Here is a 144,179-nt window from a genome sequence, read left to right as displayed (position 1 = left end):
AGTTTAATAGCTCTATTTTTATAATTATTGATTGAAAATTACTCTCTCTGAGGGCTGCTGAAATACATTTTCATGATAGGTTTTGCACCAAAAATGCCAATACTTACTGCTCAATAATCCTGCCTTCAGTTTGCCTAGTTCTTCCTCTGCTGAAAAGAGGCTCCTTTGTGTAACGCTCCTTTGTGCAGCACACAAATACACCTTGGTGTAGCAATCATTTGTTGCAGGGCTGTCTCACAGTGTCACTGAGATGAGGCAGATTAGAGGAGACGCTAACTTCTAGTGAACGACAAATGATCCAAGGAGATGCACGATTACCAACCACTTGATATTCGCCACATGATAAGATCATTGTGGCTTGACTGCATGTCAAGGCTGTATGATGCTGCTTGTGCCCTGGCGCATCCTGAAAGGCATCAAGGATGATAGGGAGATCTGTGAGAAAAACATTTGTTGAATTGGTGAATAGTTTCTATCTCTTGGATTATCCGAGCTGTAGTGTTGTGTATAAAATGCTACGGGATTCCTTTGCTTAAGCCTGGTGAGCTGGGGATTGCCATCTCCTCACCATATGGTGTTTCTTGGAAGCCAGGTTCTGCCTAGCTTTGGTGCAGGAAGGGACACCTAAGGGTCCCTTTGCCACCCAAGGCCATGAGCTGCTCACCATTGCCTCCCTCTGTATCAGCAGCCTCCAGGCTGGGGAAAGTAACTATGAAGACTCCAGCTGAAATATTAAGCAGGACTACAGATCTGACAGACAGAGGGACTGTCATGCAGATGCAGGTGCTGGTGTGACAGCAGGAGAGCAAACAGCAAGGAACCGTGAGGAAGCGCCAGTCACAGGGTCAGGCTGCAGCCCTGGCTCAGGCTGGTAAAGCAGCAGCAGCAGCTCCTGGCAGGGATGGGGATTTGCACTGTCTCCCAGGTAGGGAGCAGAGGAAACACTGCCATCCAACTGCTAGTGCGCTAAAATTCCTCCATCGAGATGTTGTTTCCTGGGATTACTCTTTCTTCCTTTGTGCTCCATAGAATATTTGTAGGTACCTTTCCCGTTACTATTATGTGCATCAGGTACTATTGAAGCCTGTCATGTTTTCAGAGCTGAATCCTACAGAGCCACAAAACTGGTGAGCCCCAAAAGGCATGCTGCTCTTTAAGATGGTCAGGCATTTTTAAATTGTGCAGTCAACAGAAGTTTTAGCACATATCTGTTATATTTTTTTTGTATGTGCCCTGAAAAGTTTTGCTCCCAGAGGATATTGATTAAAAATTTTCATAAGGGTTTTAATAGCCAAGCAACATGAAAATGCTCAGCCTTTAAGTACTGTCCCCAGCATTAATAAAATTAGTGGGAATACACTCTGCATTTGCCTAAGAATTATCCCCCAGTTTCTATTTTGTTCCTCTAGATCATCTTGGTTGCTTCAAGTATCCTGTCTCCATGATTTATTGCTAGATCTGCTTTGTCACCATCTGCTCTGCTGTTGCTCAAGAAAGAACAAATCCCCAGAAAACATTACTGTCCAGACTAAGCACCATATAAGCATCCTTTGCACATTCAGCCAAACATTGACTAATGGTGAGCGAAGCCATAATCACAAATTCCCTTCTTTCCTGTTCACTACAGTTCAAATTCATATAAAAAACTTGGTGGAATCCAGCTACCCTCCTTGGGGATATAGGTTACCATCTGTCTGGTTTCCAGTGGTACATTTAAAAAACATTTGTCCCATTTTCATAGAACATTCTGCTGCACAGCAACCACTTTAATATCTAATTACACAGCATTATGTATCACATATGTCACACCCAGAATAATTTGACCTATGTTTCTCTTATCTAGTCTAGTCTGTTTTGCTATTTTAAATTAAGTTATCCAAACATCTACAAATCCAAAAGTATGCCTCTAGCTAATGTAATTAAAAAAAAATAAAATAAGTAAATACTGAATTGCCTGAGGAATATTTTGGATTTAATTTGGTAATTTATATAAGATTTTCATTTCAAAAGCAAGCTAGATTTTAAACTAAAGGTTAATGTACTTACCATAGCATAAAAAAAAAAGAATCCAAGTTAGTAAAAGCAGGCAAGAGAATAGCAAAAGATATAGGTTGTTACGCTGCCCAGATAAACACAGACAAATACCAAAAATATAACAAAATAAATCAAATCTTCCCAGCTGTCCCCAGAGGCCTGTGCAGAGGACAGGCACTCATTCTGTGGTCAGTCAGGGGAGAGCACCTCCCCAGGGCACATCTACTCAGGATGCTTGATGTGAAGCCTGCTCAGGTCTGTGGGAAGCTTCCCGTTGACTCCACCAAGCTGTGGTGCTGTGGGGGACCCCTGGAGAGGGGCTGGGGAGAGGCAGCCAGACTGCACCACAGCCATGTCCCTGGCCAATGCACGGGCCACCATTAACCGCTCCTCTACAATGCCATTAATGATGATCAGGGCACAGGTGCTCTGGGAACGCTGCGATTTCAAGTGCGTGTGAAAGCACCTGAATACCAGAATCCCACAGGGCAGTGGCATTCACTATACTAGACCAGAAGCTTTCCTTGCACCACTTTGGCCAGCTGTGTTGCATTTCTGCCCTGCTCATGCAGGGATGAAGCTCCAGCAGCGGAGGGATAATGTCCAGAGCACCCTGCTGCCCCTTCCCCTGGGCAGGATCTTTCTTCTTCCCCCCAGCAAAGTGCTGAGGCAGAGCAGAGCTGCCGTGAACACAGGCTTAGGGGGGTAATGTTCTGTAGGTCCTCAGGGGCTTGTTGAGGGTGGAGCATAGGAAAAGTTCACTCAGTTCCTCTGGAAAAGCTCCCAGCTGAAGAGTGGGATCAGAGTGTCTCAGGAGCTGGGGCTCAACAAGAGGAGAGAGATGGGGCTTGGGGGAGGGGGCATCCTTCCTTCTTCTCCCCAGAAACACAGATAGATCCCTTGGCCCAAAGTGTTGATATCCAGCACTAAGTTGTTTCATGATGCTTTTTTCTGCTATCAGATCCTGGAAGATTCAAATAGTATTTCCCATAGCTATCCCAAGGAGAACAGTTGCAGCAGACCATTCTTGAGTTGACAAACAGATGATGGATAGTAGCAATTTTTTTTTGTTGAGCACAAATTTTTTTCCATCTCTATCTAGCCAAAGAGCAGCTATCTCATTCACAGCTATTTGTCTAAGAGAAGCTATAAATTTAACTAAAGTTCATGGGGAACATATGCTCTTGAGGGTGGTAGGATACTGCCCTGTAATCACATTGGTTCTGTCTGCACTGAATCTGAGCCAAATTACTCAGAAGTCTCCTTCAGTTTCTATAAGTCTTCCAGATAGATATGACATAGTCCAAAGAACAATGTTAATGATGGAGTCTGTAGTGTAGGATTCTTCCCCAAAACTCAGAATCACCTTAGAAGAACACGCACTGTCAAGAAGCTTGTCCTGAAAGCAGCCAAGCGTGATCAACCAGCCTGTCTCCACTGGACTGTCTGTGTGCTTCCACGTGAGGAAGACTCTGGCTGCTTTACAAAGAAAAGGTCCATTCTGAGGAAGTTGTATTGTTGGAGTGAGGGAGACAAGGGGTGGCTGAATATACAGAGGTACCTTGAGACTGTCATTCCTAGAGCACAAATGACCTTTACATAAGGTGTATGAGTGGGTAAGGGAGGCTTGCTTTCCCTGGGATGGGTCACGGTTTGGTTGCATATTAGCAAGTGTCAGTTGTTTGGCAGCAATGTCCTGAATGCACTGGGGACACTTGGCCAGGCTCCCCAGCTCTGAGGCAGAGGCAGGAGCATCAGCAGCGCAGGGCAGGAAGCGCACATGTGGTTGTAGCTGCCCACCTTTTGTAAATGATGATTACTTTCATTATGTTATTGGTGTTAAACTGAACTCACAGTAGTAAATGCCAGATTTTATCAGACAGAGAATGATGTCATTAAAGAAATGGACATTGAATTCTCAGGAAGAATTGCAGAAAAAAAAGGGAAAGTTAGTAAATCACTCTAGATTTTAGAGAACTTGTTCTATTCTACAGACATCCCAGTAGGACAGAAAAAGCTCTTTGAAGGAAAAGCTGCACAGGCATCATATAACAATTCATTATACTGCTGAGCTAGTCAATGAGGTTTTAGAAAATATTCAGACATCAATACCAAAGCCTATTTGCTAACTACCCCCAGTAGTAATATTATAGTATCGGGTGCAGCTAGCTGGGAGAAAAATAATTTTATACCCATTAAAATTTATCTGCTGTTTCAGGACAGATTATCTGACCAAGATCAGTATGACTCTGAAGTTATCTCAAAGGAGACCTCCTGAGCTCTATGATATTCAAACCAACATCTGAATGAGTGAAAAAGAATGAAGGTAAGTATCATAATTTATGAGATATTTCATTAGAAGTCTGTCAGTGGACATCTTACCTCTTCACCTAACCAATAAACAAATAAATAAATACAGAAGGAAAGCGATCTCTACATTTACCTTGGTTGAACTTTGCACTTTTTACTGTCTGACAGAATTTATAACTTTAGGCCCAGAACTTCATTTACGCATCTGCTTTTAAGCACATTCACTCGCACAACAACTGTGATTGCCAGAGCGGTCATGCTTGCAAGCCTAGGTGCAAAATAATCCTCCATTTATGACTTGCCTATGCACAGAGGTCTAAGCACTCCAATAAAAGCAGGATTTAACAGTTCATCCCACTTCTCATCATGGAATTAATGAGGACAACTGATGGTAAGGCAGGCTTCCCATTTAATAAGCAGATAATAGTAATGAGTTTTGCACACATAAAGAGACAGTATCTGATGTCCCTGACCTGTGCAGCTAGGCAGAAGTCAAAGGTTTATATAAACTTATTAGAGATGAGAGTGGAACAAAACAAATAAATTTCCTGTACGATTGTCTTGTGAATGAGAGTGGTCAGAAGAGGCCATCAGAATAAAGAAGTCTTGGCTCTAGCACAATAAGGAAGCCACTACTCTGGGCACCTACACATTTTCTATAGATCCCTGTGTCACTAGTTCCCTTCTGCTCATGTGCCATTAATTCACCAGTGGGATGTACAAGTTCAATCACATGGATGCTGCTATTTTATTTAACTGAATTAGGGTACAAGTAAGTCTTAGGATGTCTACAGACTCTTTTTGTGTCTGTGCTGGGTCTTCACTTGGCTGCTTAAGGAGCAGAGCAGACGTGTTCACTCCTTGCACTTATAATGGTTTTAAATGCAGTGCTTTTTTTGGGCCAGCTAATAACTAGATTAACTGTTATGCTATTTCTTTTGAGAGCTATATGAAGAAAACTTCACAAAACCCCTGAACATTTCTAATTTGTCATCCCAAAGAGATGGCGATACTCTGCAGGATTTTTTGCATAAACCTGAAGTATGCACTAAAGACAGGATGTTAATTTCATTTTATGACTGCTGGTAAATGCAAGACAAAGAATACACATATATCCATCCCAGAACATACTTTAATAAATTTCACGAGTGTTTTGAGGATGTCATATGACTGAAATAAAAAAATATGAACTGTTTTTTTATTATTTGCAAGACTGGTCAATGTTTTAGTGTCTCAGCCTCAGTGCAATTTCTCCAGCTAAATAAAAAGCCCTGGCTGGTACAATGAACTTGAGAATATAAAAAATGTCTTCAATTTCAAACAAGGATTCCTTTAACCAGAAGTTACCCTAGTTCTGTTTTAGGAAGCAATTGATAAAATCTGCTTGGTTAGTTAGTAAGAGGGTATTAGTCTGCAGAACACGGATGTGTCTTTGATTACAAGCCAACATGACAAAATGAGCTGTATTAGTAAAAACGAACCTGAGCATTTCTGTTTTTAGTGTGCTAAAGACTGATTTCTCAAAGCACATTTTTAATGCTCAAGGGATATTTGATGGAGGTGTGGGAACAAGCCATTATGAAATCTGTGAATGGTCTAAGCATCTGCAGCTGAGAACGCCTGACAACTGGGTAATACTGGGAGAAATACCAGTGTTTCACATAAAGATGTGAGCTTATATCTGAACTCTTAGGGGTAAAGACCTTGTGATTTGCTAGCAGAGAGTTTTGCAGAAGACTTTCTTGATACTTAAATTGAACTCTTAAGTGCTTGTGTAATAGAGTAATAATGATTAATTATAGAGCATGTGAGCTGCAGAACAAAAGTTCAGGCTAAGAAAAAGACAAATAGGTGACTGTAGAGAAGTATAATAATTCATAATTTGAAAATTGTACTAAAGAGTGAAGCAGCTTCTGAGCAAACAAAAAATCACAGAAATGTAAGATTAACTCTTAACTAGGCTAATCTACATGGTGTTTAGCTGTTTCACTCCTTGGTACTCCAAAGCGTAGTATTTGTTATAGGTCTATTAATCAAAGTGATGGAACAATAAAATCTTCATGCTCAGCCAGGAAGGCATCCAGTCAATATCAAAATCATAACATTTTAAGTTAAAGCCATCTATATGGACTTTGGAAATGTTTAGACTACACAACCAAAAGTTAGAAACCAAACATTTGAACTAAGCTGATAACAAGTAATCATTAATTAAGGCTGAAGTCAACAATCTGGCACTGAAGACATTTCCAGGATCCTGAGCCAAAAGTCTAAAGTAAGATGTCCAAAGTAAGTTCATAATAATTCATCATCAATTTGAGATGAGATAAGCTCATTGGAAGAAGCCAAATGTGGGTAATACAGGGGGCTACAGGCAGTCACTACGATAAATATTAACTTCTTTTCAGAGAGGGAGGCTAATGGGGACTCATGATTCAGCTAATTTAGGACTGGTTTTTATAACTGGATAAACAGCAATTTAGAACTGAAGCTATAATCTGTTATTGATGCTGTCAAAGATTTATGTTGAGATGCCAGCAAACTGCCAAACCCAGGAACGCAGTTGTGCTAGGCAGTGTCCCAGCACAGGTTAGTGCCAGCCCTTGCTTCACCTATCTTTTAGTCTAAAACCTAGCAGTTTGTTACTACAGTAGATGTACAAACAGCCTGAGTAAGAAAGTAATAAACACAAGTGGGATGCACTCATTTCACAGCCATCCAGCAGCAAAGATCTCAGCAGCAGGGTTACGAGCAGCGTATGCTCTGCTGAGCACTGGGGATTTTCAAGGGACAGCCCATGGGCTGCTGGTGGTCTCCAAGGCACACAGAAGTAAGTGGTAAAAGCAGAAACTACACATATCACTGGTTCTTCCTCTGTGTCTACTTTTGCCACATGCAACTGTTTCCAGTTTCTTTTCAACATCTAGCATCCTTCACAAGCTTCTTTAAGAGGGTGGCTGTGCATAGGCTAGAAGACATAGGTGGGGAGCTGAAGGAGGACTGCAGTGATGTATTTTCTCTGTTGGTTTTTTTGCTTGCAAGCAGTAGCCCTAGAGAGAGAGTAAAAAGTTGCCCATATGCTATTTATATAAGCTATGTGTGTGGTGTGCCAGGCACCTGTAGAGGAATGAAGGCAGTGGGTTGGTTAGCACTGATAACATGCAGCTGTGGCCTTGCCTCAGAGGCAGTGGGTTGATTGACATGGGTGATGTGCAGGTGTAGCTCGTTCCTGCTAAGGAGTTAAATAGCCCTGAGGATGGGGGGGGGGGGGAAGTTGTGGTTGGGTAAGGGGAAGGTAGTGTGGTTTGGCCTCTGGAGGAAGGTGAAATGGCATGGACAGTAGAATCTGACTGAAGGTAAAAAAAGACTTCTTGTAGCCTACTAGTTTGTACTGCAACCCTCAGTGCCCTGTGTGAGGCTAATGAAGTTGGATTCTGACTACAACAGGCACCCTCCCTCCTGCTTCTCTTTTGCAGGAGTGTCTGATGCACACCTATAGAGCTGCTGGCTGTGCCTGAGCTGATGCTTGCAGCCTTGTTTTATGGACAATTTGGGCTTGGGGGTGGCCCAAGACTGCCCTCCTGCAATCAGTGTAGATTGTCCCAACTCAGCTCTTGAAAAATGCGTGTGGTAGGGGGTAGCAGCTGCTGGCAGGGATGTGAGGGGCAGCTGGAGAGAGCCAGAGACAGGGCAGGAGCAGGGAGGGAGAGGCTGCTGGTGTAGGAAATATCCACTTCCAGTAGCAGCTGGGACCTGGTATGGTGCTCTTGTAACCCACTATGTAAACTGGGCTGCTGTGATGCCTGCAGCTTGGTGTCCCTGTGGAAGCTCCCTACCAGCAGTGGGATGTGCACTCCTCTGGCCCTCCTGCATGGTTTCACCTGGCCGTTCTGAATATGTCCTTGATGCTGCAAACAACATCATTCAGAGAATTATCCTCCAAACTCTGTGTGAATTCTCACTCCTCACACAAGTCATGCACATCTTGTATTATAAGGTCCTTCTGCAATACATGCTCTGCACTGACAGAAACTGTGTCCAGAAGAGGAGAATCCATGATGGTTTTTGGTTACGAGTATCCCCTCATGTCCTCAGCCATGACCAGCTCCTGCAGTACCCCCGACCGGTGCCGTAGATGGCACTGTGCAGTTACTTTCCTTGGCATGTTTACCTATTAGCTGGTTCCTTGACATTTGCTGGAAAACTACTTCACTTGGTAAACAGCAAAAATGATAACATCTGAGACTATATTTAAACACTATTAATTTCATATCTGAAATAGGAGTATTTGTTAAGTGTTTGCTGTAAACTTCAGCATATCATAAATCCAGTTGCTTTTATAGGTCAGATCCCAGAAGAAATCTAACTAAAGAGACTGAAATGGAGATAAGCAAAAGAAAATTTCCTCAGGCTGTTGTATATAAGAATAATAAGTAATACTTAGAGGTAAAGTTATTAATTCCCCAAGCACATGGCTACATTCAATCTATGCAAATAATTCAAGTCATATTCAAAAGCTAAATATTTTAAGTCGACATTACTGCTCTCTGAAATAACTAATGTGTTCACCAAAATATTTATGGATCTACTCATAGTTGTTTAAAGATTTAGTCCCTTTTAGGTTTCCTAAATGGCAGAGCATAGCCTGTACTGGTTCTGCATTCAGAGATGTCTTCCTACTCGGTTTTTCCCTTGAGTAACAATCAGAGTTCGCAGCTGCGTTGTACCTACCCAGCAGTAACGCGCTCAGCTGCGAAAGGTGAAACAGGCTTGTGCTGACCCTGACGTTTGTGCCACCCCACGTACAGCTGATGCCAGCCAGGAGGCTTTGAGCTGTCTTTTGTTCCTTAAAGCTGGGCTGCAGGACAGTCACCTGCTAAGGCTGTAGGAAGAGCTAAAGCTTTTGTTCCTTCTCCCACAGGTTTTCTCTCCCGAGCAGGAAAATTGGTGTGGAGACCAAGATGGAGAAGGACAGGGTGTGCATGGAGCTGTCTGGCTTGTGCAGAAGTCACTCCCAGGCTGACTCCGGAGCCCCTAACAAGCCCCTAGGTCTGACGCAAATGCAGTGCAAGGCTTTTGCTCTCCACTCCAGCAGATCCACAAGCCAAGGGGATATTAGGCGAGATGGCTATAAAGCACGCTAATGGCTGCCTGCTGAAAGTTCTCCAGTGACAATCTTTCCTGGGTGATTAACCATGGCAAACTAACGCAGTCCCCATCAGGGTGAGGCCTGAGCAGCAGCAGCAGGCTTGTTTTAGCAACACTGCATTACCACTGACTGCACAGTTATTGCACTTGCACACAAAGATGGAGGTGCAAGAGGTCCAGGCCCCTCAAGGAGGAGATAAAAGGTTTGGAAGTCACCACTTGCTAAACAACAGTGACAGAAGACTTCTCACAGATGTTGTGCCAGGGGACACTGCAAGGCAACCCACCTCACAGGCACTCCCCAGCTGGGGAAAGGCTCATGCCTGGAAGCTGTTTGCGTGAAGGAAGGTGCCATGGGGAGCAAACACAGGAGCATGTCATGTCATCGCTTCAAGGCAAGGGAGATATGCCAACTAACAGAAGAGGTTGCTCCAGGGAGAACTGTGGTGCGACACCAATGCAGACTGTGCCTGGCACTACTGAATTGGGTCTGTGGTGATGGCAAGAGCCAGTTTATGACTTACCAACTTGTTTGAGGATGACAGATCTCATGAGAGAGCCGAACAGAGCAGTCAGGGTTGGAGGAACTGTGTTGAGACCTGAGTGAATCAGATGAGTGGGCATCATGTAGGCAAATGAAATGCAGCACCTGCAAATACAGAGTAATACTATATGGAAAGGCACATTGAGACTTCAATTTAGACACTTTACAGGACTTTCAGTCACTGTATTATTTCAGGAAAAAAGGACAGCTCAGTGAAGGGCATCTGCTCAATGTTCAGCTGCCATCAAAAAGTTGCCAGCAAAATATTTTGAAGAGAGTATTAGTGTGCCTGCTCTAGGACTGGAGTTAAAGCCAGTCCCCAGTTATTAGTGAACCAAAGTTTGTTATATATTGGGCTCAATATATAAAACCTCTTCCCTGCACACAAATCTTGTTTGGGGAAATTTCAGGATGGTGCACTTCAGACCAGAATCCCCAAGTATCTCCTCTGCATGCACCCTGATCAGGCATACAGCACGTGCCTAACAGCTCATTGCACAAGGGAGGTGAACGTGGTGTTGCTGTGAGGCTTTTTACCTCCCCTGAAGCAGTTACTGATGGCCAGAGAGATGTGTTTGGATGAGGTGAATGGCAGGACCCATCCTGTTTGCGATCTGGAAAGGCAGCATACCAGGAGCAACCAGCAGCTGAGCACAACTTGCAGCAGCTCTGCAGCTGCACAAACCAGTGCCAGGTTGACCCGGTCTCTGACTTGCCTTAGGCTGTGGGGAGCTGAGGTTAAGCTTTTCCTTAAATCCTACCCACCTGCAGCCAAAAGGAAGAATACGGGTCTCAGTGTTTAAGCTCTCTTAATATTTTGTTCACTGATTGTACTATCATAAATGTAGATCTAACTTATGTCATCAAATGCTAATTTCTTCAGACCTGCAAGGTCTTACGTACTTTGGGAAATCTGCTGCACATAGGAAGTGTTAAAGTGGCTGTTCCAAAGACAGGACAAATACAATGAATGAATAAAATGTAACTATTTTTAATGAAGGTGCAAGGATATAAATGCAAACATGAATGGGTGGTCCTTGTGGGTGAAATGTAGCCTGGGGAAGCGGGTGTGGAGGACTTGAGCCACAGGAGCTGAGGGAATGCTCCCGTGTTTGATCATGCAGAATTTGGCCCTGTTTTTCAGCATTGAATAGCTGCTATTTAACGCTCAGAATAAACTGCTAACAGCAATAATATAAGCATTTTTAAAATTCCTGTTTGTACTATTAAAATATTTAATAAAATTATCTAATTGGTTGCTGACTAAAGTGTCAGAGAACAGTTTAGTTTACCAGATTCAGTGTTACAAAGGAATTGTTCTTTTAGATTCAGACGATCCATTGCTGATGAGTTATTTGTGTAGAACTCTGATGCATTATAAACAATCTATATATACTAGGTACTAATATATCTTATAGAACTAGTTCTCCCATAATTCTGTAAAGGATGCATCTTAGGGCACTTTATAACTAGTCCATCCAGAGATTTCTTTACACGTGAATTGTTATTATTGTGCTTTAATTGCGTAATAATAGAAAAAGAAACTGCATAGTTTTAAACTTAGGCACATGTTTATTAGACATCGTGTTAATTAAAGATTGAAAGTGTTCTCATATTCAGCAATAATTATTTTGAAAAAAAAATTCCATTGGTATGTATTCAGTTTTTCTTTTTGAATGTTGAAATATTCTTTTTCTTAGTGCAAGTGAAAAAACCCACAGTTGCCTTCGTTCCCTGGTAAGCACATTTTCTTTCTACGCTCAAATGTCATGTTCCCTCACATCCTTTCACTTTTTTTTTGGTCATTAATTCTGTTGCAAGGAAAAAGATGTGCACACTCCGCTGCAGAGCAAAGCAGGTCTGACTGATGCTATCTCTCTCCTCTGACCTTTCTGTAGCATTATTCATTAATATGACTATACCACTAGGTCTTCTGTTCAGGGGATTAGGGAATTGCATGGCAATAGCATACTGAGCTTTCTACCTCTAACTGGTTGGCTTGGTAGTGTTCTAAAATGGTTACAGTTATGAAGATTGCTAGAAAATGTAGTTATTTACTAGCAATAACTTGTTCTTTCTTTGCAAGTTACAAAGAAGAAGTTATGCGCTGAATTACAACTCATTAACACTTTCCAGGTGAAGCAGTGGTCAAAATGTGGTAATTTTCCAATCTTTTTTTGGTTGTCAAAACATTTCCCCATGCTCAGTGCTTTGAAGATAGATGTTAGAAATACAAGACAGCCATTTTTGTACTTAATTTTTTACTTTTTCTTTAGGGTTTTTTATTGGCTTTTGCTGTACTAGTGGTTGGTGTAATTACGTACTGGGTTTTTCTTTCAGAATTGAGAATTCTTGCTTGGACAATTTGTTTCTGAGTTCAATATCACAGGAATTTCTGGTTTAAAAGCAAATCAAACACCTTTTCGGAAAACTTTTCTTGGTAACCGTAAGACAGGTTATTTTTAACCACAACTAGAATGAAGGAAGGGAAAATGCACATCCCATAAGATCACCAGTTCCTATATTTCCTAGACATCTGTCCTTACTCTCCTAGTCCTAGCAGCACTATGTGCACCTGGATGCTGAGACAGAGAGCAGAAAGCACTGCTGTGGTTGTATAGAAGAGATATGTTCAGTGTACGTAAGTTACTGTATGTAAGCAAATCTCTTCATCTTTCATGACATGGTCTCTGTAGAGCTCAAGCATAAGACAACAGCAATCTCCTAAAGGATAGGTGGGGGGTGGCTGGGGTAATACGTTCATTGAAGAGGGATGGTGGCTGCATTGCTGGCTTAAGAATGTCTTCTGCTCTTGAAGCCTTAGAAGAATGACTTCTTAAGTCTGAACCTAACTCCTCCACCCAGCAGTGCTACAGATTTCAGATAAGGGAATGTTACTGTGCTGTGCATATATATGTATCAAGATACCAGTAACCCAACCATCCTACTTCTTGAGTAAGCCCTGAGGCACTTACAGAGTGACTAATCTCACTTTGACAGTATTAGGCTGAGACAGCCTGGCTTGTACATTTTACTCCGAAAGCTGTCACCGGCTTTCTCAGTGGGTTCACTAGGGGCAAGCATAAGTGGTGCTGCTTTTAACAGCTGGCCCGTGCAACCTTACCCCTCAAGTATTCCTGAGAGACTTCAAAAAACATGGTGATATTCCTGACCAGGGTGAAAAACAATGCAGTGCTGGGTCAAATACCAGAAATATTTATTTAGAAATAAATCATAACAAATTGATTGTCAGAGCTGCCACTCTCAACCCAAACCAGACCAGAATGATCCCTCCCTCCCAGATATGAAAGGATGTAGAGAAAGAGGCAAGGCAAAAGAAAGAAGCAAAGTACCCCGTTTCCCCTTGATTCAGTCAACCAGAACATATTTTGTGTGTTTCACAGGTCTGTCTTAATTTGCTGATGTAGGTGATGGGACAAGGCTCTGCAGCCAGAGGAGCTGTGGCAGGAACCTCCTCGGGATGTGGGGCTGCGGCTGAGGCACTTCCAAGCACTTCTCCCAGCCGGCCATCCTTGGCTGGGACATGTCTGTGGCCTGGCAGGTGTCTCTCCCAGCAAGGCCGTTGCAGGAGGGGCTTTTTCTACAACCAGCCAAGAATAAGGATACAGGTTTAGAAAGCAGTATACAGGGTTTTATTCAACACAGTCCTTACGTGCTTAATGAAGCACCTCACTTAGCTAATGAGTTTGCAATTTAGCTGGTAATTTTTTTTAATTTTTATTTTTAAAGGGGAATCTGCTTGCACCAGGCTGTTTTTAGAAACCAGTAGCTGAATTTAGCCTCTTTGTTCTTTGAAATTCAAGACAGCATCTAATGAAGAGCCAGGGTGAAATGACTAATCCTGATGATTACATAAAGCAAGACATGAGCTGAGCCTATCCCTCATGACCCTAGCTAAGATAGAAGTGTGACATTATTTAGGAGCGTTTGGAAGATCCAGTCTCTGCTCAGACTCTAGTAGCCAAGCCAGTGTCCCAGGGCTTTGCCAACATCGATAGTGCCTGCTTGAGATGGTGATATGATCAGCTCTCATACTAGAGCTTCATGGGTCACTGACTTGTTTTACACTGTAAAGGAACCCCAAAAGTATCACAGTAAAAACAGAAAAGGAAAAAGAAAAGCACAAACCCAAAAAATAGTGTCACAAAATTATTAGTAGAAACTATGAATCTGTTTAAGGTTTGATTTTAATATTTCCTTTTACAATCTATCCATTTGGCAGAAGTGAGGTAATTACTGAGTGCCTGGATGCAATGATTTCAGAAGTAATTTAAGAAAAACTGTTTGATCTTGCACTGAAGCAGATGAGGAGTACTGTAATGTGCTCTCCCCATAGATTTGCTGTGGGGAGAGTGAGAAAAGCCTGGTGAATAATAACAACTTAAACCACAATGAAATTATCTTTTCTGCCTGTTATATGACTAATGTCACCTTCATTAGTTTTAATACTAAGCTTTATAAACAACAACAATCAGAGCAATAGCTATATGAGCTATTAAACCCAGTGTTTTTCATTCAAAATTAATGATGACACATCACCTGGAAGCTGGAAGGCTTCAGCTAAGAAAAAATAGTAAGCAAAGTCAGCATGGGTACTTTGCAGGAACATTACCCACAAAAAACCCACTCTAAAAGGAGCCACCTGATGTCCTCAAACTGCAAGTGAAGGATGCTCACCAACAGTTTGCATGATATTTTTTCCTGTATTCTTAATTATTTGTGAGTTTATTTTAAAGTAAATGACATAAATAGATGCAAATGAATCTGCTAGCACGTAAAATTCTGTAAGGATGTGGTTGCACAGAAGCAATCTTTACAAAAGGGGAGCAGAGCAAAGGTTTTTGTCTCTCTGGGTCAGAATAACCCAGTTCATCTCCACTAGAGTCACATCACATTCTTTACACTGCATCAGTATTTCAGAGAAAGCAAAAAAATAAGCCCAAAGAAGTCAGTTGAGATCTCGGCAGCTCAGAGGAAAACTGCTCATGTACCTTCAAACTTTCAAGGTTGGCTGTGTTTGCAAGAGCAGTACCGAAATCTGCCTCTGATTTTTATTTGGCACAAATGAGATAAATCCACTCGAGTGGTTGAAATGCCATTTATCCACACAAAAATAAACCAACCCCACATGCACTTTCAAGCAAATACTTAAGCCCTTACAGGTCTTTTCATGCAGGATCGGGCAATCTGGGATTCAAATAAAGGGAAGGGCAGCTGTGCACATTTAATGGAAACCCTGTACAACTGCCATCCGCTTACACAAGAGGGGAGCAGAGAGTAGCCTCTGCGTAAAGAGGCACACAAAGACAAACTGTCAATGAACCAAGCACTAGAGATGTAACACAGGAGAAATAACCCCAGGTCAAAATCTTGCTGATGCCTGTGAATTGGGAGCCCCCCCCTTCCCGTTGTCGTCGTCCCCCAGAAAAATATCTGCAGTTCTTGCAGCAGCTTAATATCTAAAATATACGTATCAGAAGGATTTTTTTCAGACCTCTTGTTTTTGGGAGCTGGTGAATTAATCAGCAATATCAGTGTATGAGTTGTGACATGTTTACTCAGCAATTCCTGCAAATCTGACGGGATGGATCTGTTGTCTCTCTGCCCTCTGCACCTGAGGGCAGCTGAACATACCATGGAGACCTCACTGAGCTCCTGCTCCAAGCCTCATCCTGGTCAACAAAGAGATTCCTTTTGACCTTCCTGGAAGCTGGATTATGCCTTTAAAAGGCATACATTTTAAAACATTCCATGAAGGCTGTGTTTGCTCTAAAACCACAGTGAGGCAAATGCAAAACTATATTAATATTTAACGTTGGCCTATAAAAACTAGGAACTCAGAGTCAGGACAGCTGGTACAAGTTTAATTCACATCATCACTTCAAAAGGAAAATACAGAAGAGGACAGAATATCACATCTTCACGTTCAAAATGTATGTGTTTTCCTTTAGTATCCAATTTTGTTATTTTTGTACCTACACCTGTTAAATAGTCATGAGAAATATTGTGCATTTATGCAATTTTTTTGTTTGATTTTCCTACCTGGTAGTACTGGTTATACTTAAAGAAATCAAAACAGGGGGAAAAGAGGGTCGGAGGGAAATAAAAAAAAAAGAATAGATTAGTTAAAAGAAAAACTAACACAAATACTGTGCTTGTGGACTGTATTTAGGGGTTGGCCAGAAGTCTAAGGTCTTGATCGATGGTTCTCGGCACACAGTTTTATTGCTGGTACACAGCACGCTTTGTTCCTTTTGTTTCACTGAACCTGCCAACTTTGGAAATTAGTGACACAGGCATTCAAAACGTTTGACAAGTGGTCAGGCTCCGATATACATATTCATACCCCAGCAGTAAATGATGGCAGGAAGTTTCGGATGCAGTAAAAATGAATCCTTTCGTTCAGCCCAACTTTAATGTAACGCTCATTCCCTAAGCACTTTCGCTGCTAGAGCAGGAATGCCTCTTCGATAGCACACAGGGGAGACATCATTTAAAGAAATGTTTCTTTGCTTGAACCACAAGTCCAAATCTGCTCAGTTCATTTAAAATATTTTCTTTCCCCCCCCTCTAGATAAATGAATAAGCAGTTCCTTCTGTGGTTTTCCTGATGCTTGGTGACTTGCCATTATTCTTCCAGGAGAAAAAAGATCAGAGGCTCATAGGAACAGATGTGTCCCTCCTCCTCAGACCCACACTCGCCCTCTCCCTTTGGAAAACGAAGGTGACGGGCCCGGTGTTTGGCTGAAAGAGGCTATAAATCTTCTGGGCATATGCTGCCGTGTCTTCGCACAGAAAAAGCACAGAGGAAAGGAAACAGGTTAAAAAGCAGAGTCCTTGCTGTAAATCACGCTGTGCTGGCTTTTCTGACTCGGGGAGGTGCCGGGCGGCTTTAACCAGCCGCCAGCGCAGGTACCCGCTGCCGGGGCCCGGCCGGCGGGAGGGCCGGGGTCCCCTCGGTGCGCCGCCCGCGTTTCAGCGCTGCCCTCCCCGCACGGCGCCCGAGGGGCAGCAGCCCCGCCAGGCAAGCGCGGACCTGGCCGCAGCCCCCGCTCCGTCCGGGCTCCGGTACCGGCCGGCAGGTACGGGGCGGGGGCGGGGCCGGGGCGATGCCCGGCAGGGGCCGGGGCGGCAGGTGAGCGCGGGCGCGGCGGGGGCGGCCCCGCGTGGGCCGGGGGGAGCTGCCCCCCACCCCCGGCCGTGGCGCAGGAGGCCCCGCACGGCGCCCGGGGCCGCCCCCTGCCTGCCCCGGCGGGGCGGGCGGCGGCGGCGGCGGCGGCGGCGGCGGCGGGGAGATGGCGGGGCGGCGGCGGGCGCTGCTGCTGCTGCTGCTGCGCTGCCTCCTGCTGGGGCTGCTGGGCGGCGGCGGCGGGGGCCAGCCCGGCGGCGGCGAGTACTGCCACGGCTGGGTGGACGGGCAGGGCGGCTACCACGAGGGCTTCCAGTGCCCCGAGGGCTTCGACACGGCGGCCGCCACCATCTGCTGCGGCTCCTGCGCGCTGCGCTACTGCTGCGCCGCCGCCGAGGCTCGCCTGGAGCAGGGCGGCTGCACCAACGACCGGGAGCCCCCGGACCCGGGAGTCACCGCCCGTGAGTGCCCGGCCCGCGGGCCCCGGGGCGGCCGGGAAGCGGCCCCCGCGGAGCATCGCCCGGGCGGAGCGCGGCTGCGGGGCTCCCCGGCCCGGCGCGTGCGGGGGGCAGAGCGGGCGCCCGGGGCTGCGCCCGGGGCAGCGGCAGCTGGGTCCATCCCAACGGGAAGGCGCAGCTGGCTTTGAGGTTTGCGCCGGCGAACTTGTCGGTGCTTAACTCCGTGGTGGGACGGGGCCCCGGTGCGCTGCAGCACCACCCCGCCGCGCCGGGGCCGGCGGCTGTCCGGGGAAGAGGAGCGCGACCGCGCCGACGGGGACGGGTTGTCCCGGGTCACGGGTTGTCCCGGGTCACGCGTTCTGCGCCGCTTTCCCACCTCGGGAGCGGGAGGGACCCGGCGGCGCCTGCAACGTTCGCGCCTCGCCGGCAGGTTCGAGCTGTGGCACGGGCGCGCGCTGGCGGTGCCGCGGCTGGGGGAGGGGCAGCGGGGCGTTGGGGGAGCCCCAACGGGAGCCAGCGAACGGGTCGCGGCGCCGGCAGCGTTTACCGCTGGTGGCTATTACAGCTGTCAACAGAAGGAAGATTCGACTGGTAGAGGAAAGGTTTAGACTTCAGGTTTGTGCTGGTGATAATGGTTGAAGGCTCTGCCTGCCGAGCAGCTGGCTGTGCTGGTGGGACTGAAACCGTGTGGGGCTTCAGAGACCCGCTGTGGGGTTTGTTTCTGCGCGGCAGACCTGTTGCTTTCGGTAGGCTAACGTGTGTGGCTTTTCTTATTCTTTCTTCTCCCAGAACCGATCTACGTGCCGTTCCTCATTGTTGGATCGATATTTATTGCCTTCATCATCGTGGGCTCGCTGGTAGCAGTTTATTGTTGCACGTGCCTAAGACCTAAACAACCATCGCAGCCGATAAGATTTTCTCTGCGGAGCTACCAGACCGAGACTCTTCCCATGATCCTGGCCTCCACAAGCTTCAGGACGCCGTCCCGGCAGTCCAGTACTGCGACAAGCTCCAGTTCGACCGGTGGCTCGGTTCGCAGGTTCTCCTTCCCCCGGGCAGAGCCGGGGTGCCTCGTGGCATCGCCACCCCCACCATACACATCTGGCTGTTTCCAGACAGCCCATGCAGTCCATCTCACTCAGCCGTCGGGATTTCTGGTGTCACCACCGTACTTTGGGTATCCTCTCCAGCCAGAGCCTGCCCTGGCTGGGAAGAGCTGCTCCGATTTCAGTCAGAGCTGAAAGGAGTTGTGGAGAAATCAGGGAGCCTTCAGAAGTGCAGGGACTGCTGCGGTGGGTGTCACACTGACAGGCTCTGTGGCTGCGGCAGGCAGAACCGTTCCCGTGGGTGAGTTGCCCTTGAAAAGTGCAAGGTCTCATTTGGGTTCTCATTTCCCAAACTTGGATCACACTAACAAATGAATTGTAAAATACTCCAAACAGTTGCTCTAAAACATGACTGCTCTGATTGTTTGGTCTGATTTGTGCAGGAAGTGTTCAGAGACAAGTAGAAAAACGATTTTGGGATAAAGGTACTTCCTTCCCGGTGTTACAAATGACATTTTAACCCTAAATGCTATTAACTTAGTTAACAAACGGTGGCTGCGTTCCACTGATAATAATCAAACTAGTTCTATAAATCAGCAGTAAGCCTGAGAAGTAAGAGAGGAGTAATATTTACTAGAGGATCCTGAAAACAGCCGACTGCTTCCCACTTCCATAAGCAGTGAGAATAAGAGGAAGAGTTTTACTACAGATACCAAAATGCATAGGTTTTTAAAAATACACATAATATACCTGAACTTACACTGCCTATTTGCGTTTGTAAACTTTAACTATGCTAGCTAAAACTAGTACTGATTAGGCTAGCTGAAAATGAGCCAGTCCCAAGCAGCTGAATTATCTATGAGAAAAGCAGAACGTATTCAGCAATATCACTAGTAACTTCTCCGCATAAAATTCTCAAAATGGCGTTGCATTAAAGCATTTTCCAGAAGGAAGTGTTGTTGGCTTTTTGCTCAGCAACATGTGTAAGTTGGACAAATGGATCATAAAGTTCTATTTGTAAAATTAGCCATGTATAAAATGTAAAGACAAGCTTGTAATTTAAAATGCATTTACAGCATTGACAACACTAATTATTTAGTAGTCACACCAAAAAAAAATTTATCAATAAACTGTGTGGTTTAAATGTTGTGTCATCTGGATGTCTCTGTACAGATAGTGTTTGATGAGCAAGTTTTTTCATTTTGATGGTGTACCTATACTGTGTTTTTTCCTGTTAAAAATAGTTGATTTTTCTTTTGTAAATGATTTACATCTTTAACTGCACCTGTTGTGCAGATTTAATACAATACAAAATTCTGACTGTGTAGCAAATGAATAGATTAATTAATGTCTTTTATATGTAACTGTGGTAAAAATGTGGTTAAAAATACACTGATTAGTTGGGTATTTTAATTTAAAACATCCTGCCCTAGGAATAAATTTTGTTTGCCCATCGACATTCCTTCACCCGAGTAAACCAACAGACCAAATGGAAGAAGAAAAAAAATGCATCTAAACCAAACACATGCAGAAAGCAAATGGAAAATACACAGGAAAAAATGCAGTTGTTAAAGGGCTTCTCTGTATACTTATTTTTGTGAACAAATGAAGACATTCAGAGGCTGAACCTTCCTGTTCTGTGAGCCCCAAACTCCCTGTGTGTAGGTTCTGTTGAAGAACATTCTAGCTGACCTATTTCACAAGTACTAGCGTATCACTGCATATTAAAATTACAGCATGTCTATTCTGAATTACAGTATACTTCTCTGTATTTTAGAAAAGCTTTATGGGTTCTTCCTTGACAGTTGAGTAATTCTCTTTCTTAGCAAATATCTAGCAATCAGTATCTTAGCATTTATGAAAAAAATATTTTGAAACAACCCTTTTAATATGTTCTTTATTGCATAATGAACATTACACTCCAACAGATACTACTGGTGGAAATGCATTTTCTAAGAAAGAAACTTAAATTGTATACAATGATGTTTTAAGTAATAGATTTTAGCTTGAATGCTGTAGTTCTTAATTACAAACTGAAATTATGATGCACTGCATACATTTTATAAAAATCTAAAAACTTTTAATACTTGGGAAATTTATTGGAAAGTAAGTGTTTTGGCTTGCTTTTTTTTTTTTTAGAAACAATCTTCAAGTAAGGAGGTGGGTAAATTTTTGCCTGCTTTTGGTGATGTTTCATTGGACTCTTTTCACTGTGTATTTTGAATGGATAAGAAATATGGAACTTTCCATCAAGTAACTTTCGTGAAAAATTGTTTAATATTGCAACAGATACCAGCTCTGTTCTTTGGCAGCATCCTGCGAGATTTGCCGATCGTTCCTGTATACAGCAGAAACTGGTAGTAAAACAAGCTGTATTTTTTACTTTTACTATAATGACTCTTCAATTAGTAGAAATCTTTCTTTACCTAGCAAACCGGGGCAGCACAGATCCTTCTGGAAGCAGAAACTTCATTGATTTTAGTTAAGAAGGTGCAGTTTTGTGTATCTTGAAAGAGCGATTAGTCATCAGAGCCCAACACAGATGATGGGTAGCTGGAATTCAGTGTTTTCCTCAAAGATGGGCTGTACACAGCCAAGTCCAGGGCTGGACTGGGTTACTGCCTATTACCATTTGGAGGTGTAGGCTGAACAGGCCAGGCTGCTTCACTGTTAACGCTCTCAGCGGGCTCAGCGGTCAGATTTGTTAATGTTTTAACATCGGGGCAGATTTTCACGACGCTTCCGTACAGTCTTAAGGATTTTAACAATTGGCGTAGGCAGAGGCTGCGCAGTTTGCCATGTCGTGTGAAACAGCCCCGCAGGGAAGACCCCTGTGAGCTCCTTCTTTTCCTCCGGGTGCCGCACGAGGTTTGACCTCTAAAGGGCTTGAAGAGCCTGACACACAGGAGTAACGTCACCGACTCAGACATACCTAAGTTCGCAGAGCGCTAGCCAGGCACTTCATGGACTGGTAGCCAGAGCACAACAAATCTTGCAGATGGGGGTCTAAGGCTGGGAAAGATCAGGTGAGGTTAAAACAGCTGTACTGGGTTACTTGTAAAACAGGTGAGGTGGGGATAATGCACCATCTGCAAATAGATGAGAATCTATAAGTTACGAGGAAGCTATAAAATTATTGTTCATGTAGCTACAGTGGCAGTGACCTATATAGCTGAGGGGAGAGGAAAGGACGTGGGCAGAACACAAGCCCGTGGACTGAAGTGCTTGTTGCCTGTGCCAGGATTTTCCAACTCGGATGGATTCAGGGTGCAGACAAGAATGCTGAATTTCCTTCCCAATGTAAAGGACCTACTGGCATTAGATGCTCCTATGATTTACAGGAAAGTTTTCCTACACTTTGCAGACAGAACAAAAATTACATTCTGATACTGTTTTAATGACTAGTGAAACAGTTTCAAGGGCTACATATATGCTTGAAGTAAAAGCAGTTGCTTGCTATCAGAAGAAACATTTACACAGCTCATACTTGACTTACTGCCATGCTTATTTTTTAACAAAGTAAATTCAACTATTTTTTTTTTGTAATAGTGGAGTTAGTTCATACTCATTACTAGTGACACGAATCTAAAATAAATCAAAATGAAAAAAAGAATCACACTCATTAAATTGATTATTGTCATTCACACACGATGCACACAATTCTTTGATTGCCATTAATGGGTGATGGCACGTATGAAACCCAAGCCTTCTGTGGGCAAAGAGTAATAGTGACATGACTTAGATCAGCCATTTGGTTTGTGTTTCTGCATGTTGGGTTTCTTAAGTGTGTATCTCCAAAATGCATCAAAACTCTTCAGTGCTAGGAAAAACATTACAGGTACTTGCAAGAATGTCTGAAGGATTTTATTTTAAACTAGGTAAGCAGTACAGGATATGGCTATGGAAACTCTTGGATTGTTTCTAATACTAATCCCACTGGAATTAAAAAAATAGCGGCAATTTTAACATTATTTTGTCACCACTGTTCAGTTGCAGCTTAACAGTAACATTAAGGAGATGGAGTCAGTTTTCAGGGCTGTTTTTCTGCGTATTGTGATGCGCTGTGTGGACCTGAACTACTCTGAACATAGCTTCTGCTTTTGAGGGTCTACTGCTCCACAGGTAAAGTTTTTGATTTGCAGTATGTTGAGGTTGTAATTCCATGCTATGCTGCCTTCATTAACAAAGGCAGAAGAAGAAATGCCTTTCTGTTCCTTTTCATTCTCTCCATCTATGACTCCAGCAAATTCAGGGGGCTGTGGTGTAAATCTGGTTAGTGAAATGATTTAGCTTAAAAATAATGTTTGCCATAAGAAAGGAGGGAAAGGATTTGAAAGGAGGCCTGGATTATTATAAACTGGATTATAACCTGAATAATTTCAAGGGTCTCGTGACTGCCAGCAAATAGAGAGTGACACACCATGAGGTGGAATCTCCTTCAACCAGCTCTACTGTTAGAGACCGGGTATCATGAAAGTAACAGCACGACAGATGCATCTATTATGGAACCTGCCTTTGACAGAATACAACATCTACAAAATAATGTCTAGTGTGTATATGAAGAATTAGTCATCTATCTACAACCACAACACAGTTTAGGTTTGGATATAGGTTTTAATTCAGTGAGCAGGCACTGTTAGGGTTAAGAAATACCCGCTACTATCATAGCCAAAGGATACAGTATTTATCACTGTCCTCTGAAAAAGGAGATTACATTTCCTTATTCCCACTCTATCACTCTGGAACTGCATACTTCTCTTTCAAAATATGGTATACCCACCAGAGTATGTCAGGGCTTGGCTGCAAGGCACTAAACTGCAGACTCTCGTGCTCCCTTTTTTTTTATTTTTTTTAAACTTTTTCTGGACTTCACATGAGAACTGAAAAAGACATCTCCAAGTAGGTGTTTTAAAAAAACCCACCACCCTTAAAACTGTTTTCTACTTTTTCAGTTTACCTTAATAATGTAAGAATTCTTTGGTATTTGTGAAATGGGATTTTCTCGTATGTTCCATTTTAAAGGACTCAAAACCAAGAGTGATGTGATATATGCCTGCCTTTGAAAGTAATCCCTAGCATTTGCAACCAATCAATTCAACAAAGCTTCTTCATTTAATGGCAAAGTTTATTCATTTTTTAACAATTAAAAGACAAAACATTTAAAATTTGCAGTTCAAAACATGCACATTCACCAAATGCCAAATGACATGTAACACTGCATAGAATTGAATGGGTTACTAAAAGAGAACTACTTATAAAACACAGTGCATTTCACATCCAGTTAAAACTAAACCTGAGAAACTACCATAAACACTGAGTCAAAAAGTCTTCATTCATGCAGCTTCATAATTTCCACAACAGTTTCAGCAGTAACGGCTTAGTGGAGCTGTAAAACCTCACTTCACCTTGAATGCAAATTTTGCTATTACAGACTGACCGCTTTCTGCAGCAGTTCATACATACCAAACACTGAAATTCTTAATGAAAAATTATGCTGAAGTAGAAAAACAATATTAATGCATTTATGGCTTCTATTCTACGATGAATTAACACCATAAAATATGATTTAAAAAAAAAAAATTGTTCCAGTCACAGCTTCGCGTTTACAAATCACTCTCTATACATAAATGTGTTCATTTCAGTTAAAAGTATTGACCCTCCAAAGTGCCCAACTTTGCACATCATTGCTCAGATGAGTCCTTATACTCACAAACAGTCCAGTTGAAGCCTATGTGAGTAACGGTTTGCGTAAGCAGGAATCAGGTTTGGAATGCGAAAATATTCCTTTGTTTAATAAAGATGTATTGGTTAACCACGAGGAAACTGGAGGAGTGAGGGCAGAGGGAGGAAAGGAGAAACTAATTTATTGAGTTTTGTTACCGTTGAAAACATCCAGTACCAAGAAAGTTGAACTGACAGACTCATTTGCTTACATAGTGCTTAGCTTCTCGATATATTATGAGCAGACTTTTAACGAAGGCATTAAAAAACAGGGAACAGCAACCACCATGCATTGCCTCAGAACACTTAAGAAATATTGCCTCATGCAGACAGAATGATAAATTCATCAGAATTACAAGTGCTTTTATACAATACAGAAGAAAAAAAGGGAAAAACTTCTCTCCTTAAATTTAACACGTACTCCAAATTACTCATCATTCAAGATAGGTTTAAATGTAATGAAAGAAGTCTTAAGACAATGCACATCTTTCTAACACAGTGAATTTTATGGATGCATGTGGACATACAGGAATCTTCAGCTATCTCTTAGTGTTTCAAAATATTTTATATATAATTTCATACAAATAGAATGATGACTAAGTATAAATCTGTTGAAACTGCTTTGCAAAAATAAGTGCAAAATTAGGAAATGGCATGAAAAAATTCCAAATACAAATTATCAATAGGTTTGTTAAAATTTGCTTCCTGTTACTCTTTTGAATCATTTATTTATATATATATATATGTGTGTGTGTGTGTATATTTAAAAATAATAAAGCAACAGTATTTATGTAAGATACTCGGTTTCTGAGTGGCACTGGTTCAACTTTTTGATGGAAATTTTTAATACTAACTTGTAATTGTTATGCAGTGCACATGAAACAGGTGGAAAAGTCCATGTGAATTCTGTATTTAATACACATTTGATTTTTCAAACAGTAAGAACAGAGGCATTGTTACGAGCATTTTTGCCTAGTTTTTTCTTTAAATTAACATCTGCACAAGCCCCTTATTTTAACAAAGATATGATGTACTAACAGGATAGTAATAGATTATTTATGTGTACTCAACATGAAAATAAAGTGCATATTGTATACTTGACCCGATTTAAAAATGGGCATACATAGCTAAGATGATCTTGTATTTTAAAATGGAATTGTATGAGCAATCAGAAAACACAGTTAAAAATGCCATGTTATCTTTTTTTTACCATTTCCAAGAAGTGATATCTTTCAGCCACTAATTACCAGAAAAAGTAGACAGAGGAAAAACCCATCAGAAGGAATAAAAATGAAAAATGGACTTCATGAAATACTACTTCAAATTCAGTAAAGATGTAAGGATGAAATTCTGTGATAAGACTTAAAAACCTTAAATATAACAGTCTAAATTTAGGATCTCAGAGCTGTTTCCATTGCTTTCTTCCTTTTTATGACAGTTAAACTGGGGGCATATTGTGTATTATTTTCCACAAAGTGTATTACAATGGTGAGACAGAATTTTATTTCATAGGAAGAATAAGAGATCATGTAACTTTCTCATTGTCAATATTTTACAAGGTATTCTAGTCCTCATCCTTTTCTGCAAAATCAGCAATTAAACAATTTAGAACAGAAAAAACCCAGTAATAATAAAAAAATTCCCCATAAAAAGAATATGTATGGATTGAGTCATTTTATATGAGTTAAGTACACCAAAAGATTATAAAGGAGCAACAGTGTCATGGTTCATTTCAGAAATGTTTTGAAGTTGGTCATTGTCCCTTGGATGACAGAAAATAGGGATTCCCATTTTAGGAAGGGGGCATGCCCCCAAATTTTTTCTTGCCGTAGGTCAAGTGATTTGGCCCTCCCATATTGATCCATCTATTTATCTATGCCTGAAATGGCTTTTCTGAAGGCAGTTCTTGTCTGCATGACTGACTGGCAGTACTGTTTCCAGTGGGATACGTTCCCTTTGTCCCTGTGTCTTCTGTTTTCTGTTTAAAGATCACTCCGGGAAAGTGAGAGGAAGACATCGCATAACATGCATATGAAATGCAGACTGCCTTCCCATTGATACGCCTTCCTAAATATGTACGTTCATATACTGCCTTTTGTTGGGTTTTCCATGTGTGTTTGTAAGTTTCTTGTGGAATGGAGCACAAGAAACCTGGATAGTGCAATAAAGTTGTATATTAAGTGTTTAGTTAGATGGCAGACAAGGAGGTAAAGTCACCTTTAGTAAGTATACGACTGGTGAAGGAGGGCAGAGAAAGATGGGACTGGATGACTTCTTACTTTTAACTTAAAGTGGGTGATATGGAGAGCAAAGAGGAAATTCTTAATATAACAGATCATTAGGGATGTCATTGTTCTGCTTTTCCATCTAGCTGATCTCCATTTAGAGGGAAAAAAAGGTGATTTCTATGTAATGCACAGAAATTGAATTAAAAATGAAACCAACTGCTACTGTAGAAAAATGTATTTTAAATGTAATTATGACGGCTTTTAAACTCCAAATTAAACATGGACTAAAAAGCTACAAGATTTAACTAAATTCTGAAGTTAAAGTAGCTTTTCTTAGTTTGACACCTGATGATTGTTGGGTGATAAGCTGAGAAATACCAAGCATAACTACTTAAAAAAGGTATCACAATGTTCTCATTTAACACCCCCCCTTTTTTTTCTTTCCTTAAACCAGGTGTGTATCTTTTTCTGCAGTAACTTCCTTTCCGTTTTTAAAGGTGAGAATATATAGGTATTCTGTTTGACCAGTAAGTCGTAAAGAGGACGCTGCAAAGTATTTCACTTTTATAGGAAATTACTTTAGTGCAAATAAAACAGTACATACCACAGACTAGCGAAGGGCATGCTTTGCTCTCTGTTTCAATGTATGCATTTCAAATAATTTTAGTATAAAAATGTTGAAAAATTAATTAATTTTTAAAAATAAATTAAACTTTTTTTTGAGCCTACAGTATAAGCAGATACAACTAAGCATTGCAAAAATAAAGTTTGCTAAAGGGAAGTAAGGCAGAGAAATTCTTAAAAATTGAACAAAATAGTATGTGTACTCAGTTTTACAATGCGGCAGCCATTTTCAACATATGCAATACTAAATGAAAATAAGGGAAAAGCTTGTATAAGGCCAAAGGTGCAAAGACTTGCAGTTTTGAAAGCAAATGCCGTAAAGGCCACTCAAATTAGACTCACTGTACTGTAAATCTTTCTCCTCAAGTGCAGAGAGTCAAGCATGCAGTTCTGAGATCAGGACTGGAGTTAATTTCCTTTCGAATTACTTCTAACAACAGAAAATGTTTATGGAACTTCTTTGGCAAACGTTTTTAGGTTAGTTTGACACAAACATCTATAAACATCTCGACTCATAATCTTTCTCAGAGAAGGTGAATTAACACCATTAAGATACTATTATTTTCAGCACTTGTTGAAATCAAAGGCTTGTTATCAACTGTATTTAAATATACTAACACTTAAAAACCTTCACAGATGCTAATGGTCTGTCAATGTAAATTATGTTTAGTGATCTGACCATTGCCTTCTGAGTGCAGACCAGTATCAATTCAACTTCATTGTAAAATAAGCGAGCTGGCAAGATAGAACGTAAATTCCAATCTGTTTACAAAGGCTAAGCAAACACTCGTTAAAAATTTAGAGATGGTGTGTTACAGTATAGTTGCACAGTGCTTATGTCTACTGAATACACAAATCCAAACTTTATGGAACAAGACCACCACAGATCTTTAAATCTCTGATAACTGGGCCATGGTGACAGCTCCCAGCAAAGATCTAGTAGTCTGTCTCACAAAAGTAACTACTAAGGCCTAAATCTCGAGCTATGTTCCTTCACCATTCCTCAGGCCTTTGTTTTGTGGTATCGTAAGCTCTTATTACTTCAGACTGGGAAACTATTCCATTTTCATCTTGAGAGAAGGCATAGCCATCTGCAGATACAAAACAAAATAGAATCTGATTAAGCTTTGATCCAATTTTTTGGTTAAAGCTTTAGTAAGAACAACAAAGGTCAACAGAATGGAATAAACCTCTTTTCAGCAATTAGTAGGTAGAAAACCCATGCTATTTCTTACATAATTTTGCACCTGATCTAGCTGAATATGTCCCTGCTCATTGCAGGGGGGTTGGACTAGATGACCTTTAAATGTCCCTTCTTACCCAAACTATTCTATGAATTATAAAATAGCAGAAAGAACCTTGTGCAGTATCTTAGGAATGAAGAGAAACCTACCAACAGGCAAAGAACATGGTCTGCTTGGTTTAGGATACTGCATCTTTACTATAAACAAATACAGTGGAAGGTAGAATTTTACTTCTATACTATGAATGGATATTAACTTTTTTTTGTCAGTGAACACTTACGAAGTAAGTTTTGCTGCAGAGAGTCAGAGCGATACAAGTTCACGTGGTTCTTCTTAAAAACGTTCTTCAGTAGTTGGGCTCTTTCAGTTAAGCTAGAAAGAAAGAGTGAAAGATATTTACTTACTAATTACGGTATCCCTTTATCTCTGAGTCTGTTAAATGAGAATTATTAAATGAAGTGTCCTTTTTTTCCCCTTTTTTAATTGTGCCTAAACTAATTATTATTAAGATGATGATTAGAAGTGTGTGCGAGGGCAGATTTAAGTCCAGAACCCTGGCAATGTTTTCACTCGTCGCAGTACAGGCAAAATACCTGTTTGAAGCACTGCTGTGTGCTGACAGTACAATTAAATGAATAATATTGTAAAGATTTGAGCATCCTTTAGAAACATGCTGTGTAAAGGGAAGGCACTCGCTTCCTTGATGTAGCGTGGCCTGATTAGTGCCAGACTGAGTAACATCTGTCTTCTCCTCACAGAAGAAAATGCTCTAAGCCTCTACTGACACGGTACCCCAAAGGGATGGGAAAAGAAGATGAGGGAAAGTCAGATCCATGGCCATCAGCAGTGTGTACAGAAACGTGTGACTTCCATGAAAAGTGTTCTAGCAAGGTGTATTCACCACGACACTCCAGGTGTTCTTCTGGAGATCATACCCAAATAACAGACTACCATTAGTACTAGAGGTTGGTCACTTCAGCTCAGCTCCTCCCTTCTCAGCAGTACCGAGTCTGTTTTGTTATGTATTTATTGTGCTTTAATGTAATCCAAGTGACTCTCCATTTCAACCCAACTAGAAAAAAACAGAAGTATTAAATAGTTTTTAAGCTGAGACTCAAGCAGCGGCTGAATGCTGCAAACTGTAGTGAATGGAGCAGGGAAAGTGTCCAGTTTCCTTACCATCCCATCTTCCTTACATTTAAAGTTCTCTCAAATAGGATCCTACATTACTAAATAAATAACAGACGGATGAGCCATAGCTCAAGAAAGCTTTCAAAATCTGACAATTTTGGTAACATAAAGATGTGCAAGGGACTATTAAAAACACTCACACAAAACCTTCAATTTCTTTCTCTATATTTGACATTCACTGAATTAGAGCTTGTGTTTCAGAGAAATACCAACCTATCATTTAAACATTTCCAATGCGGAAAAATCCAGCCCCTCCCCACATGAACTGGCCTAAAAATTAGTTCACTGAAAAAAACTCCGAAGAAGTATCTTAAATTTATTCTGAGCATATAGTGATTTATTTTGTTGTAGTTCTGCTAGATTACCAAAGCTGACTCTTATGTAAGGACATAGTAAGTAAAGCAGACTTCACATACTTACATTACTGAGTTTTGATCAATCAAATTACTTTTAAATATTATTGTCAATTAGCTCAACAGCCTTACCTTCCCAGGCTGCAAGACCAGACTTAAGTGGTGCAAGGATTGGAACTAGACTGCTTCCCTTACTAGATTAGCATTCAAACTAATAAATTAGAAATGCTCATTCTTTCTTCAGTGAGTGCACACACTTCTTACACATGACGTTGAACCACTGGATTAAACTGGGGGACTAATGGTCCACCTCTCCTTTCTGTTCCCCTCCAGTCCGGTGGTTAAAGCACACACCATGAAGTGAAAACTTAGGTCTTAGAAACTAACTGCAAAATCTACAGGGTAAGGGGACAGGCAGGGGAAACTGCTTCTGTGGCCATGTTTTGAAGGAAAAGATGGAATGAGACAGTCTTGTAAAAAAGAAGTTAGGTACCAGTTCCTGGAAAACAGTCAGCACCTGCTGACTAAACCAAGAACAGAGAGGTTGGAGTACTGAAACATATCTTACTCTCAGTGTTTTCATAAGCTAGCTTTTGGAGGATTTTTTTTGTTTCCCATCCCAATTGCTCCTATAGGCTGTGTAGGAACCTTATTTTTTAGTTCAGAACTAGAAACTGTCAAAGTGACAAGATTAATAAAAAATTAGGGACTTAAGATTTAAACGACAAGCATATAGAGAATGAAGAAATAAATGTCTTCATGTAAGGTGGGAGGTCAGAGGTGGAAGACCATGTGAATACTTAGATGCAGTTATCAACTGTATCTCCTTTGCAGTATGTCTGAGAAGCCCTTCTTAATGTGAGTTGAAATCAGCAAATTTCTATGAGGTTTTTGACAGGTGTTATTTTCTAATAAAAAAATCCTTCGTTAAAAACATAGCGGGCCTATTCTAGCATTTTTGGTACCATCATTATTCCTTGCTTGTGTTCCAGAATGGAATGTTCAGATTGCTTAAATGCCAAGCACTGAAAATACTGCCTTAAGTTTTACAAAAACATGAAATATGCACATTTCTTAGTTTATGTATAATGAAGTTTCCACTGCACAGATCTGATTGCTGGTACAGAAAATACAAATTAAGTAGGAAATACATTTGGGGAAAAAAAAAAAAAAGTGCTTCCAGCTATTCAGGTATTAAATTCTGATCCATTTCTGTACTTGAAATACTGTAGGCTCTTTATTATGAATCACCCAGTTGCCATTCAAAAGCATATTTAAAAATGTACATGTGAAGCCAAGAAAACAGTTTCGTAATTAACTAATGCTAAATCATAGTAACTAAATGCCTACACTCATTATATGTACCTATAGAGACAAGCAGAATATTAACTGGTTTTGAATATGAAACACAAACATTTACAGGCAATTAACCTCATTTATGGAAAAAAAAATTTGCTATATATATTCCTGACCAACCACTTAGCTGGTATAAAAATAATTTCCAAGTGGACTGAATGAAAAACAATGATTATATGAAGCAGTATTTGCAGTAGTTATCTCTGAAGATGTTTCCATAAGCTTAGGCTGTTATACATGTTATTGTTAGTCTATGTAGTATCCAACCCAGTAAAAATATTTTTATAGTAAGCATTAATACTGCTGTTCCTGCTTAAGCATTATATACAAGGTATCAGAAAAACTGTTGTTGCACAATGGTTTATATAAAAAAAGTATCCTTTTACCTTAGTAATTTCAATGTTAAGTAGAAATGGCTTTGTGGCATTTCAATTACAATGGCTTTAGTGATAGAAATCATACTTTTTGTGGCACAAATGTGTTAATCCATTGAAGTGGCTCTATTATTTATGCTGTTAAGGCACCCCCAAGTCAGTAGTACTCCAACATGGAAGCTTACTTTCTGTTGGAAAAGTGACTATGCAAAACTCACATTCTTGCTCAAGATATATTCTTACTTAACTGACAAATGTATATGATAAAAACAATTTCAATATGTTGCCTACAGAAGAACAGAATTAAAGCGTTCTGGGACAGTTCTGGGGAAAAACCTGATTACACATCCTTACACGCACACTGACACAGCAATATACGACTGAAATGCTTTTCCTGAGCTTTCAATAACAGTTTAAAACCTTTTCAAATCAGCGCTGTAAAAATACAAGGGATGACAGATTTTAAGACTGTATTCGCATGTTCTAATTTTAAAGCATGTGCTAGAATACAATAAAGATCTTTGAAAAGCAGTATTTTAAATTATTTCAATGTAAATGTCAATCTGTAATCCTAATTTTAAGAAAACAGCTAAAAGCGCATATTTAGAATTTAAATAGAAAAATCCCATCCTAAGATTGTTTGATAGGAAAACATCAAAAGGTCAAGCCTTACAATCTTAGCTGTGTTTAAATGCATGAAATATCAGGTCAACAGAGTTCTAAAAATTTGCTACAAATATATTCTAGCTGAAAAACAGCAACAAAAAATAACACTAATATGGTTCTAAGCAAACATTTAGATACTGTCCGGTTACAGCATCTAGCCAAGAGTAGAATCTTGACCTGTTATCTGTGGAAGCTGAGCCTCTGATTTTGTGTTGTAGTATTTTTAAGATGGGAATGGACACAGTGGAAAAGCTCCCAAGCTACCTTTCTCACTATTTCCCAGTTACTTCTTTACCGGTGGTTTATATCTTCTTAGGTTATTTTTGCATTTCATGAGAACAAATCCCTTCTTCTGCTACAATATAAAAAGGTACTTCCAGAGGTTTGCACACTAGACAATTATTACTTGGTCCTGAAGAATACATGGTAAGTTTTTCAAACTATTGGTTCTTGCATGAAAAGCACTAGAATTCAAGAATAAAAATGTCTCATGTACGTATTGGAACAGACGTAGAGGACATTCCTTAACAATTTTAATTACTTTGCACTGGTAACTAGTTAATCCAGACCACTTCTTTAACAAAGAATACTTTCTACATAAAGGGTAAAGTTTTGGCTCTATTACCTGAATTAACATACAATTATTTTTTTTTTTAAATGGAGGGAATAAACCCTTAAGAGATACTAAGATGCCTAACATCCACTGAGTTGCATGTAAAGTGGAAGCTTTTATACTTCAAAGGATATGGGTCTAAAAACAACTTTGTGGAGAAGGAATGGATCTAAGAAAGACATTCTGGCAGGTAACTAAACGACCTTCATGAAGCCCTCCTAACTACTTGTGGGATAAAAAGATGATTATAAAACTAGTGGTGAAAACACCAAGTTCTCTTACCTACAGGAGGAGGAATTTGGAAGACATTCTGTAGGATGATGGAAAAGCACACTGCCTAGACAACTGAAGTAAAAGCTGCTGAATTTGGGAATACAAGAGAAGTTTTGGGAATGCAAGTACGGAATACTGAAAAGGTACATTACCTTACTTTCCTATACACCCACAAGATATACCCACCCCTTTCAGCACTGCCTAGGACTAATGTCTGCTTTCTTTTCTGCAATTAGTTCTTTTACCACTTTCATTCTTTGCAAAAGAGCACACAACATGCATTGCTTCTGGCTTAAAGCTCAACACATTGATATACAAGCTGGATAATTTGGAAGAAGAGTTTTGCCCTGAAGCTGCCTGAATGGGCATTGCCATTTTAGATCACCTTTGAAAGTAAGAGAACTTACTTTTGCAAGCAGTAACTGGGTCTTGCAGTAATGAAAAGTATGCTTGATGAAGGAATTGTCATCAACTAGGGGACTCTGCAGTACTTCCCGTCTGAAGCTGCTGTTACAAAGACAGCATGTAGAGCCTGACGGGAGACACTGTGCAGGTATGTGCTCCTACGTAGCCCACCACACTGGACTAGGTGTTCCACAGGTGGTGGGATGAGCCTCCAGGCCTCATGATACTTCCCTGGTACTTGTCTATGGTACCAGGGAAGATGAACTCCACTAGAGGCAAAACATTCTTGTGAGAATAATTTCTAGGAAAAGAAAGGAAAATTAGGAGCAAACACTCACACAAACTGGATGTTCCACCCATTAGGTGGTCATCACCTTGGAATCCGATGTAATTTGGCCTCAACGTGGTAAATTCTAGTAAGCCAATTCCCACTGAACTAGAGAAGGGATACAGTAAGACTGAAGGAGAAAGGGAACTTAAGTATCCTTACAAACAAAAGGTACTTCCTGAAAACTGAAGCTAAAATAAAAGAAGTGGCTGTGGTTTTTCTGGTCTCTTTCTGTGCATAGCTTGGTAAGAAAAAAGCCTTCTTGGCTAAGCCCTTTGCCATGAAGATACTAAATAACCAGCAGTCCAAAGGGAAGAAAGAACAGGAAAATCAAGTATCAACAGTTTTGGCTTTTTTTAGACTTCACAAAACTCATGAAAATGAAGACAAGGAAAAAAGCTCTGACCCAGCCAAATGGCACTAATGAACTGGAAGGGGTGGGGGGACGGGGTCCTTGTCATCTCATACTCCCGTTCAGCAAGTGCTTGCTATGAGCTCAGCTAGCGTTAAAAATCTGAAGTTTTTTAGCAAGTGCACACCTTAATGCTGAATATACACATAGAAATTGTACAATTATTCAGTTTTACCTTCTCCTCTTTTCAAATTACCTGCCTGATCCACGAAGGAGGACGTAACAAGGGAATTCTTGTGGAGTCTTAAGTTAAAATTATTTCTTACCTTATATTGATTAGTCAAATTTGTTTGCTCTGGACCGGCATTAGATATAAAGACAGCTTGTTCTATTCAATTTCAGCAAATACTACACAGATTTTGCTGTTTGCTCTTATGCTACCAAGCAGGTTTAAAAATTCTTAAAATATTTCTATTATGTTCAGGGCCAATTTATAACTACACTACTGAATGACACAGGTTTAAACTCACTTTGTGTTCATTGTTAACACAATGACAGAATTAAAAGCGTACCTCAAGTTTCTTCTATACATAAAAATAGAAACGTAACAGTTGGCTACAAAGACAGACATCAGTTAAAGCCTTTGGTAAAAACCTCTATCTAAGCATATGATAAAACATACAGGCTCAGCAGACCTGAAACCTCTTTACAGACGCCTTCTGTTTTGTTTGGATTTTGAAAAATAACCTTTTGTCTTTGATACATGTATAAGGCTGAAAATATTTACTTTTTTTTTTTTTTTTTAAAAAAGACAATGATATACACATTTTTACAGTACCTCTTGCCATGCACAACTGCCCCAGGATCCTCAGACTTTGCTTCCAACTCCTGAACTTCATCTACCAGTGTCTTAAAAGTAGCTCTCTTTACTCTGTAAGCAATATAAAATACTGCCAGATTAACTCTTCTTGAAGGTAAAAGAAGAGACTGTTTTGACACACATAAATATCAATTTACAAATCCATTCTCCCAGATAAATTAAAATTAAGCTTTACAAGAAGAAACATTACAAAGCAAGTCTAAATAATACATTTTATAAGCCATTCTTGCAAATTAGAAACAACAAATATTTATTAAAAAGACATCACAACTATTGAAACATTTAAAATACTAGTAACACTTGTAATAAAGTTTGTCAAAACCAAACAAGGTGAAAAACAGTTTTATATAACCACCAGAGCTGATGTTCATTTGCTTTTCTTATATTAATAATTTGAACACACACTCAAAACCGTCCCGTAAACCTTGGCATTTCTGTACTCACACTTTATATACTACATCAAGAAGTAAAGCTGCCATAGGAATACATAGGAGTCCCATCCAAAACACTCCAGAGCTGAACATCATAGCTGCCTAGAGGAGAAAAAAGCACAAAATATGATGATGCCATGACAAGAGCTAGAAAAAAACCTTAGAAATATCAAATTCTTGGTTGAGGGTATCAAAAGCAAATTTAAATTAAACATTCTAGACTCTCTAATGCAAAATAAAACCTTCTAACTCCTTTCTAAAATTCCCTGAGTTGCTGTAGAAATTCAGTAGGTAGTAAGCACTAATTCATGTTAAGAAGCTGGCAGAAAGATCACACTGCTTAGCTTTTTGAGGGAGGGGGAACGTACCCCTCCACAACCCTGCTCTACACCACTGTGCTGATTATAGACATTTCCATTAAAAGCAGATTTATTGGAAATCCATACCCTGCCACTTGCACAATCTTTGTCAATACATTATGAGCACAATTTCTTTGCAATCAACCCTAACAGGATATAATGGCTCCTGATCCTTGATATGGATATCGGACACTGTTACAATCAATTTGCAATATAATTCAGATCAAAGTGATCTCCATCAGAACTCACTGTACCACAGTTCCCACACCACAGACTCCTGTTCAACAAACTGCTTAAAAATGAGAACTAAGAAAACAACTAATTAACAATATGTTGCATACTTTCATAATTACGTAAATGAAGATCCAATACATTAACATATGGTGAAATATTTGCAAACCAGATCATTGCTTTGAGCTGTGTCTTTACTTTTTTATACGCTGCTTTACACATACATAGGAATTTCTTCTGTTCATAACTTGGTCTGTAAACAGACTAAAAACTAAAACACAGTAAAAAAAGCTAAACCAAACATCATAATGTATGGATATTAAAGGAAAAAAAACCCATTTAACCTACCCTTGTAATTCGTGACGGAGTGTCTATATTAAGAGTATCATGGATGTAAAGAGTATGATACTTAATGAAGTGTATTACTGAAAGATTGTTTTGCAGTCAGTAATAAAAATACTTTTATAATGTGATTAGATTGTACAGAGTTTGAAAGTACCATTGCTACAAACCAATACCCTTTTCACATCCTTTGCTTCATTACTTGGAGACTTAATTCCTTTCAAAGGTTAAACCTCAGTATGTAACTAAAACAAACAAGCTGAAATGTTACTAATATTAATTGGCAGACAAATGCAGGTAGCTTGCAGTAGCTGAAGTCTAATTTCTGAATGTGCATACATGAACATTTTAGAATTATACTTAGTATTTTCATGTATAAAACCAAAAGTGAATCATTTTCAGAAAAAACCTCTCACTGATATAAGTAAAAAGTTCAATTTACCTTGTTTTCATATCCAAATTCCCACTGACACTGATTCTTTAGAAAGCATGAAAATATATTTGAATGAAAAATTTGGTAAATTTTCCACAGGTATGTTATAAGGCCATAGATACCGTCCTGAGAGTCTATTAATTATTTTTGCCAACAGCTGTCAGAAAAGGTGTAAGCACTGAGCAGTGCCAGGTTCAAAATTAAACAATTCACATTTTCAATGGAAAAAAAAAAAATTTGTATCAGGAAGTAAAGAAAATGCATTAGCACAATTACTTTATAAGCAAAGCATGCCTTTTGACATACTCGATGAAATACTCATTTCCTACAACAGCAACTAATAGGAAATGTCTATCACAACTACATTTTGCAAGACATTTTATAATTAAGTAGCAATTAGAGAGACAAAGTTTCCTAAAAAATAAGTGCAAAAATACAACTTGAAGTAATCACAACTCTTACTTCCTATTAGGACCAACATTTTTTGATTTATAAGAACGCAGCAAAGAGCTGTCCTTGCGTAAGCCACCCTGTATTAAATGTTTGCTGGTGAAACAGCAAAAGTGATAATGTAGGTCTTAGGATGTTAATTCTGACCATTGTAATGCAAACTATGAATGAAGGAACAACTGGCGCCTACTATTCAGTCCATCCAGCCTTTGGCTTTACAAATGAACAACATGAATTGAGGAAAAAAAAAGAAGTTTTTCTGCGTCATATTTGAAAGCCTGTCAGATTTTTTTTTCTTTTACAGAGTTAATCCAAACCTAAAAGATTTAAAGCCGACATTCGCATTAAAGACAGAGGGCCTCTTTGTATTTTTTGGACGAAGAGGGGAAAAAATAAAATCCCACAGAGGTATTTCCTTCCTTTCTGTACAAAAAACTCCCCCCTCACTCTGTAGAAAACATTTTTGTCTCTAACTTTTCACATCTCTCTACACATAGGCAGGTCATCTGGGAAATGGCAAACCAATCCTTTTCAGACAATGGCACTAACAGGAGCAGCCTGTTCTGGGGACGGACTCTGGCTGCCTCTGTTTGTGGTTTACAAATTGTTCCTAATGTGAGAGATTTGTGGTCTATGCCAAGCTTTCCCCCTTCAGGCCTTGTGAAACCAAATGGAATCTGCCACAAAAGTGGGTCCCAGGGGAATTCAGAAGTAATCCAAAATGAGAGCTGGGAAGCCTGGTTTATTGTAGGACTTTCAACTACTGCAGGGAAGATAAATAATTTGTTGTATGTGTAGCTCATGCTCGATATCAGGACATTCTAAAATGAATTGTTTATCAAGTGCAATGTACAGTTTTTATACGAGTTCTTATTTCCTAAAAAAGCAAAAAAAAAAAAAATGCTGAGAAATATTCCCTTTCACGGCTTAGTGGTAGATTAGAAATCCTGGCTGCAAAAGATTTTTAATGCACTGATGAAGACGTACTGTTAGGAAATTACATGCCAAAATGAACAGAGAATATTCCCTTTTTCTTCACTGTGAAATGACCTGCCAGAATAGCTACGTCAGATTTTAGAAAGCCTTCTAAAACTAAAGAAAGAAAGATGCAAAGAACGGTAAAATTCTTGCTGCAGAAAAGCTTCTGAAAACCCTTTTCAGCTTATCTATTTCAGGTGTCATCTAGGTACATATCCTCTCCCTATGAACTACAGAAGTATTAAAATAACTTCTCAAACCAGCAAGTTTCTCTTCTCAACCACCTACAAAGACAATTAGTTTTAGTCATCTGCATGTTTGCATCCATACATGTCCAAGTACTTTCAGCTGTAATATTAAAACAGATCTGCACTAACCCCTAGCAGAGCAAAGATCCTACAGGTGAGTTCTTGCAATGCCTCTAGTCTTTCTTTGCTGTTTAGAGTTCAAAAACCTTCTCACAGTTCCTATCAAGAATTTAGCAGGAGCTCTGCTTATTAGTATACCAAAAAGGGCATCCCTCCCTTTTCTGCACATACAAACCAAAGCTTTACTGCTATACAACAAACACTAAGGGGTACTGAAACGGAGGCAGTGCCAGGCAGTAGGTTAATGGTCGGTATCTGCAGGCAGAATCTACAAATTCTTACTTGAATAAATCTCCTAGGAGACAAGAAAAATCAGTAAGGATAGACTAAGGAACATGCCTTTACTTTTTCCCTAGCTGCTCTCATTTTCTTCTGCCAAGGACACAAATAGTCCATTGCAAGGTCACCAAATTCCTCACTGCAGGCAGGGATGAAGGGTGGACTGTATCCTACAGAAGGGTGATTAAGATCATGGTCTTAATTATATAAACACAAATAATAATATAATAAATACATATATACAAAAGCCCACTAACACAAATGTGTACTATAAATCCTAAAGCTTTGAAAAGTACCTCTGTGGTGACAGAGCAATACAGAAGATTAACAGAGACTTTAGGTCTCTCTTCTACCGATGTGTCTTTAGTTCAGTCCCTTGTTTCAGTTAATATTTTAATACTCTAAGCATCCATTGGAACACACATCTTGCGTTCCTTACGAGAACTACGAGAGATAGTACCTTAATGACACAGGCTGAGCAAAAGCCAGCACTGCCTCTTCTGACCCAGCAAATATTCGATTATTCCATATGAAGCAGAACAGCAGAGGGGACAGTTCCCTGTTCAGTCACCCTTTCAGCAGGAAGCATTACCCCGAAAGCTGCAAAGTAAAGAGAAACTTAAACCTGGCTTCTGTGTGACATTGATTTGGCGTCAATGTTCTAGAATTTAACTGTTGGATAAATGGGTATTTTAAAAAACATAGGAGTCTAACTGTGGAAGGTAGTTTAGGTCTGTGAATCATCAGATTAGCACTTATCTCTAACCACAGTAAGGCATTTGAGCCCAGAAAGCGATGAAATGCAAGACTGCACCTTATTACATGTTCCTGTGACTAGTTTAGAGTGGCTGCTCATTTCCACTTTGTGAATTAAGTTCATAGGCATTTAATTCTTCCCTTGCATTTTATGAAAACCTAGGTTACCTCAACAGATATTTCACGTTTGCAAAAATCACACAGAAAAACCACCATAAATCATGGTGCCAGGAATAGCTCTTATGAAGAGAAATTATCAGCTGCTATCTCTGTTGACTTTAGACAGAAGCAGCAATGCAAGTGCTTTCAAAGACAAAGAGCAAGAAAAGAGTAAAGCAAAAAGGCTTCACGATAAATACTAATACCTGGACATTTCCTCAAAAAGCTGGAGAGGAGAACGAAACACAAACAAAAAAAGCTCCCCCAAGAATTAGGAAGAGAAGAAGGTTCTGTTAGCAAAGGTTTGGCTAACAAGGTTGCACTGCAGCTTGAACTAACAGAGCTGAAAAATAACCTTTAGACAAATTCAAGAGAATGAGCCTCCTGTATGTGACGTTAGACAAGCTAGAAAATGTCAGCAAGGTGAGATTTATCAGACTACCTTTAGTCATGCTTGTAATCAAAGAACATCAGTTGTTCTGCAAGGGAAGGCTAGACTGTCCTCCTCTGCCTCGGAGTAAAGGACTCACAGGGAAACCTGGCTGAGTCGATTCAAAGACGATGTAAGAAATGGGGCAAAGGAGATGGAAAGCCATGATGAGCAGATGAGTTGTGGTGGTTCAGCAGAGTTTGTTACCCGGACAGGGGCTATCTGCGCTGTCACAGGAAGGAGTACAGGAAACATCTGAGTTTCACTGACATCCCTGAAGAACCGAAGTCATCCATACCACGCATCAGAAGAGCAAGCTGCTATGGAGAAGGATGGCAGCTGAATATCATTAATCTCTTAAGTGTTGTATGCATAGCTACAACAGGAATGTGTACTGAATTTCATTCTTAACATTTTAAACAGAAAAAAACCTTAACTTTTGTTTATAAAGGAGATTGGCAGAATTCAGTTAAATGCTGATAATGAGAAAACACTCAGAAGAAGAATATCAGAATGGTAATACTACCAAAACAGAGCATCATAAGCAGAAAAGATAAATTTGGCAGTTCAAAGATCAGCTCTGCTGTTTCTGTTTGTACCTGTGCAGTCAAAGAACCAGAATGAGAATGTAACTATTGAATATGGAAAAGGATCTTTGAAGTGTATCTGGCAATAGCAGGCTGTGGCTAATAATTGCCTAGTACTACACTAAGTACAATTAAACCGTGAAGGTCTGAGGGCTCAAAATGAAAACTACCTAATGGGAATTAAATGGCAAAAAAAAAATCCCTTATGAAAATATTTCAGATTCTTGAAGTGAAAGGCTAAAATCAAACTTTATATTTAAAGCATTAAATAAGCTAAAATATGTTAGTGCCAGAATGGTAACATAATTTTAGGCTCTCAGGTGAGGATACATGACGAAAACAGATATACGGGATGAATTCTGATTAACTTTTAAAAATATTCAATACATCACAGAGTTATATTATGAATAATATTCACAAAGATTCTGCAAACCTCAATCAAATTATCTAAAATTCTGTAAAATACACACTTGTTTGTTAACTTCAATTTCCACCAGTAGTTTTACAGATCCCCTGGGTCAGACAGAGCAGAAATAGATGGTGCTCTGGAGAACTTTACAGTGCATTATGTACACTACCACAATAAATTAGAAAGTTCTGCAGATACTGAACTTTGGATTTTAATCCCAATGTCATACTTCTTATTCCAGAAAGTATTACAATTTTAAGCTAATTTATTAATCATATAGGTGTATAAAAAGAGGCCTATCCTGGAGCACTTAACAGTAACAAACCCCAAACAGTCAGGAGTTGTACTAGTATGAAATATACAACAGGTCAGTTTATTCCTCTCTTCTCCCGAATTACAGGTTTTCAAGTTAAAGCACAACCATAGTTGTTCAAGAAAATGATAACCACACCAGCTCAGCAATATATCTATTTTATAATTTTAAAAGTAAATCTGTTTTTTTAAGTGGCATTAGAAAGAAAACTAGCCTTTTGAGTTGCAAGGATGGAAGCATTAATGGAAGTTTCTAGGAACTTTATAGTCTACAACACTTGAATGGTAGCTACGCTTAGGTGCTATAAATTACAGAAATTTCATTAATTAATGCAATTATTGCAAAAGGACTACATAGATATAAAAAATTAACAATTTATACACAGCATCATTTATTTCTTTCAAGTGGGTATAATGCACAATATGACAGAACATGGACAACAGGAACTTCTGCAAATTCACGGGATCACAGATACGAAATGCATTTTTTTCCAGCATCACAGAACAGTTTTCTGTGTATTGGAGAGTCTCAAAGAAAAAAGTTACATCTACAAAGTAAATACATCATCAAATATGAAGAGACTTGGCATTTACTTTTAGATATTTATGCAAACTACATGTGGTTCAAACTGAGAAAATACTGTAATTTTTTTAAAAATACTGGAAGTATACTTCACTTACTCGCTTTGTTAATGTTATACATAGAAGAAAAGTATCAACTTCAGTTATATTAATGCAGCTGAGAGAGTCCTGTACAGCTGATTTACTTAAATCTGCAATGAAAATGTTCTTCTAGTCGTAGCAGCACCTTTTTTGAAATTAAATGGAGCTTGTTTCATGTAATGAGTCAAAGAAGATGTCCTGTGCTATGACCTGGTTCTCCGTAACAGTGTTAAATCTAACCACAAAATGCACACAAGTAAGGTTTTGTTTTTCTTCTTTCTTTCTTTCTCATGCATCAACACTTAAACTCACAATCTTTAGTGGTAAAATATCAGGAAAATAACCTGTAAAGCTGGTTGTTCAGATGCCTCCACACTAGACAGTACTGACAGACAACAAATGCAGGAATAAACATTACTGCAGATGAACTGTACTGTAATAAAGACTGTTACTTGGACTGCAAAGTTGTTGCAAAGATCCCTGAAATCTTTTGAAATATTTTCCATATTTCTCTCTCATACACTGTGCATCAAATTCCCTCCAACAGAAACAATGTTTTGCTACTACTACCAAAATCCTCCTGGTAGAAAAGGTATTTTAACACTTTGCTATAAGTAGATAAAACTTGAATTCCTAGTATTTTAGGATCTGTGTCTAAGACTAGAAGATTACAGTCCCTAATTCTTAGAATAAACTCAAGAAGAAGTATTTTAAATGAATGAGTCTGAAGTACAAACAAAAATAAAATGAAGGTGAATAATAATAACTTCAGCTTAATTAATGATGAAACACTAGTTTCAGACTACTAGAAGACTCATAAAAGTTGATCTGCTACAGTACCTGATCTAGCCATAGATACTATGTAATTAATTACCTAAGTTATCACCCTTTTTTTAATCACATGTCTTTCTTCAATTTTACAGACTATTTGTCTATTTTCTTCTGCTTCATAAATCCCACTGTTTCTCTCACACTTCTTGTCCATTTCTCCTTCCGGGCTCTGTCTGAAGAATGACAATGGTGAACTGACAGTTTTCATTTGAACATCATCAGTCAGGGAAAATAAATGGAAGCTTTCTTCACCAGGGATTTATTTTTTTTAAAAACTGGAATAGCAGCTGTTTCAAGGTTGACAAAATGTAACCGGTTTCTTGTTTGAATGTCGATTCTAAGGTTTTGTCAGAATTTTACTAAGGAAACAGTTTCAGGTACTATAACGCAGATGCCTGTTAACTGATCACTAACAGGTATCAGCTGTATTCCTATTATATATTCCAGTTATTCCTATCAGGAGAACACTTGTGCCAGGATACCTCTGCTTATGTGAGCCAGAAGCCATCTTTCAGCTCTTCTGGTGCACTACCTACCTGGCAACCTAGTTACCACTGTTTGTAAACCTCAGGAGTACTGTAACATGGGGAGACGTCTAGTTCCCACACTGTGAGGAACTGTACAGCTGGGATAAGCTGGTCCAGCGTGGGAGTAGCAATCTTGAATGACCAGAAAACAAAGGTCTTCGTGCCAGAACTGCCTCAGCATTCTGGATCAACAGGGCATTTTGGATCAAAGGGGTCCTTGTTTGGCTATTTTGGGAAAACTCAGAGCAAAAGAGAGAGGAGGAAATATACACTCGGTTATGGTATTAAGAACTGTCAAAGAAGGGTGGTAGTGGCCTAGACAACAAACAAAACTGCTGGCACTCCGTCAGAAAGTCATCATTTTTCATTTCAGTAAGTTTTCTTTCAGAGCACAGCGTTCTATAATCTTTCCTTCTGTATTATTAACATACAGCAACATATGTAAAAGCCAACTTTAATTATCTTCTCTACAACTGGAATGATAAACATAATGATGGAAACAAAATTAGTGTAAAAAGTAGGGAAAAGTTGCAAAAATGTGGCATACTTGTTTCTTCATTCAGTAATGTGTTGAGTGATGCTTTGCTACTAAAAGATGAACACAAACCAACAATTATTATGATTTAATTTTGTCCCGCTAGCTTCAGTGCTCCAACATAAGTGTTTTCACAACATTAACAGACTAACAGACTCTTTTCTTCTATTACAACTCTTTTTTCTTGAGGCATTATGTGGTAGTGTTCTCTGTTTAAACACATTTATCAGAGTTGTATAGGTATTTTATAGGAACAGATGAAAAATCCAAGTTTCAAGCTATTTAGATGAAACCTTTCCTCTGCACCCTATGAATGCATTTTTCCATCATCTCCATGTGTTTTTTCTCTCCCCTTCCACAGCATTAGTCTCTTATTTTCTTAGAATAGAACCAGCAATAATCAGCAAGAATCTTATTATTTTCATGACATCAATACGAAGAAGTTATACTGAATCCTTTTATTAGAGTGTTTCAGTAGGTTCTTTTCTGTCTATAAGAAGCCATGAAAAAGGTGTTTGTAGAAGACAAGTATCACCGTCTAGTTGGGACTGATCGGTTTGTTGAACACTGTACAAGAATATGGAGTGGTAAGGCTATAAACCTGCTAAGGTAGAACTCTTGTTACCACCTCTAAGGAGCAGAGAGTGAATACATGTAAACTTTATAAGGATGACAGCTGGTAAAATATTCTTACAGTTTTTTAATTTATGTTTTATTTCTTTGTTAAAAAAGGGGTATTTTTAATGAACATATTTGGCCCCCCCCCCCCCCCCCCCCCCGGCAAATCCCCTTTAATTTATCAGATCAAGCCAGGGCAAAACAGACAAAAAGCTGCAGAAACAGAGGTCAGCTTTTGACTTGTTCATTAAATATCTGCCAAACGTACTTGGATGAAGTCTTCAAGTCTGACTCGTGCATTGAAAGAAATTAGACAAGCAGTATTTGCATAGGCAAGCAGAGATGCCTGTATGGATTTGTTTCTATCACACCACAATCTTTTCCACAGTTATATCTGTGAATCTTTTAGTTCCAACACTTATGGAAGGTCTGGACTTGCTTCAGAGAAACCCAATGAGTTCTGCCCTGCCAGAGACCACCCAGTCAGTGAGGGGTCTTCCAGGAGAGCATACAAAAATCCTGCTTCCAATCTGAGCCGCAGTATTCATTGACAAGACTTTTAGCCACACAGAGAACAGCTCAAAAAGCTAGACCAGAGCTTTCAAAGTAAGCTCTTACAGTCTATGATATGGTTAGGAGACTTTATTCTGATGTTACAGACTTCTAGCCATATTCTTACAAAGAAACCAAAATCAAACCCAACCTCACCCAACACCACCCTCCTCTGACAACTGCGTGCATGTACACGCGTTGAAAGCTACTATATACATGCACATGCATAAACAAACACACCAACAAAATAAGGCTGTCCATATCAAGTACAGACAGAGGTTTATCACAACAAATAAACGAATATGGGGTCGTAAGTCAGACTACCTTGGCGACATGTTGAATTCAAACCCCAGGAGTATTAATTTCTGTTGACAGCTATGTCTCTTTATGAAGAACTGTTTTTCCAAGTTCATAGGAATTACATTCCCTTCAAAACCATTTTTCTCACAATAACTTCAGAGACTGAACATGTACTAAGTAAAATATTCAATTATTTAAACAACGAAGCACTCACCTTTCTGTCATACCAAGTATAATACACCTTGCTGTTCCCACTGTGACTATCACTATAAAAGTTCTGTCTTAAAGAACGATGTATAAACTTTTTACAAAATCTCTAAACCCAACAAATTTCAAACCCACTCTATTTCCTCTATAAAATACAGTGTATATGAAGAAAACTGCTGAAGTATGATAGCTCCAATTACTTTAATTTAGAATAATGTACACAATTAATTTTGAGTAGTGGAGGCAACATGGTAATGTACAAATTTTACATATATATATGGGTAACAGGTTATAACAGATGGGGAAACCAGCAAAAAATTCTGTAATTTCAAATTCATTTTTCATCAGGTGCCCAAGTACTTCAGTTAATACCTTGTGCTCTCCATTAAAATGCAGTAGTTATATAAATGCCTATATACTATTTTTCCCGTAACTGTTTATGTAGAAGGTGGAATTTGTGGGTCTGAATTACCTCCAAGTGAGGAACAGACATGCACCTAAATTTCCCACATCCTGCATGAATTTTTAAATTGCTGAATTATATCACAGTGCTGGAGGTAAAGGCACTCTTTTACTGGTGTAAGGCTTGATTTAGTTGACATGCTTTGAGAACCATTAGAAGAATATCTGAAAGAAGCTGGTATTCTCCATTTCTGATTCTCACTGAGAATGCACATCAAATTTCTCAGCTCAGGAGGTACTGGCTGTGCCCAGAAGCAGACATGAGCTTCTGGGAAATTAATACTAAATTTCAGATGTTTCTGGATGGGAATGGTTTTGAGAATTTGGGACTGAAGTCCCGATTAGATCAGCAAGTAAGCATCTTCAATAGATTCAGCCCTATCTGCAATATTCAGAGCAGGTTTACACACACAGGATAATAAAAGGAGAGAGAAACCAGGAACTAAGTCAAAATGTTAAAGACACACTACAATAATGCATTCCAAGTAGCACATTAATAGAAAAGGAACTGTGTGCATGACATGCAACTGCTCACGCAATGTTATGGCACCTCAAATTTTCTGAGGCATACTAGAGTTTCAAATACTTAGCAAATTTGTAAAACTGAAGTTGAAAAAACAGCCTTAACCAATGCACTACTTGTGCTACCTCATTATAAAAAAACCTTCTAGCCAAATAAGCATCGTAATTCCAAGTTCTGAATTCAGTAAGACTTCTCTTTAGAAAATAAAAACTTACTAAAGAAACACAAAGCAGTTTACCTGTCTGTTCTTCCTCAGTATACCATATAACCACAGCCTGTTCACTGAGCTCCATTTTCATGGAAGTAAAAATCCATTTTATTTCAAACATGGCTATCACACTAAAGGTATGAAAGAAGCAACCCTCTTCTGCACCTCCAGTTAGCAAAAGGATCAAATAAAGATTAGGCTTGTACTAAAGAATGAAACAGTATTTTTTGCACACATTCGGATGTTAGTTAAAATCCACTTTTACCTCTCCTGACATATCAGGTGCCATAGGAATGACTGGCCACAAAGAAGAGTAGAGTCCAAAAAACACTACCCAAAGCGCAATGCTGCCCCAGATAGCTATATGGCTGAACTGTTAAACAAAAAAAAAGAAAACAGAACAATCATCACAGATGCATTATGACACACAAAAAAAGGATCTTTGCTACTTAGTTTTTACAATGTGAATCTCATACACTGGGATGAAATTTCCACACCTTGTATTAATTTAACTGCTACTCCAGTTAGCTATTTCTTAAAAGCAAATGATACTTTCAGCAGCACTACTACTGCATTTTAAGCCAATTTAAGTTCAGTTACAATCAGGTCAGAGTAATTTCATTTTTCTAGTTTAAGGACTACTTTAAGCCTTATCCCAATGTCCTCCTTTTCAATATTAAGCATTATTTTTTATATCTGGATATTCTGTCTTTCCACGCAGTAACCATAGTTTAATTTGATACTGTGGGAAGGGCTGACAAACTGGATAATATATATAATTAATAAATATATTGTGTATATATATACACACAATGAAAATACAGTAAACAAGAAGAAAAGAATACAATTATTCATCCATCATATTTTACAGAACATTTGAGAATATGGTAAAGGTATTTGCTTACCAAAGTCCAATATGAAGTCTCTAATCCAGCCTTCAAACACACAGTTAGAACCACAAACTTGAGAGAGAGAGAGAGAGAGAGAGAGAATATTCTTATTTAATATGGGAATCTTACTTAACACAGAATTCATTAGTTTGGCTAAACTTTCAGAACAGAAGAAAAAGTTTAATGATTTTCATACTTCATGTTTACTTGCACAAATGAAATAAGGGAAAGGATAATCAATCTCTTAAATTTCAATGTGATTTCCTTAATGATACTGAATAAAGTAATGTGTGTGTTAACGCACCTAGCTCTGTAATAAGATCCAAACCAAAGTTTGTAATGTAAGAGGCAATCATTTCTGTGGATCTGCAGAAGCAGTGGAACAGCTCTTCCACTTTAACAGAATCTGCTTCCAAAAAACCATGCAGGACTCTCAGCAGCCCCAGTGAAATTCTTTTAGACCACAGCTAGCTGTGGTTTTCCTCTTTTTCATAACTGTGTGTGCTTAAATCTGAAGCTCAAGTGCCTATTTGAAATGACCACAGTAAAATCGTCCTAGAAGATTTAAAGACCAGTAACAGAATACTAAGAATTATTAGCTTCCATTAATGACTGCTACTCATTTGATTTGGAAAACTCATCTTTTGTGTTAGAAATCTTATTTCCCTTGCCTCCTAGAGCTCTGTAAGCCTATCTCTTACTGAGTCATTAGCTTCTTTATCAATGGTATTTTGGTTACACAGAAAGGTTTGCGAAAAGTGTTGTCCACTTCATAGAGATGGTAGACCCCTAGTTATGGAGCAGATGACTACTGCTTTCTACACAGAGACAGACTGAGAAGGCTGGGCTGGAAACTTGCAATTGTTCAAGCTCACACTGGTCTAAATTAAAAAACAAAAGTTTTTTCACTTCATTAGTACTTTGTTAGTAAATAAGTCACCTTTGCCACACCCTGAAAAGCCAGTTAAATGTTGGCAGCCTAAGACCTATGTTTGTTGTAAACATAACATATTGAAGAAGTCTGTTAACATCATTTTCATTCTTCCCTCTCATCTTTACTCTTTTCTTATCTTTACCCTTTTTATGGAGCAGTCTCTGAAAACATCATGTTATTGTCCTGTATGACATGCTCTATTTTAGGTTACAGATGAGCAGTAGTAGAAAGTTTACAACCCCACAGCAAGGGCCAGTCGATGCAGGAAAATTGTTTATCTCCTTCCTTTGAAATTCACACAAACAAGTTTTCTGTTTAGCAAAGGAATAATTATTACATTTTGTAACTCACGTGTGAACATGTAATCACAAGTCTTGCTTTGTGTGCAATCTGAAGAACACGAGGCTGAAAAACTGATTCACAAAGACCAAGCTCCAACTGTAAGAGCAATAGTTTGAACTCTAGCTTGTTGGCCAGGTTGGCAGAAATGAAGTGAGTTTGTCAGTGCTTGAACTTCAAGAAGCCTCAGAAATTCAGAAGAAATTTACTTCAATCAGAAGCTGAAAATAACTGGTTAAATATGACAAGTCTTTCACTATGTCTGGTGCACAGAAGGATACGAACCCTGCCAGAAATCTTTCACCCTAGCTATAAAGTTTATGCTTTTATTCCGGAATCTCCTACTTCAACTATCACTACATTATTAAGGTGAAAAAAATCACAACACCACAACTCCTTTATCTAAAATGTGTGAAATCTAATTAGGAGAAAATTATAACACTCGTCATGGTCCTTAATTTGTAGTCTATCCAGTTCTGGTGCTATATCTGGATGAGTGAAAAAAATTAATTATGGCAAAAAAAAATACTCATCTGGTACACCTGCTTGCTACTTTTGAGTCAGTCTTAAGAAAAGAAAACATCCTTCTTTAGGTTCAGATCAAGAATTCTCACTGCATAGACAAACCAAGCACTGCAGGTCTCTACAGAAGGATAGACACTGTGTGTGTGTGTGTATATATATATATATATACCCTCCTTGCATCTTAACTGACACCCCAACAAATTTACAAACTATGTACAGCAGCTTCCTCAAGAATGCAGGTTTCATTGCTCCCTCCCCACCTTGATCCAAACTAAGAATAGCTTACTGAATCCTACCCAGGAAACAATAAATCAAACTGGTACTCTGTATAAAGCACCGCGCTTTTAAAAAAAGACCTCTCAAGAATGTTTGTACAAATATTTTCATGGCAGTCTACTCCTATTTGAAATTTATGTTTGAAGAAATAATTCCAGGACATGATATGAGTCAGTGCACATTCCTGACTTCCTTTGTGGATCCAAAGAAACAGTATTAATGTCTGAATCTTTTGCTACTTATTTTTTGCACAAGTGAATGTAGACTTCCTAAAAACAGATTAAAAGCAGTGAAAAGAATGAGAAGTACCAAAGACTTATGATTTTGATATTTCAAGACAATGACTGACAACTGTCAGTGCACATACACTTCACATGCAAAGATTTTTTTTTAAATCTTAAACTCCCCATCCCCAATGTTGAAAGTCTCTCAAATCTTCCTGTGTGCTCCAGACCTCCCTGGATTCCTGTGCAAGAGCAGGAATATATCAACTGCAACCCCCACCTCTCCCCAGATATTCAATCTGAAGTGAAGGAAAGTGAAAAATCTGTAAAACAAATGATAAAGCACATTGTCTGGACTTATAATGGTGAAATGTCTTCTTGGGAAATTCTTGGCCATTCTGCAGGTTAGTAGCAAGCAATTAGTCTCCCAAGATGGTGAAGTTTCAGTTCTCCTAGTTGAAAACAAGTTGCAGAAGGTGACAGAACAATTGCACTGTGACCTCTGTTCTAGTGTTTATGGATACAGCTTGACAAACAGTAATGAGTAGCTCCAGGTTACTACATTGAAAGTATCAGAAATTAACCAATTTCTGAAGATGGTAGAAAATGTTCCTACAAATCCAAAATTCAGGCTTTGATATTTGTGAGTCAGCCGATACTCAGATGTTCTGCAGTACTATAAGATTTCAAGACTTACTCATCAGCTGGTGGGTAACAATCTAAACAACAGCACTTATCAAACACTCGGTTCCACAGGACCTAGTGAAATCCAGTTAACTCTTAGTACAGCATACGTAACTTGTTTTTTCCTAGTGCCAAGCTTGGCTTTTGGAAAGGAGCGCAGAGCAGAGTGACTGGGCAGGATGAAGTTCTGAGATCGCTTCAGGAAAGAACTTCAGCTGTGATTACAGCAGTTGAAAAACCGGGTTTAACAAGTGTACAGTGCTAACTCGCTCTACAAAATTATGGCCAATACAAAGCGTACTTTTAGAGCAATCAAGGAAAAGAGATGCTATCGGAAAACTTGGCTTAGGTGCTAGGATAGGTGAAGTTATGTAACTTACATATACATACATACAATTCATAAAATAAACTTCTGCTGAACTGAGCAAGGTTGCAACTTTTAAGTACAACAAACCATGAAACATTTGTAGACAGGGAGAAAACCTGGTGCAGAGCACTTCTCCTCAAGAACCGGTTTCACTCAGAACAACAGGTGGTTCTGGTAGATACTTTCATGAAGTATTTATCAATACTGGTGAAAGCGCTGATATTCAGATACATCACTGACTTCTAAATACTGCTTGTTGTTATGAGATCATAATACAAGTAGGCCTGTGTCAGTTGAACTACTTCTGTCAGAATTGAGCTATGACAATGACTGTGACCTTACATCTTAATTTTATTAAGACTAGCACAGAGAACACTTACCCAGGATATTCCATCCATCCCTAATGGAGCTCAGTTCATCATATGATAGACTGCATGATCATATGCAACTACTGCTGACTTCCCTTTTGGAACAGGGAAAGGGAAGTGTAGAGCAAATGAACTTTTAAGAAAATGTGTGAACAAACAAAATTTTTCAATGCATCCGAAAGAACCACTTTAAAGGCCATGTACTGACTGGCAGAGGAAACATTTTATTTGACCTGCTACAGCAGCAGGGAATACATGAGTGGGCTGTGGTTACTTGGCCCTTCATGCTCTTCAACCTTTCTGGTTAGCTGACCAGCAAACACTGTTCAAAATTTTCTCTCATACACAGGAGGTGTCAACAGTAGCTACATTCTCAAAGGACTACAGTGTATTCTACATTACTTTTATTTCAGTTTTGATGTTTCCCTATTCCATAAGGAAATTATTTTGATGTGAATTTGTATTCGGATTACAGCCCCCTTATTCAGATGGAAAGATTAATTTCTTTTTTGTATTGGCCAACAACAGGACGTTGAAAAATTAAACTCTTAATGTTGAAGAACAGACAGTAAGCAAAAGTCTAATTTTGTTTCTAAGAGAGATCTTGGAAAACCCTCATCTACTGGGAAACATTGATACCTAGCAAGTGAAGAACAGATATTCAGCTTCATTAATTTATTTTAGGAGATAAAAGATTCAAAGAAAAAAATCCAAACCAGTAATGACTAATATCTATGAGAGTTACAGAAGTTACTGTTAGGCATGTTAGGCATGTAGGTGTAATTCTGGCAGTTTGGTTGTCTCTGAAGAGGCATCTTATAAACCTTGGTTCCATGTGGCTCTATCCCTTTTTTCAAGGCCCCCACTAAGGGAGAACAGAAATTTATCTTCACAAGCCCACAAACCAGGCCCATATCCAATAATATGGTATTTCTCCAATGCAGAAACTTACCTTAAATTAATGAGCAAGCTAATAAGGGAATTACAATTCTCATTATTTAAAAAAAGACAATTTCCAGTAAACGACAGATATATTTTCTGCATCTTTAATAAATTGCTTTGTTTTAAAACCTGGAATTAGAATGCAAAATGTACTTCAAAGCTTCTCAAAGACTCATTCAAGAGCCATATCTTATACCTAACACACTACAATGAAGTTTTCTATGTAGAGAATTATAAATAATAACAAACCCACATCTCAAAGAGTTAAAAAGAGAGCGAATAATAGATAAGTCAGCTGATAGAGGACCAGATAGCTATAGGAAGGCTTACAGTGTATACAGTGTTCCCCAGGAGCAGGTAATCTGAAGTTTTACCATTGCCGAACACGGTACCTGGGGAAGGAAATATGGATAAAAACATTTAAACATCCACAATAGCAATATATATTTATAAAATCTTATTTAGGTACAAAAGAGATGGTAGCATTTCCTACAGGGAAATACAGCAGATTTCACCTTATTGAACAGTAGAGATCGATGACTTTTATAATTTTGAGTCCTTTAACACTTTTAGTGACTTCAGGCATTATGCTAGAAGCAGGAGCTTTTTGTAACATCATATACCAATATGAATAATATTGTATTCAGTAATAATTAGAGTGACTTTAAGAGCAGAGATACAGTATCTTACCTTCAGAAAAATATGGAATAGAATAGTTATAGTGTACATTGATTGTAACATGTAAACAAACAGAAACCTTAAGAAAGTCAGATTTTCACTGATTCTGGGTATTTTTGGTATAGAAACTTATCTTTGCTTTCATCCCTATTTCTGAGATTCAGTAAAAATACAAAATATACTCTATTTTACTTCTTGAGATGCTTGTTATTCATAACGTTCAAAATTTACCCAGCTCAGATATATAGAATCATAAAAATACATATCCACTTTGCAAGTATGGATATACACAGAGGATTTATGCAGTCAGTACCCTAAAGAGATGTGTTTGCATACAAATTATGTGTACTGTGGTTCTTAAGTTCAAAATTCTGAAGCAGTGCATTTATGTTTATTTAACAGAACTTACAACTATTGTTAAAGCACAGGCTTCTCTGAACCCAGTTCTGCAAAAGTACTTGGCAGACATGGGACAACACACAACTGACCTATCCAGAGAGAATTTCTCATTGTCAATTAGAAGTTCTAAACTTGCTATATTTTTATGTGTTCCGTTTAGAAATGCTTTTAGCACTCAAGATTGTTCATGTACTCCAACTAAACCAGAACACTTACTCTTCTGTAGAGGTTCTAATCACTGGAAAATTGCTTTTTACTGCCATCACATACAGAGATATCACAATGCTGTGCATGTAGTAAGCAAGGATAAAAGTACAAGACAAAAAAAAAAAAGAAAAAAGAAAACACACTAATGCTGAGGAGCATAAGGAAGGATGCTTTTAAAAAGCTATGTTAGGGAAAGAGAAGAATAAAGGTGTTTGGTGTGGTTTTTTTTGCGGGGATGGGGATGGGTTTGAAACTCCTCATATTGGGCTGGCCAGAGGAAGGTGCAAGCTGATAAAAATGGTTTGTAGTTGAAAACACTTATTTTTCCACTATCCTTAGCTAGCATATGGTATATTAAATGCTGCTAATTAAGTATGTTTTCATATTTGTGTAGTGTTTTTTTCCAGCTTTCATATCACCTTCATACATGCTTGAAATTAAATTCATTTTAGTCACGGATGAAGAGCGCTCCTTTCTAAAAGCTTTTCAGCACCTGTGAGGCCATTTTATCTGGGAAAGAAAAAAGATCTATTTCATGATATTCTGAAGGAGACAGCAGGTGAAAGTTCACACAGAAAATCAGAATAAAAATGCTTGCGAACAGCCCTCCTTAACTTAGCCCAGCTCACAACAGCTGCCTCCTTAGCTCTAGTGATACTGGTTTGCATTCCTGATACTTCCCAGATTTAACTTTCTCCTTGGACAGACTAGCATACCACAAAGGACTACAAGAGCACTGGAAGCCTGAAAACAAAGCTGAGACCATGGCTTATTTTAAAGGCTTTATAAAAGAGGGAGCAGTTGGTGGATTTACTTGTAGATGTAAGTTTGGCTTCTGCCATTTACTGTTACGTTGACAAAGTTGCATCAGAAGAAGCTTCAGTGAAGATTTATGTCCTTTTCATATCCACATGATGGTACATGGAGTGCAAAGACTCTAGTTTTGTGTACTGTACAACGGTTGGGTCTCATAGAGCAAATTCTGACAATTCTTACAAATCCATACCTATTCTCTGATCACATATTTCTTGGTGGACTCTACTACAATGCATGCAGTTTGAAATTTTCCACTTACAGATAGGAAAGAGGTGGACAAGTGAGACTGAAGAGTAAACAGGAGAAAATGCTCAAAGAGATGGACAGACTGTGAGCTCTGCGAGATTTTCATGATCTTCAAGATTTGATTTTCAACTTTCTAATAAATACCTGCCCAAACATGCACTCTCCTGCTTTGTACATACACCTAGCAGGAATAGGCAGGCAGTTAAGTCTGTTCCCATCATTCAGAGTGCTGGGACTCAGCACTCATGCACTTGTTACACACAAAGCTGAGCTATACCCCATTCTTCCCATTCCTTTTTTCATGTCTCAGGGTCCTCCTGTGCCTCTTCTTTGCTAAGAGAAGGTGGAGGCTGAGATCCTTTCTCAGAAGTTACCCTTTCTGGTGGATATCTCTGGCACTCATCAGCTCCTCCCTAGGAAACTAACAGCATTATTTACCTTTCCTCTTTGCACACACAGACATCAGAGACCTAATTAACAGCAGCTCCCATTCTGTGCTCATTTCCCCTTCACACAGCAGTTGGGCTCATGGCAGGTACTGGACCGGTTATACCGCCTACCATGTACACCATCCCCAGGTCCTAATTCTGCTCCCCTTACTCACCCGGCCTTTCTCTAGGAATGAAAGAGGGAGACAGAACGCACTTTGTTCTGACGTGTAGAGGCCATTTGGCAGCAGGTCAGTTCTAGCCCAGGGGCTGTGAGCCCAAGAGGACTGAGCCCAAGCGGACTGCGCTACAGCGCTCTCACAAGCGCTCATGTAAGTATCTCTGCTTTGCCGTTCACACACGAACTCCATTCTGCATCACCACGTCACGAACTCCATTCTGCATCACCACGTATCATCACGGATCGGCTACAGCTTTGAACAGGGATTTTGGCTTGGATTTGAGATTATGGTTTTACAATATGCATTAACATTTTCGGACGTCTTTTTCCCTGGGCTGTTTAAACCTCTCCCCAGCAAACCGCTGCCACTGAACTCACATCCAGTATGACATGAGTGGCCTTTCAGAGAAAACAGGCTGACCTTTACTTCCCTTTACCCATCAGAAGACACTCATCTGTAGTCAGTGAGTACAAAATACTCTGCAAGAGGTTTTCCCCTTACCCTTTTTGGGCACAAGCAGCTGTGACCACCTTGCTATCCAGACCCAACAGTTCCAAAATGTCCATGAGAATACTTCTGTCCCCTACGTGAGGGCAGACTGCCTGGCTGCACCAGGGAAACCAAGCAAACTACTGATTTTACAGAAAAGCTCCAAAAGTGGAAGCAAAACAAACCCCCCTACGACAGCCCCCCCAACCATTCCCATAAACTGGAAGCAGTACTTTCAAGTTTCCTTTAATTAATACAGCTTTCCTCCCAACCACCCCATTTCCTTCTGCAGCTCAGGTGCATACACAACAGTTGAACTAGAACAGTGACATGACTAAGCTGTCCCAAGATGTCCCAGTTCCCTCTGTCACAAGTCCTCATACAGGATGTAAGCTAACGGGTTTGTATGCCCTTGAAGTAACAGGAGAGAAGGTACACATATCAGCAATAAAAGTTTACAAAACATAAGAGACAACGCAAGGGACAGTAGTGATTTAGGATCTTGTAGGTATTTACCATAGTAGCGTATTATAAAAAAATAGCATAATTAAATAGCAATGTATTTCTCTCTACCTTGTTTCAGTTTACTTAAAACCTATTTATAAAGTTTAATGTATATGTACATAACATTATTCCTACTTTTAAACAATTTTAAATAAAACATTTTAAATATACTGTATCTGCTCTACTTCTAGAAATGGTATCTTGAAATTCAGTTACACCAAACTGTTAGTATTTATAAAGCTTTCCTAAGAAAAAAGAAGGTATTTAGACATTTTGTGCCTTTCAATATTTTTATTTTTCATAATACTTACCATGCTGGAGGGCTTTTAGTGGAAACCAAAACAGAATGAATGAGTGGAAGAGGCCATTTAAACAATGAACCCAGAAAACCTAAGGGAAAACAGAAAATCCATGAGAACCATTTGCAATAAACTAGCTCTGTGAACCCTGACCTTTCTTTTTATCTGTGTGTTAGATTCACAAAACATGTTTTTGTTAGGCCACCACTGTGAAGTAATATAACTGACAGACACTTTCTGCCTCTTAGCTCTTCATGGGTCATTTGTTTATTTTTATACTTTGAAAAAAACTGTGTATTATCCCCTCCTTTTAATTTCAAATCAGAAGGGAAATTAAAATGTATACATATGGGAATATCATCAGAAAAATTAAACTAAACCAGACAACTGGAACAATTGCTACATTCTAAGTAGGGAATTACAAAGGACTCTAGCTTTTACAATTTATATTTTGCGTAATAAGAAATTTGGATGGTAGAACAATCAAAACCTGAGTTTTATATATACCTACCTACACATTCCCACATGCAAAGGAACTAAAAAAGGACAAATACAAGTATCTTGCTCAGATTTCTTCTTACCCGCTCCATTCTTGAAGTGCATAGCTTCACCATATTAAACTTCCTTCAATATATTTGCTAAATAATTCAAATTTTAGTTTCAAACCTATTTTCATTTGTAAAACATGCCTTCTGCAAAGAACTGTATTAAGTTTAAGGATAAACAACGTATTGATACTCTCCATAATATAACGTATAAAGACATAAAAAGACTTGATAAAAAATATGTGACCCATTTCCTTGAGTATAGCAGTCGTGTTTTTCATTTAACAATGCTTTTGACTATCATAGCCTTTATTGTGTATTATGAGTGTTAAGGTGTTCAAACAATTGAAATTAAGTTGCCTGCCTCACATTTTCCACAACGTCTCAAAGTCTTTTGTTAGATTATACAACTACACTAGGTTGTATAATCTAATTTACACTCCAATACTTTGCACATTTGAACTTGTGCTACTCATTAACCTTTGTCTCTCCTTCTTGCTATGTCATTACCAGAAGTTTTTATTTGACAGAAAGCACAGGTGGGTGCAAGAAAAATTAGTTCTACTTTTCCATTTTTCTGACCAATTCTTATTGTCACATGCTAATCCTTTAACCTCTGTCATGACCTCATAACCTTTGATCCCTTTTACCATAACAAACATCTGCATCAACATTCAAGGCAGTAATGTTTCCAAATCTTTACACCAACTATTCAACTTATATAGGTGGGAATTTTGTAGCTGGGAAGTTTGTAGATGTTTACTCATAGCAAGTGTTCTGTGGGTATAGCCACAGAATGTCCAATGAAGTCAACAATACAACTGTGCAATAATAAAAATATTATAGGCATATTTAAAAACAGAAAAATCCAACAACTGTCACTCATTACTTACATTATTTATTAGAACTATCACAACACAAAAGTGTCTGTATTAATGGACCATGAAAGCCTGATATTAGTAAAGCATTCGCAATAAAACATTTTCCCTCATTTCCTTGCAACTTTCACATTTTTGGAGGTGAAGGGATGAAGTGAGGAAGGAGAAAATTCTCATATGCTTCAGTGAACAAAGATAGTTTAGACAAATAATTCTATACAGATAGGGGTACTCCAGTTTTACAGCACAAGTGGCACAGTTACAAGAGCTGAGCATGCTGTATTAGCTCTGCACGTCTACTACAGATCATCACGCATTGGATTATTAGGTATTGTTAATTCAGTGACAGATGGAAAATGTCCCCAAATTCAACATACAACGACATTACTTGATATGTCCCAATTATATTTAGAAAAATAAAATAAAATCGGAAGGAACTCTTACAAATATCACAGTATTAAAGAAATTGCAGATTCAGGCACAAGTTTAATTTCATTTTTTGGAGACATTATTTATGGACAAAACTACAGAAATTGTGTATGCTTTACATACTTTAGAGTCCTACATTCTTTTACTACTTCTGGTGCTAGTCTCTCCAAGATGAATGTTGTCCATTTCCCACCAAAAAGTTGCCTCAGGTTCCTTTTGATCCACCCTGACGCATTCTTAACTGACTCCAAGTATTTTTTCCCAAAACTCAAAATTAAACCATTAAAATCACAACTCCAAATTGACAAAGAATCGTACTAGGTCCCTCCCTCTACAAATCTAACAACAGTTCTTATTGTCCTCTGCAACACTTCTCCCCAGGCTTCAGTAATCCATTTCCATATAACAGTACAAATACATACAGCCCAGCAACAAGAGAGGTCTAATCACTTCTGCCTATGGAAGACAGCTTTATTACCAGCAGTGAAAAAAATAGGGGCTGAAAAAAATAACATGCTTGCTGTCCATTTCCGTACTTGCTAAAAACAAGTGGACAATTGGAAAGAGTAGTAATAAAAATCCCCTCAATTTTTAATTAGAAACAGCATAGAACAGAAAGGATAACTATACTGAATTCATATTAATCTCTGCTTTAACTATATTTGATTTTTTAAAATCTACCTTAGTATTAAAGTCCAGTGCATTTTGGGAAGTCTTGTATAACTCAGGATATTTCAGCATGTTCTCTTTTCGGCAGGATCTCTCAAATATTCCAAGAGTTAGCGGAGGCATTGCTGTAAACATCTAGTAGATGGATTAAAAAAAACCAAAACATATTGCAAAACTTTAAGAGGCAAGGACTTGCTTAAGGATTGCTTACTCAAGAAACTTTCATGATTATGGTTGAAAAAAAATGAAAACACACACATCATCTTACCACATTGTAAAGACCTATACACCATCTTTCAAAAAGAATTTGTCCAGAAAAGCCATTGACAAATGCAAACCAGATCTGAAAGAGAGGAGAACTGTCTATTACTTAAATGTCTTGCAAGGTATGATCAATAGATTTTTTCTTCACCTTCACAAAAAGGCGTATCCCTAGAACATGTTAACAACACATTTGAAAATATTATGGTTTAAACCCATATATAAAAAAAAACCTCCAAACAAAAAACCCCAGCTTGCGTTCAAGAAGAGGTAATGGGCAATCTAGTCAAATATGTGAGCTACACCACCTAAAAATGAAAACACTTAAAGGAGGTAGCTATTTTCAGAAGAAACACCATGTTCTTTAAGCATTTATGAGTGATTTAAGTTCACTGCATTTATACTGTATTTAATTCTTAAAAAAAAGAAAATTTCTGAGAAATTTGGGGGAGGGGGGGAGGGATGACACAACCTACAGATCAGCAGCAGTCCTCCTAACTGAATTCACAGACTAAGGTGCAATTTGATACTGAAAACTGTACCAATATTCCTTACTCATACACAAAGCTCATGGGAGGATGAGGCTTTACCAGAGCACTAAATCAACTACAGCTACTTAACGAGCACTAACTCAACTTCAGAGTACTTTAGAGACAATCAGACGTCTCTTCCATAGTGGTATAAAAGTTTTACCACTTTTTGCTAAAAGGTTAAAAAAATTAGCAAATTTAATTTGAAAGGCACATTAACGCATTTTCTTATGTTTTTAGAATAGCATGCAGTATGAGTGCTTTATTTCTTCATGCTTACGTTAGTTCAATGACAAAGTGGAGAAGCAGCATGTCTGATGAATCTTTATTAACAAGTTACACTGAAACTATATTGCCCATTACAAACATAAGCTGTACAGAGACAGAAATTAAGGTCATCCAAACAACATTCTACTCAGTTTAAGATTCATGCTTTTCAAGTGAATTTTTAGATGCTGCATTACAGAGTTTCCTACAATTCACATTTCATCTGACTTTTAAGATGAACAGATACAATCAATATGTATGTTTATCAGTATGTTCCTGGGCTGGCCTCCAGGTGACCAGATTCTATGACCAAGCTCAGATTTTTTTATCCTGTGGCGGAGCATCCGAACAAGTTTGTGACTATTTTGAGATGGACACCCCCCTCACCCCCCCAAAATTAGCAACTATTAACACTAAAAATGAGAGGTAAAATCCAGCCAAAATTGCTTTTTGTTCAACCAGTAAATGAAAAGCAAATAGGTTTTTTTTGGTGGCTGATTATTGGAACAAGATTGCATACTTGTCATGAATTCTAGAGGCTGCAATACAAAGATAGAGAATACACTGAATTTTCTGAAGTCTTATAATGGTAAATTTCTTTTCTTTGGTTGATTTAACAGTAACAAGCACTATTTTCTAACCTTTCAGTCTACTCACTGAAAAGACAATGGAATTACTTTATGCCAGCTGAATCAGATTTTTATAAGCTCTTGTGCATTTTTTTACTTTAGAAATAGGAGTTACTATCTGACTGTGATGAATTTAACAGACATTTTTTAGCAGCAGTTTCTCAGTAGTTGAGTGTGAGGGAGAGAGGTGAGTGAATGAGTTGTTCATTACTGAACAATTAATTAGACACTCAACATCAACACAGTTTTTTGGATACTTTACAACTAAGCTAAACATGTGAACCTAATCCCGAACCCCATCACCACTGCTGGATACAAGCTGCGCTCCTCAACTGCCCTGTCTCTTTTCAACCTACTCATTACACACAGTTCCTGCACCATTTCACTCCCAACCTAGGAAGGTGGCTAGGCAGACACCTCTTGAGAGAGAAGTGAAGCACAGATATTATGATATGATTTACTCCTCAATTTTTTTTCTTGTTTGTATCAAATACTGGAGCAAATTTTAGAATTCTTAATTTGAAAGAGTTAGTGTGGTGGAAAATACCAGCTTTAATAGAGAATATGTGACTCAATAGCTGGGCATAAATATGTGTACATCTCATTGCTAGTAACTTCAGACTGAGTTTAACAAAAGTACTACAACTCTAGCAAGAAAACAAAACAGACAGCAAGTAGACATATATTTGACCCTCATAACCAAGGAGTATATGGAAAGAATATTAACTTTCTGTTCTGATTGAATTAGCAGTCAAAATGTTATAAAATGTTTAAAAAGAAAGGCCTAAATACATGTACTGAATCTCTTCCACATATTCACTATTCTTAAAAGGTAACTGATGTCAAGCAACACTTGTAAATGTTTTGGAGTAGATATTTTAAAGAAATGCAAGTATTTAAGTTAAAATTTTAATGTGCAATGGAATGGCATACATGAAGTTGCTACCAAGCCTCAGAAATGCTACACATCATTTTATTCCTTAAAACCCCTGTTGACTGCAGTTTTATTTTGTACAGAACTTAAGTTAAAATTTTCAAGCTATTTAAAATGAGAACAGTTTTACTGTAGAATTGTGAAGAGGCATAATATTAAATGTCCTGAAATCTTAGCATTTACGTTCTTCCAAAGAAAGCATGCAAGTTATAGGTTATTTTAATTCAGTTTAGTGTAATAAGGAACTGGAACATATCTGGGTCAGAGCTCTAGAAGCAAGCCAAGAAGGAATGAAATTTGGTAGCACCCCAGGTTCTAAAGTTCTTGCTGAATCTATATAAAAATAAAATAAATGGTTGGGAAGAGAAACCTTTCAACGGGGTAAAAACAATGCCCTCTGTAGCTGAAACACTACTATTTAGGGGAATACCAGATACACTACTTTAAGAGACAGAGCATCTTTAATGTCTAAGCAGAAACACGGGTTTTCTATTGTTTGCAAGATAGTATTTGAATGTTCACATTAAGAACACCTTGGTTCAAAAAGGAAATTTCTAGAGGGGAAAAAAAACAAAGGCAGGAGGGATAAATACAGCTCTCATCTCAAACTAAGAGCAAGGAAAAAAAAATAAGCCACCTACTTACCCTAACTTCTGAACCTTGGACCCCAGAAAATTACTCTTAACCATGCAGGAAAAAAACTACTATAGAGCTTACTACATTACTAATAGTGACAATGACAAGAAACACTTGCTTCACAGTGGGAAATTTATTCATGCAGAAGTGTATTTCAACCTAATTACAATGGACACTAAGGCAGCTGTACCTGCAAAATAGGTTTTCAGGACATGTATGTGACACTAATTTAGGAGCAGACTCAGCCACTTCTTTTTTAGGGGGTAGGTCCTACTCTAACAGCTGAAATCACTAATCCAGCACCACTATACAGGACAGGTGATAGGTGTCCTTCAGAAGTAATTTAGTCCACATACATGAGGGGAAGTGAAAATTCAGACTATTTTATAGTTCAACAGCTACATAATTTCCATTGAAAATGAAAGATTTAGGTTCACAGCCCATTTAAATGAGATGGGCCTCTATGCAGATCCTTGTATTTCTAAGTTTTCAAACCATATAATGCAAAATTGGGCATGAGCACAATCACCTTCTGCTGTCTGGGTTTTAAACTGAACTCAGTGCAGTTTGCATACATTAAGTAAGCCCTGGCATACTGAACAACAGCACCTAAACTCTACAGCTCAGAAGCAGTGTGAGCATACACAGAAAGCCTACTCATTCTTGGGGTTATGCATGATATGGGTCTCGATATGACCACAGGCATTCGTCTGATGTGTCAGGCAAAGGAAATGGGAATAAAATGATAAACTTCAGTTACGGACATGAGCAGCAAAAAGTGTGTAACTCAGCAGTGGGATGAAAAGGGCTTGAAGGAAAAAAAAAATTAGAAGAAAAAGATTAGAAAAAAAAAAAAATCATCATCCAAAGTTTACAGAACAAAACAAAAAAAAAAGGTCATTACAGCTCTAATTACTTAGTATAATTGAGTTGTTCACGTAGCATCACTTAATTGTTACAGACGGCCATGTTTAAAGACCTGTGACTGAACTTTAAAAGTGAACTCCATGCATCTGTTTCTTCTGTTTGTATCCTGGTCTTTTATCCTTTTATTTGAATTTTCCCCTACATAAAATATGAGCGAGCTATATAGATCTTAAAAACCTATTATTTTTTAAATTGTAAACCTTTTTTATTTAACATAAAATAGTTATTTTGTGTTATTACTAGCTAGCAGAACAAACAGTAATAATAGGAAAATTTTGTCCCTCTGATGTTGAAGGGAGATTTGCATAATGTTACAAAATGAGTAGTTTAACATAAGAGTATATGCAGTAATGGTAATTATAAAACCAACACCAATCCACAAAGGAGTTCTTAATCACTAGATCAATCTGAATCCCAGCCATCATTATAAGGTAATGACAGCCCCTGCAAAATAAGTGTGAGACTCTGCATAGGCTTATCCTATGTGAATGTGGCTTAATACAGGCTTAATAATCCACATTAGCAGTCTGTTAGAAATTCAAAGTTTTCATTTGCAACTTAGAATGATACTTCAGATTACAACCCCTAAAATTACTGGGACTAGTCTCATGCAGAAGATGAGGCCCATGTTTAAACACCTATTGCGTCAAGACACAGTAGAAAGTTATTACAGACTACTTCTAGTTTCATATGAATAGGAGTTTAAATGTTGATAAACACTAATCACTTTGCAGGACTATTACTATAGACCTTGACCATTTTCTGAACCAAGAAACCAATGGCAGTTATTTTGTGTTACCCCATGAATGCCTAGGAAAAAGGCTGTATTTTACATTAAATGGAATTTGTTACATTACTTGTTTCATTAGTACCGAGCAGACATTTAAAAATATAATATGCATCTATTAAGGAAAGGTAGGTATTTTTAGTTATTGTCAGATAATAAAAGGAAACTTGTTTAAAGCAACTTCCAGACATGCCTTTCATAGTATTATTTTCTAAACTCCAAGACAGAGGAGGCGTGGCTACAAAAGCTTCACAGACGTTTTTCTGATGTAGCATTTCTGCATATTAAGCAGCAGCTTACAAATACTCATTGAGCTCTCTGCTCCCACGCCTGATCTGTACAAAAAACTGAAAAGAGAGATTCAAGACTGGCAGTTGTCCTTTCTAGAGACATTCAATGATGAATTTCTGCCCATTCACTCACAGTATTGACATGAGCTATTAACATCTGTGAAAGTTTTCTGAGCTGACAAACGTTGGGTATACAGGAATTCAAGTAGAAGTCATCTTGTCTTCCAGAGAAGGTGTTATGTGGCAAAATGCTTATATGCATTATACATCAGGGGTCATAACCCATATAAAAATGATCTCTTTGCCCTTCTATCCACTCAGGAGGTAAAGACTCTTCTAGTCTTTTGTATTTTTAGACTATGATCTCTGTACCTTGCGTTTAACTTCCTTTCACAAAGAATACAGTGGGATATTTATGTCTGATTTAAGTCATAAACTTGCAATGTGTTTGCAGGTGACAATGATAGAAAATTAAGAAAAATAAGGCAGTATGTTCTAAAGCCCAACTTTGTATGTTTTCTATGAACACAAAGTATACATTAATACTACTTTTTCAAATACTTCAAGAGCTACTGCTAATCAGTACTTCTGGAAGTCTGATCATTTAAGTAGATATTCAGCTTTTGAAATGCAGGATCTAAAGTCTGCCATCACTTCTAAAGCAAAAAAGGATCTTTAATGGATTCAGTTTTTCTATAGCTTCCTACTTCATGTTTATCTAAACAGGCTACAAACTTGCTGCTACTTAGATTGAAGTCTGTTTAAAGAGGAAAAAAGTTAAATTTAGAAAATGTAAAAAATATCCTAAGAAAAACGCACACTTTTTGGCTACAACACTTGTACATAAAAATATGTTTATAAAGTATTTTCAAATATTTCAACGGCGTAAAATCACACACAAATATCAAAATCGGAAATAGTAACCTAATGTTTATATCAGGTCTAACAGAAAGAAGGCATTTTATTTCAGTAGAAAATGGATACATAACTGAGGAAGTTTCAGACATTAATTTGAAAATATATTTAAAAAGTTAAAAGTCTTAAGAATAACTATTAATCACATTAATTAAAAATACAGAACCGACTTACAGAAGTTATTCTATGATCAAGCTTTGCAACAAATTGTATTTTTTTGCCCACATGTTTAACCCAAAGTATCATTGTGACTATAAAGTCTGAATCAATTATAAACATAATTACTATATAAATATTTGGTTATAAAAAAGCAAGCAGCTGTTATAGGAAAAAGAGGAACAGTAAATGAGGGAGGATTTTAAAATCCATTTAAAATTACACTCAAAATTTTGAGGAGGTCATATGATCATGAAGTCATGAAAACCACAGCTATACATGCTGTCCTAACCAATAAACACATACTTATTACAACACAGTCCTCTCACACTACTATATTTTTCAAATTATTCCAGCCTCCTTAAAATCCCAGGTGAGAAAACTAGGTCAGCTACTTCCAGGAAACTATCCCTGCTCGTGAACTAGAGCCTAAGGAGGCATGGTTACCACATCAACGAGTGAAAGGTATGCACTAGTGCAACTAAACTTATGTGTAGAAACCCTATACACTGCTCTAAACAGCAACAGCCCTGCAGTTCAACAGTGACCTGAAAAAGAGCTTCAGATTGCGAACTGGACAGCTGCGGACACCAACAGAAAAAGCTTAATCACACACATCTCTTAATACATTTAAGGCTCCTTGTAACTGTATTCCTCAAATACTGTAATGATGTTATAGATACAGAATTTTAATAAGCTACCAGTATTATGCAACACAAACATTCAGTACTGATTAGTATGTATTTTAAGACAATTGGGTCTTTTAAAGTAACAAAAAAAAGTAATCACTCCAGTATTAATCAGTTCACTAAAAAGCAAGATTTCGGTACTAGTTAAGTGCTTACTGAGAGTTTAATTGCTTCTTTAAAATCATATATAATAATCAGAAGTGCAAAATAATAAAGTTTTTTCTTTCAAGAAATAACATTTACTGTACTCTAAAATTACCTCGATAATATAAAGGACTATATTCTTGTAGAAACAATACAAGATGCATTTAGCTACTCTGTTATAATTCCAGGCTCCATGAACCAGCAACAAGTTCTTCAAATACTTGAACTGCAAAAAACGAAAAATGAACAAACATACAATCAGAACACGCATACACAAATATTAATCTGACGTTAAAATACTTTATTGCAGTATTTACAGTGTAATGACTTACCTGAGCAATCGAGTAGTCTGAAGAATTAGCAGCCTGTAGACCTTCGTTCCCACTAATACCAACACCGACGTGTGCTGTTTGTATCATACTAACATCATTTGCTCCATCACCAATTGCTAGAGTTACTACCTTAACTTGTTTTTTAACCATTTCTACAACTTCAGATTTTTGGAGTGGCGATACCCTAAGAGATTACAGAAAGAAAAAGGTTTAATACAGGGCTTTGAAATGAATGTACTTTTAAAATGTACTTTGTATTCTGTGAAAAGGTAGTAAAACCAGGCCAACTAACATCCTGGCCGGCGACATGGTCTCGTTATTGCCCTTTAGGCTATACGTTGAAAGCACATGCCCAGTAAAGTTCATAGAAACCTTGGATTTGTTGAGGCAAGACATTAATAGGACTGGAGAGACATAGGTCAAACAGGAATGGGCCCCTAAAACAGCGTAATGAAGAAACTCCAAACCCTGCCACTACTGGTGCTAGCTTACAACAATTGCAGATTTTGGGGTATTTTGTTGTAACGCTTTTTACTTTCCTCCCTGTTTAAATACATTTTACAACCAACCAACAAGATATTTAAGACACAGGTGTCAAAGCAAACAGGAGCAAACAAAAAGGGTGGACTGCCACTATGTTAACATAGCCTACAATGCTAAGTAGCGGAAGCAATTTTGAACACTGACTCTTGATCCTCCACTTGAACTGCTGATAACTTCTCCCTTGTTCTTTTCATGACTGTTCCAATTATCTGCCATTAAGAAAATGTCTGTCCACAGTTGAGGGGACAAATTCTTCCAGAAATGACTCTCAAAAGCTCTATTGATGAAATAGACCAGTTTTGGCTCCATCTACCATTGTGAGTGTCAGACGTGTACCTTTAAATTCATGTTGTAAAAGTCCTACTCTGTATGCTGAAGTTCAGTCCTTGTAGTATTTGAGACATCATAACTGAAAGTAACATAGAGACATTACTTGCTAGGACTGGTCTGTTTCACAGGGTGTAGAAAGGAAGGAGCAAACCCTAACCAGTGTGACAATTCACTGTTGAGCTTCCTGGCACTGGAGTCAAGGATCAAACCCTCCCTCTCCTGTTTCAAGGTACAGAAACAAGAAGAAATATTAAAAGCTCTGTGAGTCTGTCTTCCCCTCCCAAACTGTTCACTGCCTCCTACAAAGAAAGCAAATCTGGTATCAAAGCATAACTCCTGCTGTGGAGCTGGGGATGTGGAGCTGAAGAACCATCCTTTACCCATCTATCTTTCCAGACAAATTTATTCTAGATGCCTCCATGCAAAAACTAGATACGGATAAGAAGCAGAACTTGCCACTGAATATATACTGACACCAAAAACTGGAGGAAAACGTGTATTTAAAACTCATCTCTTACAAGTCTTCTATATGCGCACCCATGGTTAATAACCCCTCTGGTACTGTAAGCTTCTGTAACTTCACAATTTGGGATGTGAAAGACTCCCCCTGCAGTGACAAAATTTCAGGGTTAAGGCTTATATAGGGATGTTCGTAACCTAAAGTAACTCCTCCAGGCCAAAACCCAAAATCAATCCACAGAAATATACAAGAAATAAAGAATGCAAATTTGTTCGCCAAAAATTGTAAAGGAAAAGCACAAGAGAGCAATTACTTCCAAATAATGTTCCTTCCTGAACATGCTCTGTATATTGCTGCACACTGGGACACTGCCAAGTAACAGGGCCTATGGAGTTCATGAGTGTAGTTCTCGCCTGAACCCAGACTGATGCATGGCCTTCACAAGCTCAGTAACAAAAAGAAATGTTACCACCAGACACCAAAGATTCAGCTGAATTACGGCATATGTGCAGTCCTAAAGTTCCTCACAAAAGATCCTGCAGGTTGAAGGTCCCAAAGGCACCATTCTCATAAGTACATGAATACTGGAAGGCCTCGTGATACTTGAGAAAATTATACAGTTATATTATTAATGAGATTCCTGATGGGCAAGTCCTTTCTAGTTTGAAGAATTATAGCTCAAAGAATTCTATCAAATACGGTAAGTGGACACGGCAAAAAAATACTATCCTGTTTGTATTGATTGATTTTTACAGTCACAAAAACAGTGCTAATGAGGAAATTAATAAAACCAAGCCACCTACAAAAGGAGCAAAAAATCTTTTCAACTGTATACATTAGTCAATTTATTTCTCAGTACACGGCATAATAAAATGTTCTTGTCTGCCCACTGATCTCTGGCATTACAGCCAAGGCTGATTTTTTTGCCTGTCTTGACACTGGACAGACTGACATTACAGGTTAAAATGCATTGCTCTCTATTTGGACCAAACCTTTGATCTATAATTTAATTTTAGAGGAAGTTTTCTTTTCCAACTAGTTGCATAAACTTCCTCATCACACTTCTTCCTGTCCCCCCTTCAAAAATCACCTAACAGAACATAATCCCCATCTCTTTTCAAATAAAGAAGAGAGGTTAAATCCCCCAGAGTCAACACCAAATTTTTACAGTTAAAGAACAGTGAAACACCAATTATATTCTTTCCATTAAGCACATGGGTACTAACAGCACTGCTTGGTCATCACTTTTTCTAGCTATCTGTAAACTTTACCATAGCTACCAAAACCACAACCAATAAGCAACTGCATAATTACTGAAGATACTGGCCGTGCCAGCTACCTTCCATTCTGCCTGAATAAGAATGCTATTAGAAAACAGTTTTGTTTTTTTTTAACAGAGAGAGCACATAACATAATCTAATGTTCACATCACAGACAACCTATAAACTGAAAAAAAGGAAACCGAAGTTTTTCTTGGAATTGACAGCTGAAGCTGCTGACTGATTTGTGTTCATAGAAAAAATAAATGCAGCAGTGGTGAAAAGGTTCAGAAAAAACCCAGATTTCTGACATCACACTGCTGACATTATAATTTCCTTCATTAACAAATCCAAATTTGAGAAACCTAACTAATAAGGGCAAAAGTAGAAAGTCTCCTGAGAAATATTGATGAATACATCCTTTAGAAATGCAAATTTCACCAAACCAACATTAATTTCCTATGAAAGGAAAGCCTTTGCTCACTAAAATAAAAGCTATTGAAGTTGTTTCCCACTAAAATACAAGCCATTTAAGGCTGATCATGATTATTATGAAACATAAAATGAAACTTAAAGAAGCAAGCTTTTCTAGACAGCTTTTTATGTCCCAAACCACACATTTACTCATATAACACCCTGAAGAATTAAGTGTTGTTTAAACCAGTAAATTACAGTAACAATCACAATTCTTACTAGTTAATACTTACACAACATTTCTGAAACTCAGACTACTTAAAAGCTGAGAGAAGTTCCTGAACTATTCTGGTGGAGGAAGTCAACTTACCAAGCACATTAGAGTGAACTGGTTTAAAATATCAATTTTCAAAAAGAAATTATTAAAAAAACAAATAAATTAAGAGATCATGATTTGTCTTCTGACAATAAAAAAAAAATATGTATTTTTATATAAAGATAGGGAACTTCTGAAATTAAAGCACACTGTCTTCTGAAATTAATATTAAATTGAAGCATTTTTTTTGTATTATTAAATACAATCCCCCTTGTCTTTTGTAGAATGAGATCTTATGTACGCATCATAATCACACAACTTCACTATACACCATACTTTCAAAGGTATCAGTTTATGACTTCAGTCCACATCACCAAGGTACTCTCTTTACTATGGAACAGACTGATACTTGATTCAATTTCACTGTCATAGAAGAAATATGAAGGAACAGTGTAAGTTCCATAGCTCATTTGGAAAAGAAAAAAATTTCCATATTTCTCTAGTGAATGTCAGTATTTTTCATTTTACCTACCCTATAAAGTTACAGGAAGAAAAAACTCCGTATGTTTCAACAACCAGATTAAACCTCAAAATTAAGACACATGACTGAGTTCCCAGCACAGGGGTACAATAGCAGTGGTTGCCTCTCTTTCCTAGACCACTGTGCTAAATGCTGAGACAGTGTTGCGAAGGGAAACTGGGTACATGCTATTTATGCTTGTCTTTGCTCATGTACAATACTCTTAACTACCACTGGGTTCCAGTAACATCTTTGTAGCTCTTCTGGTTCTCCTCTCCGTTTGCCAGAGGACACTTTCTTGGTTCACGTTTGGTTGACGTTCCATCAGCTGAAAGAAACCCCTCAATCCTACTCTGTGCCAATTAAATAAAATTGCTTAAGCTTTAAGTGCTTAAAAATCACAGAAAAAAGTTGCATAAAATTTGCGTGATTTTTCAAGTGCAAAAAATAAAGGCATGGAGAATAATACAGCCTTCAGACTGAAGGTAGCTATCTAATTACTTTATTCAACAGCCTGCACAACACATGCTATCAGACTTTTGAAAAAGGTACTTGGGATGAATACACCCTTGTGGTGAACTTGGGATGAAAGCTTCTGAGCAACAGCTCTTCAGGAAAATTCTGTGGTTCAAGTGTATCAGAAAGCATTTCTATGATACTTTGTTACTTTTTATTTGTATTGTATCAACACTCGCTACAGCCAGCTTCTATATAAGATTCCTGACCCGAGAACTTCTTTTTCATCTCTTTAACCTTCCAGGAGCAAGTGGCTTGTTTCCCTTTCAGACAATGTTACTGGGCCAGCTGGAAGATGGCAGGCACTCTCACTGCCTGGTGCATCAAGTTCATGGTGAAACCAATAAAAAAAAATATCTGTTGTTCATTCTGTTCACTCTTAGCTGTACATTTTTACTACAGAATAATCCATTTAACATTCTTCTTGCACACATTACTCCGAAGCCAATACAGACTTGGAATTCAGTTTGTCAAAGTCTTTAAGCCAAACATCTGCTTGGGATTAATAACATATACAGATTTTTTTTGAAGTTAAATATCTGCTGAATTTCTCAGTTTCATCTGTGTTATGGCTAGTCTTAGGAAGAATCCATTGGTAATAAATGCTTCTGAACAAGTGAATACAGCTGAAAACTTCAAAAGAAAGTGATGTAATTTGTACTTTCAAAACCAAGGAGTGCTTAAAACGTTTACTGCCTTTATATGGATGGAGAAAAGGCTTACATTTTCATTTAGTCGGGACAATAAGTATTTACATGATTTACCTTAATCAAAAATTAGTATTTTTAAACTTTTTAATTTCAAGTTCACAAACAAGGTAATGAAATTTTTGTTAGTAAAGATGAAGCATTACAACAAATACTTTGACAGAATTTTGACTTTTGAGAAGCATGTGATATTAAGAAAAAGGACATACTAAACCAGTGAGTGTTACAAGCAAATACTTCAGTTTTAAACCTGCAGCCAATTTTTAAACAGCTACAAAATATGTCAGAGCATATACCTAGACATGTATTGAAACCAGCTGACTTAAGTATATTACGGAAATGTAGACATGGCAGAGAATGCTACCAGAACAGAAACTTTCATTTTGCACTTTCTGGTGTTTCATCACAAAAATGTTACCACTGAAAGACAGCTAAACGTGCAGACTATCCTTTGGTGGTTCTACAGTTCAACAAGAACAGCAATATTGTCTCTTCAAATGATATAAAGTATATTTTCAAATCAAGGAAAGAGAAAAAGAAAGTTTTTTTTTTTTAAGAGCATTTCTACATGCATCTCCTGGTTGATTTTTACTATCCTGAGTAAAACTGGAAAGAGTACAACAAGGACAAAGCTCCAATCTGCCTGCCAGAAAGACTACTACTGTTAGAAAGATGCTTGTACACAGTATAGACTGTGTATCAGTGTAAGATCTCAGCTTAGAAGACAGTAAGACCTTACTCTGAAATTCAGTTTCATGCTGGAGCATGGCTACAAAGCTAAACGATTAAAAAAAAACAGTATTAGTACTGAAACCCCCCAAAAACTCACTTGGTAGCATAACATATCACTTGACAGAAATGATGGAAAGACTACAAACCAGGTGTTTATTTGGACACTATAACCTCATTTGCTTTTCCCTGTCCTCTTGCACGGCAGAAAAATAGGTCCATTTTGAACGCTGATTTTCAGATGAGTCTGCTTTATCTTAATGGAACATTATTAAACTCTCTAACTGAACCCAAGAACCCTCAATCAAAAGCAGACAATCTATTAAGGTGCACTTACAACAGCTTTCACATTTGTACAGACCATGTCTCTACCTTCAGGTAGATAACAGGATAGGCAATAACGAGGTAGTTGGTAGCAAGCTTATATAATTTATTGAAGGATGATTTGAACTTGGTAAGAAGTGATGCTGAATTTGAAGAATTACTTTGTTCCTGAACAAAATCCAGGCTGGACTTCCTTTTTCACAGATTCTTTTTCCAAGGCAATTATCATCAGGCATAGAATCCTATTTAAATACGGAATTAGGTGTAACTTGAATATGCAGATAATCGTGAACATTTCAGTACTACATTAATTGTGAGAATTTGAATCTGTGACACTGGTGTATATTGAGAAACAGCAAGCTATAGGGACTCCTGGAGAGCTTGTATACCTTGTTTCTGAGTTAATTTTTCCTGTTTTAATATAGGAAACAGCTTTTTACACGCTACTACAAAGGTCAAAATAGTGAAAAAAACTCTGAGAACACTAACTGGCTATCCTTGTAATAGTTACTTCAGACACTGATGAAAATAACAGTGATTTCAACAATTATGGAATGTTTGATTGCAATTCTAATACAGATATCCCACCTGCATTGCCCATGTTCTTCTAAAGAAAAGTCCTTGCTTCTGCTTTTTGACAGATTAATAACTTGGCCTAACCCAAGTTCTTTAAACATTGGTAGAAGCAGTTCTTGTTCATCTAGCTACCAAGCACCCAACTTCTTTTTTCATTCAATCATCCAAATGTAGAAAAGGTGATGTACTGCTTAGGATATGTTTGCAGGCTTTGTGTTTAATGCCATAAAAATGAAAGACGGCCCCAAAACACATAAGCTATCACTTATACAGTCCTATGTATTCCTTTCTTAATATAAATCTGAAAATATTAAAAGGCAAGCCAAACCTGTTTCATATTGTGTATATTTAAAGAAAGCAGATACTTAACTTTCTTTGATCTGGAAGAAGTTCCCTTGTTATGGTAAGCTTACAGCTCTAGTAACTGATGTTTACAGGAAAGGATGAAAGGTCTGATTGCATAACCCCCCCCCCCCAATCAATCAGGAATAATAATAGTAATAAAAAACCAAGTGTCTCCATCAGCTTCAGGAAATAAAAATCACCCAGACCAGTACTTTTAACATTACTGTGCACTTCTTATGCAGTGTAATGAACAGGTTACAGAGAAGTAGAGATATAAAATCTTGCCTGTGGAGGAAGATCTGCAAAAGAATCCAGACGTACTAAAACCTGCAGTTAACTGTAGTATCAATTTAAGTTTAAGATCAGTGTCTCAAGGTTGCTGAGATGAACCTTGGATAACAAATTATTTTTCTGGGTATATGCAATCTGAATGACTTTGTTTGACAGGTACACTCTGCTGCAGACTGCTCTACAGAGATATTTTGCTTGAAAGCTTGTATTAATAACTTCAGCAACTGCGTTTTGATTTTTTGTTTGTTTGTTTTTAATATATTTCATGGTTGGACCATATGGATATGTGTATTTTCTCTGAAATAAAAATACTGTAGAGAAAGAATAATGTAAACCTTACCTGCAACAGATAACAGCTTTACATGACAAAGCCAAATCCAGGAAATACTGTCTCACTCCAAATGTCAAAGCATACTTCAGAGATTTACCATCAATGATGAGAGCAAAGTCATTTTCCTTCCTTAAAGCATCACCAAGAGTACTGCAATGATGGCTAAGTGTCTCTCTCGTTCCCTGTTGCACAAAAAATTGTGACCATTATTTTTAATTCTTACTGGTTTTGAGTACAATTTTTTTTCCCAGTGTGATCAGGAAGACTGGCATTTTGTTTTTTGAGGAAATCACCTTCTGATTATGCTAGCAAACAGAAAGCATTAAATGGTAAAAGTATTTGCAACAGCTGTACTATTAGAAATCACAGTAGAAATGGTGTGTAGGATTGTTCTCACACTGTGCCAAATAAAATATGCATGTAAGTTATGGTGGAACTTTTAATGCTCTTTGAATGGCACCAATAGTTGATTTAATGTTTGTTAGAAGATATTATTTAATAATTTTTCTATACATCTATGCAAAAGAAGATTCACACGTTTATATAAATACCGGAAGAAAGAATTCCTGTTCACTGTTATATAAAATGGTCCTAAATATTTAGAAAAAAAAAACCACCAGAGATAATTCGTAATACAAGTACACGCATTATAACTGATAATTATATCATATTACATTTATAAATATAAATATAAAAATATATGTAAGATATGACCACATTAACCACCAACATGTTACATAAGAAATCATATTTTGTATTTTTCAGTTGCTAAGGACAGCTTGAATCACATCCACAAAAGTCACTAGTCTGTGATCCAGTACTGAGAACTTGGGATTATATTCAGTAGGCAATACATTCACCTGTATTCATGCAGCAGGACTTCATAGCCTGTTTTGTGGACGTCACTAATATCTAGTTAGTTACAGTACAGTTCTACTGTAGAGTCTCATGAAGAAGAAAAAAACCTGCTTGTTGCATTTCTTTTTGAATGGCCTTCACAGAGCTACAACATACTCTGCTTCTATTGTTTCCTGTTTCACAGCCCAGAAGTAAGAAGTGTTTTAGAGGAGAAAGGAAAATAAACCACCCCCACTTCTGCTTATAAAATACTGAATTTGGAAACCAGTACCATCATATGACAACAAGGTTCTTGTATCTTTCTATAAGTTTAACAATTAAATAATTGTGCTAATTCTGTGATATCAGGCATATGTAAATAAAGTTTGGTGTGATCACCTAAAGATAAACCACTGAAAAGTAACTACAACTCTCAAAACCCTCTGAAATTAAAGGTATGGCTTTGCTTTTCCCACCCAACTTACTCCTCCCAGTTTCACACACTGCTGACCATGTTTTTTGCCTACTTTGCTTCCAGTGGCCTTCTAAAGATTCACTTTTATCTAAAAGCAGATTAGGCTGTTGGGGAATTCTGCACTTCAGGTGTCCTGTCTCTCCCCTCATTGAAACTGCAAAGGAAATGAGGTGCCACTGTTTAAAATTACATGTTAGAAAGTCTTTAAAATGACAATAACTTCTGTAACTATTTTCCATAGCATCTTCTTCATCAAGAAATATCAAGGAAAGCATCAGTTTTTCTCATCTCCATGGACTATTTAGCTTCTGACTAAATTTAAGCAATACAAGAGCCTGAAAATTCATATTCCTCTCAACTATTGTTTCTCCTCATACATGCAGTATAAACTCTTCTGTTTAAATAGACTTTAATTTTTTATCATAAAGAGACATGCCATCAGGTAGCTCCAGGCATGCTACATAAATCAAACAACCCCCCCTCAAGACAAAACAAAATACCCAACTGTAAAACTGTCGTATTTAAAATTCCATTGTGGGCTTACATGTAGCTCTACGCTGAAATCCAGTGCCTTAAACTAAAAGCAGTATCAAAACACCCCTTATTCACTGCTGCACTACTTTCATCAAATATTTCTCAGTGAAACTGAAGGATAATCAAACTATTCCCCAGTTTAAGTATTAAGTTCATAATTAAAAGAATCAGGCTATGTTACTATTTCTGTCTATGATTAACAGTACTATACTGAAATTTAGCAATCCACTAGGTTAATATGAAGGCAATATAAAATCCAGTGTTCTTTTACACAACTGTAAGAACTTACTAACAAAACCACATTTTGTTTGTTATTGAATCCTTGTTGAAGCTAAGCAGATATTCATAGGAGTGGAGCCTCAAAACAAAGAATGTTGCAAAAAACAGAGATATCTAAATGCTTCCTGGAAGTCTTTTGAGTTCTATACCAGCCAATGCTAACTGGGGAGTGGGGTCTGAGTGGGTTTGGGGTGTTTTTCTTTCAATTCCATAAATAAAGATATTGGTTCATACAAAAGAGGATCTCTTATTTCAGCATATTCTTTGTAAACTCAGTTCACAGAGCTGGGATACATTCTAAACAAGTAGAATTTTTTACTCTAACTTCCTCTGTCTTGCATGCTAAGGTCATAATAATGATGAAATAGAGGAGGTATTTTTATTAAATCTGTCTTACATGTCTTGGGGACAGGGTACTCTGCCTGTCTCTAAAAGGATCGGTTGAACTAGGCTTTTTAGAATCTGCCACTGGTATGCAACAGATACTGTACTATAACTTTAACAACAAAGGCAGGAAGCACCCACTTACCACCACCCTTTTTTCAGTACCACGACAAGTATGCAGACCAAGAGAAGTCAACTTTCCTAGCTCCTATGAATGGATCAACATCTTTTTAGAGCCAACAGGCTATACTCATACCTTGCAGAGCCAAGGAGGGAGGGGACTGCCACAGAGCAACTCTTCTCCAAGATGTTAAATACACAGGTCCTACCTACACTGGGATTTTTTTCTTCCAGGTTTCAAGGTTACATGGACAGAGTCCCAGTACGAGAGATGGACCTATGCTGTTCAAACACCAAAGTTGCTGCCAAATTCCTTAACAGACAATATTCCAACTAAGTATTATGGCCTCTTGCCAGCCGTTGTTGGTATGCAGAAAGGAGAGAGGAATTGCATCCACCCTTGCAGCTGCACTAACTCAACATTCCGCAATCACAACAGTCCATCCTTCTCTCCGTTTCCTGAGACCCATTCCACTTCTCCATGAGAATTTTCAAGGCCATTTTTTACTCAGTTGCACTATAAACTGAAACTGACATCTGATTGCAACCACACCAGCAAGAAAAAGGTAGGACATAAAGGTATACATTAATCAAAGAGTGAAATGTGCACCATCACATGAGGCAGAAAACTTTTAATGGAGTCTCCTGTTAAAAAATACAGGCATAGAGCAAGTTTATTTTGTGAACTGCCTCTTGCCCTCAAACTACTTGATTACTATATTTACCTGCTCCTGAAAAAACTCGATTGTATTATCACCGCATGCAAGCAGTTTTGCATACGCAGTTTCAGCTGCCACATTATTGGCATCTCTATGTACTCTGAATGTACTTTGTGCATGTACAGAAATGATTCTCAATCTCTACACAATATAGACACTTCAGTTTGAAATAGGGAGCACAGTGTAGTTATATCAGATACCAGCTTTTATTCTTAATCTACATTTATATAAATTTATTTTAAAAATGTATAGCTTAATACCTATTCAATCAATTTTTTAATCCTCACACTAGAACTGGTTGATGTACAACGCTTGTTTAATGGGTTTTTACTGGACTCCTTTTAGTAGTTAAATAAAAATACTTCACTTCATTACATATGAAGAAGCATAGAAAGTAATTTATCTTTTGTACTTCAAATTATTAAGTATTGCATTCTGAATCAGTTCTGAAATCCAGTAGCCTGTGTAAATAACCTAAATACAGGACAGATGTTCTCATGTGCATTGCTTAATTTTTACTCAGAGATTGGTTGAAGAGTGAAAAACTCAAAAGCAAAATTAAGGGCTTGAAACAAAAACCTCTTTCTTCCCCCCCCCCGCAACAAACAGCAATCACAATCTTTCTAAACTAAGAAAAGAAAATTGCCTCTCTTCATTAATATCACAGGTCACTTGTGTCAAAAGTTGCTTACTGTATCAATAGACTCTGGTTCCAGACATTAATCAACAGTTTCTACCTGCCCTGTGTTTGGGATTTTATTTTAAATTTGATCAGCAAAACCACATTGCTTAAAACAAATTATATTTCAAATATAGTCATCATGATTAAATTCATACTACTGTTGAAAATGTGTTAGTCTAAATGGGTCAAAAATTTAAGAAAAAAAGTAAGAAATATTTTAATTCATGTTGTAGCCTACCCTTACATGCTACCATGGAATCCTTCAGTTAAGGCACTCTTGCCGATTCTTGTGTTTTCTTTTCGCTTTCTCTCCTTAAGTCTTATCTTGAGCAACCTGAGCACAATATAGAGCAAGGTAAACATTTCAGGGTTTACCTCCTGAAGCTTTCTGGACAGCAAGTTTTCCCACTGGGGAAATTCTTCCACTTCTGAGTTCATTTAAGGCTCCCTTAGAGGGTGGTAAAATGATTTAAGTTCTTTCCCCTCTTGGGATTTTTCACTTAATACTGCATCCCTACCTTATCTAAAGAATCTCTTGCCTATAAAGCACGGTATTCTTGCAAGTTGGTAGTTTTAACCCTTACTTACACTTCAACATCAGATTACAATTTCAGCTGTTTAACTACACAATGACAATTCATTTTTGGCAGATACGAAGTATCCTGTAAGAAACAGCATGAGGAAGGAACTTGGGATTAGTTTGTTTGGGCACTACTAGAAGAATGTCAAGCTCCTAGCTTTGTGCCTGCATTGATGGAGTCATTTCACTACATAGAATTTGTCTGCTCATCATTCTGAAGTTCATTTGTGTAGTAGCTACACCGTGGTTTTGGAAGGTGTAGACTAAGTTTCTAATTACTTAAGAACATTTTATCATAAAGACCATTAGGTCTTCCAAGTGTTCAATCCTAAAATTAACTGAAAGGATTATAAAAACAAACAAAAAAGCAATCCTTCAAAGCAAACAACCAGAAACAACCCTCCCCTCCCCAAACCATGGTTTTGGCAGAATTTTTGGTGTTTGTCCAGATAAACAAATGCTCCAAGTTATTTTTCAGGCTACCTTCACCATGACATCTTGATATTCAGAACAGTAAAATAACATTTCATTAACTGAAAACTTTGCAGATCTTACTTACATCAAGAGAACCTTCATTTATAACAATTAGTCCCATGTTCTTTCTCAAAAGTTTACAGGAGTGACCTGTTAAAAACATATGTTTTCAAAAATTTGCAAGAGAACTACAGACAGAATTAAAAATAAGATTTCCCCAGCCGAAATCAATGGTAAAAACAATTATACTGCATTCTATAAAAATTAGATATACAGGTACAAAGTCAGAACAGTCAGAATTTTTCTTGCTGTAGCTTGCAACTGTTGTGTCTTATTCAGAGGTGCTCAGAAGGAAAAGAAAGATCTTTACAGGGAGTTATAGAAAACAGCATCTCCCTTAGCCTTGCAAATATTTGGAATTCAACTCGCATTTTATACAAAATTTGCATATATACATGTTCCTATTCTTTTCTTTTATTCTTTGATGCTTTAAACAGAACGTATGCTGTGTGCTAATGATGCAGGCTGCCTAGACAAATATATATCACCATTCTTACTAAAGTGAAAATACTGATATTATGTGTATTACCTCAAACCTGAAGGTACTAATGAAAATAACCTTAGACCAACTGTATCACATGCATACAAAAAAGCTCTTTAATAGTAAAAATAATAATAAGAAGGATATGACCAAAATAATGCTTTATTTTGGGCACATAGCTAGGCTATGGCAGAAGTGCTGATAAGATTTAATATTCTTTACATGTGAGCTTAAATGCAGCTTTCATGTATTACTATTTAAAAATACAGATCTGTCGCTGTTCAGATTACTTAATTCATTATTCTTTTCTTCCCTCCTTTATAATAAAAGGAAATAATAAAAGGAAACCTCTGATTGATGGTAAAGTTTATAGTACTTTAATACATAATCTATATTGTTTTGCTTTACTTGAGATTATGGTCCCTAATAGCTTTCTTGAAAAGAGGAAATATATAGAAAGGAAACTAAGAACACTTGTATTTTCCTAATATTATTCCCTCTGACTGTAAAACCCAAACAATGTATTCTTTTTAATTCATTTTAGATGCTACAAAGGAGTACAAATGCCTGGTTTTTCTTCCTCTTTATGATAATATGAATTTTTCTTGCTGTTACTGTTTTGACAAGGAAGAATCCACCATTCCCCACTCTCCCCCTACCACCGAGTGAAAAGTAAGTTAACATTTAAATTCTGGAATTACATATAGTATTATTTTTTACAAGATATCTTTCTGTTCTGAAAGCAATTTTACTTCAGCAACTTCTGTAATTTCTAGATCTGTAACAAAGCCATCAAATAAATGTGAATATAATACCGATGTTAATGGCAGTCTCTTGTTTGTCCCCAGTAAGTATCCAAATTTTTATGTCTGCTTTCATGAGCGTCTCTATGGTTTCAGGCACTTTGTCTTGTAATTTATCTTCGATTGCTGTTGCTCCAAGCAGCTGAAGATTCTATGAACATAAAATATTCAGTACATGCAGTTTTTTCAGTTTAAATTCAGCTTTAATCTCTACATTTCTTTTGTTTAACTTTCCGTATTTACAAGATTAATGCTCTCTAAATTCATTACCCAGATTTGGTATCAATTAATAAAGATCTTTCAGTTTATACCTATGAGCTTTAAGATAAATATCTATGTGTCTTGGCAAATTGCACAATGTGACCCCTCAAACTTTACCCAATTATTCACAAGCTCAGTAGGTTGTTCAGCAACAGCTATCTTTTCCTGAGGGGCGCCTCTCTGATTTGAAGACTTATGGAGTACTAATACCATGTCTTCTCTCACTTGGCATGATTTCTCTTCCCCTTGTAAAAAACCCACAACCTGTCAATTCATCTTAATCTGAAACTATAATCTTGATTATGTTTGGTTTTAACTTCCCATGCAGCACATCTATATGCTTTTTGTGAATACAGCCATTTTTACACTTCACATTTCTGTACCTTTAAAACTAGCTAAAACCCCGTTAATGACACCATGATAAATCTAATTTTGTGCAATCCTGGTTGCAGCATGGCCTGCATACTGAGAAATTACTGGTGCAGCTAATACAAAAATTTGTAAGGGCAGCAGGGCTGCCTAGGCGTTAGCAAAGTTACATAGTTTTAAGACTGTCTTGTGCATGTCTGGATAAAGTGTGCATCTCATGAAGTCCCCAAAGTGACAGAAACTACATACCCTCACTCTTCTTTTTCATGAATTAAACACCAGGTTTTTGAGGGTCTGAATTTTAAGCAGTTTCATCAATGTAATCTCTCTTATCCTTTCCAAGGAAAACCCCCAAAACTGATCTCCCCAAAAATGTGAAGTATTAAAACTTCACGCAATATTGGTTTCACGAGCTCCCTTTGCTTATACATTTAAAAGCCATGGGAGCCTTTTTGGTGGAGACAGTGAAGTCTTACCACATGGTCAGTTACTCCAGCAGCAGTGTTGCCAGAAACTCAAGGGAAAGTGATTACAGCTCCGCTCTTGTGAGGCTGCCCCTGGGTTTTACCTGTCTTTCTGGGCTTTCAGTACAAGAGGGGTTGACAAAGTAGAGCAAGTCCAGTGAAGGGACACAAAAATAGCTTGGGGCCTGGAGCACACTATGTTAAGAGTGCCTGAAGAAGCAGGACGAGTTTAACATGGGGAAAAAAAGGATAAGGGAGGGATTTCACAGCCACCTTCTGCTAACTGAAGAGGACTTGCAGAGAAGCCATCTTCCTCTAAGAAGTGCATGGTGAAAGGGGAAGAGGCAACAGTCACATTCTGCAGCAACAGAAATTTTAATTCAGAAAAAGGGGAAAAAGAATAGTTCAGCACTAAAAAAACCCCACAAACCAACTGCCTACTGCAGCTGGGAAAATTGCCTTCTTGCAGATACTCAAAACTTCATCGAAGTACTGGGCAAGCAAAATTAGCCCTGCTTTGAGCAGGGATTTGTGTCCTACATGACGTCCAGAAGTCCCTTCCAGCCTCAACTACTCTGGTTCTACAAGCATTATAGAATAAAGCAGATGTTTGCCTGTTATTACACCTTTTTATGCAATACAGCAACTCTGAAAAAAAGCTTTCCAGTAGTTCAACTGAAAATGAACACTTTCTGGCAAGGTAGCTACTTGCTCCAAAAACTTTTGTCAAAATAATCTTTCCTTCATTTTGACCATCTGAACTGCAAGGACTACGTGACACAGCTATCAGTATACTGCTACATTTTCTTCCATCTAAGCATTATTCCTCAATAATGATTAAGATTTCATGGTATGGAAAACAAGGACCTGAATTAAAAACCCCATGCTCCTTGCCCACCTGCCAGCCGCTCCACCCCCACCCCCTCCCCCTCCCCTCCAACCCCAGCCCCCCCAAACCCTCAACCCCAAAATAACCCGAAAAGCTACACATACTTTTTCAATAAGTTCATAGCTCTCTTCAAGTTTGAGTGCTCTGTTTTGTATAGCTGTAGAAGCACGGTGATAGACACCTAACCACTCTTGATAATCACTTTCTGAAATCTCAGCCACAGCAAAACACAGAGTTCTTAAGCCTAAAGAGAAAGTAGAAAGTAAGTATGATTCTGTATTCATTAGTCCCTTCCTTGATATGCCTGCAAGGAAAACTGCTAAAAGCTGTATTTATTCCATATTTTATGTATGCTTATGCCTGATTTTCAACTTACTGCTGCGTGTCTTGAAGAACATTTTTTAATATATATAAAGTAAAAACCATGATATAAATAGAAATTTATTCAACAGAGTAACTGTTTCAAGGTAGGTGAATGTAATACAGGTGATGTACTTCAGGGGAAAAAAGGAACAAGTAGTTTTACACATGATCTGACTTATCTTTGGCTGTAAACAAGACATGAAACAATCCCAAATTACAACTGCTAATCAGGTATATAGATTAGATTTTTAGGAACATTATAATATTGAAATATATTTCTGAACAAAGATTTTATTAACTTAAATTTTGCTATGCTGGAAAGCAAGAAATTTTAAATATATAAGCATAATTTCACAACTACCCTCCTCCTCACCCCTCCACGAATCCTTCAGAAATTCTCAGTTGAAGTTAAAAATCTAGCTTCTAGAAGCAGACTTTGAATCCACTCATATTTTATTTCCCCATCTCAGAGGTTCTTCCAGCTTTCCAAGTTCTTAAAATAACATCTTTGTCTACAGGCAACATTTGGAGATTTTACTTAACAGTCTTTGAGCTGGTTATACTTAACAGCTTTTTTCCTTCAGCAGAAATCTGAATTAAGCACTACAGTGAGAATTTGAGACTGTTAAGATTACAAGAAACATCTATTTTTTGACAACACACATTTACATTCAATTTAAGTAGCTAGGTGTGAATGTTGTAACAGTTAATTTTCACACATTATCAGATTCTTAAGATTTCTAGAGCATGAAACTGGCATAACTCCTTATATACTGAGAAAAGCCTTACTCTAGTCATATGATGTTTTATGAAGCCATAATTTGCAGACAGGTAGATTTAGGAAGGGGGATAGACAGGACTAATGTAGTTAGTGCCTTTGGTCGTTTGGCCACTCTGCTCTAGGAGACAAACACCACCATAACCAGTGATGGGTAAACACAATCATTTTTTTTTCACAGGTTTCTATGGTGTACAGCTCAGCACCAGCAGAAATTTTGTAATGTTCAAGAGGCTTGGCGTGAAATAATACAAACATGTCTTAGATTATGACAGTAATTTAGTATCTTCAGGATGAAAATCATGTGTAATCCTAATATCTTAACAACTAAATAGCATCAGGAATGCAGTGTCTCACCATCTAGACCTAGAGAATAAACTTAAGGCTGACAAATCAACTTTTTTTTTCCTCTGCGTAGTAAGGATATGCTGGCAAGGTCCAAAAATGAGTATGAGGTGAAGGAGAGGAAAGGATTTTATGACTTGACTTAACAGTGATACTGTTTCCACAATTCCTTCAACATATTTTATGCAGATGACAAAACGAAGAAAAGAAATCTGTGTGTACAGGATATCAGCAAACAGGTTTTCCAAGGCATTTGTTTTTAATTTTTAAAACAGAAACTAATTATTTTTTCTACTTTTAATTTAAAAAAATATTCTTTTCATTGTGATTTAAAAGAACCTTCCAAATGAAAAGTGGAAAACAAAGTATCATTAAGTCTGGTTCTTAACAGACTGGAACAACACCACAGGAAAATTACACACTTTTTCTATTTATCCAAGCAGGCATTAACACTCAAGCTTAATAAATGCTTAAATATAAATACCAGCCATGCTAACCACTTCATTTTTGAACAACACACCAAGAGCATGCAGCAAATGCCAAGGACATACTGTACTGCCACATGAAAGGATACTCATGAGAAACTTTGCAACATCATTGGCTGCAAAAATAAATACCTATTTCTTTAATCGATTCCAGAGAGAGAGACGCACTTACTTATTTTTTTTTAATGATTGAATGTTATGCTTTTGAAAGGTTAGCAATTCATTCTTCTGAACACTAAAGCTTTTCATCTGTTGAGAAGAAGGGTACAAGAAGTACTTGAACACCTTCTTAACACTAATACCTATGTACAGTGGTTTTAAAGATGGGTGGAATTTTTCACTTTTTACATTGATTCATTTGGTCCAACCTGACTGCTAAGGAAAAAATGTTGCCAGTTATTCCACTGATTTAACAAGAACAGTAATCAAGAACTGGACTGAAATTTTCATATTGCTTCACACAGGGTAGCAGATACTGATCTATTTTTACCCTTTCTGTAACCAATTATATAGCCTTATGATCCAACTAACTTCACATCTAAGTAACTTTTCCTCGGCTGATCCTTGTTAGGCTTTATATAACCCCCAACTGGCCCAACAGCTCATACAACCAGATTCACGAGCTCAGAGGGTGTATCTCAGGCTTCAGGTTGTACCATCAGTCAAATTTGTTTGGTTTTAGTTCTGCTTTCAACTTTATTGTATCGTTTATTATAACTTTGATACTCTCTTTAAGCCTAACCAAATCTTCCTGAAGAGATCCTGATATGGAAATCTAACACAAGAAACAGTTCTGTAGCTTGCTTCTGCTGTCACTGACAGAATCAACAGACTGAAGGTGCCAACTATGACACTAATCAAAATGCTAAATTCAATTATAAACCAAAAGAGAAAAATTAGAGAAGTCGTAAGTATTAACAGACAGAAAAAGGACCTTTCCTTATACAAGATGATTTGGCCAGACATCAGTTACCAAAAGGTAAGGATTGTATTTTAGAAGGAAAATATTTTAATAAAGTTTGCTTTCCAGTGTAAGCTTATTTCTTAAGACACATTAAAAAATAATTTTAATGTTCTAGTAACAGTGTATTAAAAAAACCTGCATTTCAGTTTCCCACACTACTATAATTCTCCTTCCAACTACTCTCTCCCAACTCATCGATAAATTAAACCACTGTGATACTTCACAGTACAATTCTATAATCTTTTACTAAGATACCAGAAAGAGGGCAAGGCATGGAAGATCTAGGAACTGTCTAGAAGAACATACATGAAAGCAGATGCCTCCTGCTCACACTTGTACTGTGGAATCCACTATTACTAATAGCTAACTGGCTGTTTGTATCAATCATCTTAATTTCAGAGTCTTTCAAATTTTACTTGCTGTTCTTAATTCATGAACCCTCATGGAGGGGTTCCCCATCATTAGCAACTGCTTTGTAGAAGTGATAAAACAACAGAGATGCCAAAACAACATCATATGAAAAGCTAGTGCTGGCAGTTCCCCTTATTGTGACTGGTGACAGAAATAATATAGCATAAAGCTACCTTAAAAGTACCACACTAATAATTTCCAAGCTTCTTCACTACGGCTACTTCTTCCTGTGTGCCATCCCTACAGCATTCATTGTGCGTAGACATAAAAGTGACCATGAGAAATGAAATCTTCACAGAAACAAACAATGTGCAATGTGTTTGCTCTCTGGAAAAATTCATTTTGTTTAAAAGACTCCATTGTGTAGATGGTCTTTTTTAGGAGGAATTGCTAAAATGTAATTCTCAGATTTAACGTGAATAAAACATTACAGCAACATAAAACTGCAAAGCTGAAAAGTGGAGCAGTAATTGATTTTTGTATTTAGTTTTATATTGAATATCATCACCCACCTTCTGTAGCAAACTGCTCTAGATGTTTTAAGGTGATTTCTTTATATTTTGAACTTTCAGCAAGACGGTCATAAATTACAGTATCCTACAAAACAAATAAAAAGAACTCAGAGCAGTTTAATAGAAAAATGAGTTTTTCAGTGTAGACAACACAAATCATGTAGGAAGACTGAAGAAAAGTATGTAGCACATTAGTTAATTTCAGCATAAAAAAGGTGACTAGAAGTGATTTTACTTCAGAGAAAGGAAAAAAGGACATTCCAAATCCTCAGATTCTCTAAATTTACAAATTCTGCTACAATGCAGTTTTTCTCTTCTACATGTTTTGCTGTTATCTCCCTTCATTTTGAAAAGCACTGCATCCCCCTTTGGCTTGCAACATGATTTTTTTTTATCTCCTAAAATGCCGGTTTTCTCTTTAATACTGAGCCCACAAGGTAAAATTAGTGTTGCAAAACTGCCATTCTCAGCTTTTTGTAGGCAGCTTGATAAACAGAATATTAACAACAGCTTCTTCTCTCCACTAGAAAAGATATAGAATTGACATTTATATTCCATCAACTTCATTATTTTTTGGGTTTTTTTTAAACCATTCGGGAAAGGGATTTGCATCTCCCTCCCCCTCAAACTTGACTTAACATACAGAACAAAAACTAATGAGCAACTCTGCCACTCCAGGTACATTATGATTAAGATACCTTCCCATAGATCCTGTGTTCAGGAAAATTTACTTCTGGCATAATGTCAATGGTAGGTCAAAATTTCCATCTAGTCACTTATGACAGATTACTATTTCTACCACGTGATTCATACTTAGCTACTCCAGCAAGTAACTAATAGATTAAGCCATACATTCAACCATTTTCTTGGAGTACAGAAGAAAGCAATGAATAAGAAGCATAAAGGTATTAGTCCAGTACAAAGAACAGGATGAACAGATCTGTTATACCCCCATGGACAGTTAGTAAAAAAAGACATTAACTAGTGCATCACATCAAACAGCTTACACAGTAAAATGATGTACACTGAAAAAGTCATCAGCATTCCTTCTCTCACATTTTTAACGTTTTGACTGCAGTTATAAGCCACCTTTTACTTTTGTATTTGTGTTGGTAGCACATGTTCTTTGATACAGTGAAAACAGAATAACACTCACAGCTCCTTTGCAGTAGAGTCTTAACTTTCCCGATGGTGTGCGAACTATCACTGACATTCTCTTCCTAGTGCTGAAAAAAAAATAAATACCCTATTAAGGTGGTTTGTAAGTATAAATATTTACCAGCATTTTACCTAAGAATATCAATATACATCTTTATATAAGACAAAGGAAAAGAAGTTAGGACTATCTATTCTGAATTATGTTCTCAGCTGACTGGGATGGAAAAACAGTTTTACTGTCTAATTATTAGAGTGAGTGCTGTTTTTCTGTGCATACTTCTGTAGGCCTTCTTCCTGTAAAAATGAATTTGAGAATCTTTACCTTCCTCTGAATACTGTTTACTCATCACAAAAAAGCATCTTAAAGCACAAAGCACTTGTGACCAATATCATAAAGAGGCAGTGCATCACGGACCGTTTCAGCTTTTTCCTCCTTCCCAGCTAGTCTCTCTCATACGCTGTACTATGCTGCAGTCCTATTGCTGTCATCCCAGAGGTGCATTCACCACCCGAAGTTTGACGTACGCTAAGAATTGGAAAGGGGCTCGTCTCATTTTAACTACTCTCTGGTTCTCAGTTATTGATGCAATACAGTATTTTTTCCTTTTTGTCCTCATGACCGAGGTAGGAATTGGAGGAAATCATGGAGAAGACTGTCACTCTCTGCTTTCTGTCTTGCCTTTGAGGTCCTCCAACAAGCATGCTTTAAATTCTACATCACACCCAGTCAAAACATGTATACATACCATAATTCTTTAAAACTTCAACTTTTTAAATAAATCTGCAGAAACTATTCAGGGAACAAAACACGTTTCTCATGCAACAGTTCACAGTAAAATACACAGAAGAGAAGGGAGTGAACAAAACTTTCACAGTTTTGTTTCCTGTTGGAACTGGATCCCATCAAATAGCATTATTGTACAAATATTGTACAAAAAAAGTCTAGAAAACAGAGAAAACAACCTGACAAAGTAGGAATTGGCAACTGCTATTGGCTGTTCTAGCTAAGGAACAGGAAAACAGTCTGGAAAAATCAAAACTGGTCTGACAGAAAAGAAAACACCATCATCTACTGGCTGTCCCAGATGAAACCTGGAAATCAGCAGCATCTATTGACTGCTCCAGGTGGTGGTGTCTCTGCCATATGAAAATCGCTTGCTTTTACCCTAAATGGAGCTTCTCTCTGAGAGCCACCCCTGCATGAATTTTTCTCTGAGACCTAGACAAGTTATTTGACCATCACCGAGAACTCTTGGCTGACTACTGACTCTCACTCTTCAAAATCAGACTTTGTCTATCATTGACTTTGAGGCCCCACTCCTGGGAGCAGTTTGGTGAACACCGTACCAATACTATTTTGAGTAACACAAAAATATATATGTATGTGTATGTGTGTGTATTTCTGTGTGCATGCACACGTAGTTAACATTGTAAGTGTATTTCTTCACTAGTAGTATTTTAGTAGCAACTTGTAATATATGGAAATACATAGTTGCTGCTACTATTAAAACATAAATGTACTTACCTTATTCACGAGAATACTTGCTTTATTAATAGTAATTTGTACTAATCTCTAATAATTTAGAAAATAAAGCCTCCATCTCCTTGTGTGCTATGGAATCCTGCAAACCCACCGTTGTGATCTACTATACACCTGTGGGCCAGGAAACCCTTCGGGCAGTGACAAGGAGGCAGAATAGCTCGTAATTCCCATGGGGTTGCCATGGCGTTACAGATGGACAGAAGCATCTTAGGAGGACAGAAAGAATTCCACCAGTCACAAGATTTGCTGCTTCCAGAAATAGTTCTTGATGGGCTCTCTGTTACTTTAAAATCTGTCTCAGGTTTAAGACAAAAATTTCTTCCAAGTGTAAGCACACAACCACAGAAAACAAACACTACTACAGAGGTTTTGGTACCTCCTCTGTCAGCTACTCATGGTTCTACATTTAGAAGTATCAGTTTTCAGTCACAAAACAGGATCAGTATATTCTGGACCTCTTTGAATAATAGAGATAAGGTCTCAAATGCTGTAGAAGGGGGACTTATGTCTGCCCAATACAACAGCCAACACAATGTGGATTATTCATAAAACTCATCAGACAGCGGACTAGTCAAGATACTGCTGTATTTCAGGTAAATACACTGGCATTCTATATCAAAAATATTTAGGTTTTAGACAAGAAACTTTACTCTGTAACTATCACAGAGGCAGAATCTGCTAGAATGTGGAAGTATGCCCCAGGGATACGGATGAAAACTGGTCACTAAATCAATAGATGGTACATACTCCAGATACTCACCTATTATTACTACATCTATACTCAACACTTGCCAGTGAAATTAATTCTGGTGCTAATATTCAATTCATTCCTCTAAGAAGTAAGCAGATACAAGTCAAAACCTCATTCAGTAGCACTGCTAGAAACGACACGTTGATGCAAAGACTGAGGTGCACTGATTTGTGCACTGAGAGTGGATATCACTTATGCTTACTGAAACAAGGAATCACACGCCCAAAATCATGCTCATCTAAGCAAGTGGCCCAGATGAAAAGACAGTGCAGGTAGTCAGCACAGGGATGACAGTAAGCATAAGACACTTTGCATCTGGATTCTTAACTGACATAGTGCCTTACTTTCCTTGTGCTGCAGAGATACCCTAGGAGCTGGTTTTGGCTCCCAAGAGACAGCTGCAGTTTTTCTATTTGTTACACTTTCAGGTGAGTGAACACAAGAACAGGAACACCACCACCTAATTCTTTCCCTGACAGTATGGGGAGCCCTGAACAGCAGAGGGTCTGAACTTCCTTGAGCTTAAGGATACCACAGCAGTCGTGGCATCTGAGCTGAGTATCTACTGGAGGCAACCTAAACTCAGCACAAGTTATTAAGACACTATTTGCTCCACAGAGAATAACACTACCTTTTAGGAGTAACTATCAGCTGGCTAAGGATTATCAGTTGCTTTCAGTATGCTCACCTGCCAGTTAAGACTGAGAGCTACTTCCTTGCTATGAACAAAGTATAATTAGCATATTGTGTAAGTGTGCTACTTCTCTTCTCACAGCCACAGCTATAATAACTGTAAGAAGAGAATACCATAAAAGACAACTCTACCAAGCATCCTTACAACTTTCACTTCTGTAACATACTTCTCCGAAAGACTACCCTTTCAAATTTTGACACTGTTGCACTCTACTTGTAGAGAGTCTTTTTTGGCTTGTACTGGATGCGTGGCAAGGAATTAGTTTGTATTTTTTCTGAGAAAAAATTGGAACACCTGGAAATAGTTTAATCACCACATATTACTGCCCTGAAGGTACATGCTCCTACGCCTACCTATGGTGTTATGTTTTGGAGCCAAAATTTCTCTTGCTGTGGAACAAGGGTGACCTCTAGTGCTTCCAACAAATCAGTTCCAAGCAAAGCTGAATATTACAGAGTAAGAACAAATTCAGCTATAAAACTGGAACTTAATAACGTTGTTAGGCAAACTGGTATCCACCAAAAACCTTAATCCTCCAAAGGATAAGATTTAAAAACAAGTCTCCTTACTCCATAAAGTATCACTGTTTAAAGTACAATTTTAGACTGTCAGAAGTTTAAAAAGATCTATGAAATCAAGACAAAGATCAAAACCAGAAACAAAGAAGGAATGCTTCACTGCTACTCTAGGAATGCAGTATAAACTTTCACAGATGTCAAACTAAACCCAATGCGCTTTGTGCTGCATACTTGCTAACTTTTCAGAACAGAAAGTGAAAGTGGTGCCTACAGAAAAATGAAACCATGGCATAAATCTGAAAAATTTCAGGTATGTCCTCTAAAATATATAAAAACATTAATTGCAAGCAGTCATTAAAAGACATTAAAAGCTACACCTATTCCTTTCTGCTCCATTTGGTTTTTTTTAGTGTGATGATCTTACTTTATGTTTCATAGTATTAACGCTATTCTTATAACTATAGGCAACTACTTTCATCATTTCACCCAGCCTATACATTTTCAGCCCATCTCTCCAGTACTGTCTTGGATTTTTATTTTTTTTGATCTTTTTGCTTCTTTACCTAAGTTAAAGGGAAACATAATAGGACAGGAAGAAAAACAATGATAAATTTCTGCAGGTCTAATTACAAGTAATCATTCTAAAAGGGAAAGAAAGGAAGAGGGGAAGAAAGAAAAAAGCTTCCCCTACATACAAATCCCTTCCCCATTTTGTGCTAAAGCAAGCATCGGGCCTACATGAACACTTAGAACACAGACAGCATACATGGATACAATTTAAGCAGATACACATAACAAGTGAAACTGCATCCAGATTTCTTATGGGAACCTTTGCAACTTCAATAGCTTTGACAGAAAATCTTTACTGAAAGCTAAGCATGTTATAAACTCAGTTTCCAAGAAATCTAACTGGCCAGCACTCTAGTGATGCTACTCAGAAGAGAATGGGCTTCAGTCTAGTGTATTTAAACAAGTCATAATTCTGCAAGTGTATTTAAGGTCAAATGCAAAATTTCATTCTATCAGTCAAGGCAAACACAAGTTATGTATAACACTTATTTGAATCTCTCCCCCTGCACCCAAAGAATGAAGTTTTTATAGTAAAATCACATGGTGCCAGGGCTTTCAGAAATACATTTCAAAGTTCAAGTACATTCCCATACTGTCTTTTCACATTATTTTTTTAAGTTTTGAGATCAAGGTTTTTTTTCTATCTTTGTGCAAAAGCAAAAGTGAAAAATGTTAGCCAAGAAGGAGACAACAGGAAAAAACACATGCCTCAACGTGTTTTCCAATAAAACCAGAAGTGTGATCTTAATCATGTACATTGCTTTCCCTCTAGTACGATCACGTATCACAGAGATAAAAGCTACACAACCTGCATATTTTGCCTGTATAAATATAAAAAACGCAAACATTTTTATCCGCAAGAAAAATTAACAAAGTATTTTCACAAAAAGACATTAAGTGAACAACATGCTGTTTACCTTGTAAATTCCAGGACATTTAGGAGTTCATATCTTTCTTCCTGTCCCAACTGAACAATTGAAAAAAAAAAAAAAAAAAAAAAAAAAAGAAGTGGGAATTAATGCAAAAAAAAACTCAAAAGGCCCAAACCCAACCGAACATCTCCATAGATATGTACCATGATGCAGTTATTCAGAAATAATCGAATACAGCAGGAGTAAATACAGCAAATTATAATGTTACTCCAATGTACTTACAGACTCTATGATTACTGAGTCAGGTGTCCTTCCAGTGAACACAAAACGAAGATGCCTGGCTGCTCTGACCAATGCTCCTTCATCTGCAGCAAGTCAAGTATTTATTTTACAGACATACCAGAAAACTGTTAGTTTACCCCAACTTAATGGACATAGTCCAAGCTTTTCTACTTCTGACTTCCTTCTTCCTTTATAGACTTTAAGATTAGATGTGGTGCTGGAAAGAACTGTTTCTCCTGTTAAAACTGATGAAATTAGTTTACAGTTCAGAGAAAGTCCTCAAAAGGAACATGTCTCAGCTCAGTAACAAGAACATCTCTTCAAAGCACCTAGGCAAGCACCTTCCTCAGTGAGGTGCTAGACAAGGTACATTTCTTTTTGTCTAAGTTCTGTTTTAGAAGAGAAGAATGGTTAAGTCATTCCTGTAAATAATAGATGACTTCAATGCCTACATTCAGGAAACATTTCAAGCAGCAACCCAGTCTCCCACAGCCATCAGTTCTCTCCAAATGAAATGGCTCAGGATGTCAGAACAGAATTTGTTTGCAATGCCCAATAAAACATTGTCACGGCCTGGCTAGCTTTAATTATTATCCTACCTCTGCCCTTGTCTTCTAGTTCTTGAAGGACAGAATTCAGAGAGAGACACCTAGGAGCTGGGGCAGACAGGGAAGACAAAGGCTGGAGACTCTGCACTTTGTGTCATTCTCCCATCCTAACCTGTTATAATACATTAGCTCAGCAGAGCTAAGCAAATTGTAATCATTTTGCCTTGCTTCATAATTTCCTGAATTTAAAAATTGTCTATGAACCACAGTAGGCTTGAACCAGACCTTCCGCACTATAATCTTTGCTCACTCTCTAGTACAGTTTATCAGAACTTTTATCCTATTAAAAGCATTTCTTTTTCATTTTTGATTACAAACACAGTTTCTGTTCTAAAGCAATACCATGGTTACCAAGTACAGAATAGGTTCACAAACAAGGACATCAGTTTGACTCTTGGTTTGATTTCTATTTGCATTTGAACAGTTCCTTCAGACTTCCACAGCAATGTAACTAACACCTTAGGAGTGTTGTATGGTTAATCACTCCTTTGCCCTTACATAATCCACAGGACATTCATATGTATTTTCTAAAGCAAATTAGAGAAGTCTAAATCCTTTTTTTGACAAAACTGATTTTAGCTGACACCAATTCTTTTTTTGAGTGATATGTTTTCTTGTTTAATTTTGAAAGATACTTCAAAAAACAATAAACTTTGAATAAAGTTTGTTTGTTGTATGTTCATGCAGTTACTCGAGTCTCACCTGGAGATGCTGCTTGATATATAATTTTATCACCTTCTCTTTCTGGAACTGCTGTATGACACACTGCCATCATTGTCAAGAACTCACATATTATAGGTGCAGTTGGCTAAAAAAAAATACGTCAGAGTGTGATTAATCCTTTAAGCAACAGCTAACTGAAATGTAATAATAGATACAGACAAAGAACAGTCAAGAAGCATTTAATGAAACATTTTTCTTCTGTTCTTTAAAAACTATCACAACTGAACAAAACAGATATTATCTGTACACTAATTTCAGATGCAGAATAACTTTTAGCTGCTATACTTCGGTACCAGCTATATAGATAGAATTTAGTGGCATTTGCTATCATAACAATTCACAGGCAGGTAATCAGAAACACAGAATAATTCAAATAAGCATTTTATAGAGAAGGTAAGTCTGAATGCTGTAAGGTAAGACTCCATTGAAGTCTCTATGTTGAAGTCTCATTGTTGTCATTTTTACTAAAAATACTCCCTTTTACATTACTTTTGTTTAATACTGTATTTGACAACACTGAAGAACCTTTAGAAGTATGAACTCGATCTTAAAAATCTTTTCCAACCTAAACGATTCTATGATTCTATGATGTAGCAACTGAACCCAAAAATCACATGGAAAATGATGCAAAGTCAGGCAGACAGCTTTTAAAGGGACGACATTTACATGAATGTCTCAGGCAACCCTGTTGACAAAGCTGAAACAATTTTAGATGATTTAACCAAAACAGAGGAAGAGTGTATATAAGCAAAATAGTTGACTGTTTTTGACAAATACAGCTAAAAGCCTTATTCGTACAGCTGAAAATGAACTGACTCATGAATGGTTGCTCAAAAGAAACCCCAGCATGCCCCCTAAATAAGCTCAAAGCAGCTGCTACTTCAGCTGAGTTTTTTTTTTTTTTTACAATTACTCTACAAAATACAACAGTCTTTGAAAATTTTAACTCCACAGTGCAGAAACACTAATGGGAGCAGGTACCTGTCCTCTTCCACTGAGGGACAGCAGATCCTCTTAGTCGTATTCAGAAGGTTGAACTACAGATTCTTTTCCAAAGTATTTCTGAATTCACTTAACATACAGTGGTGAAACCTCTCTTTGAATACGTGCCTGAATTTTTAACTTGAAGATGTATGCAAATGCACTTTTGTATCTTGTATGCTCATATTATATATACTTAATACTACGTATCTACCAGAAAATTTTCAAGATTCAATGATTTGCACGCCAAGGATTCTCTAGAGAACAGCAGTAACAGGATGATGCCTCTTCCAAGCAGTATATGTTACTGAAAATAAAAATGGCCTGTGCAGGTAAGTTTAAGAGCCCCCTCTGCTTTAGATATGCTTGAGAGTTGCACTTGTGTGCCTAGCATTTAAGCTTGCCCCATCTGTAGGAACAAAATGCTTCACTGTCTGCCAGTTACCCTGAAATTATTCTCCCAGGGAGACAACATTTAAGGAAAGAACAAACAGTTACACTATTTAAGACAGGTATTCTTGGTTGTGACTAGGCAAAAACATCTCTTGTACAAATGACAAACAAAAAGTGGTAATGATGGTATTGTTTCTTAGTCAAATCAGAAACTAAGCCATTAACTGTCTGTGGTATTGTCTTTCTGGGGCAAATACCAGCCTCTAGAATGCCTGTTTCATTTCATCATCTGAGCTGATGATCTAACCTCATAGAAGTATGTACACAAAAACAATGTATATGGTTAACTCCTGACTCCTGTCGAAGCCTAGGCACAGAAATACCAAGTTATGTCAGGATAGTAAGTTAACTGTACTGATCCCGAAAGCTTTGATGAATGTCATGACATCATATGAACAGCAGGACTAATGTTAAATCACCCACAGAATGAAGAACGCATTTTATACTCATAACATCTGAATCATCCCATCAAAAAAAAAAAAAAAAAAAAGTGGGGGGAGGCTGGATCCAATTAACATGTATCAGCAACAAACAATTATAATTCAGAAGGGCATGCTGATTTTGTGTAAATATGTAATTCATTTTCCTTCAGAGGACATCATCTTTTGGCTTACTGAAATCAATGGTTTGATTTCACAAACAATGGTAATTGTTTCTATGTAACTTACATGATTGCTTTGAAGATTCTCCAGTAATGATGAGTCACTAAATGTTTTATCTTCTCCATTTTGTAAGCCCTGCCTAGAAATAATTAAGTAGGAAAAGAGATCACCATTAGCATATTCTTAACAATTCATATACAAATCATCCACACTACTGTGCTAAGGTGAAACACAAATTTTGGTTTGTAGCTGTTACAATAAAGGCTGCAATCATACTGTGAGAAAAGTAGTGAAAAGGTACTTGTTTCATATGTCCAAATTTTATCTTATTTTAAGAAATCTTGATTTATGTAAATACACTTAAAACCAGGGAAGTTTTTCTGCTGACTTCAGATAATGCAGGATGAAGTAAAAATAAATCTACAATGTAAGACTGGCTTCTTGTCTTCTGATCTCTATCTAGAATGAGATTATACAAGGGATCAGAAAAAGATATGACTGAAGAGATCGTATTTCATTGACAAATCCGCAGTTTTGGAATAGGTATGCAAATGCTTGCAGAAAAGGAAGTCTGGTATCTAAAAGAGGTAAGCAAACTGTGTTCAGACATCAGTGAAGTCTGCACGAGAGCGTTTGTTTTCTATTATGATGAAAAAGGAACCTAGATAAAGAAGACACAGCAACACTGGTGAAGTAGTGACTGCAGACATGCAAGGTGGAGATGGTTCTGGAGAAATAGTCATACACTAAGATCTCTCAAATTGCACAAATCTTCTGGCTGAAGCTGAGAGCTCAAAAATATAGATACTTCTAGGAAGACTTGTTACTGCAGCTGACTGTTGAGTACTAAGACAATCTTAGCTTTTGAGTTGAGTACTAAGACAACACTGAGTTTTAATCTCAGTGAAACAAAACACTGCTGAAAAGTGAACCCAGTTGGAGGAAAGTATTTTTTCATTTACTTTGGATCTTGCTTTGAATGACATCATCTTACAAGAGAGTGAACACATTTGGAGATTTAAGTTAGAGCTATATACACGCAGTCTAAAGATTCTCTATGAAAGCCAAGTGACCTGTTTTAGACCTGCACTACCATGGGGGAATATAAAATGGCAGTACCTCCTCTATACAGCCACTCAAGGACTAGTTTTTCTAAAAACTTATTATTAAAGTAAGAAATTAAAAGCATCCTCATTCACCAAGACTTTTTTTTTTAAATGGAAAGCACAGAGATCATGAAGCATCAAATGTTCATAACTTCAGATACATTAAACTTGTTGAGAGTTTAAGGTTTACGTTTTGTTTGCTTAAAGCTTTCTGACAAAGACTTCAAGATATTTTCCAGATTCTCGGTGCTAGAAAAAGGAAAAATATTTGCAGGTGTATGTTGTCAAACTGGAAGGCAATTCTTTCCAATGCAAAAAAAGAAGAAGAAGAAAAAAAGATTTAACAGATTTAGAATTCAGTCATTTTAGGACAAGAAATGTTACTGTCATAAACAGATTCTATTAATGACAGCAGATTTACACACAAAAAAATTTCTTAAGTATCTTATTTCATAAGTATTTACAAGATGTTCATCACTTATAAAAGGGAAGTACAGTTTGGGGTTTTTTTTAAACTACTATTCAGGCATCAGTTTATCCATTTCAGACGTGCTTATAAAGATTTTGATGTGTATTAGTCAAAACCAGTCTTATTTCATAAATGTCTTATAAGCATGGTTAATTTCATGTTAAGCATTGCATTATTTTAATAAAACCACTCACACAGTTAAGCACACTTGTATGTCTCTGTAAGAAGCACCTTGCTGCTACATCATATTCATGCCAGGTAAGATTTTGGGGTGTGCATGTGTGCCACTTTTTGTGTGTATGTGGGTAGGATTTGTCAGGTTTTTTTTTTTAATCTAAAGAATTGTTGATTCTTTTTAGCAAAGCAAGCTTTTTCCTTCAAACTTTTAAAACATAAGATGACAACATATTGCAGTTGTGTGACATATCTTGCCGTGACTTTCAACAAATATGATAGTAATAATTCAAAGACTGTAAATGACATCTTTTCCCTGATCTATCTGAGCTTACTTTGAATGGTATTGCAACTATTTAGTTTAAAAAGTATGATGATGAAGGCATCATGAAGACAGCAGCAGAAAGGAAGCCAGGATTTAAGTCTCCTGAGGTCCCTGTTAAGAGATTAATAGTGACCCCAAGTGCATTTGGGTGCTTTAATCTCATTTTCAGTTAAGAACTAGGTAGTGCTAATATTCTAAAACTATCTGTAGGAAGTAAAATATTTACAATAACTTATTACATATTTTTCAGTCTCGTATATGGACGTTTTTCAAACATGTTAGAGGTTATTACTAACCTAAGTATCAGTAGAAACATGTCATCAAAGTTACTGTAATACCAACTACCTTAGTAAATGACAAAACTTTCTCTCCAATAAGCAGTTCCGAATTGTACCGGATAGTCAGCAGAACAACATTACTACACCTCAGTGATCCTCTTAGCTATTCCATTCCAGAGTATACAACCTATTGCCATTGAATTCTGATGACATAAATTTGCATAAGACTGTCAGCCTGCAGCAATTTGAAGCAAAAATAACTTTTGAGTATAACATCTCACACATAGCTCTGTTTCTAAAGATCTTGCTCACTGGTTTTAAGCTTGGATCTTCAACAAAACACCACATACTAAATGATTTTTAGGGCTTACCAATCATCTGAAGGAACACTATAATCCTCAGGCTCAGGGCAATGGCTGCACAAGAAGTAAGGGAAGAACAGAAACAGGGAGAGGAAAAAAGAATCACAAAGGCTAAAAAATCTGATCATGTATAAAAAAAGAAGTTAGATAATGAAACTAAATTATTAAAAAAAGTTTTAAAGTTATTTCAACAGAGTATTTTGCTAGTGCTAGATAACAAGAAAAATACTGTAATGTTTATCTTGAAGCTTCATAAACTAGAAATGCTTTTTTTTTTTTCAATTGAAAGCCTGTCTATTTACTAACTTATACCAGCAGACATAAAGGCATTTGCCCTCTTCACAAATCTTACTTTATATTTCAGTATATATACATTGTTGGTTTCTCATTAAACAAAATTTGGTTTTTAAATTATCTGAAGCCATACTAATGCAGCTTGTCTGGCTGAGTTCACGAAATGCTGATGAACAAAGCTAGCCGTAGCACATGAAGGACTCTGCCCTATGATGACAGATGTTTAAATATACCACAATTTATAACACTTAGAAAGAAGAGGCATGGGAGAGATGGAACAGTCAGTTTTACTGTTTTCTTTGTTCCCAACTTCTTATTTGCACCAATACAGAAAGACAGAGTGACTCTGCTGTCTGAGTAGCTATGACAGATGCTGTAATGGCTGTTCGCTGTTAAAAAGGAGCTCTGCTTTCTAAACCGTGATGCTAATCAGAAAACAGGCCTATGTCTTTTCAAAATGGGTGGATGGGAGCTGGAAAGTATAACATGAAAAACCTGGTCATTTCTAAAAAATACATTCACACCAAGGTTTCATACAGGAGAAATTTTAGAATTTGTCCTATACCAACTTCAGATGAAGATACATAATAAATCTAGTATCAAATACTGCTTTTAAGTGCCATTAGCATTGATGTAATTTTTTGTCTTAAAAAACTGCTATACAAAGATCCTTAAGTCACAAAATTAGCTGATGTGGTTGAAATTGAGCCCAATATAGATATACACACACACACGTATATACATATCCGAAATACCCAGGTTAGAACTGTAATTTATTACACATATTAATTAAAAAAAAATCAGGATGGTTAATGCATTAAGGATTGTAGTTTTTTCAAAACAGAAAGCCCAGATTAGACTCCTGAAAATTAGGGTTTTCAAAGGGATCCAAATGATAAAGCCACAAAAGCCAAATCATCACCGTTAGCACAAGCCCAACACTTAAATTTCACGACGCCTGCCTGCTCTCTATGCAGTTCTAGAGGTGTCTAATTATCTGCTACTGAATGCTCCGAGATCAGCCCAGGCCCAGCATCTAACATACCGGTACACCACACACAATTACAATGTAGGTGCTTCTGCTCTATTTATTGCTCTAATGATTTTATTTTTTTTTCTTAAGTAAACCATCTTGGAAGTTTGAGGCTTTTATGAGCTGTGCTGAAGGAGCTGGCTGCAACCGCTGACAAAGAAATAGTAAAATGCTTTGTTTGCATTTATTTGGAGAGAGTTCTTAATATAAATTGGTATTTGGAGTTATACCACTAACTATTCATAAAAGGCACTTGTATGGTGGCTACAGTATTGTAGTTCATGCTACAGCACTGTAATTCAAATTTTTGTTCATCCTGCATATTGTTTAGTTGAAGATCATGTACCTACACAAAATATGGAGCATGGACAACAGCACGAGTTTTTGCAAGTATGAAGGAAGACTTCTTTTCCAATAACAACATTAAACAGACTGAACAATAGCAAAACCATGTGCACTGAAGTTGTGTTACAGCAGTAAGCCTTTGGTATCTAAACGTTATTTTTATTCCTCTTTGCAAATAAGGGATGTCATGACTGAAGTGATGATACCTTTTGTAAGTAACATTTTATAGTCACAAAGATACTGACTCCTAGTTGTAGATATTGCCAGGTCTAAGTTTATTTTAACTGTAGTATTAATGCATGGGTACATATGGAGAGGCAGAGGAAAAGAAAGGCACACAGATAAATACCTACCCATAAGCAACTCCTGCTACAGTACACTTCTTAAATTGCATGACGTTGCATGTCAGGGTACCCGTTTTGTCAGAAAATATGTATTTGACCTAAATGAATGATAAAATTAATTAATTATATGTTAACGTTCAGCAGTTATTTACATATCTAGCATAATTCACTACTATCAACCCACCAAGTATTTTCACCAGTTCTGCAAATGTCATAGTTTATAGAAAAAAAACCCAAATCTGTACATAAAACATGGCAGATGCACAGTACTCATTTCCAAATGCATCCATCAACTCCGATGTCAGGAAGCTTAAGCCTGCTTCAGCACATGGTGATATACTTAACTTTCCCTCGCTCTACGTATTGCTGAAATGCAAGAAAATAGCGAACACCAATGGCCTTCCTAGTAAAATACTCAATTTTTGACAGAAAGCAAAATGGTAAAAGAAATATATGCATTTCTAAACGTATCTTTTTGACACAGAAATATCTTCTTAAAGCCAAAACAGTAGTAAGAACCCAACAGTTCAGGAATGCCAAGTTGCAGGAATAGAAGAAATATATTCCTGAAGATGCCCACTACCACAGTGTATAAACAGAGACTAAATTTTTGTACTACAGACAGCCTTAATGCTCAGAATTCCTCTGATTTTGTAACTTTAATGATACACTTCAAACTTCTGTGTTTACCACACACACGTTGATACATAAAGTAGTGTTTGTTCACTTAATACTGGTTTCAAAAATTTAACTCCCATACATTGCAAAGTGTTTTTACAAATATCCAGCAAGATGAATAGAAATATGCAAAGACTAAGGCAAGAATATAAGTTATTTGAAATAAATCCTCACATTATTTTAATAATTTAATTGGAAAACCACATGAAGCTAGAACCAGTAATTTTTTTTCTACCTGCCCAAGTTCTTCATTGAGATTGGAAGTACGAGCCATCGCAGCAGTGTCCGTAGGTTCATAGTGCATGTCTATGTCCTACACATAAAGAAAAATTATATATTTTCAAATTGGTCTTTCATAACTTACTAAAAAAAAAATTCTAGTACATAAATACAAAAGGTAAGTGTAGAAGAGAAGACCAAACATGAATACACACTATTTACTTATGATTATTTCAACATGGGAAGTCAGACACTGTCAGATCACTTTCAAGAGTCCCCAGAAGAAACTAGACAGACTCTTCAAAACAAAAAATCTATATGATACTCTGAGATGTTACTCTGATTATTTCCAGTGATCTGTATTATTGAAAAACTGTTGTACCCATGCATCTAAAATAGATTTAGGAACAAGCAGAAATACTACATTGTTACACTTAAGAGAGAAGTCAGTCTTATCTGTTTATATCGTATGCCCAAACAGTCATTTCTAAATATTAAGATAAAGATACCTTGAGATAAAAACATGAAGATAAATTTAAAAGTACACAAATGTAGGGTCCATTATAAGTGTTAGGGTTATTTCATGGTTTGGTGGTTGTTTTTTTCTTTACTTGTTAAAAAGATTAAAATCAGAGTTTACTTTTAAATACAGTAAAAGTTTACAACATTGTGAAGCGTGGCAATGTAGTGCTACAGATTACAGATGACCAATTTCTCTATACCAATGACATGCACATAGAGAGATAATGTTGAAGATAAATGTCCAGAGTCCCAGATTAAGATAAATTAAAGACAACTAATCCCTCATGACATGAAATGGAGCATGAGATAGGACAGAAGTTAAAAACGTCTTTTGGATTTGTTGTATAAATAATTGCCAATATACGTATTCAAAATGGGCAAGCTTTTGTTGAGTATTTATTTTACAATATAGAACATAAAGGAAGGATTTCATCACATTCTCTTATTTGTCAACAATTTGTTCTATAGCACAAAAGAAATGAAGACATCAAAACCAGCTGACTGCTCACAAAAAGATTTAACTTTTAAGATAAATGCATACATTTACTTTACCTGCTACTCCACATACACTTTTATCTCTATCTGCATGACATCATTATTTCACACACACACACAAACTTATTTCACACATTTGATCAAGGAATCAGATTAAAGAGTTCAGAATGCTATGAATAACTTGCATTTGGAAAAATTGAAGGCATGCTATTAAAAGCACTTACATGGCTTTAAGGAAATACCTCCCTGCCCACCCCCCCTACCTCACCCCCCAAAGACAGTAAACCCTTCTTTTCCCCCATTAGTTCATTAAGAAAAAAACCTGAAAGGGTGCCAAAATGATCTTTATATGTTCTGTAAGAGATAACTGACATTAGGTTTATACAAAAAAAAATAATCATTAAGCTATGATGGTGGCAAAAATCAGCAAAATACCAAAAAACCCCAAACACGAGCTATGCTTAGAAAAAAGAAATGAAACTGGAAAAAAACTCCACTGGACTGCAAAACAATTTCTTCTGATTATTCTGGATGAAGCCGATACCTGGGTACCAACAATAAGAAAGTACAAAACACATAAAAACGTATTGCAAAAGCATTTGGTGCATGTATAAAAGCACTACTTAAAACAATTTATTACTACCGTCTCAGATTCCAGTAACAATAAATAAAAAGCATACTTAAGAATTTATATTAAGAAAAAGCCTGAAGAAATTGTACACATAGACAAGCAATCAAACACTTCACTTGTAAAACACTTGATTTTAGAAGTCATCACATATTGTAAGAAAAATATTTACCCAATTTATGAAATATGCTTGGATAAATTTAACGACTTCAAGTGTAACCAACAAACTGATTGGAATAAGGTTATTGAATAGGATGATAAAAGTCAAGAAATTCAATCCAAAGTTGCTTGCTCCACCATCTGCCAAAAAAAAAAAAAAAAAGTCAAAAAAGATTTAAGACCATAATTAAAAGAATGTATATAGTGTATTCAGAGTATTGCATTAACTGCTGATTTTTAAAATGTTCTGTGTCTAAGAAGAAATTTGAGAATTAATTATGGTATCACTTGCCTACAAATATGACCTTCATAAGAGTTAGGGATCTCTGTTATAAAGTGGAGCTCAAAATTCAGAATTCTTTGCCATCTTCTCCAATTTCTGAAAAGCAAACTTAACCAGCCATTCCTTCTTTTGCCACATTTTAAGATCATAATCTGGGAATATCTATATATAGCAATCAGATTCTAAACTTCATATTTTAGAGTTTTACATTTTTAAAGGGGAAAATTTATAGCAGAATGCATTTTTTCTCCATCCACCCTCATACCTTCCGATTCCCTACCTCAAGCCAGCAAAATACTAAAAAAAAGGTAAATTCATACCATATGAGGAGAGAAAATTAGAGAGTTTCATGAAAGTTTTAAAAGAATTGGAAATGCGAATATTAACAAATGTAACAAGTAGTTCTATGCTACTTTTCCCTTTTAAAGTTTTAGATAACTCTAGTAGTAGCACCTCAGAGAGGATGCAAATGGGACATCGCAACCTGCTCTTCAGTATGGCAAAAGGGTAAAAGACGTAGCCTGTCTCTCTGTATTCAAAGATCTCTCCAAGAACAACAGCCTCAGGCAGGTTTCCACTGCCTATGAAATGTGGATCTGGTGGTTACTCCAAGAACCAAGAAAGCAGGTTTTTGATTCATTAATACCAATCTCAGCATCAAATGAAGTACAAGTCTAAAAGACCAGAGAGCTAACATTCACCATGACATTGTTATTCTCAATAATGACTACCAAGATTAAATTAAGCTTGATACCTATTGCTACCTGTAAATAAAATAATACTCAAGATATTTATTATTAACATTACTACTTTTTTTGTCACCCACAGGCAACAGACTGTTCTAACTAAATACTGACAGCATTCAGAAAGATGGGACACTGCTGGAAACCTGTTTCACCACCACATAAAAATTAAATAACTAAAAGGAAAGTGGAATAAATTGCTTCTTACATATTAAAAGTACCTGGTACAAGAACAGCTATGAGCTGAATGCAGCCTTAAAGAGCATACCATGCAAAACCTAACACAGTTTTATTTAGTCATGGGGCATGTATCAGAAAATGAACTGACAAGGATAATCACTTGAGGAACACATAAAATATCAATGACCGCTATTTTATGTTTCTTTTTTTTTCCAGGAATAAAACCAAAAGCACCTGTCCTGGTTTCAACTGGGATAGAATTAGTTTTTTTCTCAGTAGCTGTTAGCTGTGTTTTGGATTTAGTATGAGAATAATGACGACACACTGATGTTTTAGTTGTTGCTGAGTAGTGCTTACTCTAAGTCGAGGACTCTTCAGTTTCCTATGTTCTGCCAGTGAGCAGGTGCACAAGAAGCTGGGAGGGAGCAGAGCCAGGACAGCTGACCTGAGCTAGCCAAAGGGGTATTCCATACCATAAAATGTCACACTCCGCATATAAATTGGGCAGGGTTGCGATGCATGTGGCGGTTGGCCATGGGCTGCCAACTGCTGCTTGGGGACTGGCTGGGCATCGGTCAGTGGGTGCTGAGCAGCTGCACTGTGCATCACTTTTCATTTTTTTCTCTTTTTTGGGTTTTATTCTTTCTCTCTCCTTTTCACTACAATTATTTTATATTATTACAATTATAATATTGTTCTTACGTCAACCCATGGGTTTTACCTTTTCCCCTGATTCTCCTCTCCATCGCACCATGGGACAGGGGAGTGAGTGAGCAGCTGTGTGGTTCTTAGTTGCCAGATGGTGTTAAACCACAACAGCATCTGAACTGCTGCACTACTGTGGTAACCACTATATTCTGAAAACCTTTATATTTCCCAGAAGAAAAAAATGCACTGAAAAGAAGAATCAGACAAAGCACATCTAGTGCTATCCTTTTATACAACTGGAAACAGTCAATATTCCACTAACAATTTCACTTTTTTTCCACTTCACGACGGCAATACAAAAGTTAAATTTCTTCCTCAGCATCGAAAAGAAAAGAAGCAGGGTTCTCAATAAACAAAAGTTCATCATGAATGCAGACAACTGTTTAGTTCAACAGATACTTCAGGAGAGTGCATTCAAATCAGAACTGTAAGATTTTTCTTTTAAAACTGACCAAACCACTCCATAACCGCTATGATGACCACATTCAGTGGCTTTGTATTCAAGACTGCTGTTTCAGGAGCAGAAAGCCTAGTTCTATTTCTACTGTCTATGTAAAGAAGGCTCTAGGCCCACCAGAAGAAATTCTGAAAACATGAATAATTGACCACAAAGTATATTTACGAAACTTCCTTTAAATCTAGTTCCCTCATGGAGGGTCAAATTATGTCTGTATGTTGCATGCTGCCGTGAAGGCCCACACAACATCACACTGCCTTGCATCCACACTGTGAGTACAGTTGCCCAGTACGGTATGTTAGATGAGATCTTTTGTGGCTCTTTTATCTTCTCCAGGAGCAGTCTGCTAAGATTTGATGTTGGCACTTGATAGTTAGTTAGATCCCTGTAGAGCAAAAATGACCCACAGCATCATTTCCTGGGATGAAGGGCTTTAAAAATTCAAAAAAGTCACTGCAGCTTTAAATATAATCCATTGGTAATAGCGGAGAACAGCTTTAGCCTGATGTCTAGGAAGCTGACTGTTTATGCCAGCGGAACGCTGATACAGACCTTGCTGAGCTGCAGAGATGTAGCGGCTGAAAGACATAGAGGCAAACAACAAACTTCCTGAATTTAGCAAGAGCTCAGATGTCACAGTAAAGTAAATTTCATACTTGCTGTGATATACCTAGCCTAATGACTTTAGTCAACAACGAATAAAGACTGAAAAAACCACAGTGTGTAAAGGACGGCAATCATCCTTTCCAAATATGAAAGACAACTGAACACTAAAATATATTATTTTACATCTTACAATTTAGATCAAGATACCAGTCTCTTCCAGTATGCCTTCGATTCCATATAGCTGAACCAATTGAGCAGATCAAAGACATGGCAATAAGGATGCAGAACAGAATCAAAATCTGAATGTTTGTAATTCGTTCCACATTAGACATTTTAAGGGGTGGACTTGTTGAATTCTGCAAAAGACAAAAAACAAAAGTGCCTTTTAAATATTAGAAGGGGTACATACAGTTCTTGCTTTTCAAATTACATGTTACTGCCTCCTTTTCTAAATACTCTCCCAAATACATCATCATCATAAATAGCATAACTTTCACTCCAAAGGAAAAAAAAAAAATATGCAGCTCACAAATCCATGAATTTGAGCTTTAGATTTGTGTCACAAGCCATTTGAACAATCACACAGAACACTCCTAACAGCAACAGCTACGGTAAACATTAAAAATGAATGTGCATACACCTTACCAGTGCTACAGAAGACAACTGCTAATACAAACTTTTTCAAATAACTGTTTTACAAATCAGAAAAGCATGAGACATGCATGATCAATCTAAAAGCATTCTTTTTTCTTAACAAATGCATCTCAGTTTTGATTTCAAACAGTGCTAGCAGAAGTAACTTCACACTTGAGAATGGTTCTCTTCCCTCCTCATTTAGCAAATAAAGTTTCACATTGTCTTCTGACAAGAATGCTTACCTTTGTACTTGAAAGCAAGCTCCACAACAGGACAGTTTTAGGAGCAGTCAAAAATAAAAAACAGATGAACAGGCAAACTATAATGATCCAACTTGCTAATAAAATAGTTTTCAAAGCACAAGTTACAAAAATCACCAAATATGCTTACTAGTGGAAAAACTACTTTGTGGCTAAGTGACTAATAATAACAAGAAATTGCTTTATTTTTATTTGGTTTCCTTCATAAGAAAGATGCTCTATTACTGACATTTTAACTACTGAATCTAGCCATATTTCCTGAAAGGATCTTCTGTGCTGTTGGACGGCATAATAAGGTAACAAAACAGATAACTAAGAGAAAATCCAAGTGACAAACCTGCATAAGTTTTGTGTCATGTCCCGTATAGACAACTATCCCATGAACCCACTGAGTATTTCTCAACTGAGCTCCTCGTAGCAGAATCTGATCAGATCCCAATGGAACAGTACTAGAAGGAAGAAGTTTTATATTTTAGCACTGAAGCAATCATTATCAATGAATAAATGTAACCAGCAGCTGTTAAAACTAATTTCTTGAAATCTAGACAATTATTGTAAATATGCTAGGAACCTAATTTTTGGAGTTAACTTTTTGGGAGTGTTGACAGAGAGAAACCTTAACAGTTAAAAGCAAGTCCAAAAATTTAAGTTGGCAAAAATATTAACTTACCACTCGATTTTAACTATGGACTACTAATTTTGATATGGCACTACTAATCAAGCATACCGCAACCAAAAAAGGCTAATTTTCCTGCGATCTATGATTACACAGCTTTTTCCTAAGTGTACTCTTACAAAATTGATTTTCCAAAGCAGTTTTCAAATGAAATAATTTTCTGCTCTCAACTTAATCCAGCCTTCCAGTGAAATAAATATCCTTTATGAACATGAGTAACTATTTAAAATTCGTAACACTATTTCCTGCACCTTCTTTAAATTGCAAAATCAGGTAAATGTCACACTTTTAGAACTGTGCCAAGCAAATGAGCAACAAAACCTCAAAAGACGTTGGAAACATTTAATTTAACTGTCTCCAATTCAGACAGCTGACTTCATACAAATACTGCAGCTCAGATTCTTCTTATAATATTAAAATTTTAGATAATTGTTATTCTCTTCCTGGGTCAAACAATACATTATTTTGACACTTTTCTTTCTATAAATATCAGCTAGCAGTTCAGATTTTTCAATAGCGCTCTGGTGTTTGGCATTCTTACCTAAAACTATAACCTCTACAGTTGTTTGAAACCAACACATTGTTAAGACCATAAATAAAGAAATAAATAAATTGCTTAATGACAGTAACTCTCTCATTATGTATCTCTGGTACATAAGCTATAAAGAGTCTGAGGAAGCCATGATATTTGGTAACCTTTCTGGCAGCACAAAGTCTCAGTGAGTAAGTTTCTGGTAATAATTTCTTTTGGATGGTCAAGTCCCCTTCCCTCCTCTCAGACACAAGCTTTTAAGATTCAAGACTGCAAGTAAAGAGGAAAAAAACACATCCTTCCTCCCCTAAAATTAACAAAGGCAACACAGGTTTTTGGAATCAGTTCTTCCAGAAACTAAGAGAAAAAAAAATTAAATCTGGAAAAATACTTGAGCACTTTTTCATAAAAACCTAATGACTAACAAACACCACCCCACTACAACTTGGCCCACTTACTTCCTAGGGAACTAGCACGAAGCATACTGACTGTTTAAGGAATCATTCTCCCCATCAACTAAGTATGTTTCAGGAACTGAAATGTTGAATGATATTGCCATGGAAAACAATTCCCAGGTACGGGCACTTCATCAAAAGAAGGAATCAGAAAAGAAATCTGAACTATAAAACATACCAAGATTTACTTGCTCTCTAATCTAAACTGTGCCACTCTTCCATTTGAGATGCGTTTGTATCACGGCAAAATTAAAAGAATAAATATCCTTTCAAGTATGAAAGGAACTGCTGGGGTTCGAATTAGACAATAATCATTAAGAGAGACTCCTGTTTGCAAAGACTGTTTCTGTGCTTATATTTATTTATTTGCATTCCGTGATCAGAATAATTCTAAGACTTTTGGACCATCCATCTGCACGATATGTAGACATTTCAGTTAAGGAATGGATTACCTCTCATTCCAAGACTAGATACACTAACATGAATGTCACAGATGATGAAAGAAAAATAACTTTCTCTGGTTATATGCAAGTCTCCCACAGATAAACTGGACACCTTTTCAACTACGGACCTTCTCCGGAATGACAAAATACTTTCTGTCCCTTCTACTAATACAAGAGTCTAGGAAGGCAGAAGTCAAAACCCTCCACTCTTAATTCTTGTACTTCATGAAGAGCCAGGTGAATTCTAAGACTCTTCCTGCCACTTCCTGATCTCCCTCTTTGTCCCCCCCGTTACAAACTGTGAAAAATACACAGTCAAGTCCTTTCTATTGCAGGCCCCCTTGATCCTTTTTTCCACAGGATGCTGGCTCTCAAAAGGGTATTGTTCTCCAACTTGGCACAGGAATTTATCCTCAGGGGTCTGTTAATGGGAAGACAATCAGAAGAGAACTGGGATTGCAGTCACTGGGATTTGTCTCTAGCAGAACTGGCATACAGACTAAGTTGCTGAGAACAGGCAGCAAAACAACCAGGGGCATAGAAAGCCCAGATCAGCCAGGTGTAATGTTACTGGTCCTCAACATTGTGAACACTCCCCACTCTCTAATGAGGTGACAGTGCGATGACTCGACAGAGCTCTCAGGTCTCTATTTCCTGGCGTCAGTCTTCTCAAAACTGGCACAACTCATCTAATTCTTCTTGCATGCTATGTATGTAACTAATGACTCCTTAGCAACACATTTGGGTTGTATTCAGTAAGGGATGTTCTCAATGGGGAAATACCTGAAAGCATACTTTCCTGCCAGGGCTGTCAAGGGTATAATAAGAGCCAGTAATTTCTTAAGACACATTTGAAAGCTTACATACCAAAGTGTTTTTCTTAGCAAGCATAATTCACTCTTACTCAAATTTCTTAACAATGTCTCCAGGAAAATGCTTACTTTAGATGTGGATAACCAATATCTGCCCTTGTTTTCAACTTGCTCACCCTTGTTCTCTGAGCCATTGTCTAATCATAATTTCAAATTTGTCCAGGCTAAAGAACTTTTCTCCTGTCTCCAGCCAATTGTCTTCATTGACTATAATGAAGCTGACGTGCTTCTATATATTCATGAGCGTAACAGACAGCTGCACACTTTGGAGATAAGAGTTAACTCACTCAAAAACTGAGGAAGAAAACCTTTCCAGCCTCTTTTAGTCCACAAATTTACCCCAACGGCAAAATAACTGTAGTGGAGTTCTACCTTCTTGAACACTGAGTATCCAGAATTAAAAAAAAGAGAACCTTTGGGTATTTTAATTGCTCTCCCATAAAAGGAAAAAAGGAAAAAAGAAAAGACTGAAAATGTCAACCAAATAACTCATTGGAGTGACATAAATGTTTTATCTAAAGGGAAAGAAGAGGGGAGATAAATTTTCAATGTCCTCTATTGCTTCTGCAAAAATGTTAAGGTGGTAGTGGATAAAATGGAAATCATAACCACTGGATCTACATAATCTGGTGGGAAGGTTTTAAAGATCTGGATAAATAAATACCAGTTAGATGAATCTGTGCTACCTCTAATACAGGAAGAAAGAGAAGTCATCCCTGATTTTTCTGGTTGGAAATAAAGTCAGGATCCAAAAAGAGTTACTTACCTGCAATTCTTTTTCACTGAAGGTAAATATTATATTAGAGCCACACTTTTGGAACTATCCTACTACACAGGAACTATATTCAAAATATTCCAAAACTGAATTTCTCAAATGACAAATTGCTTGACCAGCAGATGGCATGCTCCTACACATTCTTGAGGCATAATAGCCATCAGCATATTCAATGTTTCTTTTTTAAATCAGATTTTAAAGTTAAATAATTAGATTAAAAAGAAAAGTATGTTTTTCCCTCTAGCCAGGGAGGAAGGATGAATGTGTGGATCTATTATAACCATTACCTTCAGAGAAGAATTACAGGTAAATGATTTTCTCTTCTTAACGACAAGTACAGTGGAATTATAATAGATCCACACTCTTGCGACTGAAAACTCCCGGAATGCATCTGTAAGAAATCAGTAAATAAAAAATGGAATATTAAGGGAAAAAAATGTATTTGATAATTAGTTAGCACTACATATATATATATAGATATATATCAGTCTAAAATCACAAACATGAGTAATACTATATATGGAGAAATAAATGCCTACCAAATAAAAAAGAAATCCTGTAAATCTTTGGGAATGAAGGACTGAACAATTCTGGATCTCATAATGAATTTTATACTCCTAATGTACCACATTTGGTTCAAACCCATAGAAGACTCCAAATATTGGTATTTGGTAAGCACTTAAGTATTTTAAGAATTTTTGAAGCAGTTTTACAAGCATGTATGTTGTAGTTGCACTGAGGTGGTCTATTTTTTACAGAAACATACTTTCAGTAAGCTGAAGTATTAAACGTCTTTTCAGCTACCAAATTAGAAAAATTAGAAGTATATAGCAATGGACTCAGTTCCACTCTAGTCTTAGACAAACGGAAGAAAACAACAGTAAAAACAGATAAGAAACTACTCCTATTCAGCTTCTGTGCTAGAAAGTTAACAGGCAAGGAATGAGATGCTTAAGTAGTGAGTTACCAGGTACATATTCTATAACTATCACAATTTGATTAAAACTCCCTTCTATTATTAATAGCTATTGCTTTCTGAAGGTCAGCTAAGTATAAAAACTCAAGTTGTACACATTAGAAGTAAGGTTTTATCCCTCTTGGGTTTTTTGAAATGAATAAAATCTAATAAAATACATCAGAAAAGATGTTTACCTCTCTAGTCTTAACAGAATAAAGACTTTACTATTCATATTTTAACTTCAGTAGTTTAACAACACATCTATCTACTGATAGCCTGACTCTCCTGACATCTTCCTTGAATTTACATACCCATGCCCATCCAGTCTGATGTTTCCAACAAAGTCATACAGATGTCGGTTTGGGCTCTCACATTCAATTCTGCCTGAAAGTCTCATCAAGCTTTCTATGTCCTTTATGTCTGCTGTTAGTGGCAAACCCTGTAAAAAAAATTAATTTGTCATGACATTAAAATCACTTTCCACTATATCATTCTATGTATTGTAAATCTGACAGGGATACTGGTTTTCCAGTCTTGCACTATGGTAGCAAAATGGGATTACTACACTTTGCTGTCATGCTACTGGATGTTACACACAGTGAAAAAGTCACTTTGGTATCTTAAAACACCATGAAGACGGGGCATAACCAATCATATAGCTCAGCAAGAACACCCCTGCATAGAGACTGCTATTCCCTACCTACCCCTGAAGGATAATACTGGCACCATCAGCTTTTTTCTGCAGGGCTGCTCCCTCATCTATCCTCTAAAAACAAAACCAATACCCAAACTACTAATATTTCTACCTATTTTCCCAAAGGAAAGCCCTAACATAAAGCATAAAACATGGCTTAGGAGTAACCATTACCTCCTTCTACTTGATTAATTGAACAAAAACTTTAATGATGTCAATAATGCACAGCTTTTTATTCAAACTACTAAACTTTCAGTCTTCTAAAACGACCATTAATGTCATAAAATGTTTTTATAAGCAATAATAGATGAAAATAATATTAGTAATATTCTCAAAAAATTAAATTCCTACCTGTCGAATTTTTAAGTTTGTCTCACCATCTAAGTTAGATGTTTCGATGTAGCACATAGCCTGTGGTTCACTATTAAGAAAAAAAATAATCCTTAATTTTAAATCATGTCAAAATCCATGGATTTCCTGCAATCTTTTAATACCTATTTATGCCATCAGGTTTTTCTTTCTCTTATCAAATCTCCAGAACTAGAACATTTACAGCCAAACCTGTGAACAACAGCACGTTACATTTTCAGAAAAGTTTGCCAAAACCTATTCTTAGATGAAACACTGCTAAAAATGCTGTACACAGCAGCAATTTTGTGTGTTTTAACATGAGATTAATTAAGATACAGGCACAAGTATAGTGTGTTTGTAGTGCCTACTACTGTGGGCAGCAGTAGTTTAGATGTAAAAGTTTTCTTGTAAATGGTTCTCTTGTAAAGAGAGTCTAAATTATGGATAACATCATACAGTTTTTTAAATATGTCCTCTATGCAATTTAAGAAGCTTTTTTACAAATTAAAAGTTTTAAGTTTATGTAGAACATTACTACTTGAATGGTTCATCTATTTGACACATATTGATAAATGGCTGAATCCTTGCGTTTAATTTTTTCAATAAAATTTTTTGGCCTGGGACACAGCAGCGATTCCATACTTTGTAAAATACTTTTAGACTTTAAATCATATTACAACCATTACAGAACTAACAACTATGAAAAAAAAGAGATACAAAAGGACAAAATTACTTTTCTGCAAATAGTAAAAAAGAACAGGTCTAACAGGTCAGGGTTTCTGAATTACTCCAGTCAGCTCCCATTTTCTGGGTATGAAGACAGAGCACCTATTACTTGCAACTACAATAGAAAGAAGTTTTGATCCTGTAAAGGATCAAATGAGTCATAAAACCCCCTTACAACTTAAAAAAATAAAGGTTTACTCCTCTACACCACTTTAAAACTTCTAATATTTTCCTTCTTTCTAGCACGAAATGCAAGCATCGAGTGCTTTTTAAAATTTTTTGTATTAATGAAACAGTGGCTACTGATAGGTGACTTAGTTTTAGATTGCAGGATAAAGTTATTATTCTAACCCAATTTTGTAAAGCAAAAGCATTAAAATGTGATAAATCATTATCATAAATTGCTTTCAGGCTACCGTTTTCTTGGCAAAACTTTTCTAAAAACATAAATAACTTCTTTTTAGATTGTTTGGATGGAATCACCTGTACAAAACATTACAATTCTAGCATTTTTATCAGTTAATAAAAAACAAGTAATATTTTTTGTGAAGCACTTGTAAAAGACTAAGGCAGCAAAGACATCTGAATTGCAACACATGCTTAATTGTAATTACTGTAGCAGATAGCAGTGACCTCTGAAGTAAGTTACAGATAGATCAAGGCAGGCCCATTGATTTGTTAGGGAAAAACAAAGTGCGGTAACAGTGCAGACAACAGCATAAAGCTTACGTGTCTAAGAAACATGCATTTTGTCACAATACACAAGAACAGCGCTGCTTTTGCCACTGCATGCAGCAGAGACTGTGCAACATCCAAGTTTGTGCAGAGGGTCCTCTACCAGTCCTACCAACATGAAACTATATTCTTTGCTGAAAACAGTGGGTTGGTATAAACATGTATCTTCTTCTTAATTTGCTCTAAGGAATTAAACACATATTTATACTGGAGTTTTACTGTGTGTTTATATAATGACAACTTGTCTGATAAAATTTCACGAGGATAGTGTAAAAACAAAGAGGACAAAGAAATTTTCATTTCTTGGAGTGTTATCATGTATTTACACTTTTATGATCTGTACTTTTATCAAAGGAACCCCTTCTAATTTACATGTGTGGGTTTTGTTGAAGAAAGGTGAACAGCAAAGCAAAGACTGTCAGCATAGCAGTGTTCTTCATATTTGGTATACGAGGACCCACATACACGTATCCTGTGCAACTAGTTTATTCTAACCTTGATGACAGACTGATGAGATCAGCTGGGAGATGTTCCCCATTGGTCACTTTCACTACTTCCCCTACTGCCACCTACACATCCCAGTTTGAAAATGATTAGAACAGAAAAATAAGTGACAGGAAAAAAAAAACCAACAAACCAAAACAAATGGACAAAGACAAAAAGACAGAGTTTGAAATTATTATACAAACAATACATGTTAATTAAAATGTCTGATGGCAATTTTTTCAAAATCTATTTTAATCAGGTCAGAAAGAAAAGAGCTAGGTTATTTTCATTCTTACTCAAGTGGATCGTTTTACTTTAAGGCACCAATTTTAAGCTGCAGAATACGTTGACGTTGTACAGGAAAAATAAAAAGCTGTTAACACTTATTTCTCAACTGACAAAGTTTCTAGCCACTCTGTACACGAATTACAAAAATAAAAGCCCAACAAAAGATTTTCCACCAATCTTTCTGAAAAGTCAGGTGACAAGAACCTTTTCCTATGTAGACATGCTGAAAATATTTTGTATTTTGTTTCAGCTCTAAATTTCTATATACACTGAACTAGGAAGAACCAAATGGAATTAAATCTCAGATGTTTGTGTCCTTCTCACTGCAAGAGATTATAGTTTCCAAAAATAATGAAGATCCTCTTTTTCTCCAGAAACTGCAACTGCTGGTAAAAAGAACCAAATATTGTTAGTGTGAATTAAAACCAGGCCCACAGGCTCACATTGCTATTGAAAACTAAAATGTTAACTGGGCATCAATGAACACCTGGAAAGCAAAAATCAATGAGACTGTCTTCCTGGAGAATGCAAGATACATGGAGATGAGAGGTAGAGAAGGAACGCACTTGCTAGTATGCAGGCAGAATTAGAAGTAATGCAGTAACACCAGGTTCTCTCCTGTTAGGAGGGATGCAACAGGACACTAGTAATACAGTTAAGAGGGAAGTTTTATCTGGAAGAAATGCCTGGACTGGGGCCAGAAAAGCAATCGTGATTCAAGAAGTCCCCTTTGCAAATTGAACCCTAGATGAAAACTTGACAGGAAAATTCAAGGTGAGTAATGGTCATAGTTGGGACAGTGTGTTCTGACAAGGGCTGTAAAGTGAGGCTAAACAAAGAGGTAACGACAGTTCCACTGAGTCCAGTAGCAGCTCACTATTATTTCAATTTATCAACATGTGATGTAGGATACCTACAGGGGGCACAAGGCTCAGAAAGAAGGCTTTGCAGGCTGTTGGTATTTTTGCGTGGAAACTACAACTGGAGAACACTGTGATGCAAGAATCCTCTAAATCCACAAGGGCAAAACAGTAACGACATCTAGGCAAAGACTCAAATTAGGAGCCTACTCAGGAAGATTATAAAGAAGCTGCTCTGAGAGGACGCAATCTGTTTTGCCTACACAACACTAGGGTTAGTGCGACAGAAGCTATTATCATGCCAATAGAACAAGCGTTCTTGTTGCATGATGTATTGCCTATGAAGATCTTGGTGGAGAAACACCAATAAAATTTATAAACGCTTCTAAAAGTGCAGAAGTAAAAGGTTTATAGAGGACATTCAATACAAAAACCAGCTAAGATACAACAAACATTAGCACTAAAGACAGACTGTGGGGAAAATTTACAGTATTATCTGGCAACTACTTTACACGATAATAATTTAGTAGAAGTGTTTCAGAAACTGCTACACTTAATTTTAAGATATAATGGAAGATGGAATAAACAATGTACTAGTCTATACCACTGTCTGTCACAGAAATGCCTAAGATCCTAATCTTATTAATTGTATGTTTGAGTGGATTAATTGATTTCAGTGGGATCACAGAGGTTTTATACCTAATCTATAATCATACACCTAACAATGAAGTTTCCACTCGTGCCAGAAAAAAAAAAATTGCATTGTGAACATACATTAATAAATCAAAATAAAATTAATCATATTTAAATAATCTTAATTTTAAAAATTCTTATAATACGTTGTCTATTGACCTGATCAAATAGATGTTGAAAAATGTGCATCTTCCACATGATGTGGATTTCTTAAATAAAACTGTCCAAGGAAATGATGATAAACAACCTCTGATTGTTCACATAAAAAAAGTCACTGCATTATATGCTATAAATTAACTCTTGCTTTCAGTGCCAAAATTATTCATATTTATTAGAGAATGAAGTGAATGTTCAGCTTATAAAGACAGTGCTAATTTGATGGTTCACATCTTATGTTCACTTTTTTTTCCTGATTCAACCATCAGACTGGCAACTATATCCATTAAAAACCATTTCTGTTCCCTGTAATATACCCAGTTTAATTTATTTATAGGATGCAATTCATTAGGTACATATCAAAAAACCAACCTGGTTAAATATGGCAGTTGAGGTCAAATTTTTAGACATAGAATCAGCCTTTTTTTGTATTGTATCCAACAACAAAATAACATACCAAGTTTTTCTTAGGGTTAAATTGAACACCAGTGTAATTTTAAAACTAACTGCCACAGTTTAAAGAAACACTGCCTTAAATGATAAATGCCTGAATGAACGAAAGACCACACTTCGGAACAGCAGCATTTTTGTTTATTCCTTATTTCCTTGGAGCAATCACAAATAAATAAATAAATAAATGCAGGGTAGAGAAACCAGCCTCTACACTATAAGCATCAGTGGGCATCTCTACCTTGATGAGAGCAGTACAGTGTCAGCAGGTATATACTCTTTGCCTTTTATTATAACTACATCTCCAACATCTACCTGAAAGAAAACTGGGAATCGGTTAATGGTCTCAGACAAAATATGTTATCCCTTTGTTTTAAGCACAGTAAATATTTACCTGCTGAATTTACTAGAAAGACAGTTAGAAACTCACACACTTAGAGAAGCCTATAGGTATTAGGTGCTAAAAGGTCACTGGAATTCTTTGGAAATCTGAATAGGCCTAATCCTGACCTTCTCTAATGCAGTTCTTTACTTTTGCTAGTTATTGTAAAATACTTTATTGGACGACTGAAACTGAGTTAAAAAAGAAATTAATCTCCCCTAAGATCACAGTTCTGTTGCATCGTGCTATATACCTTATTCTTGCTTCTCCAAAGGTATAAACCAATTTCATCCGAACCTTGCCTCCAAATTACTGTGGGTCAAATTTTGTTCAGGCTTTCAGGTATGGAAACCAGTAAAACTACGGGATTAGGTAAAACAGCATAACACTTAGTTCTTGAAAGTTACCTTTAACAGTCCCTTCCTAATTGATACTGCATAACAACTTTTAAAGTTCTCGTGGTTTAAGCCAAAGAGGTTCAGGAAATATATAAAGTCAGTTTCCAGAAAGAAGTCTCTGCCTTGGCACAGCAAATAATACTTAGGAACTGTATAGTTTTGCCATATACGAATACTCCCAAGTCAATCATATTATTAAAGTTATTTTTCACTGAATTTAAAGACTACCATTTAATGTCAGTTTTGCTTGACTCATGCCATCAAAACTGACTTGACTTAAAAGTAGATTTTAAGAGACAAGTATTAACAAACAAAAAATAAAATATAAAAGATTATACATTTCCCACCATACCAGATAATTCTTTACAATTACAATTATTTGGAGAAATAAAGCAAATATTAAATCTGCATTATGCTCTAAAAGTCACCAATATAAACACACACCTTTTCCCAGTGGACAATCTCCCATGCACCATTTCGTAGTACTGGCAAAAAAAAAAAAAACAACAAGAAAAAGAGTTTTCCAGTTGTACAATCTAACTGCAGTATATAGGTATGTGTTAGATTCCTTAGGAAAAGCCATACAGACACAGCTCATTTACACAATATTTTACAGCATGCTTGTTTCTATGAATTCAGGTCAAGCACTTCAGTTATACAGCACATACTCTGTGTAACAGGTTTTGTACTACAGAATCTTATTACAAAGCCAATCAGAACATTTTACAGAGTTTGAGAACCAATTAAATCTGATATAGATTGTATAACAATGTGGTACCTTCTAAAATAAATTAGTAATTGAAATAAAAGGTTCCAAAATAAAAAAGATTAAATTGGAGGTGTGTGCGTGTGAATTCAGTAATTTTTTCTCACTTCAAATACTGATGAGGTTCATACAGAAAAAAGATTCATAAAAAGTCACCAGCAAGTTTGTGATTCAGCTGTTCTTATTGACATAACTGCAATGATCCCAAGGTTCTCTCATATCTCCATTAACACACTGGAAATCCCCAAAATTCAGCCTGTGCCATTTAGCATGAGATTTAGTATAGATTTTCTCCATCAGTAGCAATTAATATTGCAAGCATGCACCGCTACTCTAGTATTAAGTATTGCTACTAAGATACAAAAAACATGCCTTGTTGGCCAGTTAATTGCCAAGATTAAGTGTTTTCACTTAATTCAAGTGTTCTCAGGGGATAATAAAGGTGACTTTTCTTCATTAGCATCAGCTACCAAACTACTGAAGATTGACATGCAGAAATAAAATTAAATTAAAAGAAATAGTTTGCTGTGTCTCAATACTTAGCTCCATGAGATTGTTCTCTTTCACTATGTCTCCCAGCTTTCAAACCATCAGGATGCTTATCTGAAGTACCTGATTGGGATCCCACTCTTATGCAAGCATGTGCTGATTTCAAAAAAGTGCATCAAATTGTGGGAACACATATGGCCTTTACATCTAAGTCTTCCTTGGGGTTCTGTCCAGACTGATCCCTCTTCTCATACATCTCAGTGATTTCTGCGAGTCATTATTTAACCTGCTTAATAATTCTTTAGGAAGAGAGAAATTCTCTTACCCTTCCTTCCTCCACATTTATTAGTGCTGACATGCCAGGGCAATGCTAAACGGAGCAGTCTGCCCTTCAGACAGCAAGCAAGATATTTTAATGACTGTCTCACGAATCAGATGATCATTACACAGAATTTATTTTGACAAACCATTTCCCTTCACTGGGATAACTACAGATCCAGAGTGAGGACTGGTTGTAATACTGTCCTAAGGAACCCAAGACATTTGATAACTGTGTCACCAAGTACCTAATTCCATCCCCTTGCATTAGCAATACTGTTTGTAGGGCCACTGTATCAACCAGATGAAAGAACTGATGAGAACTGAAAATACATCTTGCAGCAATCCAGATAGGTAAGTTTCACAAACTGCTACAGCAGAGTAACTACCAGTGGAGTTCTGCAGGTCTGAAATGTAAATGTAAATAAACTGCCAGGGGCTTCTTAAGAAGTGCTGGCTGCAGAAGCATTTGCAGTGCTGAAATACATCCTAAGGCTGTTTCACATGCAGCCAAGCTGACCTGACACAGCATTACCCCTGCAAAGGGAAGGTCCTGTTCTGCCCTTGTCCCAAGCAAAGGCTCGTGTCCTCACTCCTGCCTCTGGTGTTTGTTGGGCCCTCTGATAAGCCAGTTTAACCCACTAAATGGAAGGTCAGCTTTTCTTTCTGGATTTGTTTCCTGATGGTTTAGCTGGTTAAAACCAGCTCACAGATGACAACTCAGACTCGTGAAAACATGCTGAGACACCTGAAATTCCAAATTTTGAGGTAATCTGCATAAGCAATTTCCCACTCAATTACCTGTCAACACTTCAGTTACATTACTGCTATTGGCAAAGAATTCAAAAAACAATCCCCCCAAACCCACAATTAATAGGCTTAAAAAATTTCTCACCTTGAGTTTGTTTCTTGTTCACCGCATTATCAGCTTTATGCCTTTTCTAAATTAAAAATGCACAGTGGTTAAAGACTTCTGTTGACATGATAAATCTTTCACACTTATGATAACGCACACATGTATTACCCCCTCACACTCTTCAATTCAATGAACTGATTTAAAAAAAACATTTTAAACAGGACTATGGATTACTCACATAGTTACGATCACCAGCAAAGTCACACCCAGTTCCAGGCTAATCATGTAGTACTACAAAGTCATCTCACGTGGCCGACTGCAATTTAAAGAAGTTCCTTATATAAGGAAGCAGGGTATCTGTGTACCGTAACTTTGTCTTTCCTGGAACTGGGTGATGATTCTACTACAGCAAAGATCATGGAACTTTTCCTCATAAAAGTGTCTCATACAGATCTGAAGTCAAGCAACGACTGTACAAACATACTACTTCACTTCCACACAAGTGCCTGTAGACTTCAGCAACAGTAACGAAGACAAACAGAGAAACAAAATTCATCACCCCCTACCCTCCACCCTGAACAGGCCATGATGTCCCTCAATTCTAATATAGCTGTGAGAAACCTTTCGACAGAAATATTTTGATGCAGCTACGAGCCACCAGCATTTTCAAGGTACAATCAAACTCAGCTACAAAAGGCTTAGGAGACTACTGTTTAAACACAGTATTTAAGAGTAATCAATTCAGTTCTTCCTGAACAAGAACATGACTTGGAAAATTAACTTAAATAGAACTAACTGTTTCAGGTAAGCTTTTTGAATAAGGCTACAGAATTCATGCCTTTGTAATACAAAGAAAATCAGAAGCAATCTTGTAAATTGAAAGAAAAAAATAAGTCAAGCTATGTAAGAGATTTATTTATTTATTAAAAGGCCACCTGATTACTTTGCAAAGACTTAGTTATTATTTTTTACTAGATTTTCACAGATTATCAGCAAATTCTCCTTTCAAAAAGATGGCTTATTTTACAGTTAGATATCCTTTGATCAGTGGGAAGGTATAATACCTTGACCAAAGCAAGTGTTTATTTGCACACAGGGAGAATTTCCTCCAGCTCGAAAAGTAACAGTTCAATGTCAGTTGCTTTCTGAGATATTATGAGTGAAAATCATTGGGAACAGCTGATAATCTAGTCTGCATGTCACAAATTTTGCTAGCACTTTTGAAGCATATATGGAAAACACATGCTGCTCATGCACAATGTCTTATGCTAACATCTTCTGCTTGGGATTTCATTCCAGAAAAAGAAGCATTTGGTTCTTGAGCTAAAGTATTATTCTGGCAAGTATATTTATTGATATCCATATATAAGGTTCCCATTCAAAAGTGAATTAATCTTGTTTTGATATTAGATGAAGAATAACCATTCCTGGAGATCTTATATATGCCACTGTGTAAAGAAACTAAGACATAATGAGAATTTAAGTTTAAGTGAAAGCACACTGAATATTTTACTATGTAGCAAGTGGTCAGCTTTCCCAGGAAAAAAGGTACCATTGTCAGTCAGCCAAATATTCCTGCATGATATAACCAGCAGGCAACATTGAATTTCATACCTGTTCGACTACAAAGCAATTTGTTTCATTTGGACTATTGTCGGCTATGCAAGTGAGAAATGAATCAAGTTACCACCAGCTATATATATAAACACACGCAGAGCCTTCAAATTAGCACCTATATCAGCTCCTTCATCTCAATTTAGTTTCAAGTAAGTACAGCAGGAATTAACTACATGCTGAGGCAATAAACTTAACAGAAAGAAAAATCATATCTGAATTGCCTTCAGGTATCTCTGTAATATTTGGTAATAAGGATATTACTGTTTTAGCCGATACATGCAAAAAACATGAGACCTGTTCCCTGTCTTACCCCCTGCCCCCAAACTGTGCACTTCAAGTTGCAAAGAGCAAATGGTAGGAACAAATGACACAAAAGAAAGGCAAGTGGATGAGATAATTTTAAAAAGGACACTTTGTACAGTAGCAGCAGCCTCAGTTTTATATCTGCCTAGACACCGACAGATGGTGTTAAGTCTGTAAGCATTAACAGCAGAATGGTTAAAAATATCTGAAAGAACGTGAATTGATTTTATGGCTCTTTTTAAAAGAGATTTTGTTTATGTACAGGGAAAGCAACAAAGACATTTAAGGAGAAGCTGAGTATCGGGCAGCAAATACTAGAAATGCAAAATAAAACAAAAACATTGAACGGAAACATCATCGCCTCTTGCAGGACCACTCTGTGGCCCTCGAGCTTCATACAACCCAGAGCGCCAATATATCTTGCCAACCATCCACTCACAGAGGTAACTGAGGAGACGGCTGAGTTGACTGTATCAGCAAGAAAGGCAGCACATCACCAGTCACCCTCCATTTCAGAGCTTCTTTGCAGCTCATCACTCTTCCTCTTGATCATTTGTGCAGTTTCTGGTCATAGACAGTAATTCTGCTCAAACACAACAAATCTGATGCTCCCAGGAAGCATACTATTTGTGTGAAGGGAAAGACTATACTACCTACAATCCTTGCCAAAAAGCAGAAGAACAGCCCACAATTTAAAAAAATGGGAACACTACTCCTCTAGCAGACAAGGCACTCTGCCACATTATGATGTATCTAACTTCTTGTTCTCCACACAGCATATCTGCAGAACTAGAACAGAATAAGAACAGATGAAGAAATTCTTGGCATCTAGAGTGATGTGGGTAAATCATCAAGACTAATTCCTTAGATACAAAAGACATTGACTGAAAGACTCAACTATGCCATGCAAATTAGAGAGATGGGATCTACCAAACGCTTTCAGTGAGGAGCAGGCAGGGAGGTACCCAGAAAACCCCAGTATCTTTCGTAGGAAGTGTAACAGAGCCTAGAATTCCCTTCCCTACCCATAAAATATAAGAAGTCAGAATGGACACTTCCACCATAACAATATCCCAGCTCTTTTAAAGTTTTCATTCAACGCAAGAAGGAAGAAAGCATAATAACCACTATCACAAACACTGACTGGAGAGCACCAAGGAAAGCCTGGCATAGGTGGGAGCACCTGCCCAAGGACAGATATTCCATGTCTGTTCCTGGCCATCACATGTCAGCATATCACACTTAGCACCAAGAGATGAAAGACTAATAGTAAATCACGCTGGGCTCGAACAATGGGAAAAACTGCAAAAGGCCTATTCCCCTTGCTGTCTACAAAACCATGCAAAATCACAACAGTGAAACCAAGGACTTTATGAATGCGACTTTAGAAATAAAAGAGATTCACCAGATATGTGGACCTGGATTTTACAACTGGAGAAAATCCATTTTTAAAACTTTAAAAATGGCACATCAATGACCTGCACTCATTCATCTGAAATTTATTAAACAAAATAAATTACTATTCTAAACATACTAAAAGTGTCACATTATAATTCCAGTAGAGAGTTAAAAGACATTTTTTAGAAAGGTTCAGGAATTACTTGGGTGTTAAACAAAAATCCATCCAGTTTCAGGTATGGAGGTATTTTATAAAATGTTAGTCTAGTATATAATTCACAGATTGAGCTTAAATCTATCTCACAAGTATAATTAGTCGGAGTGAAGGACTCTGCTCCTGCTCATGAAGGAAGAAAAAAAATATTTTAACCAAATACATATTTATAGGTTATTCGGTTTTGAAATAGATTCCACTTGAGATGAATTCAATAGCTTCCAAAGTCTTCTTTTAGAGAAGCGCTTATCTGAGAAAATTGATAATATTCTGGACCTGACTGGGTTCTGTGGATTCTTTAGCTCCAGTTTACACTTTAAAAATATGCTTGTACTTCACTACTGAGAACTAGTACAATCTATATAATTGTACTATTTTTCTATGCTAGAAACAATCTATATAATAAATGTAACAGACACTGTTTTGCCATATTATTGTCACTTGTATATAAACAAACTTCAAATCGTAACATCATATTCTAAAGATTTAATCTTCTGAAAGCATCCAGAAGGCAAGAATGGTTCAGTACCGAATTCTTCAACAATTTTTTTGTAATATAATTTATGAAAAATTTGAAAGCTATTTACAAAATATTGCTATAGAATACTTACAATATCTTCTATTATCTCCTTCACTGCAGCTACAGCTAAAATAAATAAGAGAGGGACCAATGTTGTGTAACGGCCTGTTGGTGATACATCTGGTATTTGCTATTAAAAAACAAAAAGAGAGAAAAAATTTGTTTGCATTGCTGGTTGGAAACATATTTTTAATACAAGAAGCAGTACTTTCTGTGCAAAAACAGACAAGGCAACTGGATTCACTATTAAACACGGTGCTGATTATTTCCAAGAGAAGGTTATTGTCTTCAGTTCAAAAGCAGCTGATACAATAAAACATCTGCATTTTAAACAGCATAGTATTCAGTGGCATTACTTTCAGAGGTTTTAGTGTTTGGAGAATATTCACCTTCCTTTTCTGTGTTTCTGATTACATTAAAATACAATTAATTTTTTTGAGTTTAGACTTTTGTTAGAGTGGACACAAGTCCAAGGTATTTTTACTTCCTTTCAGTTTTAACATCTAAGAGATATTTTGTATTACACTAGTTATTATTTGACAAATTTCAAATAGCTGTCTTCTGCCAGACTATTTCAAGAAACCCATTTTTGCTAAGCAGGTATGGGCCCAGATGATGCAAGCAAATGTGTATGTGAAGTAAATGCTGAGAAGATTCACCTACTTATGTGATATATGTGGATAGTTATCCATAATTATCTTTATATTGACTAGAGTTCTTAATGGCAACATTGATTGGCGAGAGGATTGCTGCCTTAACAGACTTAAAACAGGCAATGTGGCACATATGACTACAATGAGATCTCTGCAAGAAGAGAGTACACTAATAAGTGGTGCCTCAATGTGGTTAGAAGACATCCTCAATTTACCATAAGATGTTTTGAAAAACAGCCAATGTTAGTTATGAATTCTACAAATTTCTTTTTGCTACCATCATATTGTGCTTCTGGAAGAAAACAGGATGATATGTACATATGCTATGTTTCTTGGAGTAAGACCTATATAGATCTATTTTCCATGTTACTCTAGACCACATTTTTCAAGCAATTAAATGGAAACCAGGCAAAAAGTTACTGTTGGGCAAGCACCTATGTGTTGGCTACAAAGGAAAGGGATCTACCACTTCAGCTACTCCTACCCTTTCATTCCTCCCTATGCATATGCCCAAACTCCCCCATTCCAATTACGTATTATTTTCCAGGTAAAATATGAAAGCAAAAGGGGCACCGCCCTGTTCCCTGGTTCCATTACCCCGTATTTCTTACTCCTGCCAGTACAGTCTCATTGATAGCCTGATAGGAGATGGTGGGCTTCTAAGTCCTAACCTTTCACCTCCTCACCTTCCAACTCCTCACCGTGCACACACCTGCCAGCCTGCCATGAGACATGCTAAGCCTCAAACAGCTTCTGAAGCCTCATACTCTGTGCTACTAGCTTGACGTACACAGTGGGACAAGAAAAGCTGCTGGACCACTGGATTAGCTTGAGATGCCAGATGGGGTCAAAAGGATGTTTATTTACAAGCCACATGTTTGCAGGCAGACAACCTAATGAAATCCTGAACTTCAGAATTCTTTTTTACCCTCTAGAAAACAGTGTAAGCTACCTGTGCAGATGTATCCTAAGAATATGTTCCAAGCACTTATAGCAGAAGCGAAGAAACCTGAGTAAACACAGAGGAATCAACTCTCACTTGCTGAAACATCTGAAGTGAGGGAGGAAAAGCTACACATGGCAGTATATGTGCCAGTATTTTAGTAATTTTTGTTTGGTATGTCAATTCCTAACACAATGATTTCCACAACAGACACATCAACACCTTCTAAAAATGCACTAGAAATTATGCAGAAAATGTGTTTTTATCAAATATGATTGGAATACAGAACTAGTCAATGGTAATTATCACCGCACCTGTCCACAGTTCAATGTTCATTCACCATCAGCTGCTGCATTCATAGAATAGTATAAAGAAAACCTAGAATCTGTTTTATAAACTTGAACTACTGCAAAATTAAAATATTCCGATATATCTGCAAAACATTATGTACTTCTTAAAAAAAGCCTCAGTAAGCTGGGTCAGGGATAGCCCTTTACAAACATACTGAATAAAGCTACAGTGGTGGTATAGAAAAGATTGTTCTTTCTTCTTAACCAGCACAGTTAATCATCTGGGATATGGGAAATAGCTGCTATAGTACTGGACTCCACTGCTTTTTCTTCATCCAGGCTCAACTTCAATTCTAATCAGCTTCACTCTAAGCGTAAGTAATCACTTCTCCTCAACTGCAATTCCTGCGCCTCATAACAGACTACAGGACTAAAGTTTATGAAGTTCAGCTTTTTAAGCAGTACTACTCATTACAAGAAATGCCAACTGCACATAACATTTTCTGTGTAAGCCAGATATTTTAAAATTCAATTCCTCTGTCACAACAGCCTTTTTCACCTGTCAATATTTCAGCAATACTTAACCTCTTTTACACAAAAATGTTTGTGTGTATTTTGTTATCTCCAATGAGTAAAAAACCCACAAAACCAAACACTTATTAAAGGCACACCTACACAACACAGCTATTCTGAAGGCTAACTAGCTTGGAAAGAATGGTACAGCCACCTCAGTATCTCTGCAGAACACTTGTCTGTGGTATAAATACTGTCCTAAGTTTCAAACATGAGCATCTTATTGTTGATCTTACCTGGAGTAATGCAATAAAAAGAAAAAATGCATTAGCAGCTCTTCTGAACTGGGAATAAAGGAACCTTGGCAGGAATGTGATTATGTTGTACTTTGCAGTGCTGACAAAGAGAGAAAAAAACATGCGCTATTATTACAGTGCAAAAAATTCTTCAAATGTATTATCTCCCTCTCGAGTTACACAAGCTTTCAAATAGGACGTTTTGTGATTTCTGTGCTAGCAAACAGATTTCTTTTAGCTAAAAGAGAAACCAAAAGACTTGTACAGAGACTGTTCTGCACAGGCATCCATGCACCAGCTAACCCAGGGAGCACCTGCCACCCATAGGGACTGTCACCAGCTTCCATGGTGAGGCAAGACTTTCCCTCATCACCTCTGCCTGCTCTGTGGGAAGCACTCAAGTTCTGCTGCTGCTCAATTACAGGTGATGAGGAGAAGAAAAAAATAAAGCAAAGGTAGCAGGCAAGCAGTTACACCACTGCTGTTGAGGAAGCAGGTTGAAGCCCCAGGCCTGCAGCTCTCAGGCCCAGTCAAGTACCCTACCCTGCAAGCTACAGCCTACACTGGGCAGGTAACGCTGCACAACGGCTCCAGTTAGGACAAAGGTCTTGGAGAAAGAGGTATGACATTGTGCATAATGAGGAGGGTGCTAAATCAGGACTTGAGGAGCTGTGGAGCTTCTGCGCTGCATGTGAGTTTGCACGATTCAATGCAAAAAAACCTAACAGGATCAACTGAATAGAAATGGTGCATTTAAGTAATAATTAAAATTATGAAAATCTATTAAAAGGTAAAAACCTACACCCCTTCACTAAATGGAAAGTTTACTTTTTTATTTTTAACTGATAAATACTGGATATTAAGTGTAGTTTTGCTAGGCGGGAGGAACAGGACAGAGTTTATCCTAGCATAATAATCACTGCTAAGCCATCATAACAAAATGTTTGACTTCCCACCTCTCTGTCAGCCTTCTGTTTGTTTAAGAACAGAAGGCTACTATATAAGGTTCTAAAACAATAATGGTGAAAATAATCATGCCAGAAACTTACAAGCAAAAGTCTTGTAAGAGTATTTTAACCCCCTTTTAAAGTTAGTAAGATTTGACTGTTTTATGCAGAGTCAAAGTAATATAAAGAGGGAATGAACGTATCCTGGGAAAAACTCAACATTGTCAAGAAAACAAAGCAAAAGACAGAAAAGACAAGTTGCATACACAAAGAAAAAGCATTATAAAGTTTCTCAGGTTCATGGAAAAACCTCACCACATTATTCTCCATGCCTGTAAAATTTCTGCATATTATCAAAGGTAACTTCAAAAAACACACCTACTTGGGACAGAGGTATCTTTGCCTTCATTTACTTTGAATTTTAACAACAGAACTGAGGATGTTACCAGATGATCTAAACATACATTACTTCTGGGTATTTAGTGTCTGACTTAAAATTCAATAAAAACAACCAACCAACCACAACATGAATCATCAGCAGAATCCTAAAGACTGAACTTAAAATTCAAAACTAGTTTCATAAGCAACCACAGCATCTTTGTAACTGGCTAAATGAAAAAGACAAAGAGTTTCCAAAGCACAAACTATGCCATGCTCAAGTAAAGTACATCTGCATTGACATCCAGCTACCAGAAATAAATTAAAAGATGAACTGAACTTAAACTGAACTGAAAGATGAAGAAGAAATCCATATTCTAGGGACATGCTGATAGTGCAGCAGTAAAGCATCCGTACCTTCTCCACCCTGTTCTTAAAAATTCAGAAGGTCAGGTTTGTAATTGAAGCAGCTCTGCTGCTCTCCTCATTTCACTTCATTCCCCCCTCCAGAGTCCAAGACTGTAATTAGTGGTCAGAGGAAATTACAGTAGTGGAATAAACAGAATCTTTTCTTCATTTTTGCTATGGAACATGCAATGTTCTGAAATTAAATGTGTACTAACAAAAACCACTCGTTAATACCTGACATGATTATTGCAGAATTTAGTTAGCTGAGGCTGATTGATGAATATAGTTCTCAGTTCCTCTTGATCAGCTAGAGAAGTTTTCTCTGAAACATCATCTGTCTTCTCATACCCTGTAAAAACACACCATGGTTTTCCATATAAACAGAAATATATATATACGCACACATACACAAGATTCAAGGCATCTCATGACAAAATAATACATCTATTGTGAATATTAACTCAATACCTTCACACTTCTCACAAGTAATGATCTTTTAAAAAACATAAAAAATTAAAGTATATAGTCAAGATGTTTTGTAAAACTATGATAATGAATAATAAATGTAAAATCTACTGAATTCATGAGTACATTTAAATAGCTTGCGCAACTTCATAGCAATATGAAATTTTTTTTTTGTGTTTTTTTTTTGTCAACTGATGCACTTGAACCCAGAAGTGAGCGTTTTAGGGGTGGGGTGGGCAGGAAAAGATGGGGGGAGACAGGGAGAACTCAAACCCAAAAAAGGTCAGTCTCATCCATCTCTCCCAGCTGAGTGATCTCGAGTTAAAAACTGCAGAATTTCAGAAATTAATTCCAGCAGTGAGGTAAATATTTTAAAAGGAAGACACCAAGAGAAAAATATTAACACTAACACAAGAAAAAGGCAAGAAGTTCAGGAATATACCAGTAATACCAGAAATTCTAAGCAACATGTAATGAAAAATATAATTATCTGGTAAATAAGCATTAAAACCTCAGAATATCTCTATATTGTTGTCATGGTTTAACCCCAGCCAGCAACTACTCAGCCACTCACATGCCCTCCCCCTCCTGCACGGTGGGATGGGGAGAACTGCAAAAAGGTTAAACATGTGGGTAGAGATAAGAACAGTGTAATAATTGAAATAAAGTAAAAATAAATAAATAGTAGTAAAAATAATAATTGTAACAAAAAGCAGAGGGAGAGAGAAATAAAACCCAAGAAAACAAAACAAACCAAAAACACCACAAAGTCATGCACAATACAATTGCTCATCACTCACTGACCGTCCAATATACACATAACACACTTTCCCCTTTGTGCTTCTTTTAAACTGGTGTTACACACACACAGCCCAGTGGTATTGAAAAAATTTAACCATTAATCTCAGTGGTAGAAAAACATTTCACCAAGATGATGCCTGAGCAATGAAATTAAATATAAAAAGCATGTGTCTAGTACAGCTTTCTTAAATGAAATTGACTAATTCTATTTATTTGCATAAATCACCTGTTCTGATAAATATTGATAGAAAATTAGTTGCCACAATTGAATCTAAGCAAACACAGAAAACTAATAATGTAAACTACCCTACAGTGCCATCGATTATATTCTTCCAGTCCTCCAGAACAGCCCCCACCCCTGACCATCATTACTTTGCAATGATAACTGAGAGTGGCCTAACTAACAAGAGACCTGCCATCTCCCTCTACACTCATGAATGCACTTGATCAGATCCCATGGACTCATGTATTCCCAGTTTAAGCGTTCCTTAACCTTCTCCTCCTCCACCAAGTTGTTCTTCTTTCAGATTTTCCAGTTGATATCAGGAACCTGTGGTTCCTGAGGGCTGATTTTACCAGTAGAGACCAAAGCGGAGAAGATACAACATACTGCATCTTTTTCTGCATCCTTAGCCTCTAGGTTCCCTGCCCCATTCAGCAGGCAGGCTCACATTTTCCACTGTCATCTTCTTCCTGCTCTTACATCTGAAGGAGAACAAGAAGGACTTCTACAAGCCCCTCACCAGATTAAACCCCGAGCAGGGTCTGGCTTTGCTAGCTTACCCCATCTCTCTATGCTCCTTTTCAGTCACCTGTCCCTGTTTTCACCTCTTCCATGTTCCCTTTTTATACTTACTTGAGTTTTGTGAGGGGCTCCTTGCTAATTCATGCCAATTCATGATTTCTTGGTCATTGTGATGGACCAGTCTTGAGCTGGAAGGATGTGATCCTTGGAAGCCAAGGCTACTTAAGCATTCATTGGTTAATGGGACACCATTCCTTCAGCTGCTACAAGTTTTCTGCATGACACTAGCCAGATTATTCCCAGAAGTGGCACCAGTATATTCTTCATTTTATGTGTGCTTAACTTGAAATGGTATTGTTAGACTTACTGACACTCCCAGCAACTGCCTCCACTAGTCAGTGAAAACTGAGCTTTGTAATAATTCTTCTATATACTATGAGGAATCTTGTACCAACCTGCATCACACCTTTCATCTGTAAAAGGGGATACTAATGTATTCTTCTCTCTCAAGAATTTTCACTAATGTTTTTTCAAACACTCCTACGTTGATGACCAACAGGCCTAAGCAGTCTATTCAGGATAGAGCTTGCAGAGTAAACACAGGTACGGCATAAATCAATCACCAAAGAGTTTTAAAATTATAACAATAATCTATGTGTGTATAGCTGCTTCTTAAATAAGCACCGCTCATTCTGTATACCAAATCAGAAAGATACATAGAAAAAAAATGTTAGAATGCAACTGAATACATCAGAATGTATATGCATGTCAAAGATAGTTTTCAGGCACAGCCTTAATTTAAAAGCTTGTTTCTAGCATGTTCTATACATCCCCACAAACAGGTTATGCAAAACGCAAGTCATCCTCCAGTCCACTGGCCCACTACATAGCCTCTTACTCATTATATCCAGAACGTACATTTCAGACACCACCTTGCAAGGACAAGTCTCCACACATTGTGCAAAGACTCAGTGGAAACTTGTAATATCGTGCCATTTGCCATTCAGAATTCACAGATTCTATTTCAGTGGGGGAAATCCCCAGTACTACATTCAACCACTACAATTTCTCTGTTTCTTTCCTTCCAAGTCCCCCAATGGAAGGCACATATATAACACACTTCTATTCAAACTTCAGTATGTGTCTCAAGAAGACCCTTCAGAGGAAGGGCAGCCAGCCTAACAGAGTGGGCCCACCTGAACAGGTGCCCACACAATACTCCCTGACTCAAGGAACCACACAGGTGTATGTGGCAGACTAAGCAGGCAATTTCCTATTCCTTGTCATAACCCCTCCTTGGAGTGACAACCATCATACAACTGGCTACAAACAACCTCCAGCACACAATTCCATAAGCATACATACCTATAACACAACTGGATACAGCTACATCTTTAAGAAAACTAGGTTTTCAGCCAAACTGCAGGTGCACATCCAGTCACATGTTTTTACCTGACTGAGCCCTAATCCATCACATGGTGAGCTCACCTTCATTCTGGGTATAGGACACTTAAAAGTCTAGTTGCTTGATGAAGGAGCAAACACGAAATACAGCTCCTGTGACAGCACTTGGGTGGAAAATTTGGAAACTATTGTGCCAACAGTACCAACCTAGCCTGACTAAGTTCAGGAAATAAGGAAAGAGTTTACATGTTTGTGGAATGTACTACTTCAATTTTAAAGCATTCGTTTAAAAACTTATGCCAGTATAAGCCTGACAATGATAGAGTTAAAGCAAGTGTTAGCAGGCATTAAACACTGTATATTACCTGTTTGTTAAACAAACTGCCAAACTATAGACATTTATTTTCATATATCAGTATTACAGCATTTATTTGTTCTCCTTTAATCAAAATGACAGCCAAAAGGTGCTGAGGAGCTTCATAAACATTCACTACCTCACCTCCTACTACCTTGAATTAACTTTGTTTTTCCCCCCAATTTTCACTTAAAAAGCAATCTCAGGAGTTAAGTTCTGAGCCTCACACATAGCCCTTTATACTCTGTAGCTTCAGTAAAACCAGCTCTCCTACACTAGGTGCATTATACTACCCTGAAAGCTTTAAAGGTTACACATGTCCCATCACCTCCCTGCCTAAACTTTGTAATAGATTCACTAGAGTACACAGACCTAACTGACACACAAAGCTCAGTATCTGGGAGATAGTTTTTCTTCCCTGTTTGTGTATTTGTCTGTATGTGTATACACATACACAAAAATATCTAAAAACTTATGCATTACATCTCAAACCTTTTAAGGACTACGTTTCTATGAAATTTTAAAAACCCAAACTATAAGCTAGAGCTTAACTGCTGACTAACCTAAGATAAAGTCTCACACATCGGTGCAGCACGCCTACATAAAGTTCAGGACTTTGCAACAAAGAAACTACCAAGTGCTATATTCTTCCTCCAGAAGTGAGGATGCATTAGCATCAAACCAATTTGTATAAACTCAGCCTGTTAATCAAATAAGCAGAAGCTGCCCTGTTATAAAAATATTGTCTACAACTAACTGCAGGAACAAATAAAAACATGCCCATATTTAACAACAGAAGGGAAATATTACCAGATCATCTCTTGGAGAAAGTAGTTATATTTTTGATAAAAGTGTGTTTGAAAGGATGAATTTAACACACAGCAAGAATGAAAGAGTTGGTTGCCCTTCAGTAACTCAGTAGAAGGTGCCAAGACAACAGAAGAGCGCTGACCCAAACATTTGGAAAGCTGACACACAAAAAGATACAAAAACCTGACATATAGAAACCAGACAGGAAGAACAAAAATTCCAGAACACATGCAGAGACAACAGAAAAGCATTAGTTGTTAGAAAATTCTTATTATGAAACATCAGTGTGAAGTATAAAAGTAAGAACTTCAGATGAAACAATCACTCTAATCTCTTAAAAAAAAAAAAAGTGTAGTTACTGCTGTGTTACAGGTGTTAAACTGGTGTCCACCTAACTCGTCTTTTGTTTGTTCATTACACTAAGCTATCAGAAAAGCATTGTTCCAGGGCTTAAAATTAAAAGTAGCATCACCCTTTTTGGCCTAAAGGCCACAACAAGTTCTGAAATACCTCTCAGTAATAATTTTGAAGTCTTATATCTAGCAAGAATAAACCAGCAACTACCACATTTCAGACAGGAACTGTGATGCTGTACTAGTAAGACCTGCCATTCAGGACGAAGAACGAATATATTCCAAGACTCTTCTTACTCTGCTGTGGCTTGCAACATTGCTGATATTTAACCAGAGTTGAGCTGAACATTTATCCACAGTTGAATTATCAAACAGATCCTAAGACATACATTCTTACATGCCCACACTGACAGAAAAGCATTTGACTTGAAAATCAGCACTTTAAAAAGAATAGGAAATGCCAACACATCGTACTACTCTCACAACTTATTACGAACAAATGGCAAGTTTCAAAACTAATTTCTCTTAATATTCAGAATCACACTTTCTGATAATATCATTTGATTATTGTTATGTCAATACAGGGCCAAACCCCATAAAAATATGTACTTCAATATCAAAGGAATGAAACTGTTGCCCTAATCAAAAAGTTAATTTACAAAGCTGTTGCATAAACTAGAAAAACTGTATATAACATTTTGTTCTACACTCTGAATGTTATTTGCTGGCAGAACAACGAATTTGGAAATTGTTGATGGATAACCACAATGCACCACAAATTTCATTCAAAGTCACTCAATAAATAACCAAGGTTTTGGTTCAGGATTTCCTACAATCTGTTCAAAATTAAAGAATGGAAGTAAATTATACACAAGAGTAGGAAAAAGCAAGAAAAAAATGGGAGACAGAATTGCTATCAGCTCTGAGAATATGGAGACTGGGTAGTTACTTCCCAGAGTACAAGCTGTAACTGAAAAAAAACAAGTCATGGCAAAATGTTTGGTTTTGCACAGAATACATGTTTTCAGTTTTGCCAACAAAAATAACATCAACAACAAAGCTCAAATAAACATGTAACCAATGAAACAAACAAAAAAGCCCCCAAATAACCACCCTGAGCTTTCTCCAACAAGAGAACACATTAAAGACTGTATTTTGTTTCCAAAATATCTTTGGAAGAACCAACTCTGTTCCAACACACAGTATTTCTAGGGACTCTTCCTAAACCAGTTTGGATTGAAACGTTTCTGAATTAGTAAAACAACAACAATAAATTCTAAAGAGTAAACGCTGTCCAAATATTTTCCATAGATCCAATTTTTCCTTTAGGTAGGGTAGTTTAACAGTTTAGTCTCGTTTTCATTACAAGAAATGGACAAATACAGATAGACTGCAATATGGAAAGAAAGGGAGGGGAAAAAAAAAAAATCACCAGAAGGACTTCAGTGCACTTCCCTTAATCATTAAAAATATCTTCTTTATTTTCAAAGCACAGCATTCAAAAGCTTTGAAAGTTGGTGCTGTAGCCAAGAACCTCTTACATGAATAAGTGTTGTGGCTTAACCTGACAGGCAGCTGAACACCACACAGCCATTCACTCACTGCCCACAGTGGGAAGAGATTCAGAAAAAAAGTAAAACTTGTGCGTTGAAATAAAGACAGCTTAATAGGACAGAAAGGAAGGGAAAACAGTAATAATGATAAAAGAATATACAAAACAAGTGATGCACAATGCAATCGCTAACTACCCGCTGACCGATGCCCTGCCAGTCCCCAAGCAGTGATTGATGGCCCCCAGCCAACTCCCCCCAGTTTTATTGTTCAGCACAACGTTACATGATATGGAATATCCCTCTGGGTAATTTAGGTCTGCTTCCCTGGCTGTGTCCCCTCCCAGCTTTTTGTGCAACCCCAGCCTACTTGGCTAGCAGGGTAGTATGAGAAGCTGAAGAGTCCTTGACTTTGTGTAAGCACTGCTCAGCAACAACTAAAACATCAGTGTGCTATCAACATTATTCTCATCCACAGCACTACAAGCAGCTACCAGCAATAAAATTAACTCTTCCTAGCTGAAACCAGAACAGTAAGTCTGCTTGCTCACACTCCTAAAGAAAGCAGCAGTTTGAAGAGGGTATCATTAAGAAAACGATGTTAGGATCAGGAATTTGTCATAACACTGTGATAGATCTTCAATGACAGAACAGCCAGTAGGAACCTGATCCATCAGTCTGTCCTTCTGAGGCGTCAGAGCACAGAAGGGAATGGGAATGACCTACTTGAATAGGCTGGTACCGCTGAGATGGCCAAGCCTGTGCTAGAACTAGACCAGTCTTTTTCCCCATTGTGAGTCACTAGGATCTAACATAAGTCTACAAAACAGACTTGGCAGAAAGACAGGCACAAGTGACTATAATGAGCGCTACATCTAGTAAAATGCTATATAGTCCTGTAGTCCATGAGCAGAAACACCTAAGGATATAAAAACAGATGGTCTGCTGAAGACTATTACAGAATTTTGAAACACTCTCTCTTGGAAGTCATCTCATCATGCAGAAGGTTCAGCTTCACCTAGTTCTCATACAGGCACTTACCTCTACTAATAAGAAGAACTAGTTATTACCTACTGTTTTGGTAGGCAGTATCATGGTACCTCGAAACTCTGCCCATTCTCAACAATCCAATATAATTCACTGAACTCCATGAACACATGGATGAAATGCATTAATGCTGCAGAGAACCCTGATAAGATCTGCCAACTACAAATCCACTCTCCCAGAGTCTCTCAAAAGAAATAAAATGCTTCAAATTACTCCATTTCATATTATTTAATAGATGCATGTATTAACTGTGCAGCTATATATAGCTAAAAAACCCCACGGTTAATTACTGTATTTAATAAAGCTAGATGTAGGCTACACTACTCAAGAATTCCCCACGTGTTTTGCAACTGCAGAATAGATGACACCAATGCTGCTTCCACAACACCAAATGTCTGAAGCCCAGGTACAATTCTGAATAAAGGTTACTGCTGGCAAAAACACATGTAGTGATTTCCTAAGTTTGTTTAGGAGGGCCAGATCTTTCATGCCTTGAGCAAGATTTTATCGATACATGTACCACTTCAGAACTGTAGCATTTCCTAGGCTTATGGTGAACTGCAGGTGTTCTTTGCAACAGGAATCATAGGCACAAAATCTATTAAAAAAAAAAAAGTTATAACCATGCCTGGTTATCTTTCATCAACCATGAAGAGCACAAGAACCTGCAGAGGTTTGGAAGAATGCCAGAAAACCAGTAGCTCCTTTTAAACCACATTATTTTCTCTATGCAGGTTACATACTGTCTTACAAGCATGCAAACACCTACAATTTTATTTTGTAATAATCTACAGACTGTAGTGTCAATTCTTCTGTGCAACTGTCGAACAATTCTTAAGAATGATACATGTGCGCATTGTTCTGACAGTTTGGACTTAGTTTATTTCATCCAAGCACAACAGCTGATTTTGTCTATTATTACATACTATCTCTTCATGTCAGAGAGCTCAGTTCTAAGATGATGTCAAGACAGTCCAGCCTGATAAGGTAGCTCATGATCCATGGAAAAAGGCCTCTGAAGCAGAAATTACTTGCTGCAGTCACAGGAGAAAAAAATGAGGTTTTAATCCCAGTGACACAATACAAAAATTCTCGAATAAGGGAAGTAGTATTAAGCTTGTCTATCAGATCCCCACAAGTCTTAGGATACTCTAAGGCAGGGGTCCTCAAACTACTGCCTGCGGGCCAGGTATGGCCCCCCAGGGTCCTCGATCCGGCCCCCGGTATTTAAAGAGCCCCCCCGCCCCCCCCCCCGCCGGGGTTTGGGGGGGAACCAAGCAGCCGCAGATGGCTGCCTGCCACTTCATCTGTGCGCTGGGCCCCTGGTTAAAAAGTTTGAGGACCCCTGCCCTAAGGAACTGTCTCATTTTGTGACATGCTGTTTGTGACTACAGCATTACCACTGACTTTCAAAGAACACAGAGGGACCCTGCCAGTAACAACAACTTTGCACTGTAATTGTTATGAATGTTGTTGTGAATGAAGTGAGTATAAATAAATTGAACTGAAAATTATTAAAATTAACTACTAGGCATCATATTAAGATTAAGAAAACAGCAGCATTTTAAAATTATTTTTTAGTAATACTATAATATAGGATAATACAAGTCAATAACTCCACTGCTACGATGAAAAACTATCATGTAATTTTCTGAAAGTTAGGTTTCTTAAAATAAGTTTCATACCTATTTTCAGTCCTAAAGAAAGTATTTTTGAGAACCCTCTTAACCCTGTATTCAACTGTTCTATAGTCATCCAATCTTGAACACCATCATATTAAGATTAAGAAAACAGCAGCATTTTAAAATTATTTTTTAGTAATACTATAATATAGGATAATACAAGTCAATAACTCCACTGCTACGATGAAAAACTATCATGTAATTTTCTGAAAGTTAGGTTTCTTAAAATAAGTTTCATACCTATTTTCAGTCCTAAAGAAAGTATTTTTGAGAACCCTCTTAACCCTGTATTCAACTGTTCTATAGTCATCCAATCTTGAACACTATTCAAATAAGCTAGGCATTTGGGTCTTTTTCCCCCCCCCTTTTACTGCATCTGCACATCTTAGATTGACATTTACCTTTAGGTAACATAACATTTGTTCATTTAAAAACAATTAAGGTTCCTGTACTTAGATAATTTTAAAGACAGCATCAATCTTCACGATTTATCTGTGCTAAGCTTGCAGTGAAAACTAACTGTCTGGAAAAAGAATAACCGGAAAGGAACTGAAGTTAAGCACTAAAAATCTGGACATTTAACTAGCCCCATTACACACACCTACTAATCACTGTGGGTATAGCAGCATGGCTGCCCTGGTTGTAAATGCATTTCAAAAGCGTCCCTGGAAGGATGTACCTTCTTCATTTATGCTTAGAAAGATGCATTCTTCTTTTTCTTGGCCAGCTAACATTTCCTAGGTAGAGGCAGAGCCAGACCTCCTACAAACCTACTATTGGGGGAAGAAAGCATGTAACGAGGGAGAAACAGAAAAGAGCATCAAGGTAACAGCCTATTTCCAATCTATACTTCTTCCTGCTCTTCCTAGAACAAACAAATAAAATATGATTGGTTTGGAAGGAGGAAGAAAGAGAGGGAGAAAGTTTCCACCTCCCTATATGGCCAAACAAAGCCAAAAAAATTATGAACCAGATGTAATGGTTTCAGTGCGAAAACTTCCAGACAAAAGGATAAAACCTGCGTACCTGCCAGGGGAAGCATGCGTCATTTACAGTGCCGCTGGCAGCATTACCTGCAGCAGCTGGAAACCATAAGCTGTCCCAACAGACCGCTGCTTTGGTATCGCCGACTTCAGATTTTACTTTTGCATGCAATAAATACTCTATTAATACAATTGCACTGCAGCGACTCTTTTTACAAGGCAGCTCTTAACATGTTGCCATCTGCAGGCTGAGCAATCCTAAGCCGTAGCTAGGCACAAAGCATCAGCACGGTGTGATGCTCTCAGGCACATTCCCCGCGTGAGAAACGCGGATTTCTGACGACCCGCGTACACCGGCGGACCCCACGCAGCCGAGGTATGCCGACCCGCTCCCAGGGCGGGCACGCCGGGCCCTGAGCCGCCGCCTCCCCCCGCCCGCCGCTGGGGGCCGCGGGCCCTGCGCCCGGACACACCGGGCACAACACAACAGCGCCCGCCCCGGGAGGCGGCCTGGCTGCCGCGCAGCGCGCTGCCCGGGGATCCTCTGCTCGGGATCCGCTGCCCGGGGGCCCGCCGCCCCGGGGGCAACGCACGGCCACGCATACGAGACCCCCCGGAGAACACCGCCGCCGCCGGCGACGCTCACGCCCCAGCCGCTGGGGCCGATGCCCGGCAGCGGCGAGCACCCGCCGCCGCAGCCCCGCCGGGGGTCGCGGCGCCACCGGAGGCCGCGGTGAGCGGCGGCGCGGCGGGCGGCGTTGCAGCCGCCGGCGCGACACCGGCTCCCGCCGCCTCATCTCCCCGCCGCCACCGCCGCCCCCTCCCGGCCAGGCGGCGCAGACCCCGCCGCGGCTCCGCGCCGGAGGGTGCCGGAGCGCCGGCCGGGTCCCCCGTCCCCGTTCCCCGCTGCGGGCGGAGACGGGCGGGCGCCGGGTGGCACTTACCCTCTGCGCGGGAGCGGATCTCCGACACGGTCTTCTGCACCGCCGGCATCGCTGCCGGGCGGGCGGCCTCGGCGCGGCCGCCTGCGCGCCCTGCACCTGCCGCGCGCCGCAGCGAGGCCCGGGCCGAGGGCGGCGGGTGCCCGCAGCGGCCCCCCCGGCAGCGGCCCCCCCGGCAGCCCCCCCGGCGGCAGCCCGAGGCGGCAAGATCGCGCCCCGGCTGCGCCTCCCTCCGCCCGCGGCGCCGCGCCGAACTGACAGCCGCGGCGCCAGCGCTCCGCGCTCGCCGGCCCCCTCCGGAACCTACCAACTCCGCCCCCCCCCCGCCCCGTCCCGCGCCCTCCCGCCGCCATCTCCCGCCCCCCCTCGGGCTCAGGCGTGCGGGGACGCTGCGCCTCAGCGGGCACCGGCACTGCGGGCCGTTTACGTGCCCCTTCTGCAGCGAGCGACGGCGTTCCGATGTGCCCCCCACCCCACGGGGAGAGAGGAATGGAACGCGCCGAGCTCAGGGCCGCTGCCCCGCTCTAAAGGCGGGCGGGGGGGAGCTCGCCCGGTGCCTCCGTCCGCAGCGGCCCGGGCGGGAGGCGGTCGGTGTGCGGGCGGCGGAGCTCAGCCTCGGCGGGGCGGGAAGTGGCGGGGTGCCGAGGGCGACGACCCTCGGGCGGTGCAGGCGTGTCGGGGCGGCGCGGCCCGGCGGCCTGGGCGGAGGCGGTCGGGGCGCCGAGGGCGGCAGGCCCGGCGGGGGAGCCTGCGGGGCTGGCCAGGGTCGGTTGGTGTCGAGGGGGCTCCTGGGCAGCCTCGGGAGGCGCGAATGGGGCGAAGGGCGCGGTGAGGGGCGGGAGGCGCCGATCCGGAGAGGGAATTTAAAACGTTGCTCTAAAGCCCTCGTTCAGGGGGGCGAGGGTTGGTGCTGCTCCTCTCAGTTTGATCGGCAGCTTTCAAGCTCTCGCCCAGCTTTTTATTTTTAACCTCGTAAGTCAGAGTGCCGCGGTTTGACAGCCCTGAGTCAGCGTGAATCCAGGCTCCCCGTCCGTGTGGGCTGGTGGGAAGGAGGTCCCAGCCGCAGGTGCCTCAGGCTGAAGCAACAGCGGCAATTTTGCTTCGAGACTGTTAACGTGACACTTGGGTGCCTGCAACAGGCTGAGCAATGTGTCTCTGGCATGTTGTACCTATGTCTCGGTAAAAACAGTCACAGTAAAAATGGGATGGAGAAGAAAATAGGAAAGGTGATAAGATTTGGAGGTAGCTTTTCTTAGCACAAATATGTTTTGCATCCATTTCAGTCAGGCATGAAGTGTACTGACTGTCTGCAAGATGATGGAAGTTATGAAATAGAATAAAGCTACTATTGTCCCATGAATCTTGAGAGGATTTCAGGCTGACGCGTGCACTAAAGGCCACCATTGTGTCCTCCAGAAAGTACATAACAGATTATGGATGTGATACCGTTGGTGATTTCTTTACAGGGCATACATACATGCTGTGAGAAAATAACATACATACAGTCTTTCTTAGCAACAGAGTCAGACCCTTTGTTTGATAAAATCATATAAATTTTATTTCTGTAAATTGATTAAGAATCACTTCATTTATGGAGAAAAGAAAAATCATTTGTTTTTCTTAAATGCTGAGCTGCGATACCAGGAAAAAGGAATACTTTGCTTCACAGAAGACTGCATTGGGAAATAAATGCAGCTTTTTTTTTTTGCTTTTTTTTTTTTTTCTTTTCTCCAAGCCGTGGGCCAGAAAAGCTGCTGGAGACTCCTCTTCAAAAGAGAATGCTCTTCTGCATCATCCTATGCAGCAGTTTGTGTGGGCTGTTTGTGTTTTTGTGTTTGTTGGGGTGTTTTTTCTGAACCAGAAACAAAGACTGTAGAAAGAGCTCTCTTTATGCTTTTTTTACTGGAAAAACAAAATGCCTGGAAATAACATGCAGTTTTAAAAAATACCCAGTGTATGTCAGTCAGCCGTGGGCAGAGGCTTGGCTGATGCAAATTACTTTCTGTACAAAACAGCTTCTAGTTTTCTGTTGAGATTCCACTGAAGCCTGACTGAAGCAGTCATTTAGGAGACTCAACATATACATATATATAACCCTTACAGCATAAATAGGGCCATGTCGTGAAAAAGGATCTTGTGTGAATGTTTTTTTTGCAATTCATAGCAGCTACACTATTGTTAAAATGCTGCAAACAGACTGTGAAACTCACTATACATGCCGGTCAACATGCATTTTCCCCCAAATCACTGCAATGCTGGTGAAAAATAGGATTGTCACTTAAATCCACTTTAAAATGCTATTTTATGTCTGAACTTTTTTTTGGCTGTATGATCCATTGCAAGTGGTGCTTATTACTGGTACCTTTGTGTGACTGGAAGTTTACCCACTTGAGTACAGAAAATATTAAAACAGTGCTGCCAAGTGCTATTTAAAATTGTGAACAGTTATTTTGTTTTACAAACAAGGCCACTATCCACATCACAAATTACTAGCTTTATTCTTGCTATACTTTTGTGTACTCTGACTTGTTGTGAATGCTTAATATCTAAGAAAAAGCCTCTTTAAAATTTATTGTATGAATTATACTTAAAAAGATGTAAGGAGTAAGGTTCTATTAAATCTTGCCATCACTTAAGAAATTCTTGTTTTCCAGTTTTTATTGCACAAAGCCTTAATGGTAAGTTAAACACATTTAACCATTTAATTACACAACACAGTTAATCCAGATGTCATCCAAATGTAGGAAGCTCAACCGTTAGATTTTGCAACAGTCCTCATCTACTTGCAAAATTACTCCAGGAGAAGCCCAGTAGCCTCTGTCCTTTCTCCCTTCCCCCCACAAGATCTGCCAGCAGGACCAGCTGGCCGTTTTATTTACTTCTTTCCTTTGGAAAACAAGTATATGAGCTCCCCATCCCTTCACCTCTTCTATGGTAAATATAGCCTGTATCACTCAAGCAGTTGCCGTTTCCACACACCACCACTCTTGATTAGATATAAACAGGTCAGAAAAGGCTTCTGCAGCTTTTTAAGCTCTAGAATATGCTCAGTTTACACACTTGAGAGTGTGCTCTATGTTCAAGGAATCCTATTT

General features: G+C 37.9%; 2 protein-coding genes across 5 annotated transcripts; one reads left to right on the top strand and one right to left on the bottom strand.

Moving 5' to 3' along the window:
* Positions 1-17,348: 17,348 nt before the first annotated feature.
* On the top strand, positions 17,349-19,831 carry SHISA3 (shisa family member 3). Its single transcript, XM_037384057.1, has 2 exons — positions 17,349-17,644; positions 18,431-19,831. The coding sequence occupies exons 1-2, from the start codon at positions 17,350-17,352 to the stop codon at positions 18,880-18,882; spliced, it is 747 nt and encodes a 248-aa protein (XP_037239954.1). The 5' UTR covers position 17,349; the 3' UTR covers positions 18,883-19,831.
* A 3,963-nt stretch (positions 19,832-23,794) lies between these two features.
* Positions 23,795-141,296, bottom strand: ATP8A1 (ATPase phospholipid transporting 8A1). 4 transcript variants are annotated; one of them, XM_037384024.1, is made up of 37 exons: positions 141,088-141,296; positions 130,183-130,297; positions 128,216-128,315; positions 125,552-125,650; positions 121,448-121,493; positions 119,424-119,464; positions 115,762-115,835; positions 113,806-113,875; positions 113,072-113,199; positions 108,387-108,498; positions 107,344-107,509; positions 104,190-104,317; positions 102,389-102,466; positions 101,485-101,573; positions 99,469-99,513; positions 96,812-96,884; positions 94,689-94,794; positions 93,379-93,461; positions 93,142-93,191; positions 88,147-88,216; positions 86,991-87,075; positions 83,237-83,376; positions 81,162-81,300; positions 79,891-79,955; positions 74,731-74,903; positions 67,061-67,244; positions 66,844-66,954; positions 59,832-59,906; positions 59,576-59,698; positions 57,055-57,133; positions 53,125-53,186; positions 48,151-48,207; positions 47,511-47,618; positions 35,740-35,828; positions 35,254-35,346; positions 28,785-28,876; positions 23,795-28,351 (listed from the first exon to the last, which is right to left on the bottom strand). In XM_037384024.1, exons 1-37 carry the CDS (start codon positions 141,134-141,136, stop codon positions 28,254-28,256), a joined length of 3,495 nt encoding a protein of 1,164 aa, XP_037239921.1. In that variant the 5' UTR covers positions 141,137-141,296; the 3' UTR covers positions 23,795-28,253. The 4 variants fall into 4 exon arrangements, with proteins under 4 accessions (XP_037239921.1, XP_037239911.1, XP_037239929.1 ...); XM_037384014.1 differs by lacking the exon at positions 115,762-115,835 and adding an exon at positions 118,441-118,514 and having other exon boundaries at positions 141,088-141,291; XM_037384032.1 differs by lacking the exons at positions 99,469-99,513; positions 115,762-115,835 and adding an exon at positions 118,441-118,514 and having other exon boundaries at positions 141,088-141,289.
* Positions 141,297-144,179: the final 2,883 nt, after the last annotated feature.

The sequence above is a fragment of the Falco rusticolus genome, chromosome 1 (genome assembly GCF_015220075.1).
Source record: "Falco rusticolus isolate bFalRus1 chromosome 1, bFalRus1.pri, whole genome shotgun sequence".
In the NCBI taxonomy this organism is placed as follows: domain Eukaryota; kingdom Metazoa; phylum Chordata; class Aves; order Falconiformes; family Falconidae; genus Falco; species Falco rusticolus.
The sequence above is the reverse complement of the archived record's forward strand: the minus strand, read 5'-3'. Positions and strand labels throughout refer to the sequence as shown.

What these genes read in the sequence shown, in the direction of transcription:
- SHISA3 (XM_037384057.1), top strand. Translation starts at nt 17,350, where the DNA reads ATGGCGGGGCGGCGGCGGGCGCTGCTGCTGCTGCTGCTGCGCTGCCTC. An exon ending in GGACCCGGGAGTCACCGCCC is followed by an intron (nt 17,645 to 18,430) that starts GTGAGTGCCCGG and finishes TTCTTCTCCCAG; the next exon opens with AACCGATCTACGTGCCGTTC.
- ATP8A1 (XM_037384024.1), bottom strand. Translation starts at nt 141,136, where the DNA reads ATGCCGGCGGTGCAGAAGACCGTGTCGGAGATCCGCTCCCGCGCAGAG. An exon ending in ATCAGACTGGATGGGCATGG is followed by an intron (nt 108,499 to 113,071) that starts GTATGTAAATTC and finishes TCTTCCTTCTAG; the next exon opens with TACTGTTCCATTGGGATCTG. An exon ending in ATGACACAAAACTTATGCAG is followed by an intron (nt 107,510 to 108,386) that starts GTTTGTCACTTG and finishes TGTCTTTTGCAG; the next exon opens with AATTCAACAAGTCCACCCCT.